The sequence below is a fragment of the Indicator indicator genome, chromosome 3 (assembly GCF_027791375.1).
Source record: "Indicator indicator isolate 239-I01 chromosome 3, UM_Iind_1.1, whole genome shotgun sequence".
NCBI lineage: Eukaryota > Metazoa > Chordata > Aves > Piciformes > Indicatoridae > Indicator > Indicator indicator.
The window spans coordinates 46,105,005-46,247,156 of NC_072012.1; the positions used below are offsets into that span (position 1 = coordinate 46,105,005).

At 45.9% G+C, this 142,152-nt stretch overlaps 4 protein-coding genes across 4 annotated transcripts; 2 read left to right on the plus strand and 2 right to left on the minus strand.

The window, feature by feature from the left end:
* Window positions 1-12,246: 12,246 nt before the first annotated feature.
* On the plus strand, window positions 12,247-55,810 carry CCND2 (cyclin D2). The gene is made up of 5 exons (XM_054399600.1): window positions 12,247-12,441; window positions 13,988-14,203; window positions 17,202-17,361; window positions 32,348-32,478; window positions 55,655-55,810. Exons 1-5 carry the CDS (start codon window positions 12,247-12,249, stop codon window positions 55,808-55,810), a joined length of 858 nt encoding a protein of 285 aa, XP_054255575.1.
* Window positions 55,811-71,903: 16,093 nt separating this feature from the next.
* Window positions 71,904-83,482, plus strand: TIGAR (TP53 induced glycolysis regulatory phosphatase). The gene is made up of 6 exons (XM_054399998.1): window positions 71,904-71,936; window positions 74,321-74,358; window positions 75,930-76,051; window positions 77,966-78,043; window positions 82,533-82,643; window positions 83,060-83,482. The coding sequence occupies exons 1-6, from the start codon at window positions 71,905-71,907 to the stop codon at window positions 83,480-83,482; spliced, it is 804 nt and encodes a 267-aa protein (XP_054255973.1). The 5' UTR covers window position 71,904.
* A 9,107-nt stretch (window positions 83,483-92,589) lies between these two features.
* FGF23 (fibroblast growth factor 23) lies at window positions 92,590-97,524 on the minus strand. The gene is made up of 3 exons (XM_054399879.1): window positions 97,308-97,524; window positions 94,867-94,970; window positions 92,590-93,027 (listed from the first exon to the last, which is right to left on the minus strand). The coding sequence occupies exons 1-3, from the start codon at window positions 97,522-97,524 to the stop codon at window positions 92,590-92,592; spliced, it is 759 nt and encodes a 252-aa protein (XP_054255854.1).
* A 30,431-nt stretch (window positions 97,525-127,955) lies between these two features.
* Window positions 127,956-132,981, minus strand: FGF6 (fibroblast growth factor 6). The gene is made up of 3 exons (XM_054399838.1): window positions 132,639-132,981; window positions 131,624-131,727; window positions 127,956-128,132 (listed from the first exon to the last, which is right to left on the minus strand). The coding sequence occupies exons 1-3, from the start codon at window positions 132,979-132,981 to the stop codon at window positions 127,956-127,958; spliced, it is 624 nt and encodes a 207-aa protein (XP_054255813.1).
* Between the last annotated feature and the right edge of the window lie 9,171 nt (window positions 132,982-142,152).

Below are 142,152 nucleotides of genomic sequence, written 5' to 3' on the forward strand. Positions count from 1 at the left end.
CTGCTGCTGCACGCCCCAGAGCCTCAGCTTCTTCATTTGTAAACCAGAAATTAGGCTTTCTCTGCCTCTCACTCATTGCAAAGCATCAGTTCTGAGGATGACAGCTTGCTACTAATGAGCCTTAGAAATTAAAATTTGAAATCCAAGAAAGGAAGAGTTCCAGTCTGGGCATCAGAACCACTGCTCAGGCAAAAGGTTCCCTGGCCCAGTACCTTGACTGTCACAGGATATCTAGGGAAGAGCTGAAGATCAGGATGAGGAGCTAGCAACCGTGCCCTAGGAACTAACTCCCTGTTCAGAGATTACTGCCCCATCAGGATGAGGTGAACACCCAGGAGACAGTTTAGCATACAGAGAAACGAGACAGCAGCACAAGAGAATTTTGCTAGAGGTGCAGATTTGCAATGTTAAGGGATGAAACAGAAACACAGACACGCAGGAACATTCAGGTTGGAAAAGACCCTCAGGATCATCAAGTCCAACCCAGAACCCTACTCTACAAGGGTCACCCCTAAACCATACCCTCGAGCACCACAGCCAAACCACCTTTAAACACATCCAGGTTTGGGGACTCCACCACCTCCCTGGGCAGCACATTCCAATGCCTGAACACTCTTGCCCTGAAAAAGTGTTTCCTAATGTCCAGTCTAAACCTATCCAGTGACAGCTTGAGGCCATTTCCTCTTGTTCTGTCACTAATTCCCTGGGAGAAGAGACCAGCAGCAGCCTCTCCACAACCTCCTTTCAGGTAGTTGTAGAGAGCCAGGAGGTCTCCCCTCAGCCTCCTCTTTTCCAAACTAACCATCCCCAGCTCCTTCAGTCACTCCTCATCAGATTTATTCTCCAGACCCTTCCCAGCTTCCTTGCCCTCCTCTGCACTGGCTCCAGCACCTCCACATCTCTCCTGTGTTGGGGTGCCCAAAAATGGACACAATACTCGAGGTGAGTATAAGTCACAACCAAGAATGGAGCCAAGGGAGGAGACAGTAGGAGATATCTGTAGGCTTTAATGAAAGTGAGCAGTGTGGAACATGTGCTAGCAATTTTCTTAGTTAATAAGGCAGTTTAGTTCCATTTATCAATAAAGCTCACATCTACAGATCCTGCACACTCCATCCTAAGCTATATACATGGAGTTACACCAGTGGACAGCAAGCACCTCTCATTGCTTTTTGCTCTTTTTCAAATACTCAGGGAACTTCAGGGTGATAGAGAAATGTTGCAGCCAGGCAAATCTGGATCAGGCATAAAGGAAAGATTTTTCTTCCCTTAGAGTGGTCCAGCTCTGAAACAGATTACCCACAAATACTGTGGGATTTCCATTCTACCTGTCAGGCTGTGCAGCCACCCAATGAGATCTGGACAGGCTGAGAGCTGGGTGCAGGCAAACCTCATGAAGGACGAGTGCAGGGTCCTGCATCTGGGGAGAAATAACAGCAGGCACCAGGACAGGTTAGGGACTGCCCTGCTGGAAAGCAGATCCACAGAGAAAGACCTTGGAGTGCTGGTGGGCAACAAGTTCTGCACGGGACAGCAATGTGCTCTTGTGGCCAAGAGAGCCAATGGCATCCTGGGGTGCATCAAGAAAAGTGTGTCCAGCAGGGCTAGGGAGCTTCTTCTCCCCCTCTACTCTGCCCTGCTGAGAGCCCAGTTTTGGGCTCCCCAGTTCAAGAGAGACAGAGACCTGCTGGAGAGAATCCAACAGAGAGCCAGGAGGATGATTAGGGGACTTGAGCATTTCCCCTGTGAGACTGAGAGCCCTGGAGCTGTTTAGTCTGAAGAAGAGAAGACTGAGAGAGGATCTGATCAATGTCTGTCAATATCTGGTGGGGGGGTGTCAAGTGGAGGGGGCCAGGCTCTTTTCATCAATACACACTAATAACAAGAAACAAAAGCTTCAAGCTTAAGCAGAGAAGATTTCAGCTCAACATGAGGAGAAACTTCTTTGCAGTGAGGGTGACAGAGCACTGGAACAGGCTGCCCAGGGGGGTTGTGGAGTCTCCTTCTCTGGAGACTTTCCAACCCCACCTGGATGCATTCCTGTGCAGACTACCCTAAGTGATGCTGCTCTGGCAGGGGGGTTGGACCTGATGATCCCTTGAAGTCCCTTCCAACCTCCGATATACTGTGAGACTGTGATATTTACAGCCTGTAAGACAACTGGAGGGCATCACCAACCTTTAGGGAACATCAAGTCATGTTTATGCTTGTGAACACCAACTTCTGCATCAGGAAAAACAGTAATCAAACAAAACAGTTTCCTAGTCAAGTGCAAAACAAAATGCTGTAGAAATATGGCAGCAGAGCTGCAGTGAGAACATTTCTTCTGACAACCCCAGGGGAGAGTTAGCCCTTGAGAAAGCACTTTTCATCACCCAGCTGCTGTCAAAGAGTTTTGCCCCCATGGGGTGATGGAGGAGCCTTGGGAGCTCTCCAGTGCCAGCAGCAGTGGATTTTGCAGAGACCTGTGACAATTTGTTTCCACTTCAACAGGAGGGTAGGTACCAATAGAAGCACAGGCAGCAGCTCAAGGGAAGTGATTCTTCCCCTTTACTCCACTCTGGTGAGACCCCACATGGAGTACTGTGTCCAGTTCTGGAGCCTCTATTACAAGAAAGATCTGAATGTGCTGGAAAATGTCCAGAGAAGGGCCATGAGGATGATCAGAGGGCTGGAGCAAGAGAGTTGGGCTTGTTCAGTTTGGAGAAGAGAAGGCTCTGAGGAGACCTTCTTGTGTCCTTCCAGTATCTGAAGGGGGTCTACAAGAAAGCTGGGGAGGGACTTTTTAGGCTATCAGGTAGGGATAGGACTAGGGGGAATGGAGCAAAACTAGGAATGGGTAGATTCAGATTGGATGTTAGGAAGAAGTTCTTCGCCATGAGGGTGGTGAGACACTGGGACAGGTTGCCCAGGAAGCCTCATCCCTGGAAGTTTTTAAGGTCAGGCTGGATGTGGCTCTGGGCAACCTGATCTAGTGTGAGGTGTCCCTGCCCATGTCAGGGGAGTTGGAACTGGGTGATCCTTGAAGCCCCTTCCAACCCTGACAATTCTATGATTTTTGCATTTCAGCTGCCTTTATGCCATGGGCTTTGTCCAAGTGATCTTCTTATCCATGTAAGGAGTTTTGTCCAGACCAAATAGGAACCTCTTCAGAGTTTGGATGCACCTCAAAGTAGACATGATTTTTACCATGCCTAGCAAGACACCTCAGTCAGTCAAAACCCACCTGCATGAAAGTTCCGGGAGCTTAGATCTGAAATGGCTGGGGCTGAAGCTAGAATCAAAGATGTTTGTCACCCTGTTGCACAAAAGCAGAGGGCCAGTCCCTTAGGCCTTTGTTCCCTGTTACTCAAGCAAATCCCCAGCAAAGCTTCAATGAGGGCAGCACTGCTGAGCACGAGGGCTTGGGGTAGCAAGGGATGCTAAAGAGCTTACAGGCAGGAGGGGTTTCTCACCAGCCAGTTTCTTACTTCTCATGAAAACCATATCTTCAAAAGCCATGTGGCAGTTGACTGAATGCTCTGGGCTGTAACTGCCACTGTGAAAAGGGGCACAGCCTTTCAAAAGACTTGAATTTCATCAGCAGCTTTCAAAGGCACACTTCTTCCTTTGTGGCACACCGGTGCTGGGACACTCCATTACAGGAACTAAATGCTGATAAGGAGAGAAAAAAAGAGAAGTAAATGATGATACAGCATTCAGCTGGTCGTTCATATTACATGCAATGATTTGGTCTAGACTGCTAATGTTCTTAAAAGCAATTCATGTTCCCAAGTGTAAGTGCAAAATAGCTGAACTATGTATCCATGGGAATAGCTTTTAATTCAGCAGCTGTGGCAGAGGAAATTAACAAGTGAAATTGTTGACCTCAGTAGAGGGCATCCATTTACATTGTTTTATTTTGGGTTACTCTTGGTTTGATTTGGTTTGGTTCTGTTCTGTTGGTTTGGTTTGGTTTTGTCTTGATGTTCTTGTCTTTCTTCATTCATTGGTTTGGTTTGGTTTGGTTTGTCTTGATGTTCTTGTCTGCTTGTCTTCATTCATTGGTTTGGTTTAGTTTGGTTTGGTCTGGTTTGTCTTGATGTTCTTGTCTGCTTGTCTTCATTGTTTTGGTTTGGTTTGGTTTGATTTGGTTTGGTTTGGTTTGGTTTGGTTTGTCTTGATGTTCTTGTCTGCTTGTCTTCATTCATTGGTTTGGTTTGGTTTGGTTTGGTTTGGTTTGGTTTGGTTTGGTTTGGTTTGGTTTGGTTTGGTTTGGTTTGGTTTGTCTGATGTTCTGTCTGCTTGTTTTCATCATTGGTTGGTTGGTTTGGTTTGATTTGGTTTGGTTTGGTTTGGTTTGTCTTGATGTTCTGGTCTGCTTGTCTTCATTCATTGGTTTGGTTTGGCTTGGCTTGATGTTCTTGTCTGCTTGTCTTCACTGGTTTGGTTTGGTTTGATTTGGTTTGGTTTGGTTTTGTCTTGATGTTCTTGTCTGCTTGTCTTTCCTCATTCATTGGTTTCGTTTGGTTTGGTCTGGTTTGGTCTGGTTTGGTTTGTCTTGATGTTCTTGTCTGCTTGTCTTTCTTCATTCATTGTTTCTTTGGCCACAAAAGAGCTAGTGAGTATTTTATAGACCCTGGTATGCAAAGGGGATATCCAAACTACTCTATCAACAGTGATTTAAGCCAGAAGGCTTGTGATTAGTGTTTCTTTCTGGACAGGCTTCGATGCTTTTTCAGAGGAAACCAGCCAAGTGCTGAGAGGGAACTTAGCTTTCCTTCCCTTTAAAAATCCACCTATCTTCAGAACTTGAAAATGAGAAGCCCAACTTGCCCCTGCAGCAAGCTGTCATGTAACACAATCATTCACATGGCTTCCAACCCAAAATCTCACACTCCATGTAAAATATCTTGCCCTTTGCCAGGCATATGTGCCTCATATGCTTCAGCAAACTGTTCAATGTGGGAAACTCTGACAGGATAATTCTCTTGCTGCAGATTAACTGAATCATTGCCCTTACCTTTAAAATACAGCTGCTTCTGGGGATAAATATTGTGATTATTTAGCAGCTCAGGGTGATGTTAAGACAACCAAGGCATGCAGAATCCCTTCTCAACTCACCATAAAAGGAGCAATTTGCTCTAAAGGTCTTCCTCCCCTGCTTCCTCATTTGTACAGACTTGGGCATGCTACACATACATATTAAAGGTATAATCTGTGTCTTAGTGTACAGAGGGGGAAAAAAATGGAGTTGAAGCTCCATGTTTATGTTGGCAAGAACAAAACTCCATGCACCAGGTCAAGGCTGAGAGACCACAGAGGACTCTGCTTTTGAAGGAAGGTGTGTGACAGCAAGATGCTTCAAACAATTGGAGATCAGCTGAAAGTTTGGTGACAGAGAGTCTTTTATTAATCATTTCTGGAAAGAAAAAAAAGATTGTGCACTTAATATCGAAGCCATCTTTGAACTAAAGACTGACACAAACATCCCAGGGAGCAGGAAAACCACACAGCAGAATCCAGAGCATTAACAGCAAAGTCAGTTTTAAGCACAAAATCAACCTGACTGATAAGCAGAGAAAAGAAAAAAAATAATTAAAAATTTTATTCTGTCACCTTCAGATCCTGTCACACTAAGTAATGATGAAGGAGATATCAGTGGTTCATACCTGTAATTTGCCAGCACTGTTCTTGCTCTTTCAAATATCACAGTATCACAGTGCATTAGAGGTTGGAAGGGACCTCCAGAGATCATCCAGTCCAACCCCCCTGCCAGAGCAGCATCACTTAGGGTAGTCTGCACAGGAATTCATCCAGGTGGGTTTGGAAAGTCTCCAGAAAAGGAGGCTCCACAATCTCTCTGGGCAGCCTGGTTCCAAAAGCCCATTTTTTTGCCCCCATGCCACTTAGCAAAGAAAGAACAGCAAAGTTTATGTAGAGTTCTGCATACCAGGGGCCAGATCCTGTGCAAAATGTCAAGAGCTCTCGCTTTCAGTTGACTCCCAAGCGTGTGGGAGGCACTTGTTATGTGTTCCTGCTCCCTGTGAGTGAGCAGCAGCCTTATCACCCAGCTCACCAAGGAGAGCATCGAGTTAGCAGCAGTCAGTGCAAAGTACATGGCACCCCTGCAAGATAAGGCTGTGGCACCAGGAGGGTTAAGTAACTCAAAAATTTCTCTATCTCCTGTTTAGCAAGAAAATTCCCAGCCCTAGACTTTCAGCTCCAGCAGAAATTTCTCATGGGTTTCAGTTCCTTTGCTGCAGGGAAAACTGCAAGATCTCATCCTAATGCTCTATGTGACTGTGTTACCACAGGTTGTAGATTCCACACAGATTCCACAGATTCGGTAATTTTAAGGCCAGAACACATCTCAAATTACAAGCTGATGAATTCTTTTGATGCAACACTGGTCACAGAACCAGTCCTTCAACTGTGCAATGGTAATTTGTCGTAGAATATACTCTTTAGGCTTTAACCTCATCTAACCTGAAAGACATAGCCCTTAAATGAAATATCAAGGGGTAAATGCCCTTCTACTCTGCCCTGCTGAGACCACACCTGCAATACTGTGTCCAGTTTTGGGCTCCCCAGTTCAAGAGAGACAGAGACCTGCTGGAGAGAATCCAAGAGAGAGCCAGGAGGATGATTAGGGGACTTGAGCATCTCCCCTGTGAAGAGAGACTGAGAGCCCTGGGGCTGTTTAGTCTGGAGAAGAGAAGACTGAGAGGGGATCTGATCAATGTCTATCAATAACTGAGGGGTGGGTGTCAAGTGGAGGGGGCCAGGCTCTTTTCAATGGTGCACAGTAATAAGCCAAGGAAAAACAGGTACAAGCTTGAACATTTCATCTCAACATGAGGAGAAACTTCTTTCCAGTGAGGGTGACAGAGCACTGGAACAGGCTGCCCAGAGAGGTTGTGGAGTCTCCTTCTCTGGAGGCTTTCAAAACCCACCTGGATGCATACCTGCATAGACTACCCTAAGTGATCTCTGGAGGTCCCTTCCAACCTCTAATGTACTGTGATACTGTGATACCATGAAATCAAATATGCACTTGAACAGCTCCCTTAGTTGTTAGCCTAAATGTAGTGCCACCACCACTACCATCCTAAATCTCCCACAATTTCGCTAGATTTCTCTAGCTCACATTAATGTCAAACCTGGGCTAACTGTGATGGAATTACAAAATTTTCCAGCCTAAAACAGGATTCCCAGGTACATCATCATTCTTGTAGCTCTTTTTTGAGTCCCTTGCCATCTCATCTGATAAAGAAATCTCAGTGAAATTGTGAACTGGTTGCACTGGGCACTGCAAAAACACAGTTTCTAATTCCTGCTCTTACTAAGTTTAAGCTAAAACATGAGAAAGGAACAGGAACTAACTTTGCATGAAATAGAAAAGGGTAAATCATTAAAACTACATTAAGCAATCAGACAGAATTCATTAGTTAACACCGTGATTGTTGTGACTGCATAAAATCACTTTCTAAAGGCAAGTATAGTTCTATTACAGGATAGATTTCACCCACTCAGTAATTATGTTAATTAAGGTGGTTGTAAATGATAGAGCTGCCCCTACACCAGCATTTAGAGTTGAAAATTGCCTGTGGAATTGAAACTAACTCCTTAAAAATACACAGGCCATGTGCAGCAGTTCCTGTGGTATCCAAATCCTTTCTGAGTCTTTAATCAGAAATCAGAGGAAAAGTTAATTTTTATCATACTGTTCTTGTTTTGATGCATGGCTTGGAATGACATAATTTATCTTTGAACAGCCAAAAGTTAGGTATTGAAAAGACAAGGGAAGGCTTGGAATGATGGAATTTACCTCTGAACAACTAAAAATAAGGAAGGGAAGGGAGGGAAGGGAAGGGAAGGGAAGGGAAGGGAAGGGAAGGGAAGGGAAGGGAAGGGAAGGGAAGGGAAGGGAAGGGAAGGGAAGGGAAGGGAAGGGAAGGGAAGGGAAGGGAAGGGAAGGGAAGGGAAGGGAAGGGAAGGGAAGGGAAGGGAAGGGAAGGGAAGGGAAGGGAAGGGAAGGGGAGGGGGAAGGGAAGGGCAAAAGAAGAAAGGAAAAAAGAAAGGGAGAAAGAAAAGAGAAAGAAAAGAAAGAGAAAGAGAAAGAAAAAGAAAGAGAAAGAAAAAGAAAGAAAGAAAAGAAAAGAAAAAAGAAAAGAAAGAAAGAAGGAAAGAAAGAAAGAAAAGAAAGAAAGAAAGAAAGAAAGAAAGAAAGAAAGAGAAAGAAAGAAAGAAAGAAAAAGAAAGAAAGAAAGAAAGAAAGAAAGAAAGAAAGAAAGAAAGAAAGAAAGAAAGAAAGAAAGAAAGAAAGAAAGAAAGAAAGGAAGGAAAGAAAGAAAGAAAGAAAGAAAGAAAGAAAGAAAGAAAGAAAGAAAGAAAGAAAGAAAGAAAGAAAGAAAGAAAGAAAGAAAGAAAGAAAGAAAGAAAGAAAGAAAAGAAAGAAAGAAGGAAAGAAAGAAAAAGAGAAAGAAAGAGACCACTGAGACAGACTGCTTCAGTGACTGAAGCTGGAATAATTGTATTACAAATATCTTGCACATTGTTTTATTCCCGGTGTTTGTTTGCTTTCGGGGCTTTCCTCAGCTTGGACAGTGGAAACACATTCATCTGTTTCTTTTTTTGGCTTACAGTCGGTTTCACTTTCAGATTCTCATGTTTCACACTCCAGCCTTCAGGTTCCAAACCCTGCAAGGGAATACTTACTTCATTTAAACAAACAAACCAAACCAAAACAAAAACCTGCGGCCGCCGGGCGCACACATAACTTGGCCATCGGTCTGCGGTTCAAACGCAAAGCTTCATCCCTCGTGTCCCCTCAAGCATCTTCCAAGACGTTTCTCTGGGATTCGCAAAGAAAAGAAATGAAATAAATAGGAGCGATGACGAATGAAGGATCCAGTGGAAAAGGAAAGAGGAGTCCCCGCGTTTTGCAGCGTTCTGGGAGTCACAGCAATGAAATACCATTACACAGCACCGCGTGTCACATTAACGATGAGGCGCCGGGACACCCCAAGCTCCATGACCCGCGGCAGAGGGGCTCCCAAGACAAACGCAGGGCCCACGACATTGGCACCCGCGGTGGGGCTGGGAGCAGGGCCGCCCCCTCCCACAAGGTTGCCAGGGGTCAGGGGGACAGAGGGTGGCGGCCGTCCAGGCAGAGCGGGTCCCCCACGGCGGCTCCGCATAGGGCTGCGCAGAGGGGCCGCCGGGGCAAGAACCATACACCAGAGATGTTGTATTTCATCCTTCAGGCTTTTCAAAACGGGCGATGGGGCTCAGCAAAACAAAGGGAGAGAGTGCGAAATGTATTTCTTATTTTATTTTTTATTTTCATTTTTTCCTTTTTTTTTTTCTTTTTTTTTTTTTTTTTCCTCCCAGAGGGAGGGTGGTATTTAACATATGGCACTCGGAAATCTCTACACGGAGGCTGTTAAAACATCTGCTGCCTCCAAACGCAGGCGGCAGCGCCCGTAGGCACAGGGACAAGAGAAGGGGCAGACAGGGCACACTGGTTTCCGGGGACGCGGATCTCTAACCGGCCGCCCCGGTTGCCTGCCCGCCGACCGCGTTTCACAGAACCGGCGTTTCCCCGTTAGAAACGGGGTACCGCGTATATAACACGTATCGCACCGGGAAAATGGGTTTGCTTTTGTTTGATGGTGTTTTTTCTTTTCACGACGTCGCTGCAGATCGACGGCACCTCCGCGTGCAAGGCTGGCATGCTTCCATTCATTGATTTTGGGGGTTGGTTTTGGTTTTGTTTTGGTTTTCCTGACGGGAGTTTCCCCCCTGCTCCAAGAAGGTGGCGGGGAGAGGCTGCAGCCCTCCCGCGGGGCCCTTGGCTGCTCCCTTGGCGGCAGCCCCATCGCGGGGAGCGGGGGCCCCCGCATCCCTTCCACGGTCTCCGCGGCTCCCCGCCGCCGGCAGCCGCGCCGTGCCCCAGACATCACCCCACTTCGGAAAGTCGGTGCCGGACAATTAGGACACCCGTTGTCCTCCCTCCCGAAACCCACATAAATCACAATCGCTGCATTGTCGGGCTACAAAGCCAGACGGGAACGCTTATGAATTTAAGTTTGGAGAAGGAAAACGTGCGCTGACACAACACGCTCCCTGTTCACAGGAGTAGCCAGGAAGGGGAAATGAATGGTGGAAGTTAAAGAGCCTTTCATTGCGGAGCACGCCGCAACGCAGCGGGTCACCGCTCGCCGCCCTCGACGTACGGCTGGGGGTGTCCCCTCCTCGCTCCCTTCCTTCGCCCCCCTAAAACGTCAGCCTTGCCGGGCAAAGCTCTGCCTAAATCCGCCTACGGCAGGCTCGACACCGGTAAGCTCCCGCCTGGGAAAGGAGGGGGGTCGGGGAGGAAGGGAGGCGAGGGGCCACACACAGTGGCCGGCAGCTCCCGAGCCACGCCGTTGCCGCCACTTGGTTTCGGCTGTGGCCGGGAGGTGCGCGCTCCGTTGATGGGACGAAGGGGGCGCGGAAATGATTTTCCGACAAATGCTGCTGGCGGTCTGGGGAGGGCTCGGATGACCCGGCCAGGTTCTGCGTTACTGGTGGACGGGAGGTAAAGGGAGCCCTGCTGGCTTTTTTTGGTGGCTAAGCAGCCATTCGCTCCACGGGGCAGGTTAGGTGCGGAGCTGTTCCAGCCGGTTTTTGCAAGGGAACCCTTGCCGCTGGACTCCAGAGAGATCTAACTCACGACAAAGCCGATTTCATCCCTCCCATCCTTTTTGATACAGAGGGACTAGAGCCGGCATGGGAGTGCATGCAACTCGCGGGCAACGGCAGCCGGTCGCTCGCCTTCCTCGATGCGAGCAGGACCCATACGCCTCCCGGGACTGGCACTGAGGTTAGGTGAGGGGGCTGCAGCTCACCCCCTTCCCTCCTGGGTTGCTTTCGATGCTGGGCAGCATGCGTCCTTAAAATATAATCTGCCCGGTAACAATCAGCGCGCAGCGGCAAGAGCCCCAGAGCTATTGGCTATGCAAATAGAGGGAGGGGAAGCGGCGCCCCAAACTCCCCAGTCACACTTTTAAGGCGGTATTTCTTTCCTTCCCCCCCACCCCCCAACCGCTCAGCGCACCTCCGCGGCGCCTGGGGTTGGGGGTGGGGGGTGTGGGCCGGCAGGAAGCTTTGGGGATAGTGCTCCTCGCATCTCCCTGCGGGGCCGCCTCCTCGCCGCGGCTGCCCGGTTAGCTCATCCCCGGGCAGCCCCTTTCCCCGCTCGGGAGCCTCTTGCTCTGCCGTAGCAGGCAACGGCAGAGACTTCGCAAAGTTGACACATTTTGCAGGCGGGGAGCAACTGCGATGCCGGTGAAGTGCGAGGAGGGTGGAAGTCACCTAGTGCGGGATGTAACTCCTTTCCCCCTCCCCCCCAAACCCAGCCAACCTCTCTACCCTCCCCCGCTGCATTTCCTAGAAAGTTATATCAGTGTGGTCGTGCAGTGCTAAAACGGTTCGCCTGCTAGAAACGTGTGTGCCGGATGAAGTAAGGAGTGGTGATTATTGTTAGATTTGCACCCCGAAAACGCCGCGGAGCCCCCCCACCCCGCAAAGAGGTTTGAAGTATTTTTTTCGGGTTTGCTGTTACGCTGCAGTTAGCAGAGAGCTCTGTCCTTTACTGGGGGCAGAATAAGGGGGTGCCGGACAGGGGAGTGGGTCAGGGGTTTAAGGGGCGTAGATCTGGCAGCCCGCTAAACCGGGACACATGGTCCTTCGCCCCCGTCGGTTCGGAGGGTGCCGGTGGGGGCTTAGTTTCCTGCAATACGAATAAGTTCAGATGGGTTCTTGGAGAAGGAAAGCGCGGAGCGCATTTCATTTGGTAGCTGGAAGAAAGCAAAAGAGAAGCTGTCATTTGTGTGTGTCCCTATACGAGGGCCTCCTGGTTCCTTGTTAGCTTATAGAGAGGGGGAAAAAAAAAAAAAAAAGCGCGTTTGATGTTACGTCTGACCAGCTGCTGTTCTCCATAATAACAAGAGAGAGAGAACTGCCTGCCCTGGCGAGTTGCGTCACTTTGCTTCAACTTTAGGCTAGAAATCAAGAGAGAGGAGAGAGGAGTTTCAAGCGAGGCAGGAGCGAGCTGGAAAGCCCTGCCGTCTTCTTCCCACCCACCTACCCCTCCTCCTTTACCCCTCTCCTTTCCCCACCCCTTTCCCCCCCACCTCCGAAAAAAAAAAAAAAAGAAGAAGAAGAAAAAAAAAAGAAACCACTTTTCCATCAGAGAAAGAGGGAGATCTCTTTGGAAACATGGAGCTGCTGTGCTGTGAGGTGGATCCCATGAGGAGAGCTCTACCCGACCCAAACTTGCTCTACGATGACCGCGTTTTGCACAACTTACTAACCATAGAGGAGAGGTATCTGCCCCAGTGCTCCTACTTCAAGTGCGTCCAGAAGGACATCCAGCCCTTCATGAGAAGGATGGTGGCCACTTGGATGCTGGAGGTTTGTGTCCCGGCGCGTTCCCTGACCCCTATGTGCGATGCCGGTCGGCGCGGGGGGGAATCAGGGCGGCCGCCTGCGGGGTCCCTGCCGCGGGCAGCCCCTCCGCCTTGCCTCGACTGCCCCACCACCATGCAGCCTTTCGCCCCTCCGGTCGCGGTGGGGGTTCTTCTTGACCGTCCCCCTCCCCCGTCCTGAGCTCACCCGGTGCGGTGGGGGAAGGGGCGCCGGGGAGCAGCAACAGCCCGCGGGGGAAGTTACCCTCTCTGGGGGGCTACTGCAAAGCGGGATGCCGGGCAGGGGGGGATTGTGGAGCTGGAAAAGTAATTTGTAATTAAAAAGTAAAAGAAAAGCCGCCTCCGGCTGCGGGCGGCCGGGAGCGCTTGAGATTGAGGCTTTTCTGGGAGAAGGGAGCTGTGCCCGGGGCATGGTGAAGGACGGGGTTGCCCGGTGACCCCCGCGTTTTGCCCGGAGAGGGTTTCGTGCCCACGTATGCAGTGGGGAGGACGAGCCTTTTTTTCGCCATGTTGCGTTGCTTGCAACTCAGTTCGGAGGCGCCGAGCCCGTCTTCCCCCTTCCATTGCAAGAAGGGGCTTGGAAATGCCCCTTGCCACTGCTCCCTAGTTTCTCCGGCCTGGCGGGGGGCTATCGGGGAGCCCGAGCGTGCGGCGACCCTCCGCTTCGCCCCGGTAACTTCAGGCGGAGCGGCGGAGGGCCCAGATCCCTGCAGAGTCGCCTGCCTTGCTCCTGGCCCCACCACCCATCATTTGCCCCTTCGGATCTCCTTTGGGGGGGACCGTAACCGGACCAAACCTCGTGTGTTGGAAAGCACAGACTCCCTGCTTAGTTTTAATGTGCTATTTGTGCATTTTCTCCTCTGCTCCGATTTTTGGTAAATTTTTGAAAGTATTTTTCCGTTCGCTGTTGCTGAAGGGCTCCAAGACTGCTCGGGCTCTCCCCACCCCACCTCACCCTTGCTGTCTCCCGTCCTCCACCCCGCCAACGCTGTATCGGGGGCTCAGGGCTGGGGAACACCCCCCGGGGGAATTTTTGCAATTGTCGGAAAAGATAGGGGAGCGACCCGGCATGCCACCGGCACCAAAACCAGGACCTCCTGGGTGGTTTTAATATTTTTTATCGATTTTTTGAAAATATGACGAAATCAAAGAGGGGAAAAAAATGGGTCGCAAAAAAAAAAAAAAAAAAAAAAAAAAAAGTCGGAGGCTGCTCGCTTGCTGCTGGATGGGGCTTTTCGGCTCTCCCACACAGTGTCTTGAATTCATTTCTTACTGAATGAACTAAAGGAATGTGAAAGCCGATTGACAGCCTTCCCAGGCTCTCCAGAGATCTCCCCCTCCCCCAAAATTTAGCTCCCCGGGAAACAAAAATAGCAGGAGACAGGGCAGGGAGGTAGTGGTCTGTTTCGTGTGATCACTCATTGATGTTTTTCCTTCTTGTCTCTTTCTATCTGTCGTGTCCCCCACCGAACCCCCTCACCCACTCCTCTCACCGCTCCGTCCTCCCCTCCCCACCGCTCCTCCGCTCGCAGGTCTGTGAAGAGCAGAAGTGCGAAGAAGAAGTTTTTCCTCTGGCCATGAATTACTTGGACAGATTCTTAGCTGTGGTGCCCACTCGAAAGTGCCATCTGCAGCTGCTGGGGGCGGTGTGCATGTTCCTGGCCTCCAAGCTGAAAGAGACAATCCCCCTCACAGCTGAGAAGCTGTGCATATACACGGACAATTCCATCAGACCCCAAGAGCTGCTGGTAAGCAGCAGCAGCCCACCCCCCGCCACCTTCTCTCCGCTGGTCGCCTTCTCCTTCCTCCCAGCTCCCTGGGTCGGGCTCCTCTCAAGCCGGCGTTTGGCCGTGCTCCCTGCCTGGGCTGCCGACGGGACCCCGCAGGGGAAGTGATGCTTGGGGTTGTCCCGTGTGCCCATTCCCAAGCCCCTTCCCCCAGCCGCGTGTGTGCCCGTCCCCTGCCCGGCCGCACTGGGTACGGGTCTGGGTCTGGATCTGGGTCTCCCCGCGGGGGGACCTCGTCGGGAGGGAGGGGCGGCGCGCACGTGGGCGCCGTGGGCCGGCGGTGCCACCTGGCGGCAGACACGCGGTGCCGGGCATGACTTCACCCTTGGAAGGGCTGACGGGCGGCCCTGGCGGAGGCGGGGGAGCCCCTCGAGGCCGGGGAGGGGGGAGCCGCCGCAAGGGGAGCCGCAAGCTGCACAGCAGCCTGTTCCAGCGGAAGGTGTCCCTGCCCATGGCAGGGGGTTGGATCTAGATGATCTTTGAGGTCCGTTCCAACCCCAACCATGCCATGATTCTATCTGGGCAGCCCTTGTGCAGGGTGAGCTGCCGTCGATGCTCAGCAGAACAGCAGGACAGTGTGGGTTCCTCACCCGGGGCGTCTTTCCCTGTCGAGGGCTCAGGTGCCAACGGGGAAACGTTTGGGTGTGTAAATTGGGAAACTGTGGCTTGGTCCCTGTGGTTTTTGTGAATGTGATTCTCCACTGAGGCAGGTGGCAGGATGAAAAGCCAGCTTGGTTAATTACAGTCCTAGGAGTAAAAAACCGTGTTTGGTGCTTCTGGGAAGAGTTGAATGCAGACCCAGCAAAAGCTGTCGGAGGGAATAATGAGCATTTGCAAGGCAATTGGTGGTACAGTGTGCTAGACACTGACACACACATGTTTAAGCCTCTCAGATGCATGACTAAGGTTGCTTAGTTCTCCCAGTTCATGGCAAATCCCCACAGCCAGCTGAATCCCAGGAGGTCTTTTCCTGTGAATCACTGGGTGAAGGCAGTGGGAGTTCCCCTGGGAGGGATTGAGGACTCATGCTTCTGCAGAGTGAAGAACTTTGCACTGCAAAGCGTGCCATGGCTGTCGTGGACATGAGGTGTCCCACTGGTGGTATGGACTGTTGGGGAAGTTCTGTGGTGGCCTTTGCATGTGAACACCTGGAGGGATGTGTTTGCCTGTTTAAGCATGTGTCTGAAGTGCTTCCCTGTATTCAGACCTCTAGATTAAAAGTGCTTTTCTATATGAAAATCAGTCATTTTAGTGACAGAAGGGAAGTTACAGAATCATAGAATTATTAGGGTTGGGAGGGACCTCAAGGATCATCCAGTTCCAACCCCCCTGCCATAGGCAGAGACATCTCACACTAGATCAGGTTGCCCAGAGCCACATCCAGCCTGGCCTTAAAAATCTCCAGGGATGAGGCTTCTACTACCTCCATGGGTGACCTGTTCCAGTGTCTCACCACCCTCATGGGGAAAAACTTCATAACATCCATTTCTAGCTTGGATCCATTCCCCCTAGTCCTATCACTACCTGACACCCTAAAAACTCCCTCCCCACCTTTCTTGTAGTCCCCCTTAAGATACTGGAAGGCTTCAGTAAGGTCTTCTTGTCTTTAGCTTCTTGGTTCCCGTAATGGTTATTACGGTCAAACATTTTACAGATTTTCTTGAGAAAGAAAACAAACAAACAAACAAACCAACCCTATCTGGTTTCAGGAGCCTTTTACATACATGAATGTGAGATTTTTTTCAAGCTATAGAGGACTGTGTCATAATCCAGTAGGAATGTCTGTAGGAAAGCAACTTGCTGTTCGAGCAGGCATCTATTCAGAGAGACGACTGCAGAAATGACATTGTGGGGTCCATGTTTATGGTTTCTCAGCAACGCTGGTTGACGTCTCCTCGGCTGCAAAATTAGAGGACTTTTTTTTTTTTTTTCTTTTTTTTTTTTTTTTCCTTTGGACTTGCCAGCTCTACAATCTTAGCTGGGGCTCCCCCTGCCACGCTGGGTTCCATCAGGCTCACGCATCATCAAGACTCAAGAATCAAGTGCATGGAATTTAGTTAATAGCTAATAGTTGATGTATGAGATGGGAAGGAGTCCGGAGCCTGAGCTTTGTCCACTCTCTGGGGCACCATAAAGTGTTCAGAACTTACTTTAAATGATGAAGCCTGCAGGTCTAGCTGTGCTTGAACCCCATGGTTGGGATCTGTTGGTTAGGTACCGTTCCTACATGTAATCACATGGCAGGGAATGGCCAGTGGTTACATATGCACCAAGGCTTTCCTTTGATTTCACTGGGAGTTTAGGGCATGCAAAGAATGTGGGAATGGATCCTGCATGATTTATTGGCAGATAATTTACGCAGGCTACTTCTTGGCTGTGTTGTGTGCATTTCCTTTCTGCAAAGGCTGTGTTGGAGTAGTTTTAAGCGCCATCAGATTTATCTGCAGGAGCTTTTGAATACGCTTTTCAGGAGAGAATGCCATCAAGCTAACTTTCTCAGTTTTGAAAACAAAAAAATAAAACATTTATCTGGGTTATTTTCATGCATGGTTATTCCTAGGACTTTAAAAGGCTATAAAGTAAGGACCATAGCCATTTAAAAGAAGTTACTAGGAAAGGACCACAGTGACCTTGGCAATATCTAATTGCAGGCTGAACTTTCTGGGTGGGCATTCAGCACTGGATACAAAAAAAGTAAAATCTTGGCAGGAGCTGCCAGGTCTCATTATTTTCAGTAGAGCTTGACATTTTCAGTGTTCAAAAAAAAAAAAAGTAAAAAGGAAAAAAGTAAACAACTTCAAAGCAGTAAGGACATATGGGGGGGGGGGGGGGGCAGGGAAAGTGTGAGCCAAAGCCAGTTAGTGGTGATATAATTACAGAAATAAGTGAAGCGGGGTCTTTTTTTCTTTCCAGGTTTGCTTATAGCTTTTCTTCTTCCCTCTCCATCCCCTCCATGCAGGAATGGGAGCTGGTGGTGTTGGGGAAGTTGAAGTGGAACCTTGCAGCCGTCACTCCGCACGATTTCATCGAGCACATCCTGAGGAAGCTGCCCCTACCTAAGGACAAGTTGCTTTTGATCCGGAAGCATGCACAAACCTTCATTGCCCTTTGTGCTACAGGTAGGCCAGGGTGCTCTGGGTTTGCCTGCTGCTTGCCACGTGGTTGAAAGAGCAGAGTAATTGTGGTACAAAGCCTTTTCATCCCTTCCATCCTTAGGTGATGCAGGAATAGGGGCTGAAGCTGGTGGGATTGCTTGCAAAGGGTGTTGTGAATCTGGGCCCCAAATTGCTGTTAGTTGGAACACAGTGGAACACACTGGAACAGGTTGCCTGGGGAGGTGGTTGGGGCCCCATTCCTGGAGGTATTCCTGGAGGCATTGGCCAAAAGGGTCAATGGTATCCTGGGGTGCATCAAGAAAAGTGTGTCTAGCAGGTCTTGGGAGGTTCTTCTCCCCCTCTACTCTGCCCTGCTGAGACCACACCTGCAATACTGAGTCCAGTTTTGGGCTCCCCAGTTCCAAAGAGACAGAGACCTGCTGGAGAGAGTCCAACGGAGAGCCATGAGGATGATTAGGGGACTTCAGCATCTCCCCTGTGAAGAGAGACCGGGGGCTGTTGAGAAGGCTGAGAGGGGATCTGATCAATGTCTATCAATATCTGAGGGGTGGGTGTCAAGTGGAGGGGGCCAGGCTCTTTTTGGTGGTGAGCAGTAGTAAGACAAGGAACAAGGGATACAGACTTGAATATGGAAGGTTTCACCTCAACATGAGGAGAAACTTCCTTAAAGTGAGGGTGACAGAGCACTGGAACAGGCTGCCCAGAGGGGATGTGGAGTCTCCTTCTCTGGAGACTTTCCAAATCCACCTGGATGCATTCCTGTGCAGACTACCCTAAGTGATCCTGCTCTGGCAGGGGGGTTGGGCTGGATGATCTCTTGAGGTCCCTTCCAACCTGTAATATACTGTGATACTGTGATATTCAAGGTGAGGCTCAACAGGGCTCTGGGCAACCTGATCTAGTTGAGGATACCCCTGCTTGCTGTAGAAGTGGTTGGACTGGATGACCTTCTGAGGTCCCTTCCAACTCAGATTCCATGATTCCTGCAGTTGGGAGCTGCAGTACAGTTGCAGTCCTACTTCTAAGGCATGCTGTGCTTCTGCAGTAAAGTCAGTAAGACTGAGGTAGGCTGATTGATTTTCTATTTTGCCCCTTCCACTATTTTTTTCAGGGGTTACAGATTGTTTTTAAGGATGATGTGGCTAAAACACCATTGTGGCACTTTAGCCCAAAATGCATTGCCCCTGTGAGTGCATTAGATTGATGTGTTTGTACATTTCTCATCAGCAGGATGCTGTCCAGGTGAGAGGTAAAAATTGTGTTTTGAAATGGGTGTGATACTACCACATTACTGAAGGAGAGAGAATGACAATTTAAAAAGTAATGACTTAAAAAGCCCCAACATTTGGATTCTTTCTCTTAACTTCAAGGAAACAGTGACAGTAGTCTCTGTGAGAGGGAACTGTTACACTCCTCTTTTGTCATATGTTTAGCTGATTGCAGTTTCTGAAGACTGAGATGAGAATAATTTCTTTTGTGGAAGAGAAGCTTTTAATTTATACCTGGCTGCAAAAAACAGTTGTTGGTTTCTTTGTTTGTTTGGGGGTTATTATTGTTTTCTTTTGTCCAGGTTTCTTTTTTCCCTAGTGACTTTCAGAAAATCACTGTACTCTAAATTCCATCTAATGATTAATGGTTTGATCACTTCTTAGAAGCTAGCCCTGGAACAGATAAGCAGCATGCAGTGTTTTCCAGGGTTATTGTCAAGTAGTACATGGCTCAATGTTTGAGTTCACTATGGCTTGATGCACCTATAGGTACTATTCTGCTTGTGTTTTGGCAGAGGGGAAAGGAAGACAGAGTGCAGGTTTGGGGTATGAATGTCTACCTCTGTGCCTACTTCTCAATATTTGAGACATTGTGACAGCTTTTGCAATATAAGGCAGTTTTTGCTATCACAGTCAGTCTGTCTTAGAGAATCTTATATGGGCCATGTTAGGGTGATTTGACTTTTTGGTTACTGAGATGTTCAAGCTTTCATAGAATCACAGAATTACAGGATTGGAAGGGACCTCAAGGATCATCCAGTTCCAACCCCCCTGCCACAGGCAGGGACACCTCAAATTAGATCAGGTTGCTCACAGCTACATCCAGCCTGGCTGTAAAAACCTCCAGGGATGAGGCTTCTACCAGCTCCCTGGGCAACCTGTTCCAGTGTCTCACCACCCTCATGGGGAAGAACTTCTTCCTAACTTGTAATCTAAATCTCCCCTCCTCTAGTTTGGATCTGTTCCCCCCAGTCCTACCACTCCTTGACACTCTAAAAAGTCCCTCCCCAGCTTTCTTGTAGCCCCCTTCAGATACTGGAAGGCCACAAGAAGGTCTTCTCAGAGCCTTCTCTTTTCCAGACTGAATAACCCCAGCTCTCTCAGCCTGTTTTCATAGGAGAGGTGCTCCAGCCCTCTCCATGGCCCTTCCCTTCTTTTCATACTGCTGTATGATCATTTTCAGGCAAAAGACTACAGGACTCAGTAGACATAGTACTCTGTCCTAGGGTCTGCAGAGTCGCTATTGGTAATTCATCAGACAATTCTGGACTAAGTACTTTAGGATTATTCTTTGTCTTTTCCCCTTAGCCAGGATTCACTCACATTTGTCTTCTGGGAAAGATGATCTTTCCCATAGACATTACTCTGGATCCTCTCAATACCATCAGTATTCAACCTCCAACCTGTTGTCTTCTAACCCAGACCATTCTTCCCTCTCTTTTGTTGCTTTCACCTCCTGCACATTACCTTGAGTGACTTAGATTTCATAATGATTTAACTTTCCAAATTGTGGTCTGTAATCCTTCTCTCTTGAAGTTTTCCATATAACCAAACCATTGCAAGACTGGGGGCCGTGAAGGAGTTTCCAAAGTCTGTGGCTTCCTTTCACTCCATGAGTTTTGTGATGGTTAGCTCCATGCTTTACTAGTCTGTTTACTGAGATCCAAAACAGCATCCCCTTTTCAACCCTTAGCCCACTTCTCTCATGTGCTTCCCTCATATGGTCTGTTTCTCAGGCTGTTTGTCTCCAGTGCATGCTCCAGAGTCCTTTACATAGAGTTTGAAAAGGCAACAAATCAGAGTTTTGTTTTCTTGTAAATGTAAGACACAATGGATGGCTTATGGTGCCTTCTGAAAGACAGGGCACCATGGTGCTGGCTGTAGATTTCCTTCTCTTCTCATCTTCTTTTCCACAAACCTTTGTGTTGGCATTCAGTTCTGAGGGGGACCCACAGTCACCTGCAGTTTAAAAAGCAGAGCTCATACCCAAGCCCTCATTCCCACTGTTCTACCTCTGCCACAGTTTGCTAGCAAGCTACTACCACTGTTTGCCTTACGGGAATGTGGTTCTGACTTTATTTCCCTTTCACTGCCACTCTTCTCAAACTCATTCTCACCATCCTCAGTGAAAAAAAGAAGTCCTTTCTCATCAGACTTCCTTCCAGATCAGGTTGTCAGTTCCTTTTCTTGTCCCTATTGGTTTCAGAGGCCTCATCAGCTGCTGTTTCTTCTTTCCCTTTCTCCCCCTCAAAGCTTTTGCTCTCCACCAGCTTGGGTTAACCCTGGTATTTCATTTCTCCATTTGCCTTCTTTCAGCAATACAACCTCCATTGACATGTGGCTGCTTCTTTCATGCATGTTTTTAGCCTGCTTCTGAATCTTTACTGTTACCAGACCTGACCTCACTCTCTGGCTACCACCTCTGGTCTGAAGCACAGCAACGAATCTCTTCATTCCCCAATTCATCTCAGTGCAGCTTTGTCTACCTTGAAGTACTTTTTCTTCTTGAGTATCACGCAAACTCTGTCATCGTTTGAACTTCTTTCCTCTAGCCTGAGTTCCTCTTCACCAACTCTTCTATTTTAATTTCTTAGCAAAAGTGTTATACTAGAAATTCCTACATGTTCCCTGCTTTTACAGAGCCAGCTGTGATCTTGGTCCTGCAGTGCTTTGTGTCAGCAAAGGGAAAGGGAAGAAATCATTAACAGTGCTGGATGTTGTGCTGGATGTGTAGGATCAAGGATTTTAGGATGTTGGGAGCAAGTTCTTTACCATGAGGGTAGTGGAACACTGGAACAGGTTGCCCAGGGAGGTAGTTGAGGCCCCATCCCTGGAGATACTCAGGGTGAGGCTCTACAGGCTCTGGGCAGCCTGATCTAGCTGAGGATGTCCCTGCTGACTGCAGAGGGGGTTGGACTGGATGAGCTTTGGAGGTCCCTTCAACCCAGACCATTCTATGATTCTATGACCACTTTGATATCCTTTCCATTTGAACATTAGACAAGGTGATACCAGTTCTTTTGTGTGTTCCTCTCAGCATCTTTTATCATTTTGTCACTCTCTCTGTTTCTCTGTCTCTATTTTGAGCCCAGTTTCTCAAACAAGCTCTGTGGATCTGAACCCATGGCCACTCCCCAGCCCTTGCAGTGATTAATGATTCACATGAGCATGACTGAAACTGGAATGTATCCCTCTGTGCCCGTGCTCCCATCTGAACATACAGCTGCTGGGCAGCACAGGCTTATTCCCTGAATAAAAAGTTTTCTCTTTCCTCTGCACTCACAACACTTCCAGAAGACTCTTTCCTCCACTGAAAGAGGCCAGAAGGAGTGGGTGTGCAGCCATGTACTGTCATAAAGTGAGAGCTTGATCTGTTGGCTCAGAGCTGCCCATGTGTGTGCTACCTTTCTTCAAGCAGCTTACTGCGCTGTCAGAGCATAAGGTTTGGCATGTACTGGCATAGCCTAGTCTGGCATGATATCATTTGTTTTCTCATCCTGCTGTGGCTCCCCATGCAAACTAAAATCTCCTTCAGGAGCTTTCTGAATTTGCAAGGCACTAAGGCTGCCTCTGGAGCCCTCGCCCTTACAATATAGCTTGGCAAAAGGAATGCTTGTTGCATTTTTTCAGCATGGGAGGATCCTGTTTATCTCTGAGCTCAGTGGACATCATTCTCCTTTTGCTCTCTGGGATCACTTTACTTTGCTGCTTTGACCCCACCTCCATCTGCTGATTGCTTTGAGCCCTTCATTGGGTGACAGAACACTGGAATGGGCTGCTCAGGGGGCTGTGGAGTCTCCCTCTCTGGAGATATTCAAGAGCTGTCTGGCTGAGTTCCTGTGTGATCTGCTCTAGGTGATCCTGCTCTGGCAGGGGGGTTGGACTGGGATGATCTCTCGAGGTCCCTTCCAATCCTTAAGATTCTGTGATTTCTCCTCTGTCTCCTCAGTGCTCTGCAGTTCAGAAATGGTTTCTCCAGGCTTGCTTCTTTGCTTGCGTGTGCCTTGTACCAAGCCAGGGAACTGCTCCTGGAGGACTGGGAGACAGCAGAGCTGCAATGCAGAGCATGCCACGGTGTTGATGAAAAGAGAACCATGCATTGTTTCCTCAACTTCAGCCTGGTGCCCTTCCTTTCTTCTTCTTCTGGGCTGCTCAGAGTCATAGATGCCCAGCTGCTTCCTCGTTTTACGCTTTCTCCTTGAGGGCTGCATGTGCTGCTGTTCTGGCACAGGATATCACTTTTTATCTCATTGTCTGTAGAGAGCAGGTTTTTGGGGGAGGACAGGCTGTGCAAGCCAGACTTTCAGAAATAAAAGGAGCTGTGAGTCTCTGAACATCAGCTGTCACAGAGAGATTAATCTCAGTGAGGAGTTTTCCAATGTTTTGTTTAAAGGGCATGCAAAACTTAAGAGGAAAAAGCTCCGCAGGCGTGCAGAGACAGAGGGCAGCTTGTGTAGATGCCTAGAGCCAGCCTTTGCATGGTCAGCTTGGAGTCCTGTGGCAGGTGAGATGTTCCCATGATAGATACAAGGTGGCATTGCAGAGAGCAGTAGCTTTCAAAGCCTGTGTCTGAAAGAGGCTAGGGAAGAGGAGGAAAATTTCAGCTTGAAGTCAGTTCTGTGCAGTGTGCCAAACCTCTGCCCACTGTTCCTGGGACATTAATCATCTACATTTGAAAGCTGAGAAGGGCTTTTTTTTTTTTTTTTTTTCCCAAACCTCTGGCCAAACGCTGGATCCTTACTCAGACAGAAGTTCTGTGGAAGTCAATGGGAGTGTTGTCTGAGCAAAGACTGCAAGATGAGGCTCACTCTCTAGGAGTGATCTAGAGGGTAACCACACAGAATGCTTTGTAACACCAAGAGGCATGCTTGGTCCTCAGGACTTCTCCTGCTCAAGTCCACTATGCTTTCCCCTTCCATGGTATTGGGCTCTGTCCCTACAAAGGATGAAAGTATGATAAGAGTTTTATTTGGGACCTGTTTGGGTTTTTTTTGCAGAGGGAAAGAACAAAGTCCACAGAGGCATTGTTGGGTAGATTAATCTCTTAGAAATAAAATACATATTGAAAAGTGGCAATGGCTGCACAAACACTTCTTGCATGATAGAAGAAAGAAGAGTCCAAATGCATTTATTACCATGGAAAAGAAGGCTCTTGCCTATTAATTGGGAGGGACAGCTCCTGTCAGTATATTCAACTTCCCAGTAAAAGGAAGCCCAAGAACCATGTAAGCTCCATCACCAAGTAAGGAAAGCCTGGTGAATGTCCTCTATGAGCAGGCTCACTCCTTAAGTAGTAGGACATGTCAGATCTGGGAAGATAAGGTGGAAGGCAGTGGAGAGGAAGAGCCTTTGCTGATAAAAGCTGGTGTAGTTCCACTGCTGCCAGATAACTTGCCCTCCTTCCTACCAGCTGCAGACCTGACTTTTGGGTGGTTCAAGCACTACCATAGTCCTGATCCTTGGTTAGGGAAGGGTGCAGAATAAGTGATAATTACAATAATCAGTGCAAACAGTTGTTCAGAAATAGTATTTATGATCAGTTAATACACATTGTAGTGAGTGCACATGTACTTTACAGAGATTATTGTCTTTCCCTGTCTCTACCTCACGTGGGTGGTTGTGGTGGAGCATTGACATTTAGGGTACTTTAGACCCATTTCTATAAAAACCAAACACTTTTTGCTTTACTCTAGCCCAGGAAGAGAATCGTGTCAGTGTGAGCTGAAATTCCCCCCACACCAACAATAACCAGGATAGCTCAGAGTTGGAAGCAAATGAAAGGCTGTATTTACAAGCAAATCTACAATCTATGATGAAATGCAATGAATATATACAAACACACAAAATTCACAACATTTACAACAGAAAAAGCACAACCAAGCTCCCTTTGCTTCCCCCCAAAGGGGGAGGAAAAATTAAAGATACAGTTTCAAACCATCACAAGAATTAGGTGTCTGCCCTCCTCACTACTCAAAAGAACAGAAGCTAGGTCTGCATCCTGTTTTACTTGACAGTTTTTTGTTTGGTCATCCTTGGCACTGCCATGCTGAAGAGTCACCTGGTTTTGCCCTTAAAAGCAGAAATAGTTAACATGGGGAGGGAAATTGCAGTGTCTTGTGGAGATATGACAGCAAGAGAAAAAATAATGGCCAATGGCAGTTAAAAAAACTTTTGGTGAAAAAAAAATTAGGATACTGACACTGGAACTGCATTTGGATCAAAACGGGCAAGGAGGAAATTCACTATTTGCATTGTTTTCCTTAGACCTTTCTTTAAAACTCAGCTGGCTAAAGTCAGATCCATGCTTGTGCTCATTGTACAGTCATTGGCTGGATGAAGTTAGAGGCTGGGTGACGTTTGACCACTATTCCAAATAATTTTATAAACTGGTATTGGTGATTGTCATGATTCTGTTCTCCTAATGGTGGTAAAACTCTTTCCCCACTCCTACATTTCCTCAAGGTAGCAGTTTCCAGTTCTCCATTTTCAGCTCTGAAAATAAACCTCTGTTAAGTTATAGAAATGAAAATCAGCTGTTAAAAAACTCAACCAGCAGAGCCAGAGCATTAACAAGGGGCACTTAAAGAAGGTAGATTCATAGATTCATGGAATGGCTGAGGTTGGAAGAGACCTTAAAGATCATCTGCTTGCAGCCCACCTGGCTTTGGCACACCGAGCACGTTCAGCCTGGGTGTTTGTCGCTGCTCTTTTCCTTCTGCCAGTTTTCATTTATTGGCTGTGAGCAAGGGCTGCTTCCCCTTGCAGGACCTCTCTGGGTTCCTGTGTCCAGTTCCCTCCTGCTTTAGACTAATTGTCAACCTTGCATTTTCCTGGCTCAGAGGTAGTTCACTGGATCAGGAGAGAGCCAGCAAAACAGCTTGGCACAGGGTCCTAGAACCTGGCTGTGGATGATGTGCTGGGCTGGCAGCAAGATGTCCTCAGCACATGCACACCCTGACTGTGTGAGCTCCATCCCACCTGAAAGCAGGGTGCTGATTCAGGGTACCCTGAATTTGCTTGATGACTGCAACCAACTAGTCCAGAGGCAGCTGTGTTTCAAAGGGCACTGTTTCTAGTATCACCAGGGGAGACCTTATTGCTCTCTACAACTACCTGAAAGGAGGTTGTAGCCAGGTGGGGGTTGGTCTCTTCTCCCAGGCAACCAGTGGCAGAACAAGAGGACACAGTCTCAAGCTGTGCCAGGAAAAGTTTAGGCTGGAGGTGAGGAGAAAGTTCTTCACAGAAAGAGTAATTGGCCATTGGAGTGTGCTGCCCAGGGAGGTGGTGGAGTCACCATCCCTGGAGGTGTTCAAAAAAAAGATTGGATGTGGCACTTGGAGCCATGGTTTAGTTGTCAGGAGGTGTTAGGTAATAGGTTGGACTTGATGATCTCTGAGGTCTTTTCCAACCTGGTTGATTCTGTGTGATTATTTTTCATTTCTAACACTGAAGTCAGCAGGCTCGTGCAAGGATGATCTCTTGTTTTTAAGGTCCTTTAAGGAAAAAGTGATACCAAAATGGAGATGGGACAGTTTCTAGTGCTCATTGCCTGAGAATAGAAGGTAAAACAAGTCCTGCTTTCTAAGAAGACAGTATTTTCCTATGAATTTATTAATGTGCTCAGATTCTTGTGGGTTTCATGTTGTTGTGCTCCTCCTCTGACTTCTAAGGAGACTCCTTCTGTAGTTTCCCATGGAATTGCATAAATCACAACAAAGTTAGAGATGGAGCCACACCTTTGGTGCCAGCTCTGGGTGCCCCTTAACCAAGGTTGCACATAGGTCCAAGAGAAGGATTTAGCTTATAGCCTTTCTTCAGGTGTCCAGAAAACAGTGTTTTTATAGATTTCCCTCTGTATTTCAGATTTCATCGTCTCCAACAAGAATTTGACATAAAAACATAGGTTTCAGCTTCACATAGATTCATAGAATCATAGAATTGTTAGGGTTGGAAGGGACCTCAAGGATCATCCAGTTCCACCCCCCCTGTCTTGGGCAGGGACACCTCACACTAGATCAGGTTGCTCACAGCCACATCCAGCCTGACCTTAAAAACTTCATGGGTGAGGCTTCCACCACCTCCCTGGGCAACCTGTTCCAGTGTCTCACCACCCTCATGGTGAAAACCTTCTTCCTAACATCCAATCTGAATCTACCCACTTCTAGTTTTGTTCCATTCCCCTTAGTCCTATCACTACCTGACACCCCAAAAAGTCTCTCCCCAGCTTTCTCATAGGCCCCCTTCAGATACTGGAAGGCCACAATAAGTTCTCCCCAGAGCCTCCTCTCTGGAGCCCCAACTTTCAGTGTCTGTCATCTGTGGATTCTTTCCTTTTTATTTAGATTTAAAAAAAAAAAAAGAAAAAAAAAAGAAATCTCAGGGCAAGCTGTTGACCTCACCCTGTGAGCAGTTTTTACCTGATTGAAAACTTGAGTGAGGATGCTGGGACTTGGTTGTCCTGGTGAAGGAAAACAGAGGTGTGGAGGTTTATAACTGAAAATAACACATTAAAAAAAAAAAAGTTGGTTTTAATCTCTCAGTGTAAGGCAAGAAGCTCAGAGGGAGGTTCTGCATCCTCTCAGATACAGCATTTCATATTTATCCTTCCCCTGCACCTAGAATCATAGAATTACTAGGGTTGGAAGGGACCTCAAGGATCAACCAGTGCCACCCCCCCTGCCATGGGCAGGGACACCTCACACTACATCAGGTTGCCCAGAGCCGCATCCAGCCTGGCCTTAAAAACCTCCAGGGATGGGGCCTCAACCACCTCCCTGGACAACCTGTTCCAGTGTCTCACCACCCTCATGGGGAAGAACTTCCTCCTAACATCCAACCTGAATCTACCCATTTCTATTTTTTGTTCCGTTCCCCCCAGTCCTGTCATTCCCTGACACCCTAAAAAGTCCCTCCCCAGCGTTCTTGTAGGCCCCCTTCAGATACTGGAAGGCCACAAGAAGGTCTCCTCAGAGCCTTCTCTTTTCCAGACTGAATAACCCCAACTTTCTCAGCCTGTTTCATAGGAGAGGTGCTCCAACCCTCTGATCATCCCCATGGTCCTTCCCTTCTTTTCATACTGCTGTATGATCATTTTCAGGCAAAAGACTACAGGACTCAATAGACATAGTACTCTGTCCTAGGGTCTGCAGAGTCACTCTTGGTAATTCATCAGACAATTCTGGACTAGTTAGCTTTTTACTTTAGGATTATTCTTTGTCTTTTCCCCTTAGCCAGGATTCACTCAAATTTGCTCAGAGCCACATCCAAACAAAATAAAATAAAAAAAAAAAAAAAAAAAAAAACCCTTAGTTTGAATCTCTCAGTGTAGGGCAAGAAGCTCAGAGGGAGGTTCTGCATCCCCTCATATACAGCACTTAATATTTATCCTTCCCCTGCACCTAGAATCATAGAATTATTAGGGTTGAAAGGGACCTCAAGGATCATCCAGTTCCAAGCCCCCTGCCATGAGCAGGGACATCTCACACTAGATCAGGTTGCCCAGAGCCACATCCAGCCTGGCCTTAAAATCCTCCAGGGACAAGGCTTCCACCACGAAGTTCTGGTGTCTCACCACCCTCATGGGGAAAAACTTCCTCCTAACATCCAGCCTGAGTCTACCCATTTCTACTTTTGTTCCATTCCCCCCAGTCCTGTCCCTACCTGGCAGCCTGAAAGGGTCCCTTGACAAACACTTCACGTAGTTATCGCTGCGCTTGAATATGGAAATATGTTAATGGCTGCCTTTATTCCCCTTGCCTGCTCTTTTCCTCAGCCCTTTTCTATTCAACCCTCTAGGTGGCCCGGCACAATGTGGCTTCTTTTCTTTCAGCCAGCTCTTTTCCACGCTAATAGGGTCCAGGGTGATGTGGAGAACCCATGTGCAGGAAAATTGGTGGGCCACCTCCCCCTCCCCACCCCACCCCTTTGTGGGCATGTCAGGTTAAATTCATATCAGCAGGAGGGTCACTGCCATGATTTTCAATAGGCGCGAGATGAGGTGATGACTCCAGACAATGGTGCCACACTCTCCAGTTGGAGACACTTTGCCTCACCAGTTGCAGTAGTTAATTAATATGCTAAAAATAGAAGGCAGTGATACAAATCGCTGCCTGTTGTACAACAAAGGCCGGGCATGTGTAGCTTTGATAGCCAAGTTTATGGTGCTTGTTATGGAGGGAAGTTAGTTTAGGGCTAGAGGCGATGTAAGACTTTTCTGGATGCTGAGCTTCATCCGCTCTGGGCCTCTGGCCATTCGCTCGCTGTCTCATTTGCATCATGAATGACATTAAGGGAGCTAACAAGGTTATTGGGCATAGAAATGTGCTCATGTGACCCCACGTGGAAGCAGACCTACAGCAGTGCTAGTTGGCAGGGGCACTGTGGCTCTTTTATTCAGCTTCCTAGGAAGACAGTTTCTGGGAGTAGATCTAAAATCAACCACGAGGAGACCGACGTTTAGATAATGTGGAGGTCTCGATGCAAGCTCCTAGGAGGGAAGGAAGTTCAGAGAGCAGGCTGGAACTGTGTCCTTCACTCAGCCCACAGTGTCTGGCCAGCGTTGAGTGCAAGACATTGGGAGCTCCCTGTTGCTTGGTTCTCCCCACCAGCTGCACAGGGCTGGGGGAAGCTGCTCGCATGAGGACTCAGTGACCACACATAAGGGGGTTGGGTCCATTTGGGCCTCCCAACTGGGTCCCTGCTGCTGGCTCAAATGATGAGTGGGAGGGGGTGGGTTGTGCTTCTCACCCACTGCTTTGTAGGTCCTGTAGGGACTGTTCAAACGCTGGCAGAGTTTGAGAGGTTCCACATCATCTTTTTAGTACGTTTCCCCCCAAACTCAAGACGAGAACGGGTAAATTATGGAAAGTCTGTTGCCAGCTGTAATTCCCATGCATAACTGGGAGATGTTTTGGTAAGTCCAAAGATGAAATGCAGGAGTTGCCTCCCAACTTAAGGCTGCATTGGCCAAAGTGCAGCCTGATGCATGCCAACGTGAGCACACAGGATTCACAAACCCAAGCAAATGCAAGAGGATAAAACAGACTCATGGAGATGTAGTCTGCTTTAATTTATCCCTTTTCTGAATAAATGAATGGGGTTGCTGATGATTGTGTAGATGAGAGCAAGGTCTCTTCCAGAAATGTTTGAATATTCTTAAATTTTACAGACATTTGTTAGTTGCTCTCTGGAGCAGGAAGAGGCTCTGGACTCTCACATTGAGGACATGAATGTTTGCAACCTTTACAAAAACCTCTCCTTCCCAGAGTTCTTTAGCCAGCTCTTTGTGCTGGACATTGCAAACTGGTGGCCCAGCAATCACATTTCTTCTGTGGAGCCACTAGCTACCAGATCAACCCAAAGGAATGAGCTACTGCAATGGTCACCCAGAGTTGAGTCCTGAGGCTTCCTGTCAGTAGCAGCAAGTAAGGAGAGAGGCAAATTGGTTGTTTTGAGGGCTTAAAATCCTGCTGTAATTATTGCCTGCTTTTGATGACAGAATTGTCAGGGTTTGAAGGGACCTCAAGGATCGTGCAGTTCCAACCCCCTTGCCATGGGCAAGGACACTTTCCACTAGATCAGGTTACCCAGAGCCACATCCAACCTGACCTTAAAAACTTGAGGGATGGGGATTTCACCACTCCCCTGGGCAATCTGTTCCAGTGTCCCACCACCCTCACGGTGAAGAACTTTTCCTAACATCTAATCTAAATCTCCCCTCCTCTAGCTTGGATCCATTCTCCACAGTCCTATCACTACCCTGACAGCCTAAAACATCCCTGAGGAGAAGTGTAACCACACTGGGGATGGGGCAGGCTCTGTGAGCAGTGCATGTGCTATGTTTCAAGTAGCTTTACCTACTCCCCCTGCTCATCTATTTACAGGCTAACCCTTGTGTGCATGTTTATCAATTCCCCTAAGGTAAACGTGAAAGCAGTTTTGATCATCGAAGAGCAGTTCCTGTTACCTCGACAGGGACCAGCATCCTCAGGGCTGTTCTGTGCACTGATAAATAGGAGTCAAAGCTCTTCTGGTAACTCATGAGTAAGGGCAATGTGACTTAATTTCCAAGATCACCAGCTTTTTAGTGTACAGTAGATACTTGCAATAGTGCATAATGAATTATTTGTATAATGATGACAGTCCATATCATATAATTACTTCAGTCAGTGGGAATTTGCTCTTTGAGAAGCATTTGTGAGAGTGTGATGTCTGCTGAGCTCTCCTGGTAGGAAGGTCAATGGGCATCAGCAGCATACAGCAGTGACCTTGCAGGTGGTCACCTTCTGGTAACTTCGTGAGACACACAAATCCATCTGTGGTAGTTTTAGGCTGTGCCTAGAAAAATTTCCACAGATCTTGAACAGAAAGTGATAGAATGTAAATAAATCACCATTGAATGCAAAAGGAAAAGAATGAGAAGGTCTAAACAATCCCATTGGCCTGGGATCAGGGTTTCAGCTCCTCCTTTTTTTCCTCACTTCTAACATTCCACCTCCAGTCTGTCTGGATGAATGCTGTGACCTGAGTCTGTTCTTACCTGACTGCTGCTTTTCCTCCTGGGTCCCAGGGACATTTTGCAGCCTGGAGAAGTGCATGCCACCTCCACAGCTATTGCAGTATTTGCCAGCTCAGAGTCTGTGAGGCTGGAAACAACTCTGCATGTGTCTAAAAACCTGAGCAGACATCAACAGGGTTACAGAATCTGTATTAGCTGAGCAGAGAGGATGCAGGATCTGCCTTTAACAGACCTGTTAACAATCTGTATGTATGTATTGTACTTAGTATTTTATACTGAGTATTACTTGGGTTTCCTTTACCTTCTTCAGTTCTCCCAACTAGTAGAGAAGGGTTTGTTAATGAGTTCTTGTGGAACCAAAAAACTTGCAAACCAAGTTTCATCTCAGAAAGATACCAGTAACCTAGAAGAACCTATAAATGGTATTTCATAAGACGTGCTGACAAACCATATGTCTGTGATGCTGTGGCATCATAAACTGTCTTACAAAGATCACAAAAAATCAGTGTTATTTTCATTTCTCTTCTGGTCTCTACAAGATGTGTGTGAGAGCAAGGCTTGAAATGTGGTTTTAAGTTGTTTGTTAAGAAATGGGAATGACAAATGTGATCCTTGCTTTTTCTTCGGCTACGTAGCTATGGGCTGTAAGTGTTCTCACTTCCTAATTGCAAAGGTGGCAGAGATGAACTGCTAATTAAAAATCTCTTTCCTGGGCAGGCCTTTAAACGTTCGAGTTAATTAAGTCTTTAAAAATTGACGTGCCTGAAAATCTCAGTTTGGTCCTTTGTGATGCCTTATCCCACTTAGTTTTCTGCTTATACAGAGAGCTCTAATGCGATCGAGACCCAAATTTCTGACATAAATGACAGAAAGCCTCCTTCTTCTCTTTCCTTTTCTTTAAAACTAAGGAAAGACTATTAAAAATTGTCCAGGTTTGCTTTATGCATCAGTGAGAATAAAAGCCTGAACTGCATTTCCATTTTAATTTGCAGATCTGTTACCCCTTCTTTGACTGCTCGTGATGAGCAGTGTGACTAATGAGCTCCACCAGACCAAAAAAGAGTGGCACTTTTCCCTTTCTTCTACTTCCCAGGTTTTTTATTCTTGGGTGTGCTTTTTATGGTTTTTGTTATGTTGCTTGCCTCTGATGTTTTGCAGCTTTTCTGGTCTGGGCTTGGACTAATTCCCAGATCTGTTCTTGCAGACTTTAACTTTGCCATGTACCCACCGTCAATGATAGCAACTGGAAGTGTGGGAGCAGCCATCTGTGGCCTTCAGCTCGATGACGGGGACAGCCTCACAGACCTCCTGGCCAAGATCACAAACACAGATGTGGTGAGTGTCCCACATTCCTCTTCTCTTTCTGTTGGTGGAGAAGTGGGCTGTCAAACCCAGCCTGATCCTGAAAGCCCAGTGGAGCAAAAGATGCTTCTGGAGTGAGTGGGTTGCAGGTGTGGACCTGGTGCCACCTTGGTTGTGGTGCTTTGAATGTCCAAAGCTTCTTGGCCTATCAGGATCAGTTTTCATTCACACTTTGTCCAGCAGTTTGGTGGGGAGAACCTGCTCTGCCTACCCAGGCATGCTATAGAGCCACCTTGGGTATCAGCCCAGGTGATGGGGCTAGCAGGCAGATGGCATCCCCTGGGGCATAAGGTACACAGCACCAGTCCTGTGTTCTTCACCTTGGGACTGCCCTCATTGAGCTATCACATCAAAATCCTTGCCTTGAAGAAAGTGAATAATGAGCTGGCCCTCCAGTGTGAGAGCTGGCACAGTGTGAGGCAGATAGCTTCTGTCTGTTACTTGCTAAGCTCACTGCATGAAGTGCATTTTTTGGCTATCAGAAATTCCTGCCAGCAGGAGTGGTGAATCCAGCAGCCTTCCAGTGGTGCTCAAACTCAGGCCAAAGTGAGTTTTCTGGTCTGGGGTCAACTTATCATGGGGACATCAACAAAACCCAAACCTCACAGCTATGCATGGCAATCTCAGCAGAAAGCTGGCAGGGCTGAGGGTGCCTTTCCCCAGGGGTGGTGCCTCTCTTGCTGCACCCCTGTGTCGGGGGGGACACTGCAGGGAAAGCAAATCCAAACTGCTTGGTTTGTGGGTAAAGAGGAGTTTCATCTCCTGTGAAGCTTGACTTGTTTTGCAGTGATGAAATGTCTTGGGTTTGGCTGAGATGGAGTTAGCTCTCCCCTTGGCATCTTTCACAGTGTTGAGTTTTGTAGTGGCAGCTGGAACACACCAGTGTTTTGACTGCTGCTGAGCAGCCTTGGTGCTGTGCAAGCACTTTTCCAACGTTCTTCCCCCCAAAGAGTAGGCTAAGGGGTGGGCAAGGTCTTGGGAGGGGACACAGCTGGGCCAGCTGACCCAAACTGATCAGAGGGTTATTCCATACTATATGAGGTCAGCTGAGATATAAAAACTGAGGGAAAGAAGGGAGTGTGGGAGCATTTGTTGATGGTGGTTGTTCTCTGGAGCATCCACTGCGTGCACTGAAGTCCTGCTTCCCAGGGAGCAGCCAGACAGTGTCTGCTGATGGGAAGCAGAGAATAACAGCTTTCTTTGCTCTTGCTTCCACCTGTGGCCTTTGCTTTTGCCCTATTAAATTGCTTCTGTCTTGACCCATGGGCCCCTTCACAGAATTATCACAGAATTGCAGGGTTGGAAGGAACCACAAGGATCATCCAGTTCCAACCCCCTTGCCATGGGCAGGGACACCTCACACTACATCAGGTTGCCAAGAGGCACATCCAGCATAGCATTAAAAACCTCCAGGGATGAGGCTTCCACCACCTCCCAGGGCAACCTGTTCCAGTGTCTCACTACCCTCATGGGGAAGAACTTCTTCCTAGCATCTGTCTGAATCTCCCTTTGTCTAGCTTGGATTCGTTCCCCCCAGTCCTATCACTCCCTGACACCCTAAAAAGTCCCTCCCCAGCTTTCTTGTAGCCCCCTTCAGATACTGGAAGGCCACAAGAAGGTCTCCTCAGAGCCTTCTCTTCACACTGAACAACCCCAACTCTCTCAGTCTGTCCTCATAGGAGAGGAGCTCCAGCCCTCTGATCATCCTCATGGCCCTTCTCTGGACGCATTCCAGCACATCCATATCCTTCCTGTAACAGGGGCTCTGGAATTGGACACAATACTCTTGTTTCCTTCTCCCCTGTCCATCTGAGAAGGAGAGTGATGGAGTGGATTTGGTGAGCATCTACTCCAACGTCCCTGCTGTGGACAGGGATGCCTCTCAACTAGACTCAGCTGCTCAAGGCCTCATCCAGCCTGGCCTTGAACACCCCCTGGGAGGAGGCATCCACAACCTCTCTGGGCTCTTGTACTGAAGAACTTCTTCCTAAGCTCCAGTCTAACCCTGGTCTCCCTTAGCTTCCAACCATTCCCGCTTGTCCTATTGCTAGACACCCTTATGGAAAGTCCCACTCCACCCTTTCTGTAGGATCCCTTCAGATGTTGGAAGGCAGCTCTAAGGTCCCCCCAGAGTCTTCTCTAGGCTGAACAACCCCACCCTCCTCAGCTTATTCTCACAGCAGAGGTGTTCCAGCCCTTGCATCATCTTTGCGGCCCTCCTCTGGACTCACTCCAGCAGCTCTGTGTCCTTATGCTGGGGACACCAGAACTGGAGGCAGTATTTGGAGTGAGGTCTCAGCAGAGTCAAGGGGCAGAATCCCCTCTCTTGCCCTGCTGCCCACACTCCTCTTGCTGCAGCCCAGCACACAGCTGCCTTCTGTGCTGCATGAGGGCACTGCTGGCTCCTGGGGAGCTTCTCATCAATCAACACCCCCAAGTCTCTTTCTTCAGAGCTGCTCTCAACCCACTCTGCACCCAGCCTGGATTTGTGGCTGTTTTTGCAGAAGTTGGAGGTGCTGTCATTTTTTCAGGGTGTTCCCACTGTTGTGGCAAAGGTGGCCTTAACTCAAAGTCTGTCTCCTACAGGGTTTGAAATCTCAGCCCAACTAGAAGTGACCAGAATGTTGAACTTGGGCAAAAGAGTGTATTTTTCATTAACCAGCTGTTTGGAGATGGGGAAAAGTATTTTCATAGAAACTTCCCCTCTGTGACTCTTGCATTGGAAAAATGCAAAAGGGATGAGGGCTGGAAACTTTCATCCCACATGTTAAATGTTGAGAGAGAGATAAGCAACTGAAAATAGGGTCTCTCAGAGAAGTATGGGACAGCTGTAGTAATAAGCTTCATCCTTACATTGTATTGTTGGGAAAAAATAGGGTGGCTAGGTTGTGTAAGAGCTAGCCCAGGGCTGGGTTAATGAAGAGTAAAGACTATTGTAATATATTTTATGCTGGGACTTTAATTAAAGTTGAATGAACAGCTTCAGTTCTTTCACTTCCTAATTTCTGATGCCTGAGAGCTATTCCTGCAGGGACACAATTAATTCATCATCATTGTGTGAATGACTTCATTTTCAAAGGGGAGGTTAGGAAAGAGGAAGAAATAAGAGGTCCTAGGATTCAGCAGCATCATGTGAAGAGAGGGAACACAGAGAAAAGAGGAAAAAAATTCTTGTGCTCCCCTCCTCCTTCCTCCTGGTGGCTTGCAGGGAATGGTGGAGAGCTGGAGGGCCTTAGGGGCTTCTTTCCCTTTTGGGATGTGTGTGTGGGACTGCTCAGCATGGAAACAGATAGTGAGACATTTCTCATTGGCTTTCCAAAAAGTGTTGCTGAGGTGAAGCATGAACAATTTCAGCTTCAAAGTTTCAAGCATATGAAAATAGAGAAATCCAGATGCAACTGAAATGCAATGAGCTTTTCTGAACTTCTGCTGCTTTCTAATGATGATTTGAGGGTGTTGTTGGCTAGGGAGTAGCAACACAAACCAGGAGACTGAAATCTACGGAGTTATTTTAGATTTGGAGTGGTTTAACTGAAACTGGAATTTGGCGTTTAGTACTGTAGCATTTTAAATTGATGTTTCATTAAGAACCAAACCCAAAATATGTTATTAATAGGCTGTTTTGGGTTTTTGCTTAATTCATTATTAACATTATTTATATAATTTATTTTAGTACCCCGCTCTTGGGTAAGCAGCCAACCAACAAACAAATGCTGACTTCAAAAACACTCTGCTGTCAGCTGTCCTTGGATGGATCCAAAGCAGCACTCCAGACACTGGGTGAGCTAGCACAAGACACTCTGCCAGTCTCACTCTAGGGATAATAATTATTCCTGATAAAAGAGCTGCCCTGGGCTCCTTGTGAAGGTTGAATCACAGTCTAAAGAGACAGTGACCACAAGGCCATGCAAACCTTGGTTTCATTACTCCTTCCACCTACTAAAATAAACACCAGGGATCTACTCTTGGAGAAGCAGAGAAGCTCAGCAGCCTTTATGGTTGATCAAAGTACCTTTGTGTGGTATATCTGAATTGCTGTTTCTGATTATTACTGTCCCAAAGCTTCACACAGCTCTGTAGCATCAGGGTAGCTTATAGAGGCTGGGACTATTTCCATGGGTCTTGTCTGAAGGGGAGAAGCTAGTGAGGAAAGAGTTAACAGACCTACTTACAGGAAGCTGCTGAGCTCCCTGTGCATCTCCTGGTGGGTCATTGCAATGGAAAAATAAACAACTTGGGAAGTCAGGAATTTCCATAGCATCCTAGAGCAGCAGTCCAGTGTGTGCAGTATCCTGTCCCTGATGGAGCCAGATGCTTCAGAGGAGGATGCAAGCATCTCTAAATGTGGGATGTGAGGAAGGATAGCTGAATGGGCAAGGCTCATTTAAGGACCTTGGCAATCAATATTCTGCTTTGCCACAGACCTGTCTCAGGCAAATCTATCTCCTTAACTCCTGGAAGAGCAGCTGGCAATTCAGTGTGTCAGCTCATGAGCCAGGGGTCTGAAAGCTGCTTCTCTGGCCATGCCTGGGAGCTTTCTCATACCTCATGTGCAGAGCATGCATGCCCTGGTGAAGTTACTGCTTGCATCTCCCTTGAGTCTGTCCTTAGCCTTTCCATTCTCTGGAACCCCAGATCTCCTTGTGAAGGAGAACTACGTTGGGGTTTCTGAGGAGCTCAAGAAACTACTGCAGGGTGAGCCAGATGAGGTCTTTACCTGCTACAGAGCACCTTGGATCAGAGTATTGCAGGCTAAAGTCAGAATTAGGCACACAACTAACCCAACTTCAAGCAGAAGGTTGTGTTAGGTGACCTCCAGAGGTCCCTTCCAACTATGAGGCTGAGTGCACTACAACATAGAAATTACTGTCTCGTATTAGGAATGTGTTGACAATGGCTTACACAGCTGACAAAAGCTGGCAAGGTTAGATCCCAAAGTAAGGTGGTTAGTAGCCATGGTGGTGGCTGCCAGGAAGGCCAGCCAGGTTCACTTGTGTGTGGTAGTGAAGGTTGTATGTGTATGTAAGGAACATCTCCTTCCTAAAGCCCAGCTCTCAAGGTTGCATCCGTATCTGGAGCCCTCATTACAAGAAGGATCAGGATGTGCTGGAATGTTTCCAGAGAAGGGCCACAAGGATGATCAGGGGGCTGGAGCTCCTATGGAGACAGACTGATAGAGTTGGGGCTATGCAGTCCAGAGAGGAGAAGGCTCTGAGGAGACCTTATTGTGACCTTCCAGTATCTGAAGGGGGCTACAAGAAAGCTGGGGAGGGACTTTTTAGGATGTCAGGTAGTGATAGGACTAATAGGGGAATAGAACAAAACTAGAAGTGGGTAGATTCAGATTGGATGTTAGGAAGAAGTTCTTCACCATGAGGGTGGCGAGACACTGGAAGAGGTCTGGAACAGGAGGTGGTGAAAAGCCTCATCCCTGGAGGTTTTTAAGACCAGGCTGGATGTGTCTCTGAGCAACCTGATGTAGTGTGAGTTGTCCCTGCCCATGGAAGGGGGCTTGGAACTGGATGATCCTTGAGGTCCCTTTCAACCCTAACAATCCTATTGCTATGATTCTATGACAGAAGGGGTTGTCCTCCTCAGCATCAACAGCAGGGGAAAGGTTTTCAGGTGGAGCCAACATGTAGGCTTGGATGTGGTCACAAGTCCTTTTTAAAAGTCTGTTCCCAGATGGGAACTGGTGTGTGTTGAGTGGGTTTGGAAATCCAAAGCATATTGAAGGGCCTGATACAGAAAGAAAAAAGGAACCAAGTGTTTCTTAAAGTCTTGTCGAAACAGCTGGCTGTAAGCCCTTGAAAATGTGGATCCAGGCTGTTTTAAAGACTGGATCCACAATAAATGGCACTTGAAATATATCTCCACTTAAATGTGCTACATATGTGAGTCCTGGGGGTTTTATATTGCTTTTTTTTTTTAATCCCAAGATCTGAAAAGTCCCTTCGTAAAAAGATCCCTGCAAATGGCTACGTAGAGACCATGATCAGAACCACCGTGCTCAAAAATTCAGTTCACTGTTGGGCCCCAGTGCAAAATCATGGAAACCTATTTTGAATAGATAGCATTTGAATATTGTCCCTCCAGCATATACACCATTTATCCTCTCCTTTGTAGCCATCCAGGGCCTGAGGTTTTGGAACCCAGCAACAGGACTCGCTGTATCTTACCCTGCCTTATTTGTTGCAGACCGCATTTTGTATGCAAGGAAACAACAGGACAAAATAGCCTCCAAGAGAAAGGAAGAATGAGATAGTTTCCTAAGTTGTCTTTGCCTGAGTTGGCAGCTGCTCCACTTCATTCAGCTTTTTGTTCCCCAGTGAGTGCTGTGCGTGTGTAGCAACAATGGGGTGATGCAGTTACACCGCGGGCTCATGGTGCAGTTCCGTCAGATCCATTCATAAATACAAGCCTGGGCTGGGATGCTGGGGAAGCCAGGCCCCCCGAGGAAGCAGCTCCACAGCCCCAGCATCACTGCTGGAGGAGCTGAGGGGTCAGCCATAGATAGTCATAGAATGGTCCAGGCTGGAAGGGACCTCCAGAGGTCATCCAGTCCGACCTCCCCGCAGTCAGCAGGGACATCCCCGACTAGATCAGGTTGTCCAGGGCCTCGTTGAACCTCACCTTGAATATCTCCAGGGAAGGAGCCTCAATCATCTCCCTGGGCAACTTGTTCCAGTGTTCCACCACCCTCATAGTAAAGAACCTGTTCCTAACATCTGATCTAAATCTGTCCTTCTCTAGTTTGAAGCCATTGCCCCTCATCCTATCACTGTAGGCTTTTGTAAACAGCCTCTCTCCATCCTTCTTGGTACCCTTCAGGTACTGGAAGTCTGCTGTTAGGTCTCCCCAGAGCCTTCTCCTCTCCAGGCTGAAGACCCCCCACTCCCTCAGCCTGTCCTCATAGCAGAGGTGCTCCAACCCCCTGATCATTTTAGTGGCCCTCCGCTGGACCTGCTCCATCAGGTCCATGTCCTTCCTATATTGAGGGCTCCAGACCTGCACACAGTACTCCAGGTGAGGTCTCACCAGAGCAGAGTAAAGTGGCAGAATCACCTCTCTGGATCTGCTGGCAATGCATCTTTTGATGCAGCCCAGTATGTGATTTGCCTTCTGGGCTGCAAGCTCACACTGCCTGATCACATCCAGTCTGGGCAGAGACTTGCCCTGGCAGGGCATCCTTGCTCAGCTCATACAGCTTTGTATAATGCAGGCAGGTTGTCACAGCTTTTTTAAAGTCCCCTCTTTCAATAAAAGCTGGCAGGGAAAAATCACAGCTTTTCCTAGCTGTAAACTATTCCTGCTAGGCAGAGGTTAGCAGCTTGAAATCTCAAATCACATGAAGCAGGGAGTGTTAATTTCAGGGATGACATCTGCCCCTGGATCACCCTGCCAGTGTTTTGTCTTTACTCTCACTTTTTCCAGTTCTGACAGCACTGCTCTCTTCTGTTGCTATGAGAAATATCGACAGGAGCAACAGGAAACCAACAAACTTGACTGTTGAAGCAAACAGTGGAACTGAAATCTAGAAAGCACACTGCTGAAAGTGCTGAAAAGACTAAAGGTTGGGAGAGAAGAATGTGCCATCTCTCAGGTGTTTAATGTTAGGCATCTTATAGATTGTGTTCTTACAACAATGTAGCCACAGTCAGTGGAGGAATTCTGGCACAGATGAGATTTTTTTAAAATTCCACAGAATCACAGAATTGTCAGGGTTGGAAGGGACCTCAAGGATCATCTAGTTTCAACCCTCAGGCCATGGGCAGGGACAGCACACCCTAGATCAGGTTGCTCAGAGTCCCATCCAGCCTGGCCTTAAAAACCTCCAGGGATGAGGCTTCCACCACCTCCCTGGGCAACCTGTTCCAGTGTCTCACCACCCTCATGGGGAAGAATTTCTTCCTAACATCCAATCTACATCTACCCATTTCTAGTTTTGTTCCATTCCCCCTAGTCCTATCCCTACCTGACATCCTAAAAGACCCTCCCCAGCTTTTTTGTAGCCCCCTTCAGATACTGGAAGGTCACAATAAGGTCTCCTCAGAGCCTTCTCCTCTCCAAACTGAACAAGCCCAGCTCTCACAGTCTGTCTTCATAGGAGAAAAGCTCCAGCCCTCTGATCATCCTCATGGCCCTTCTCTGGACATGTTCCAGCACCTCCAGATCCTTCTTGTAATAGAGGCTCCAGAACTGGACACAGTACTCCAGGTGGGGTCTCACCAGAGCTGAGCAGAGGGGGAGAATCACCTCCCTTGCCCTGTTGGCCACACTTCTCTTGCTGCAGCCCAGGCTCTGGTTGGCTTTCTGGGCTGCAAGTGCACACTGACAGCTCGTGTTGAGCTTCTCATCCACCAGCACCCCTAAGTTCCTTTCTTCAGGGCTGCTTTCAAGCCAGTCCCTGCCCAGCCTGTATTTGTGCTTGGGATTTCCCTGACTCAGATGCAGGACTTTGCACTTGATCCTGTCGCACCTCACGAGAAACATTATGTCCTTGTTAGTCTGCGTGCAGCACCCTGTGAAACTGCAATTTACCCCTTTTGGGTTTTTTTTTGGTTTGGTTTGGTTTGTTTTTTTTTGTTTTTTTTTGTTTTGCACTTGCAGATGGAAAAACACAGCCACAGCCACAGGTCTGTAATTGATGCTCTTTATTGCAGTGGCAAAAAATAGAGACAATCAGGAGGGAAAACGTTGCTGTTTTTAAACGGCGTCGGTGAGATGTGAGGTCACCCAGATGGAGTTAAAGGGGAATGAATATTCCAACAGCAGCTCCTCAGGCTCTTGTTTGCAGAAGAGCAACGAGCCAAAGGCCAGTGCTCAGCACAAGGAAGGCTCTGAACAGGGAAGGAATCCCTGTTTATGTCAACAGTGAGGCATGAGCTTTGGAGAGGTTTGATTTGGGTCTGAAATCTAAACCAGTGAAGGGGAATCCAGCTGTCTTTTGTATCTGGGAGTACAGATGGCACCTTCCGTGCTGGAATCTGTGTAGATCCCAACTCTTTTGATGTGTGTCACAGTCTCACAGTGTATCAGAGGCTGGAAGGGACCTCCAGAGATCATCAGGTCCAACCCCCCTGCCAAAGCAGGATCACTTAGGGTAGTCTGCACAGGAATGCATCTGGGTGGGTTTGGAAAGTCCTCAGAGAAGGAAACTTCACAACCTCTCTGGGCAGCCTGTTCCAGTGCTCTGTCACCCTCACTGTAAAGTTTCTCCTCATGTTGACATGAAATCTTCTATGTTCAAGCTTGTCCTTGTTGTTCCTTATTACTGCACGCCACCCAAAAGAGCCTGACCCCCTCCACTTGACACCCACCCATCAGATATTTATACACATTGATCAGATCCCCTCTCAGTCTTCTGTGCTGGTTTGGGGCCAGACAGATCGTCTCTTGCCCCCGAAAGGGACAAAAGAATGAGACTCACACAAACGGATTGGAGAGTGATGGAAAGTTTAAATGGAAAAGCAATTGATGAAGCTACAGAGAACTACAAACCACAAAGCATAGTGACAAAGAGTATCCCAAAGTGTACAGAACCCCTCACAGAATTCCCAGAGGCTTCCCAATCCTTCCCTTCTTCCCACCTGAGGGTAAACCCAAACCCCCCAGGGCTCTTTCTTCCCCCTCCCGCTGCTAGGCAAGTCTCAGGCTGGCCAGGTCTGAGACTGTCCCCCCCCCCCTCCATTCTCCTCCTGGCATTAGGCCTAGACAGGCCTAAGAGGCCTTGAGGATACTCCCCCGGCATTACCCGATAAGAGAGGACATCTCCCGTGGGAGCAGAGAGGGAAGAAAGAGGAAGAGAATGACTTTGCAGATGGCCTTATAGGGTGCAGGACTTATGGGCAGAAATACGTCGTTTCCTGTGTCCACCCCTGTGGGTGGGCACCCAGGACACCAGAGGTGTATCTCATGCGGCAGTGGCAGGGGGCACCCAGCCTAAACTGCCACATCTTCTCAAGACTAAACAGCCCCAGGGCTTTCTGTCTCTCTTGTTAGGGGAGATGCTTAAGTCCCCTAATTATCCTCCTGGCTCTAATCTGTCTGATTGCTCCTTTCTTGGATACCCAAGGAATGCATAATATCAGGTGATTAAGGGAGTGGAGTACCTGCCTAATGAAGAAGGGCTGAGGGAGCTGGGGCTCTTCAGCTTGGAGAAGAGGAGCCTGAGGGGTGACCTCATTCGTGCTCATAAAGATGTGAAGGTTGAGTGTCAGGAGGATGGAGCCAGGCTCTGCTCAGTGGAGTCCACGGGAGAATAAATCTTACGAGGAGCGACTGAAGGAGCTGAGGATGGTTAGTTAGGAAAAGAGGAGGCTGAGGGGAGACCTCCTGGCTCTCTACAACTACCTGAAAGGAGGTTGTGGAGATGCTGATGCTGGTCTCTTCTCACAGGTAATTAGTGATAGAACAAGAGGGAAAGGCCTCAAGGGCCTTTCACAGCAAGAGTGTTCAGGCATTGGAATGTGCTGCCCAGGGAGGTGGTGGAGTCCCCAAGCCTGGATGTGTTTAAAAGTAGTTTGGATGTAGTGCTTGGGGCTCTGGTTTAGGGGTGAACCTTGTAGAGTAGGGTTCTGGGTTGGACTTGGTGGTCCTGAGGGTCTTTTCCAACCTGAATATTTCTGTGATTCTGTCCAGTGATAGGACAAGGGGCAGTGGGTGCAAGCTGGAGCAGAGGAGGTTCCATGTGAACATAAGGAAAAACTTTTTCATTGCGAGGGTGACAGAGCCCTGGAGCAGGCTGCCCAGAGAGGTTGTGGAGTTTCCTTCTCTGGAGACATTCCAAACCCACCTGGATGTGTTCTTGTGTGACCTGCTCTAGGTGATCCTGCCCTACTAGTAGGGTTGGACTGGATGATCTTTAGGTGTGTTCCAACCCCTAACATTCTGTGATTCTGTAGTGGTCAGTGAAGAGTATTGTCCCTTTGAATATCTCCAGCATCCTTCCTGTTTATTATGCCAAGCCCTTCGCTTAAAAAAAAAATGTTGTTTACTGGTTTTCCCTTTGCAGTTAGTTTTAAGAAAGAGGAAGAGATCAGAGGCATTAGTTAGTGATTTGTAAAGTAATTGATGTGTATGTGGAAAACTAACCAGCCTTTAATACAAAAGTGCCAAGAAGGTTTTTGTGGCATTCCCAGCTTTGGGACTCTGAGCACTCAGCACAGCACCCAGGGTTTGGATCCAGGCTCCTAAATATGGTCAGGAAATGCAGGAGCATCAAGAAGTATCTGGTAGGGCTGTAGCTCAGTGGTTTGCATCCTCTGTATTCATACACTGCACACTAGAATCCTACTGTCACTCTTGTGCTGCTGGTTGTAAAGGGATTAGTAGGGTTGTGACTTGGCTTTGGAAAGCCCTTGAGAAATTTATTTATTCCATGGTTGCTGATGCACAGGACCTCACCATAAAGCTAAGATCTTGTCAAGGCTTAAGCAGTATTTAAATTTAACAGAATTTAAAGGGAGCCGTGTTAAACAGTGATTTTTCACTCTTTTTGGTTGCTTCCTCAAATGCTGTCCTAGCACATTCTCTCTGGACATTCCCAAATGAGTGCTATCTTGGATGGGCAAAAGCTGGATGGCTGCAAGCCTCAGACCAGTTTCTGTGTACCCAGATGTTTCCCTAAATTCAGTTTGTGATAAACAAACTTTAGGAGGGGCTTGCTGGGTGAGCTTTCTTATTTCTTCTCCCAGGAAAGACTGAAACTGAGATGCAGAAGGGGAATCTATGAACAAAGGTACAAAACCCACTGTGTCCTGAGGCACTGTGGAGCTAAGTTCCTCACTTCTAGCACACCTGGGTATTGCATGACCAGTGTACAGGAGTGCAGTATGGCTTTTTTTGGCCCTACCTGGCTGTGAAATGAATTTGAAGGTTTAAATCTAGTTTAGAGTGGTTGCTTCTGTGGGAGTAGGTGCAATAAAAAAAAAAACAACTGCGGTACCCTTAGGTTACACAAGCTCTGAACTGATTCAAAATGGAGAAAGGATGAAAAGAGGCATGGCTGAAGTAGTTCATCTTCTTGTGATAGATCTCCACTGTCTGCATTTGAGGGGAGGGATACTTTTCTTTGTGAAGAGGATCGGGAGGTGATTCTCCTCTTCTGCACCACTCTGGTGAGACCCCACCTGGAGTACTGCACCCAGTTCTGGAGCCCCTATTACAAGAGGGATCTGGATGTGCTGGAATGTGTTCAGAGAAGGGCCCTGAGGATGATCAGAGGGCTGGAGCTCCTCTCCTATGAGGACAGACTGAGAGAGTTAGGGCTGTTTGGTCTGGATAAGAAAAAGTGCTGATGAGACCTTCTTGTGGCCTTCCAGTATCTGAAGGGAGCTACAAGAAAGCTGGGGAGGGACTTTTTAGGCTATCAGGTAGTGATAGGACTAGGGGGAATGGAGCAAAACTAGAAATGGGTAGAATCAGATTGGATGTTTGAAGAGATTCTTCACCATGAGGGTGGTGAGACACTGGAACAGGTTGCTCAGGGAGGTGGTGGAAGCCTCATCCCTGGAGGTTTTTAAGGCCAGGCTGGACATGGCTCTGAGCAACCTGATGTAGTGTGAGGTGTCCCTGCCCATGGCAAGGGGGTTGGAACTTTTTATGATCCTTGAGGTCCCTTCCAACCCTGCCAATTCTATGATTCTGTGTATTGCCACTCAGCTGTGGTGGGATCTGAGGCAGAAACCATTCTCATCTGAAAGCTACCATCCGTTAGCTTCAGCTTGGATCGGATGTCAAGGAAGACTTTGCAAAGAGCTGGATAAAGTCTGTGGCAGAAACTCAAGCCAAGCTGCTAAAAGAGCTATAAAATGTCTTTGCATTACCTTCTGCTTCTTAAAAAAAAAATACAGTTCTATCGGGCCAGTCCTGGTCTTGCAAGCTGGAGCAGATGGCTTGCACATGTTTACACAGAATCACACAAAGTGTTAGGGGTTGGAACAGACCTCGAAAGATCATCCAGTCCAACCCCCCTGCCAGAGCAAGATCTCCTGAAGCAGGCCACATGGGAACACATCCACGAGGGTTTTCAATGTCTCCAGAGGAGGAAACTCCACAACCTCTCTGGGCAGCCTGTTCCAGGGCTCTGGCACCCTCAACAGTGAAAAAGCTTTTCCTTAGGTTCATGTTCCTCTGCTCCAGCTTGCAGCCATTGCCCCTTGTCCTATTGTTGGACATCACTGAGTAGAGCCTGGCTCCATCCTCCTGATACTCATCCTGCACATCTTTATAAACATGAATGAGGTCACCCCCTCAGGCTCCTCTGCTCCTAGCTAAAGGTCCTCAGCTCCCTCACTCTCTCCTCATAAGGAAGATCTTCCACTCCCTTCATCATATTTGTGACTCTGTGCTGGACTCTTTCAGTCAGTTCCCTGAGGTCCTTCTTGAACTGAAGGGCCCAGAACTGGACACAATATTTCCAGATGCAGCCTCACCAGGTGCTCAGTAAAGCTCTATCATCAGGCTGTGTGGGTCACAGTGAGGCAGTCCTAGACATCAGAGCAGGACTGAAAATTCCAGTGATTACCAGTGCAAAAGAAGTGCTTGTTGATTGAGTTGAGTGGGATGTTTCCCCTAATAGTTTGCCAGTGCACTATGAACATTTTAAAGCTTGAATCTGGGGGGGCAGTACTGGGCATATTTATTATGGAGGTGTTGAAAAGTTCCAGGAAATTCATTATCTATAATATTCTGCAGGATCTCTCTGAGTGCTTGAGCTTTCTTGTCATGAATGGAAATTGAAATGCTCAAACATTAGTGACTTGAAGAAGCAGAGCCTTGCCATAGTGCTGCTGATTCTTCCTTCCAGTCATTTGCACTGCCAGCATTTCCATCCCAGCCACAGGAGTGCTCCTCATCAGACACACTCAAATGCGTTTCAAGGGTGCTTGTAAAATCACCTAGGGATGAAAAGGTTCAGGAAAAAAATCCCAACAACAACAACAAACAGAAACCCCAAAGTTAATTGCCTTTTTAGCTCCGTACATGCTGAAGTAAGAATAAAACTATGGAATGGAAAGTACCTGAGCTATTTTAATCATTAAAACTACTAGACCAGAGAGAGAGGAATGGGGAAGTGGATCCATGTGACCCACACTTGAAAAGCTTTCTCATATAAAACAACAAAGGCAACCCAACAACATTCTGAAGGAATTGCCCAGTCCCTGCAAAATCTAGGACCATTGCTTCAGTGCATTACAGTGTTCTGTCAAGGAAGATTTGCTGAAAATACTGCAGGGAATGATTTGTAGAAAACACTGCCACAAAAACGATCAGGGGGCTGGAGCACTTCTGCTAGAAGGACAGGCTGAGGGAGCTGGGGGTGTTCAGCCTGGAGAAGAGGAGGCTCCAGGGACACCTAATAGCAGCCTACCAGTACCTGTGACTGTGTGAGGACTAATTAAACTGAATATATTAACTCAGACCAATAAAAAAACTTGAGTTTTAGTATGCAAATAGCAGCACTTTTTGGGAAGCTATTTCATGCTGAATGCATTGTGCTGATCATTTTACACAAAGAGTGTTCTTTGCTTCAAAGAATTCAAGTGGCACATTATTTGAAGTTCAAAATGTAGTTCAAAGTGTAGACTAGAGCTGACACGTGACAGAAGAAAATACATCAGTGCCCTGTGGATTAAAATCCATGCCAGTTGTAGCAGTTCCACACTGGGTCCAATCTTTGGGTTTATGTGCAAAATTAGGTATCAAAACCAACCCATTTCTCTATCACAGAATGTTAGGGGTTGGAAGGGACCTCAAAAGATCATCCATTCCAACCCTGCTGCCAGAGCAGGATCACCTATACCAGATCACACAGGAATGCATCCAGAAGGGTTTTGAGTATCTCCAGAGAAGGACTTATATTCTGGGGAGAAATAACCACAGGCACCAGGACAGGTTAGAGGTTGCCCTGCTGGAAAGCAGCTCCACAGAGAAAGACCTTGGAGTGCTGGTGGACAGCAAGTTCTCCATGGAACAACAATGTGCTCTTGTGGCCAAGAGAGCCAATGGGATCCTGGGGTGCAGCAAGAAAAGTGTGGCCAGCGGGACTAGGGAAGGTTCTTCTACTTCTCTACTCTGCCCTGCTGAGACCACACCTGGAATCCTGTGTCCAGTTTGGGGCTCCCCAGTTCAAGAGAGACAGAGACCTGCTGGAGAGAATCCAATGGAGAGCCAGGAGGATGCTTAGGGGACTTGAGCATCTCCCTGTGAAGAGAGACTGAGAGCCCTGGAGCTGTTTAGTCTGGAGAAGAGAAGACTGAGAGGGGATCTGATCAATGTGTATGAATAACTAGGGGTGGGTGTCAAGTGGAGGGGGCCAGGCTCTTTTTGGTGGTTCACAGTGATAAGACAAGGAACAATGGGTTCAAACTTGAACAGAGAAGATTTCAGCTCAACATGAAGTGAAACTTCTTTCCAGTGGTGGTGACAGAGGCCTGGAACAGGCTGCCCAGGGGGGTTGTGGAGTCTCCTTCTCTGGAGATTTTCCAAACCCACCTGGATGCATTCCTGTGTGGACTATCCTAGGCGATTCTGCTCTGGCAGGGGAGTCAGACCTGATGATCTCCTGAGCTCCCTTCCAACCTCTGATATACTGTGATACTTCTTTATAGGTTTACCTAGAGGTTTTAGCCTCTTCATACATTAACTAAGGCATCATGTTGGCCATCAGGAGTTTGTATAACAACAGTGTAAGTGGTCATACGTAAGGGTGTTGAGAAAATGGCCAAGTTGGCTCCAGGTTCTCAAGCCTTAGCTTCCGTGTGTCACCACCCTTCCTTCCCCCAAGCTTGGCTGTGAGGAAATTGCCTCATTAAGCTCTCCAGTCTGAAGCTGCTTGTAAAATATCTAGCTTAAAGTCATACTGTTTTGTAATTGTGCACCACTGTGCTTTATAAGAGATTCTTCCATACAACCCCCCTCTCCAAAAAAAAAAAGAGCATTGTGAATGTAGTCTGTTACAAGAGTCTCCAAACTGCTGTCCTTGCTCTTCCCCCCATTTGAAAATGGTTTGACACTTGAAGTGATTTGTTGCCATTGCCCTCTCACAAACAGGTTGAATGCTTACAAAAGACCTAAACCCTGCCCAGGGCATTTTCTTTACCTGAGTTTCTGATAGATTTCAGATAGGTGCTTCAGAAGAAAGGCCATGAAATCTGTCCAGCTCTCATTCTTAAGCAAGCAATTCCAGGATTAGGAAATTATTAAGCCCCCAGTAATACAAGAGCAAGCTCCAGCTGTAAAAAAAAAAAAAAGAAAGAAATTGCCTGGCTACACATATTCTCACCCTGGCAGCAGGAAAGTGGTGACAGAGAAGCCTTTCTCCTTACAATCATAGAATGGTCTCAGATGGAAGGGACCTCTGGAGGTCATCCAGACCAACCCCCTCTGCAGTCAGCAGGGGCATCCTCAGCTAGATCAGTTGAGGATCACTTTGAATATCTCCAGGGATGGGGCCCTCAACCACCACCCTGGGCAAACTGTTCTGAGTGTTCCACCACCCTTGTGGTAAAGAGCTTGTTCCTAATATCCAATTTAAATCTTCTCTTGTCTGATTTGAAGCCATTGCCCCTCGTCCTGTCACTCCAGGCCTTTGTAAACAGTCTCTCTCCATCCTTCTTGTTAGCCTCCTTCAGGTACTGGAAGGTCACTTACCTTTTGCTAAAAGGGAAAAACTTCATGAGGTGAGGAAGGTTAAATTTTGTTTGTCTGTCCTGGATCTCATCACCAGAATATTCACTGTGCTGCTATTTTAGTGCATCTTCAGAGGCATTTGCCTTAGTCTCTCACTCCTGAGGCTTCCTGCTCCCTCCAAGTAAGTCCAAATACTAAAGCTTCCCTCCTCTCCAGGCGCAGGAGTCCAGCAGACAGCACTCCAGCTCCCCGGATGGGAGTGCAGTAGGGGGTGAGCTGCTGCCCATTCCTCTGCTTACCAAGCAGCTTTAGGTTGGACCCTCCTCCATCAAACCCTGGCTGTAACAAAGCTGATGCCTCAACCATGTTTGGGAACTGTGCAGTTTCTTGATTGACCTTCTGCTGGTGTGTTTGCCACAGGAGGAGCTGTGAGTTTGGGATGTTGGCACCGGCAGCAGCCACTGCTGTGGGAATGGAGATGGGAGGGATGCAGCCCAATGTGGGTCTGCCCAGGGCTGCAGCCTGGGTATTAGGAGGAGCTGTCTCAGGGCAGGGGAAGCAGCAGCCAGGCACAGAAACCAGTGTTTTCCATCACAGCCATCCTGCCATTTGTCTTGAGTGGTCTTTAACTACCCAGTTTTATCTTCATCCCGCTGAGCTGACTTGACATTTCAGGTGTTCCATGGTGCTGAGCCTTGTGGCTGTTCACTGGTTACAAATGGTTGTGCTTGTGTGCTGGCTGTGGCACTGCAGCGGTGTGGTGCCCATGTTGTGGTAGTTTTAGGCTGTGCCTTTAAAATTTTTTCACAGATCTTGAACAGAAAGTGGCACAATGTCAATAAATCACTATTGGGTGCAAGAAGGAAAATAATGGTAGTTCTAAACAATCCCATTGGAGAGATAAGGGACTTAAACTAGTTGTACCAAAACATCTCTCTCTCTCTCTCTCTTCTTGCTTTCCTCGGGCTGGGAGGTGCTAACTTTGTGCTTCTGATGGCTTCTGCTTGACCTTGGCTGCATTGTTTTGGCTAAGTTCTAACTTTTCTGTCTCTCCTTTCTCTTACCCCTTTTGTGTACAAGGGGATAAGGAGGGACAGGGAGAGAGAAGCTATTAGCTTCCCCTGCTCTTTGGCCAGGGGGGTCCTTGTGCTGTTCATTAATTGTAAATACCTGTAAATATTGTAAATCCTGTATATTTTGTACATATTCATTGCATTTCATTGTGGATTGTAGTTTTACTTGTAAATGCAGCTTTCGTTTGCTTCCAGCTGAGCTGGTCTGGCAAATTTAATGTTGGGGAGAAATTTTTCAGCCCACCACACCATGAGATACTTTTGCTGTTCCAAGAGCACCATTCCTATTCACAGTGTCAGGATGAATGACAAGAGTGAGGGAAACCAGGGTACAACCCAGAGCTTGGTGTGGTCTCTGCAGGAAAGGATTGGTGTGAGCAAGAGCAATCTGCAGCACTCCCTGGCTGTCCTGTGCCTGCAGCAGCTCAGGAGCAGTGCGTGGTGCTCCACAAGATGAGGAGCCTACAGCCACTCACCTGAATCCAGCCTGCAGTGCTCTCCAGTCCATCTTAAAACAAACCTTCTGCTTCCTTTGGCGTCATGCTTTGTTTGTGTTCTGGCTCTGGGCCAGTGCTATGGGACATAAGTACCATTTTCTGATCTCCAGAGGAGGGAAACGTGGGTGCCTGGGCTGGTAGGGAATTTTGGTACACCCCTGCAAGGTCCCTTCTGTGCTCAGCCAGGATTAGATGCAAATGAGGCACAAACCTCCTTAATCATAAGGGCTCTGAAGGACTGCAGTATTTTCTGACCCATGTGTCTTTGCTAACCTCAGGCTGCATTTCTTGAGGATATCAAAAGGTACCTGACCCACCTCTCTCTGTGTGCCATGCCAAATTCTAATTATACTTAATCTTCTCCAAAAAATGCAATTGGAAACTTCATTGAAGAGCTGGATAAGATTAGTGAAATCACTCGCCTTCCTTAACTCTCTTTCCTTGGAAATAACAGCACTTAACTTTGTTGTGGTTTCTCCCCTTCCATAAAAAAATACCAGCCTGAGGCAGAGGGCAAAGTGTGGGAAAGTTTAGCTCCAGTGACTTCAGGCTTTGCTTGGAGTGGAGCTGTGCTGGGGTGGGTATGGTACAGCTGCAAGCCAGCTAACTCCACCACAGGGAGTTTTTTCCAGGGGCAATCCTACACTCCCCACCTCTCTGGATCCAGCTCTGATGTTAACTGTGCTGAGGGAACACACTCAGGAGGTTCCAGTGACATCTCACTCTGGATTTAGCTGGTGTGATGCACATCATTGTGAATATTTTTGTCTCTTAATACAGCCAGGATCTCATCCAACCCCATTTCACTGAGTCGATTTGAAAAGCCATCCCTTTCTTTGGCAGATGCACCTTCACAGGAAGGTTGTGATGCTTCATTATGTTAAGCAGGACAGTTTAGTGACAAGGAGAAGACAGGATTTTGCAGGCAGCAGCTGCTGGCTGGTAGTCAAGAGCAGTGGGTGGTCACGACCCACTGGAGCTGATTGCGTGCATCACCAACGTCAATGTCACCAGCAGCACACACAGATACTCTGCATTTGATGTGTTTCCCCAGCTGGAAAGATGACAAATTGAACCTCCACACATGGCCGCTTAAGACTCTTCCAAATAATCTGGTATTGCATGGAGAAAAGGGGACATTGCTGCTCAGAGCCCAGCTCCCCAGAGGTGCAGCCTGAATCAGAATTAACCAGGTTGGAAAAGACCTTTGAGATCATCAAGTCCAACCAATCACCCAACACCATCCAATCAACTAAATCATGGCACTAAGTGCCTCATCCAGTCTTTTCTTAAACACTTCCAGGCACAGAGACTCCACCACCTCCCTGGGCAGCCCATTCCAAGGCCCAATCTCTCTTTCTGGGAAGAATTTCTTCCTAACATGCAGTCCGTACCTCCCCTGGTGCAGCTTGAGACTGTGTCCTCTTGTTCTGCTGCTGGTTGCCTGGGAGAAGAGACCAACCCCCACCTGGCTACAACCTCCCTTCAGGTAGTTGTAGACAGCAATGAGGTCTATCCTGAGCCTCCTCTTCTCCAGGCTAAACACCCCCAGCTCCCTCAGCCTCTCCTCACAGGGCTGTGCTCCAGACCCCTCCCCAGCTTTGTTGCCCTTCTCTGGACATATTTGAGCATCTCAACATCTTTCTTGAACTGAGGAGCCCAGAACTGGGCACAGTACTCAAGGTGTGGCCTGACCAGTGCTGAGCACAGGGCAGAATGAATTCCCTGCTCCTGCTGGCCACACTATTCCTGATCCAGGCCAGGATGCCATTGGCTTTCTTGGCCACCTGGGCACACTGCTGGCTCATGTTCAGCCTGGTGTCAACCAGTGCCCCCAGGTCCCATTCTGCCTGGCTGCTCCCCAGCCATTCTGCCCCCAGCCTGTCCTATCCCATACTGGGATCCCAGTATGTGGGATCCCACTGAGGTCGGTCCCCAGCTCCGTTCTTCAGCTCCTCTGCATGAAAAGTGGGAATGGTGGCACTGAGTCTCACTGTCCATGCCAGGTGCTGCCACAGCTCTGATTAAAATACTCTGTTGTAAAACTCCTGCTGCCAAAAGCTGCACTTCTCTAATGTCTGAAGTCTTTGGAAGAGACTCAGCTCTTACACAGACCAAGATTTCAGCAGAGCAAAAATAGAAATGGGTAGATTCAGACTGCATGTTAGGAAGAAATTCTTCACCTATCCTATGGAGACAGACTGAGAGTTGGGGCTGCTCAGTCTAGAGAAGAGATAGCTCCCAGGAGGCTTTGTTTGTGGCCTTCAGTATCTAAAGGGGGTGTACAAGAAAGCTGGGGAGGGACTTTTTAAGGTGTCAGGTGGGGACAGGACTAGGTGGAATGGAGCAAAACTAGAAGTGAGTAGATTCAGATTGGATGTTAGGAAGAAATTCTTCCCCATGAGGGTGGTGAGACACTGGAACAGGTTGCCCAGGGAGGTGGTGGAAGCCTCATCCCTGGAGGTTTTTTGCAGCCAGGCTGGATGTGGCTCTGAGCAACCTGATGTAGTGTGAGGTGTCCCTGCCCATGGCAGGGGGGTTGGAACTGGATGGTCCTTGAGGTCCCTTCCAACCTTAACAATTCTATGATTCTATGACTTTACAGTAATGGTGCCTTTTACTATATTGTAGAAGGACTCCACAGTGTTTCTTCTGCTCTGGCAGGGGGGTTGGACTGGATGATCTTCTGAACTGCCTTCCAGCCCCTAATATTCCGTGATTCTGTATGTGTGATTCTAGAAAAAAAATGTATTTATCACAGCACCACCTGCCTACCCACACAGTGTTGTATTGACACTCTCACAGTCCCAGCATGCTGCAATTTAATTGGTATTGTGTTTCTACAGTCATGGCTTAGGTTTAGGTATTCAATTTCTGATATAACCAATTGTTTGTCAATGTTTTCTCACACTTAAAAAAAAAACAAACAAAAAAACCAAAACAAACCCTCCATGTTATTTAGTCTTCCAGCATACTATCAAGAATATGGAACATCCTGCAATAATATTTTAATGACCACCTTCTCTGTCACTGTGTCTGGTTGAAGTGTGGTGAATCCTTCACATTTATTTGTTTAGCCCTACTTTGTGTTCTCCTGATGTACAGGGCTCCCAAATCCGTGATGCTGTGCTGTCTCCTGCTCTTTCTCCAAGTGCTGTGTAGTACAGTTTGTAATGCAGTGGTCTCTGAGGCTTGATTGTGTGGGGTTTGATTTACTTCTTTTTCTAGTATCTGCCTTGGCTTTAATGTTGTCTGCAAATTATTGCCAGTAACTATTCCCAGGGCTGTTAAAATAGTCCTGCTCTCAGACTGAAGATGTGGGAGCCTACCCTCCTCCTCCTCCTTCTCCTCCTCCTCCTCCTCCACCACTGCTGCTGAAATCACTTCTCATCTCTGGAATGCTCTCAGAGAACAATACTGTGGCTGTGTGTTTGGGGTTGCATCGTTCCTTCCCCTTGCATGAATTCTACACAGATAAACAGACCTTTCTTTTTGCCTTCGCCTTGGGGGACCCAAATGTGTGACTGATAAAAACTCAGTGACACAGCACTGCAATTTTTCAGGGACTTCAACATTTCTCCTTCACCTGGGGTTCACTCTCAATTTGCTTGACACTAAAACTGAAGTCCCTCTGTCAGTGTGACTTTGGTGTAGCACATCTTGGTTATTTCAGGTGGCCTTTTTATTGTGAAGAGCCACTCAAGTCACTTCATCCTGCATAGGGGAAAGAGTTTCAAGTTCTTCCAGGGAAGGTTCAGACTGAATGCTAGGAAATACTTCTTCACAGAGAGGGTTCTCAAATGTTGGAGTGATCTGTCCAGGACAGTGGAGAAGTAGTCCCTGGAGGTGTTTAAGCAGTGTGTGGACCTGGTGCTTAGGGATATGGTTTAGTGTTGACCCTTCAGTGCTGGGTCAAAGGTTGGACTGGGTGATCTTTAAGGTCTTTTCCAACCAGGTGTTTCCTATGGTTCTGTGAATTCAAAAATTCCTCTACCGTGCCCTTTGCTTTTTGCAACAGTTTGGATTCCTCCTCAAGAAGACCACACAAATGAGCAAGCACAGGTGAAATACTAAGATCTGGGGAGTCTGGTAAATACAACATTAGCAGTGTTTAAGCCAGGGAATTTGTGCACGGTGATGGTGCCCCTGTACTCAGCCCTGGTGAGGCTACAGCTTGAGCACTGGGTTCAGTTCTGGGCACTACTATGTGGGAAAGACAGTGAGGTGCTGGAGTGTGTCCAGAGAAGAGCAATATGAGGCTGGTGAGAGGGGGTTTGGAGGGACTTGGAGTGGCTGAGGGAGCTGGGATTGTTTAGTCTGGAGAAGAGAAGGCTAAGAGGAGGTCTTACTGCTCTCTACAGCTCCTTGAAAGGAGGTTGGAGTGAGGCTGGTGTTGATCTCTTCTCCCAAGTAACCAGCAACAGGATGAGAGGAAATGGATTTAGTTGTGGATTTAGAAATAGATTGGACACTAGGAAAAACCTCTCTAGGGAGAGAGTGTTAAGGGGTTGGAACAGGCTGCCCAGGGAGGTGGTGGAGTTGCCATCCCTGGAGGTGTTCAAAAAATGTGTAGTTGTGGCACTTCAGGACATGGTTTAGTGGTCATGGTAGTTAGAATCATAGAAACATGGAATCAACCAGGTTGGAAGAGACCTTCAAGATCATCCAGTCCAACCTAACAGCCAGCCCTAAGCAATCAAAAGTTGGCTTACAGTTGGACTGGATGATCTTGAAGGTCTTTTCCAACCTTTAATTGATTCTATGATTAGCTGTGAGAATTCAAAGTTGTTTTCTATCACAGCAGACACTCCTCCTTGAGAACACCAGATTGATGCTCTTCCAAGTTCTGCTTGCTCAGTAAGGGGAAAAAAAACCAACCACCACCACAACAACACACCCCCTATCCATCTTCACTGACAGAACAATTTGTTTTCTGCCCTTTAGGACTGCCTTAAAGCTTGTCAAGAACAGATTGAGGCGGTGCTAGTAAACAGCCTCAGACAAGTCCGGCAGCAGCAACAGCAAAGCAATCCTTCCAAGACGGTGGACGAACTGGACCAGGCCAGCACTCCCACAGATGTGAGAGACATCAACCTGTGAGGACATCAGCACAGAAAGTCACACTTGCTCCCTCCCCACCCTGCTCCTTCCAGCCCTTTTATTTTTGTTGTTATTTTTTAGAGTGATTTTGTTTGGTTTGGTTTCGTTTTAAATCTGCTCCCAGCTAGAACCATATTTAAAGCTCTTTTAGGTTAAAAAAGAAAAGCAAAAACAAAAAAAAAACCAACAACACACCAAAAACTGAATAATGGGGAAAAAAATCAAAAAAAAAAAAAAAAAAGCATTTGGTGCCTGTGATGTTCTACAGAAGGGAATTTCCCCCCATGATAGAGTTGATAATTGCTCTTTGATTATGTACCATGATAATTAAAATGCTTATAAAAAGCATACAAAGTAGCTAGCTAAAGGTAAGCCTGCATTTGTGGGAACAAAGTAGAGTGTCCTTGGCTGTGTAATTCTGACCTAGTGCATACATCACCACCCCCCTTGGTTGCTTTTTTGTGTGTGTGTGTGTGTGTGTGTTAGCTGTAAGAAAGGAATCGTGTGTGCTTAGATTGCAAAGCAAAATGTGTGCGTGTCAGGGTGGGGGGCAGAGAGAGAGATGGGGGAGGTGGTTTAGGACAAAAATGGGGAAAAGATCCCTGAAGCAATTGAACCATTTGGAATGCAGAAGAGATTTTTTTTTTTCTTGCTGATCTGTCACCTCTGTGATTAGTCAGAAGTGTTTTGTTGGATCTCTCTCTGTTAGTTTTGTTTACTCTTGCTGTCTGTGGTAGCTGCTACCTAAGAAAGAAGATGCTTTATTTTGCCAGCCGGAAGAGCAGGTGGTGGGTTTTGGGTTTTTTTTGGGGGGTGGAGAATGGGTTGGGTTTTTCTTTTGTGTGTTTTCTTTTGTGTGTTTTCTTTTTTTTTTTTTTTGTGTTTTTTTTTTTTTTTTTTAAATTCCCCTCTTCCCTTTTTCTACTTTTCCTGCAGAAATGGTTTCACTCTAAACAGCATCTTTGGCATAAGGGCAGTTGCATTTACCCAACTGTGGGCCAAAGCCAAAGTTACCAAGTGTTACATGGTGGGAGGTGGGGAGGGGGCAGGAAATGTGCCAATTAAATGCTGACCAGTTGGACTAATCAGACCAGCTCTGACCTTTTGGCTTGCAAGATGCAGTGGATCTAATCAGATCAGCTCTGACCTTTTGGCTTGCAAGATGCAGTGGATCTAATCAGATCAACTCTGACCTTTTGGCTTGCAAGATGCAGTGGATCATCTGTGACAAGCATTCTGTTCCTTTTACAGTGCTGATGCTTCACCTCAGTGTTAACTTTTGGCAGCTCCTTAGCTTGGCCTTAAAGACATTTAAATGATACTCTGTCCCATCTGCCTTTTTAACATATCCTTACTGTGTTAAAGAAGATGAGATTGGGTTTGATTCCTCTTCTTACCTACCCATCTTCCCCCACTGTCCCCACACACTTCTTTTTCCCCCCCAGCATTTCATTAACTTTATCGATCCACAGTGAGCATTTTTTTTGTTTGGTTTGGGGTTTTTTTTGGTTTTTTTGTAAACCATTTCATTCAAAAAGCACTTTGAAAATTGTTCCTAAGGGATTAAATGAGATGGTTTATGATGATTTTGCTGAGAAAAAAAAAAACAACAAAAAACACACACACAAAAAAAAGGAAAATGGGAAAAAAATGAAAAAAAAAAAAAAGGAAAAAAAAAAAGTCACAAAAGCAAATAGCTTTTTTATAGTCAATATTTTCCAGTATCTGGTGTACTTGGTTAGTTGTGGTGTTGCTGGGAATACCAACACCTGCTTTCAGATGACATTCCTGTCATGACATTCCGGATTCAAAAGCCTGACAATTTGTATTGTTGAGTGTCAAAAGAAGGATCTTAAAGGCCACCTGCATGCCTGTCTACAGACAAGGGAAGAAAACAGCACGGGGCAAAAGACAAAAAGAGTGGTGAAACATCAAGGTGTGTGGCTGGGAGATTTATTACAAAGGTATATTCAGTGTACTTGAATTTATTTTTCTGCTCCATCTGTAACGAAGAGGCATTTAGATGGCAAAAAAAAAAAAAAAGGAGTTGGAGCAACTTTTGGGTTTGTTGGTTTTGTTTTTTTTTTTTTAAGTTTTGGGTTTCTTTTTTGTTTCTCGTTTGGTTTTTTTTTTTTTGTTTGGTTTGGGTTTTTTGGTTGGTTTTTTTTTTTGCACAATTGTATTAACAGTTTGCAGATATTCAGTACAAAGCTGTTGGTTGAAATGTTTAAGTGTTTGCATTTTTTTAAGGCAAAAAAAAAAAAAAAAAAGTTCCAGAAAGAACATGATGTCTTTGAAGAATTATTATATGAATGGACTCAGCCATATTTGGCTCGATGAGGGTAGAGAATGGAGCAAAATTCTAAGGTTTTGTTGGGTTATTATTTTTTTTATTATTATTATTATTATTTTTTCTTTGTTTTGGGGGGGGAGGTCTGGGTTGGGTTTGGTCGGTTTTGTTATTATTATTATTTTTTTTTGCGCTGCTAAGAAGCTATGATTTGTTTCATTCTTATTCACATTAACAGTACTTAGCTGTATTGTTTCACTGAGTGTGCTGCTATTTTATAAACATTTTTATAATATATTATTTTACTGCTTAAATTTTCAAATCCTGAAGTAGATGGTTAAGTGGAGATATGATGAGTTCTTTGATTTACTGGAAATGCCCTGTACAGTTTGTTTTGGTTTGGTTTTTTTTTTCCCTATTACCATGTTCATGATTTTTTTTTTGTTTGTTTTATTTTTTTTCCTCCTTTTTTAATTCCTTTTTTTTCCCCCTTCCTTCCTGATCACATCCTGCAGAGACAGTATACTTACCTCAGGTTTACTGGACAAAACAGAAATGGTTCCTCTTTTCACAATACCTCACAAAGTGACAGTTTGGGTTTTGTTTTCCCCCCACTCCCGGGGCCCACACCCTGGCCACGCTGGGGAGAGGTTGCAGGCAGCCAGGGCACTGGCTCCCTTTCAGTCTTTGGTATCCTTTTCATAGTGGAAAAAATGCATTGACTCTCCACCAGTGGTTTTCACCAGAGCAGCTCCCATCTTCCCCAGAAGCAGTGGTGGGAAACAGCCTTGTTCTCAACTGTCATCACCTCCCACCTTAAATGTTCCATGTTAGGAGCAAGTGCATTCAGCAATGGTGTCTCTCCTGGAGGGAAGGAAAAAGAAGGGAGGGAAAAAAAAAAAGAGTTAATTTTGTGGAAGCAAGGCTCCAAAGCCACCTGCAGTACATGGTTGTGACAGATCAGATCATTCCCTGGTGACAGCCCTCCTATGTTAGCAAATGTAGCTTCATGGGGAGGTGTGCCTGAGGGTTCTCAAAAACTGGGATGACCTCTTGGCATGCTGGGCAATAGTGCAGCTGCCTACAGCAATCATAGCCACTGTGTCCCATCATGTTGTCTTCTATATGCTGTAGGTCAAGTGTAGGCAGGAGTAGTATTTAGGGTGCCTGCCCTTGCTCTTCATCTCACCTCCTTCAATGCCTCAGTCCCAAGCAGAGATGCCCACCTGCAGCATCCTCCTCCCAAGGGCTCTGCAGTGCTGATGGGGAAGGCAGAGTGAGGTCTCCCATGCAGAGATGCCCACCTGCAGCATCCTCCTCCCAAGGGCTCTGCAGTGCTGATGGGGAAGGCAGAGTGAGGTCCTCCATGGAAGCTGACTTTTCACACCACATGGTCAGAGTAGTGCTGGAAGGGGCAGCACCATTCAGCAGCCCCCAGTCCTTCACAGAGACTCAATGTGGGTCAGTGCACTTAAAAAATACCATCTGGTGACACCCAGAAGCTGAAGTGTGGAAAACCTAAAACTTTGAGCATTTACAGAGTAGCCTTCAAAATAAAACTAATCCATAGTTCTCCTTTTTTAATAAATTAAAAAAAAAATCATTCTTGCAGATGAGGTGTGAGATTTCCCCCCCCCTAAATTGCAGAAATCATTAACCCCTTCTACTGATGGATTAAAAAAATAAGTTGCTGATCATATCCTCACAGATGCCAAAGGATTGGCAGTGAAAGCATTTCTCTCAGCTTCCTGCTGATGCTGCTTTGATGATCTTCCCCTCCTCCTTATTCCTGTAGCATAGGAGCACCTGATGATGAATTTATATTGCCAGCATGCTCCTGAAAGAGAAGAACACGATCCAAACCCCTTTGGTGCTTGAATAATTTGGATAGCTCTTAATGACTCAGCAAACCACCTGGCCACTGGATTTTTTCCACTATGTTTCTTACCATGTTCTCATGTACCTCAGAAATCACTCTTGGTTGCACAGTTTCTCAATACATCTTTTTTTTTTTTTTTTAATCTTTCATTGTTGTTTTGGTTTTGTTTTTTGTTCTTTTTCTTTTCCTTGCTTTATCGAGTGTGATGCCATATCAAGTCAATGTGTTACTCTCTCACAATGTGCTCTTTAAGAGGTGTGGATGTTTCTATAAGGTCAGGGGATGCTAGAGAAGTGCAGTAGTAGACATGATCAGTGTAAACAAGAAAGGTCTTTAGAAAGTATTGCGAGGTTGCTCTCGGTGGATTAAGACTGATGCAGTGTAGTCTCGATCACCTTTGGGAAAGGTCTTCTTTGTTCAGTGTTGTCATTTCTTTTTTCTTTCTTTTTTTTTTTTTTTTATGAATAACCTGTTGTTTTGACTAGCTTAAAGATGGTTCTAAGAAAAGTGTTTTTTTGGTGGGATTAGGTATGCTGTATGGACAATAAACTCACCTTGACCTAAATGTGCCTGGCTTGGTTTGATTCGTTCGATGTGAAGATGGAGCCGAAGAAGGTCACATCCTAAGATGCATCAAAAGATGTGTGGCCAGCAGATCCACAGAGGTGATTCTGCCACTTTGCTCTGCTCTGGTGAGACCTCACCTGCAGTACTGTGTCCAGCTATGGAGCCCTCAATATGGGAAGGACATGGACCTGATGGAGAGGGTCCAGAGGAGGGCCGTGAAAATGATCAGGGGGTTGGAGCAGCTCTGCTCTGAGGACAGGCTGAGGGAGCTGGGAGTGTTCAGCCTGGAGAAGAGGAGGCTCTGGGGAGACCTAATAGCAACCTTCCAGTGACTGAAGGGATCCCTACAAGAAGGCTGCAGAGGGACTGTTTGCAAAGGCCTGCAGTGACAGGACAAAGGGCAATGATTTGAAATGAGAGGAGATTTAGATTGGATGTGAGGAACAAGTTCTTTACCATGAGGGTGGTGGAACATTGGAACAGGTTACCCAGGGAGGTAGTTGAGGCCCCATCCCTGGAGATATTCAAGGTCAGGCTTGACAAGGTTCTGAGCAACCTGACCTCTCAGCATGTCCCTGCTGAGTGCAGGGGGGTTGGACTGGATGACCTTTGTAAGTCCCTTCCAACCCAAACCATTCTGTGATTCTAAGATGTGAATCTAAAGCCTCTGATCTAGCTGGACGGTGTCAGCAGGCATGTAAAATGTCAACTATTGAATCCTGCAGTCACAGAACAAGGTTCTTTTATTGTAAAACAGCTCATTGCCTTCTGGATAAGCACATTCTGACATGTTTCTTCTATGAAACAATCGTGTGAGATTTAAGGAGAACAAAGTCTTTAAAATGGTAAGTTTCTGGATCAAAACACTTTGTGGAAATTAAATTGAGCTGGTGAAAAGGTCCTTGTAAGTTACATGGACTGCACATTTTTGCAGCTAACTGAAATACTTAAATCACCACTTGGTTATTTGTGCATTTAAATGCTATTGCAAACATGATTTTTTTTTTTTCTTTCTATAAGCTTTAGGCAAATTGTGATTAAAGGGCTTTGTATGGAGGCCAGCAAGAAGAAATGAGCCTCCACGTGCTGCCAAGTCTCCTTCCTCAGCCTGTGGTCATGAGGTGGGATACTTGTTTTGTCCTTCTCCTGCTTCCATGTCTTGTCACAGTGTCACAGTACAATAGAAGTTGGAAGGGACCTCCAGAGATCATTGAGTCCAACCCTCCTGCCAAAGCAGGATCTCTTAGGGTAGTCCACACAGGAATGCATCCAGGTGGGTTTGGAAAGTCTCCAGAGAAGGAGACTCCAGAACCTTGCTTGTGGATGCTTGCTGTGAAGTGCCCAACCTCCTCTGTGACATGCTTGGCCTGACTTCAGCATCTGCCCTTGTCCCCTGTCCTCCAGCAGCAGTCTTCTACAGAAAAAAAAATCATGGAAAGTGAACTAAAGGATGAGGCTGTGAGTGAAGAGACACAGATCTTTCTAGCCACAATCACACAACCTTGGGACTTGAGGCTTTAGGCAAAGTCTCTTCAGACTTCCCTGTAACGTAACCTGTGAGCCTCCCATTTCACAGTTTGTCTGCACCAAAGGTAAAAGATTTTAAAGCCTACCAAGTCCTTATATTCCTCCCACAACTCCTTAACTACAGGACCAGCAACCTGCAGCATTTTGTAGGTGTAACTTGGAGCCTGTGAAGAAGGGGAACTCGTGAGGGTTGTTACACCTTTCATTGGTGGTTTAAAGCCCAAAAGTGTGCTTTCCAGAATAATTCCAGGGCTTAGAGGATTCCTTCTTTGCTCACTACGGTGTCACACTATCACAGTGTCACAGTATATCAGAGGTTGGAAGGGACCTTCAGAGATCATCAGGTCCAACCCCCTGCCAAAGCAGCATCACTTAGGGTAGTCTGCACAGGAATGCATCCAGGTGGGTTGGAAAGTCTCCAGGGCAGGAGACTCCACAACCCCCCTGGGCAGCCTGTTCCAGTGCTCTGTCACCCTCACTGGAAAGAAGTTTCTCCTCGTGTTGAGCTGAAATCTTCTATGTTCAAGTTTGAACCCATTGTTCCTTGTCTCATCACTGTGAACCGCCCAAAAGAGCCTGGCCCCCTCCACTTGACCCCCACCCCTCAGCTATTGATAGACATTGATGAGATCCCCTCTCAGTCTTCTCATCTCCAGACTAAACAGCCCCAGGGCTCTCAGTCTCTCTTCACAGGTAGATGCTCAAGTCCCCTAATCATCCTTGTGGCTCTCTCTTGGATTCTCTCCAGCAGGTCTCTGTCTCTCTTGAACTGGGGAGCCCCAAACTGGACACAGGTTTGCAGGTGTGGTCTCAGCAGGGCAGAATAGAGAGAGAGAAGAACTTCCCTAGCCCTGCTGGACACACCTGTCTTGATGCACCCCAGGATCCCATTGGCTCTCTTGGCCACAAGAGCACATTGCTGTCCCATGCAGAACTTGCTGTCCCCCAGCACTCCAAGGTCTTTCTCTGTGGAGCTGCTTTCCAGCAGGGCAGCCTCTAACCTGTCCTGGTGCCTGTTGTTATTCCTCCCCAGATGCAGGACCCTGCACTTGTCCTTATTAACCTTCATGAGGTTTGCCTGCACCCAGCTCTCATCCTGTCCAGGTCACGTTGGATGGTGCACAGCCTGAGGGGTGTCAGCCAATCCCCCCAGTTTTGTATCATCAGCAATAGTCCTTCTGGAACTGCAGGGTTGTGCTCCACGGCTTTATGTTTGAAAAGATTTTACTAAGTCTAGATTTAATAGAAAAGAGATTTTTCTGTTGTCATTTGAGTAAATGTATGTTTTCAGAACTAGTGGATATGGGGCCCAGAAGCTAAAATTGAAACTAACTGGACAACAGCCTGTTCCCTCCCTTTAAAGAAAGCTGGCTGAATGTTGGCAAGCCACATACAATAGGGTTAAGTTCCATTGTTATGTGAAACTGTTTTGTAGTGTCTTCAAACCATCTGCAACCAATTTGTGCCCATCATGGTCCTACACTTTACATAAGGACAGCCTGAGGATTTTAAGGAAGGGCAACACAGCAAAGTCATGCTTTAAAACAGCTGCATGGGGAACTGACTTTTGTGTTTTAAGAACATTTCTGAGGCAAAGGAGAGCAAGCTTTAGCACTGAGATGCCAGCAAAAAAAACCATCAACCATGCAGTTCCAGGCAGGAGGGGCTCAAGAGAACTTTTGAGGAGAAGGACGTTGGGGTGTCAGTTGATGAAAAGCTCAACATGAGCCTGTAATGGTTGCTTGCAGCCCAGAAGGCAGCCATGTCCTGGGCTGCATCAAAAGCAGTGAGAGCTGAGGTGATTCTGTCCTGCTCTGCTCTTGTGAGACCTCAGCTGGAGTACTGCATCCAGTTCTGTCCAGTGCCCCCAGAATAAGAGGGACATGGAGGACCATGAAGATGATCAGAGGGCTGGAGAACCTCCCCTTTGGGGACAGGCTGAGAGACTTAGGGCTGTTCAGCCTGGAGAAGTGAAGGCTCCAGGAAGACCTTAGAGCAACCTTTCCGTACCTGAAGGGGGCCTACAAGAAAGCTAAGAAGGGACTTTTGACAGGGGCTTGTAGTGATAGCATGAGAGGGAATGGAATGAAGCTTGAGGAGGACAGATTTAGACTGGAGAGTAGGAGGAAATTCTTTAGAGTAAGAGCAGTGAGACACTGGAACAAGTTGCCCAAGGAGGTCATGAATGCACTCTCCCTGGAGGTGTTCAAGACCAGGTTGGATGAGGCCTTCAGCAACCTGGGCTGGTGGGAGGTGTCCCTGCCCATGGCAGAGGAGTTGGAACTAGATGATCTTTAAGGTCCCTTCCAACCCAAACCATTCTATGGAGCTAGGAATTGCTTGGTGCTTCCAACCTCAGTCTACAAATTAGAGTATGTTTTATTTTGTATTTCCCCAAATCTCTCTGTAAGGACTAGCAATGCAGGTTTATCTTTCTAAGCAGGGAATTTCCCTTTGCATTTCAAAGAAGGTACCCTCCATGCTCATTTCAAACACTTCTCTGGCAGTTGCTGTGGTTTTCAATTTGTTCATGAATTATCCAGCCGCTTTGCAAAATTCCCTACAAATCTCACGCAGCCAGCACAAGCAGAATGAAATTACAGTATCACAGTACATTAGAGAGGTTGTGGAGTTGCCCAGAGAGGTTATGGAGTCTCCTTCTCTGGAGACTTTCCAACCCCACCTGGATGCATTCCTGTGCAGACTACCCTGGGTGATGCTGCTCTGGCAGGGGGGATGGACCTGATGATGTCTGGAGGTCCCTTCCAACCTCTAACGTACTGTGATACTGTGTATATACATCCTTTTGCCTTTATATCTTTTGTATTTGATTTACTTTTGTAAATAATATTTCTATTTAACCTCCAGTTTTGTGTGAGGGTTTTTATTTTACTCTTTTGGGGTGAAATACTTTCTGTCCAGAACTGTTTTCCAGCTCAAACCAAGACAACAAGGGACTCCCTAGGTCACTGAGGCTCACTGTCTGCAGCCACAGCCTGTCAATCAACCATACTCTGCCTGGAAGGATGCACAGAAGGTTGTGTGATTCTGTGTAAAAATGTAGTATTTAATGATCAAGGGAAAAAAACAAGTGTCCTTGGAAATTACCGTAGTATTTATTGTCAGGCAAGTTACAATAGGGTTATAGCTCTTCTCTTATACAACTGTCAGGTTAATATTGATCTAGAAAGAAAAACATTTCCTCCAAATCTGAGAATATTTTGTAAGCTTCAGTTCTGTGGTACTTCCACATTGAAATATGTGGAGAATGTAAAGAAAAAAAAATTGATATCTACAACTACCTAAAGGGAGATTGCAGCCAGGTGGGGGTTGGTCTCTTTTCCCAGGCAACCAGCACCAGAACAAGAGGACACAGTCTCAAGCTGTGCCAGGGGAAGTTTAGGCTTGATCTTAGAAAGAAGTTCTTCCCAGAAAGAGAGATTGGCCATTGGAATGGGCTGCCCAGGGAAGTGGTGGAGTCACCATCCCTGGAGATGTTTAAGCAAAGCCTGGCTGAGGCACTTAGTGCCATGGTCTAGTTGATTGGATAGGGTTGGGTGATCAGTTGGACTTGATGAGCTTGGAGGTCTCTCCCAACCTGGTTGATTGTGTGTGATTGATGTGTAAGTGACAAGCATTCTCCAACATACTGTAACTCCAGTGTCCCATGGGTAAGTGGTGGGAGAGATGATGCGTGCAGGACCAAACACATAGATTGCTTAATGGCAATGTATATAATCAGGAAAAAAAGTTGGGTTTTAATCTCACATTTCATGAGGAAGAAATAAGCCAGGAAAGCATATGCCTTTGCTCATGCAGGCAACTCTGTTGCTGATACACTTTCACACCCTTCTGCAGTCCCTTCCAGGCATAGAGTAGTTGCCATCCAGATTTTAAAGGATTGTGTTAGAGCCTTTTCTGTGCTGTTTGCAAATCAGAGCCAGCCAGCTGGCACAGAGGGAAACAGGCTATGCTCTGCTTCTTTGCCCCCCACAGCACACTGAATCATTTTTCCCAATTAAGGGCAAGTTTATTTTAAAAAGACTTTGGGGATCCCTTTAGATCTTTGGAGGAAGATCAGCTGGACCACGTTCCCTTTTGTACCTCCTTGGAATATAAAGAAAATAAACACACCCAAAACATGCTCTTTCATTATTCTTAACATAATGTTCCATTTAAAAGGGTTCTCCCAAAGGTGATTTGTATTTCAGCAGGTACCACTCACACTGAAAAGACTCAGTGGTAGCTGCTGTTGATGCTGCCAGAAGGCAAGAAAGAAAACTGCAAAGGTCTTAGTGCAGATGTTTGTCAGGGAGAACATCAGGCCAGAGCTCAGCTGGGCTTCAGGTGCTCTGTGGGGAATAGCATCCCTCAGTAGCAGATACATTAAATCAAGGCTTACAAGTTAAGGCAAGTAAAGCTGAGGTATTTACACTTAGGTATGAGGACTGCATGCAATATGCCTGGCGTGAGAGGCTGCTCTCAGTTCTGCTGCAACCTGCTAGAGAGAAACAAAGGAGCTGATGCAAAGAGGGGAAGAAGAAAAAAAAAGAACGAGGAAAAATGTCTGTCTCCTTGAATGTCTGTCCATCTGTGGAAATGATGTGGTGATAGCTGTCTTGCTGTTGAGTTTTTCTCTAAAAATAAACGGGGATGTCATTTGAGCTCTTCCAGAAAGTAACATGCAGAAACTACAAGGAGAATGAGGACAGAGCGAGGAAGGAGAGAGAACGGTCAGCAGACTGCCCACACTTGGGGCTGTGGCTCCTCAGATCTGCTTTTTACAGCAGAAACTGGTTTGTCTGGCAGGAGACAAGCAAGCATCCCTGAAGAGCAGTAGGCTGGACTTTCTGATGCCTAGGGTTTGTAGAACTTGAACAAAACCAGCTGGAGGGTAAGGAATGAATTCAGGGTTGTTCAGCCTGGAGAAGACTCTGGGGAGACCTAATAGCAGCCTTCCCGTACCTGAAGGGGGCCTACAAGAAGGCTGCAGAGGGGCTGCTTACAAAGGCCTGCAGGGACAGGATGAGGGGCAACAGTTTGAAATTAGCCAAGAGTAGATTTAGGTTGGATGTTAGGAGGAAGTTCTTTACTTTAAGGGTGGTGGAACACAGGAACAGGTTGCCCAGGGAGGTAGTTGAGGCCCACAGGGCTCTGGGCAACCTGATCTAATGGAGGATCCCAGCTCACTGCAGGGGAGTTGGATGAGAGGACATTTGGAGGTGCCTTCCAACCACTCTATGATTCTATGATTGTTACCCATCACATACAAACAAAAATTTCTCACACTTTCCTCAAGTTCAACATCTTCGCTTCTCCGAGAAGTTTTTCCTTTCAATTTCTTTGGATTTGCTTCTTACACACAACAAAGTGTTGATCTGGAGTGCCCTGATGTTATTCTTTATTTTCCTAAATTTAGGTGTTCAGGTTTGGCCTAACGTTATAGACATTTGCAACAGAAACGCGCAGAATTTGGACGTGATTCCCCTTGACGGCTGGCAGCACCAGCACAAGAGATAATCCTGGATTACATTTAAGTGAAATGCAAAGCTTGGTGAATGGACGCTGTCGAAAAGCAGACCACAAACGCCGAGGGTGCAGGCTGCAGGAGGACCACTAGATGGCAGTAAAGTAACTCCTACAGCTGCAGCTGCTCCTGGAACTACTCCAGGAGCTGCCCAGGGTTTCCTAGCCTGGAAAGTGAAATGTTTAACTGAACCTTCTCACTTGTCCAACAGCTCACCTGAACGTCTTCACCCACCTGCAGCCAGGACTTCAACTTGCACACCTTGGAGCCTGAGGAAATTGGTCTCCAGTGCTGTTGCAGCAGCACAGGTTTTCTGTTTGGCCAGAGGCACGAGGAGTTGGCTTTGCTCCCTCTTTGCAGCCAATGTATCACACTGAAAATCACCTTAAAAATAGTTAAACACTTTCCTAAAGTTACTTTTTCATGAAAGCAATTGATGTAATTGCTGCAAAGATACTGTACAACCATGTTCTCCAGCCCATCCAATTCAAGAATTGTCCACAGCACAGTCTGTGTGTTCATTTGGACAAGTTAGTAATTTCTTCACACATAACACAGTCTTTGAGACATATTATGCAAGGAGAGGAGTTGGGAAGGAAGAATACTAACAAATTCAGCCTAGGTTTCAGCTGGGCTGCTGTAATTGTAAGAGCAGGAAGCAAGAGCAGATCCTGAGTTACAAGAAGGCAGCAGGGAACACAGCCAAGTGACGATTTCAGTTTTGTGTTCCTCACTGCCAGCTGTTGTTTCATGGAGACTAGATAACTCACCCTGGATTGATGGTATTGTCTGAGGATAGTGATATGCAATCCATAGGATGATGACTTTACTAGATAGAGTCAACATTACTCCAGTTTGAAATGTGTATTAGGAAAATAAAAAGCATTTAAAAATGTTTAATTTCCATCTCCACAAAAGCTTTTACTTCCTCAGATCACAGAATCATAGAAGGGTTTGGGTTGGAAGGGACCTACAAAAGCCATCCAGTCCAACCCTCCTGCAGAGAGCAGGGACATCCTCCACTAGATCAGGTTGCTCAGAGCCACGTCCAGCCTGGCCCTGAATATCTCCAGGGATGGGGCCTCAATTACCTCCCTGGGCAACCTCTTCCAGTGTTCCACCACCCTCATGCTAAAGAACTGCTTCCTAACATTCAATATAAATCTACTCTCATTTCAAACCAGTGCCCCTCGTCCTATCACTGCAGGCCTTTGGAAACAGTTCCTCTGCAGCCTTCTTGCAGGCCTCCTCCAGGTACTGGAAAGCTGCTCTTAGGCCTCCTGGAACCTTGTCTTCTCCATGCTGAACAATCCCAGCTCCCTCAGACTATCTTCATAGCAGAGGTGTTCCAGCCCCCTGATCATTTGGTGGCCCTCCTCTGGACCTACTCCATCAGGTCCATGTCCTTCCTGTGCTGAGGGCTCCAGAGCTGGACATGGTACTCCAGGTGAGGTCTCACCAGAGCAACATGGCAGAATCACCTCTCTCTATCTGCTGATGACTTCTTCAAAAGAGTATTCCTCATCTGATGGGCTTCTGTGCTCCTGCAGTTGTGTAGCCACTGATGCCTATCAGGAGATAGCTGCTTGCCTCCTTGTCCATTGTCAGGAGCCTGGGAGAGGTCATGTGATGGTCCTGCCCTTGGCATTGCTTCTGTCCACATCCCACTGCCACAGGAAGAGCCCTGAGGAATGAGCAAAGGACAGCATCTCCCTTGCCAGGGGCTGGGGGTCAGTGCTTGGCCTTTTGAATTAACGAAACACCTCCAGGTTTGCCCAGCATGAGAGACATCGTTAGCTGCTTTTCTTTACCTGTTGCCACTGCCTCCAGTTCTCTGCTCTAAGCAGAGCCTGGAGACACCCTCCCAGTAGAGTCCATCAGTGGGACCCATTAACAACTACCAGAAACTTCAGAGTTTGAATCTGACTTTGACTTCTTGAGTGGTTTCTTCAGCTTCCTTAGCAGTTGTGCTTCATAAACACTTTGTTTCCATGGGTCAGTTTAAGAAACAGGCTGATGAACACAGACTGACATGATGTGCTACAGCAGATCAGAGGCATTACTAAGAAGGAAGAAATGAAAAATAAGAATTTTAAAGGTCAGGGAAAAGTGTGCACACAGGTGAAGAAGACAGGAGGAGGAAAAGTAAGAGGACCAAGCAATGGAAGAGGGAAAGATGCTCTAGTAGCTAAATTGCAAGGCTGTTAAGTCAGAAGCTGCAGGTCTTGCAAGATGTTTTCTCACAAAGCCAAACTGTGTGACCCCAACCTCTCTTTAAAACTTTGCCTGAGGGGCTGTCACTTTTGCAGAGGGACCTGTATCAAAGCAGTCACTTAGAAGAGTATAGAATCTAACAGCTTTGGTTTACATTTGCTTCTTGTCCTTCTAAAACATGCCTGAAACACAGCTGGAGTCTTATCATCATAGGAAAATGCAGTTGTTTTTAAGGCTGATACAATAGAAATAGGCCAGGGCTGAGTCACTTGGCACTAGCTCCTTTAGAGGCCAGACATGTCACTAGTCTCACCCTGGGAAAATGTCAGTTCTGAAACCTGTGGAGGAGAGGCACTGCAGAAATACAAGGTTATGCCACAGTGCCAAAGGAAGACAAACAGGGAATGAAACAGCCCCACCACTGCATGAGATTATTTCATTTAGCATCAGTTTTACTGCTATCCAATGAAACAAATGATGGTTTAGTCCTCATTTAGAATTTGTTTGGTGTTAAGGAACAAACCACTTGCAAAGTTAGGTCAGATCTCCAAGCAACCCAGATGAATTTCTCAAATGACTGATTTTACATGGCACTTTTTCCATCTGGTTATGAAATCCTGGTCTGTAATCCTTCAGCTTTCTGAGGGAAAAAGGATTATTTGCAATTCCTTCTTCTGCTACTTCGCCCATCTTCTCAGTAGAAATTTCATAAGGCTACTATTTAATAATTGCAATTGGGTCACAGGATCACAGAATGTTAGGGGTTGGAAGGGACCTCCAAAGATCATCCAGTCTAACCTCTCTGCCAAAGCAGGATTACCTAGGCCAGGTCACACAGGAACACATCCAGGCAAGTTTTGAAAGTCTCCAGAGAAGGAGACTCCACAACCTCTCTGGGCAGCCTGTTCCAGGGCTCCATCACCCTCACCATAAAGAAGTGTCTCCTCATGTTGAGGTGGAACCTCCTGTGTTTTAGCTGGAACCTGTTGTTTGTTTGTTAGATCACTGGGCACCACCAAAAAGAGACTGGCACCTTCATCTGGACACCCACCCCTCAGGTATTGATAGACATTAATAAAATTGCCTCTCAGCCTTCTCTTCTCTAGACTAAACAGCCCCAGGTCTCTCAGTCTTTCTCCATAGGAAAGATGAGTTCCCAAATCAAGTCCCCAAATCATCCTCATAGTGAACCCAGCACTCAAGGTGTGGCCTCACCAGTGCTGGATAGAGGAAAATGATCACTTCCCTACTCATACTGGCCATGCTACTCCTGATCCAAGCCAGGATGCTGTTGGCCTTCTTGGCCACCTGAGCACACTGCTGGCTCATGTTCAGCCAGCTATCAGCCAGCACTCCCAGGTCCTTTTCTGGCGGGCAGATTTCCAGCCCCTCTGCCCCAAGCCTGTTAAGGTTGCAGGGTTAGGTTAAGGTGACCCAAGTGCAGGACCCAGCACAGTCCAAGGAATCATACAATCACCCGGGTTGGAAGAGACCTCCAAAGGCCATCCAGTCCAACCCCCCTGCAGTGAGCAGGGACATCCTCAACTAGATCAGGTTGCTCAGAGCCCAGTTGAGCCTGACCTTGAACATCTCCAGGGACAGGGCCCCAACCACCTCTTCTGGGCAACCTGTTCCAGTGTTCCACCACCCTCATGCTACAGAATTTGTTCCTAACATTCAATCTCAATCTGCTCTTCTCTCATTTCAAACCACTGCCCCTCGTCCTATGACTGCAGGCCTTCATAAACAGTCCCTTTGCAGCCTTCTCACGCTGCAGCGCGGAACATATTTAATGCGGAACAAGCCCAGGAAGGCAGGAAAGGCGCAGCGCCTTTTTCTCGCGTCCCGGCGCAGGAGCTGCCCCGGGGCGGTACGGTGGAGGAGGTGCGGTGGACACGCTGCCGGCCACAAACGCGCGGCCGGGGGCTCCCGCTTCGGGCTCGCCCCCGCCCCCCGCCGCTTCCTCCCGCCAGGGGCGGGGCGGTGACGCCACGGCCGGGCGCGGAGCGGCAGGGCGCCGCAGTGCGGGCCGGAGGTGCTGGCGGTTGGCGCGCTGGGGTTAGGCCTGCGCGCACCTGCGTGGCCGAGTCATGGTTCGCTTCGGCTTGACCGTCGTCCGGCAGTGAGTACCGCGGCTCACCCTCCCTGGCAGTGCTGGGCCTTGCCCTTGCCTCTGCCCTCCTCTCCTCTGCTGGCGGTGCTGGGACGGGTCATGACATCGGCGGAGTTCCGTTACCCGCCCTCCCGCCGTCCCTTCCCGCCCCGGGGCGGTCGGTTGAGTGTGCGCGGCTCCCTCAGGGCCCGCTCCCTCAGCGGAGCAGCCGGCGCGTCCCGGCTAGAAGCCCGGGCAGGCGGAGCGGGGGAGCGCCGGGCCAGCCCCTGAGGGAGGCGGGCTGGGTTAGGGGGACCAGTGACCATGGAGGAGAGGTGTCTGCTTACGGCCTCTGGCCTCCGTGTGGGGGCGTGGGTGACCTCATTCATGTTTATAAATACGTAAAGAGTGAGTGCCAAGAGGATGGAGCCAGGCTCTGCTCGGCGATGCCCAATGACAGCACAAGGGGCAGTGAGTGGAAGTTGAGGCATAGAAGTTCCATGGAAACAGAAGGAAGAATTATTTCCCTGTGAGGGTGAGAGAACACTGGAATAGGCTGCCCAGGGGGGCTGTGGAGTCTCCCTCTCTGGAGATATTCAAGAGCCGCCTGGATGAGTTCCTGTGTGATCTGCTCTAGGTGCTCCTGCTCTGGCAGGGGGTTGGGCTTGGGTGATCTCTGGAGGTCCCTTCCCGCCCTTAATACTCTGTGATGCTGCGTTCCTGGGTCTGGTTCACAGGAGCGTGAGGCGGTGCTGGGGTGCGTTAGTGAAGCGGCTCGTTCGTACCGGCCAGGCTTGGTAGCGTTGGAAGTGCAGCGTTATACCTAACGACAGTGAGCACTGTGACCCCTTAGGTGACTGCTCGTGAAACCTTTCTCCTGCCGGGAGCTTTTTGGTGGGGCAGAGAGCACGTGTAAGGAGTGGTAGTCAAACGTTTCTACCGTGGAATGTTAATGGGCGTTTGTGACTCAGTTAAAATTATGAAGGTGTTTGTTTTTTTTTTTTTAATGGAATTATTAAGGTTGTAATCAAACTCTTCAGATCCTTGAGTCCAGCTGTTAACCCAACACCAGCATGCTCACTAAACCATGTCCCAAAGTACCTGATCTACGCTTTTTTTTTTTTTTTTTTAAACACTTCCTGGGATGGTGACTCTACCAACTGCCCTGGATAGCCAGTTCCAGTGCTTGGAACCTGTGGCTTCTTCCAGTTCACAGTGGGTATATATAGTGTCTCCAGCAGATCTAGGAAGGTTCTTCTGCCTCTCTACTCTGCCCTGCTGAGACCACACCTGCAATACTGTGTCCAGTTTTGGGCTCCCCAGGTCAAGAGAGACAGAGACCTGATGGAGAGAGTCCAGTGGAGAGCCATGAGGATGAGTAGAGGACTTGAGCATCTGCCCTATGAAGAGAGACTGAGAGCCCTGGGGCTGTTTAGTCTGGAGAAGAGAAGACTGAGAGGGGATCTGATCAATGTGTGCCAATATCTGAGGGGTGGATGTCAAGTGGAGGGGGCTAGGCTCTTTTTGGTCGTGTGCAGTAGTAAGACAAGAATCAACAGGTTCATGTTTGTGCACAGAAGATTTCACCCCAACATGAGGAGAAACTTCTTTACAGTGAGGGTGATGGAACCCTGGAACAGGGTGCTCAGAGAGGTTGTGAAGTCCCCTTTTCTGGACACATTCCAAACTCATATGGATGCATTCCTGTGCAGACTACCCTAAGTGATCCTGCTTTGGCAGGGAAGTTGGACCAAATGATCTCTGGATGTCCCTTCCAACCTCTAATGTACTGTGATACTCTGGTATCAACAAAGCTGTGACCTTAACTAGGCTGAGGTAGGTCCAGCTCCCTGCAATTGAAAGGAGTTAACTGTTTAATTTTTGTGCAATATATTTTTTCCCCGTTAGTATAATGCATTTTAATATTTAATCAGTGCAATTGGAGCAATGAATTGTTTTTTTCCTGATTTTCCTTCTGTGAAGAGTTGCCCTCGATTTCGCCTAAAAACTTGGATCTGCTGACTTGGTCTTGTAGTTGCAGCCTAACTTTTACATCAGATAGAAAATGCCTAAGCCTGAAACAATTCATTGACCTAGAAATCTTGAAGTAGGACTGACAGACAGCTTCAGAAAGATCACAGGATGCTAGAGGTTCCCTCACACCTAAGACATTCTATGAAATAGTGATGTTGACTACTTGAAAATGTTCTGAGGTTTTTGTGGTGGGGTTTTTTGTTGTTTGCTAGTTTTGGGTTTTTTTTGTAAAGTCTTTTTTTAAAAGAGGCTCTGCTGTACTGTATTTCATTTTTCCTATTCAGACTCTTCTGTCTTCTGTTGATATCTAGTACAATAATGTTTTGAACCTTCATAATGTCATTGTGAGATAACTTACTTCTGTTTTTAATCTCTTGCAGTGGAGAAACAAGATACAACAAAGACAAGATACTGCAAGGTCAGTGTCAGTTTTTCTGATAACTTCTTAGAGATGGAAAGTTACTCTTCCCTGCAAAATGTCAAATCCTATAAATGAGCTGCTGGAATGTTAAATATTGCTTTGGAATAATATTGTAAACCTTAAGAGGCTTCATTTTTAAACAGATGTTAGCTTAATAGCCTTACAGAATCATGAAGATTGTAAGTCATTCTCCACACAGTATCAACAAATAGTGAAGCATTTCTGGTATCAAGAAGAATATCAGAATAGTTCCTTTTTCTGAACAGAAAGGAAAAAAAAAAATTACCTGTGGTGAAATACAGCAGTAGCAGCACCTGTCACTAAGGATGCCAGAATGTCTCCTTGGCACTCTGTTAAAATTCAGTGGTATGAAGCCTGGGGAAAGGGCTTCTGGGGCTCAAATGAGCAGTGAGCCCTGACCTGCAGCTTTGGTGAAGAACCAGCCAGGTCCATGTTTGTTGGTAAGGAGCCACGGCAGGATGAGCAAAGGTCAAGGTAAAGGAGGTTATTGCTTTAAGAAGGTAATCTGCCATTTGTGAAAGAAGCCTACAGCAAGGAAGAATTGAAAATAAATGCTTCAATTGTCAATCACAAAGATTGACAGTCTTTGGACAAAACATTTAAAAGCAGATTTCTCTTTAGTGACTGCTGACTGAGAACTGCAAACACTGAGCTGCTCAGATACCTGTTGTAGAATAAGCAAGGCTTGCCACTACAAGGAAGTTAGCAGGCCTGTACTATAAATAAATAAATAAATGGCCTACAAGATTCTTCCTACACCTCACGTGGTGTGAGGAAGAATCATGGTTCCAGATTTTCCTACCTCTGATATTGAAATTCACAGTTCTTGCAACATGGCTCTGTGCTTGTAATAAAATGAGTAAAGAATATTCCCCTACTTTATGTTCTGAAAAGTACTAAGGGTGTCTTTTAAATTCCTAGCCCTCTGTGTCAAATGACATGTAGTTGGTTCCTCTCCAGTGTAGAAAGTGAACACTGCCTGGTGTTTCAAGAACTGTAAGACCCTTACCAGCATGGTGGGTCTGAGGTCTCACAGAGCTGAATTACAGATGAGGTGCTCAGGAAGCATGTAAATGATTGTCTGTTTGCTTGGTGAAATTTGTTTTGGTGATTGGTCTGGATCTGCTGAGCGTTGCACACCTCCCTGCTTTGAATTCCTGCAAATGTAAAGTAGGTGGTACAAGCGTGAACATAACCAACAGGCTGCCCAACAGGAGAGTAGGTTTAGACTGGATCTGAGGAAGAAGTTCTTCAGTACAAGGGTGGTGGGGCTCTCAAATAGGTTGCCCAGGGAGGCTGTGGATGCCTCCTTCCTGGGGGTGTTCAAGGCCAGGCTGGATGAGGCCTTGAGCAGCTAAGTCTAGTTGAGAGGTGTCCTTGCCCAGGGTGGGGAGGTGGAGTAGATGATCTGTGAGGTCCCTTCCAACCTAAGCCATGCTGTGATTATGACCGAGCACATTTTTTTTTTTTATTGCTGCCATGTTTATTCAGCTGCTAAATTATCTAAAATTTGCATGTCCTAATGTTGATGGGCTTTTGTTTTGTAGGTCAAGGAGTGGATGAGCCACTCTCTGCAACTGGTTTCAGACAAGCAGATGCTGCTGGTTTATTTCTCAGTAATGTGAAGTTTACTCATGTCTTTTCAAGTGACCTCCTTCGAGCAAAGCAGGTAAGTGCCTCTTGAGGCAACTGAATGTAAATATTAGCTTCAGAGTTTGCCATTTATGTGCTGCTGAAGATGCAAAAATGATACAGTGACAAAGAGCCAAAACCTGTTTTTATGGACTTACAACTGCAGTTTTTGTTGTGCAGGGTTCAGGAAGGCCTCTGAATAAGAAAATGTCAGTGAGAAAAGCTCAGTTAGGAAGCAGTGAAGGCTGCTTTGCTTTGCAGGATGTCCTGCAGTGTTGTTCACATGGATTTGCTGTTGTCTGTCCATTGGTTCTTGGTAAAGGAGTAACCACAAGAGGTAACACAGGCAACCAGTGGCAGAACAAGAGGACACAGTCTCAAGCTGTGCCAGGGAAAGTTTAGGCTTGAGGTGAGGAGAAAGTTCTTCACAGAAGGAGTAATTGGCCAGTGGAGTGGGCTGTTATGACTTGTAGTATAACAGGTTGGTAAGTTTGGGGTTTTTTCTTTACATTTGTGACAGTCTTTTCCGTGAGAAGCATTTGCACTCTCATAATGTAAAAGACAGACCTGAATCTGTCCTTTGCATAAAGGAAATGTGTTTTGACATTTGTTTGACAAACTGTCCAGACTTGAGGAAGCTTTTCCAAAGATGTCTGCAGCTGCAGTTTCCGTTTGCTTAGGACTCCTTTTATTTTGGCAGCTGCAAGGGACAAGAAGTGTCCTTCACTATACTGTCATTTCATAGCTTAAGTATGAGAGGAATGTGCAAGTTCCCTTGCAAAAGAGGGGAGGGGAGAGAAAAAGGTGTTTTAAAGAAACTGTTAGTAATGAAGTTTAGTTTGCCTTGTAATGTCCCCTGTGTCAGCTATAGTCAGGGTGTGTACTGGTTACTGGAACCAGGAGTGCTGTGGAGTCTGTGGCTGACAGATGAATGTTCAAACCCGAGCAAGAGAGAACACAACAGGGATGTTGTGCCAACAGTTTTACTAGCTGGGTAGGAATTCTGAGAGCTACAGGAGAGACACAGTGAGCTGGTGTAGGAAATGCAGAGAGAGGATTTCCAGGGAGCTCTGTTTGAGGGAATAAGCCTGGAAAGGAGGATTAAAGACTGTCTCCAGCAATTAGCAGCATAGAAGAGAGCAGACAAACCTGCAATGTGAAAAATAGTTGGGCAGACTGGACTGTGGTGTAAGCAGAGCACAACTAACTCTGTGTGAGCACAGCATAGCTCTGTAAGCTTGTTAAAGCCTAACACCAAAGTCTGCAAGGGAGTATGAGGCCTACTGTGATATGCCTCATGCTGTTGGGACTAAAGCTTTGCAGCAGTAAAGGTGAGTTCAGGTCTGGGTCCTGAGGTTTGAAGGGGGAATTGCTCAGTTTGGAGAAGAGAAGGCCTTGAGGAGACCTTATTGTGGCCTTCCAGTATCTGAAGGGGGCCTACAAGAAGGCTGGGGAGGGACATTTTAGGGTGTCAGGGAGTGATAGGACTAGGAGGAATGGATCCAAGCTAGAGGCAGGGAGATCTAGATTAGATGTTAGGAAGAAGTTCTTCCCCATGAGGGTGGTAAGACACTGGAACAGGTTGCCCAGGGAGGTGGTGGAAGCCTCATCCCTGGAAGTTTTTAAGGCCAGGCTGGATGTGGCTCTGAGCAACCTGATGTAGTGTGAGGTGTCCCTGCCCATGGCAGGGAGCAAGATGATTCTTGAGGTGCCTTCCAACCCTGACAATTCTGTGATGCTGTGAACTTTCAAAAGATTTCATCTTTTCTGCCTTTTATGCCATATATCCAATTCTGACAGACACTACTCTCTGGAACACTTTGTATCATGTTAGTTTGGGTTGTTGGGTACTACAAATGTGATTTAACACTGGCTGTGGTGGTGTGAGGTGGTCTAGCTGTTCCATGAGAAAGCAGCTCATTGATGTGACTCTGTATGCACTTTTTTTCAGACTGCTGCCACAATTCTAGGAAAAAATAAGTTTTGTAAAGATTTGGAAATCAAGTATGATGCAAGACTTCGAGAGAGAGTAAGTGCCAAAAGAGCTAATTTTGATGTTGGATGCTGAGTAATTGCAAATGTAAGTTAACTGCTGGTGGATAGTTGGTTTGTTAAATGGTGAAATTAACAGTGAAGAGCACTGTTATGAGGTGGTTTTAATCACCCAGAACTCAATTCTTCACATCTCACAGAATCCCAGAAATGTTCAGATTGGAAAAGACCCTCAGGATTACCAAGTCCAACCCAGAACCCTACTCTACAAGGTTCACCCCTAAACCATATCCCCAAGCACCACATCCAAACCACCTTGAAATGCATCCAGGGGACTCAACCACCTCCCTGGGCAGCACATTCCAATGCCTGAACACTCTTGCTGTGGAAAAAATGTTCCTAATACCCAGTTGCAGCTTGAGGCTGTTCCCTCTTGTTCTATCACTAATTACCTGTGAGAAGAGACCAGCATCAACCTCTCCACAACCTCCTTTCGGGTAGTTGTAAAGAGCAATGAGGTCTCCCCTCAGCATCCTCTTTTCCAAACTAACCATCCCCAGCTCCTTCAGTCACTCTTCATCAGATTTATTCCCCAGGCCCTTCCTCAGCCTTCTTGCCCTCCTCTGCACTGGCTCCAGCACCTCCACATCTCTCTTGGATTGAGCTGCCCAAAACTGAACACAGCCGTGATCCTTTGATTTAAGTAACATGTAGAGGGAACTCCTTAAATGCAGTAGCCCTGTTTTCTAACTCCATATCCTCCCTCTGCCTACCTTCTCTAGTCTAATGGCACAACCCAGTGTTGGCTTTTTAGCTGTTAATACCTTTTGATTTGCACAGACTATTGCAAAGCTTTCTGCTGCCCATGGAACAGTCTGCTTCCCTGATTAGCCTCTCTATATAACAAGCACAGTTTACCCTCTGCCTGGTTTTAGGTATTTCTTGATCAGTAGAAGTTCAGATAACATGAAGAAGTTCTGCTAATATGAATCACCCTTCAGTGAGAATGTCAGGTTAATTTTAAGTAAGGAAATGCTACGAAACAAAGTGGGATGGCATAGTGCCAGCAGGCAAGAAAAAAGAAGCAGAACATTTCATATTTGGATCTTCATTTTCTGTCAGAAATTCCAGTTCTTCCTTTGCTACCAACAAGTTAAATGCCTTTCAGTGTTCTTTACTTGTGCTTTGCCAGCTGGCATTTTTGAAAATACTATGGCTCATGATACAGAATTTTAGAAAAAATTATCTTAAAGCTCTGTTAGATTTCTTCTCCTTCTTTCCTGGTGTTTCATGTGGATATATACACTGGCAGGACACAGGTTCTAAATCACTGCTTTACATAACTGGAATTAAGTTTGAATTGCATGAAAAGAAGTAAAATCCTTTAAAAGAATGTTTATTACAGGATCACAGGATGTTAGGGGTTGGAAGGGGCCTCCGGAGATCTTCAATTCCAACCCCCCTGCCAGAGCAGCAGGACCATAGAATCTAGCACAGGTTGCACAGGAACACATCCAGATGGGGCTGAAAATTCTCCAGAGAAGGAGACTGCACAACCTCTCTTGGGAGCATGTTCCAGTGCTCTGTGACCCTCACTGTAAAGATCATCTTCATCTTGAGATGGAACCTCCTGTGCTGTAGTTTATATCCATTGCCCCATGTCCTATCACAGGGTAAGTGGGCAGAGGCTCCTGACCCCCAGCCCTCAGATATTTATAGACATTGATTAGATCCCCTCTGTCTTCTCCAGACTAACCAGCCCCAGGGCTCTCAGCCTTTCCTCATCAGGCAGTGCTCCAGTCCCCTCATCATCCTTGTAGCCCTCTGTTGTACTCTCTCCAGTAGATCCTTGTCCCTCTTGAAGTGGGGAGCCCAGGATGCAATATTCCAGGTGGGGCCTCACCAGGGCAGAGTAGATGGGGAGGAGAACCTCCCTCAATCTGCTGGACACACTCCTCTGAATGCACCCCAGGATCCCATTGGCCTTGTTGACCACCAGGGCACATTGCTGTCCCATACAGAACTTGTCCACCACCACTCCCAGGTCCTTCTCCCCAGGGTTGCTCTCTGGCAGATGACCTCCTAACCTGTACTAGTTGTTGACCCTCTAAATTTTAAAGTTTTAGTCTGTTGTGAAGTGGGACTTTTAGTCTGTTGTGAAGTTTTAGTCTGTTGTGAAGTGGGACTCTTTTCCCAATGAACTGTGATAGAACAAGAGGGAATGGCCTCAAGCTGCACCAGGGGCAGTTCAGGCAGGACAGTAGGAAAAATGTTTTCACTGAAAGGGTTGTGAGGCATTGGAATAGGCTGCCCAGGGAGGTGGTTGAGTCACCATCCCTGGACGTGTTTAAAAGCTGTGTAGATGTGCCTGGGGATATGGTTTAGTGGTGGACTTGGTAGAGTAGGGTTAATGGGTTGAGTCTTTTCCAACCTAAATGATTCCTTGCCAGGAAAAAAAACCTCATAAGATTAGGATTTAATTTTCAGATGTTTCAGTTAGATCACTTAATTCTTCTCATCTTTCAGAGTGTTTTTAAGTTGTCAGTACTTTGCTAAAGCAAAAGGACTGAGAGAATGAAGTAAATGTATTTTAGTGCATCTAAATTCTGAAGACTGTAATAAATGAGTTGTGGCAACTTAATAACAACTTTCCAGTACCCAAAGGGGGCTTATAAGAAGGTTGCAGAGGGACTGTGTGCAAAGGCCTGTAGTGACAGGACGAGGGACAGTGGTTTGAAATTAGAGAAGAGTAGATTTAGATTGGATGTGAGGAACAAGTTTTTTACCATGAGGGTAGTGGAGCACAGGAAAAGGTTGCCCAGGGAGGTAGTCGAGGCCCCATCCTTGGAGGTACTCAAGATGAGGCTTGGTAGGGCTCTGGGCAACCTGATCTAGTGGAGAATGAACCTGCTGACTGCAGGGGAGGTTGGACTGGATGTCCTTTGGAGTTCCCTTCCAACCCAAACCATTCTGATTCTGTGATTCTAGTTGCATATCCACAGCAAGAGCAAGTCAGAAAAGCTTCAGTAGTGAGCATGAGTCTGTATCTTATTCATCAACATCAGGATTTCTGGAATGCATTTAACTGAATGTTTGACAGTGTGGCATTTGCTCTTTCATTAAATATTCACGATCAGTGCAGTGTTTTCACTCTCTGAATGTTCCATGAAAAGGTCAAAGCTTTCCCTTGAATGCATTTTCATCTGCTAGTGAGTGGCAGTGCAGTATTAATCATTGAGGGGAGAAGTGTTCATTTTACCACTGTGATCTTCAAGGTCAAAAACAGTGATGTACCTCCAGGTGTATTTGTCTTGTAAAATACATTACAGATGGTAAATATTTTATCATGATCCAACTCCATGTTTTCTAGTGATGCAGAACATCTGCCTGGTATATATGGCTTCTTACTACTGCCTCCTATGGGCCTGGTATTTGAGGGTCTCAGGAGTAAGGATGTCATTGAAAATAGTTAATGGCATGTTCTCTAAGTCCATTAGCATACACTTTTAAGGTCTTTTTTTGCCTTTGTTCTTTTCTGAAGACACTGTCCACAGCTGTAGTATAGATGCATAGATTTATAGAATGGTTTAGGTTGGAAGGGACCTTGAAGATCATCTAGTTCCAACCCCCTGCCATGGACAGGGACACCTTCCACTAGCCCAGGTTGCTCAAGCCCTCATCCAGCCTGGCCTTGACCACCTCCCCAGAGGTGCCCTCCCTTGGCAACCTGTTCCAATGTCTCACCACCCTCACTGTAAAGAATTCCTTCCTAATATCTACTCTAAATCTAGATACATATCCCAGAAAAAGCAGGAGGAGGCCTTTATTTTTAATAGGTAGAGCACTTGTGGGGTTTCAGCCCTCTTTTTTGGTTTTGTGTCAATATTCCTGATTTTAAAATGGGCTCCTCTCTGTTGTGGAGATTTCAGGGATCTGTAGAGTAATTATTTGTTTCTCTAATTACTTGGGTGACGAAACAGTGGAACAGGCTGCCCAGGGGTGTTGTGGAGTCTGCCTCTCTGGAAATACTCAAAACCCACCTGGATGTGTTCCTGTGTGATCTGCTCTAGGTGATCTTGCTCTAGCAGGGGGAATGGACTGGGTGATCTTTCCAGGTCCCTTCCAACCCCTAACATTCTGTGATTCTAATTGTGAAAAATAATTCCCTATAGTCTTTCTGCAAGTGAAAAGTATATGGAGCTTATCCTTGTTTGAACAGCTACATGCAGAGGTGCTTGCAGGGTAACCTCAGTTACAGAGATAGTTGAATTTTGTATGCTTAGAATGAATGTAGGAAAAAATCTCAAGGCAAAGGTAAAGCTGAAGGTAGATGAGATGCTGCTCCTTTTGTGTTTCTGTAGCAGATATAAAGATTCTTCCTCTTCCAGTCTGAAAGGGAGTTAAGTCTGCACATTATACTTGATAATCCAAGGAAACAAAGCTGTCAGGAGGTGTTCACATTGGAAGTGGTGCTGGAGACTTGCTACATCTTGTTAAGCCTGCTCTTTGTAACTTGTCTCTTACAGAAATATGGTGTTGCAGAAGGAAGGCCTTTGACTGATCTCAAGGCTATGGCAAAGGCTGCTGGAGAGCAATGTCCTTCCTTCACACCTTCTGGAGGGGAAACACTGGATGAAGTATTGTATTTTTTGTTTGTTTGTGCCCTACTTTCTAGGCCATTTTATCAGTGCAGCTGTGTTGTGTGCTTAGGAAGACCTTATTGAGAGCTCAACTCAAGCAAAGGGTGGTTATTTTCCAAGCTAAAAACCACTCCTTGACCAGTTTACAATGAATGGCTTCCAAGCAGGAACTAAAACACTGGGGTTTGAGATTGATTCCTCCTGAAGCTCTCATTTGCAGGAGAATGATGCCAATTGCTCCCAACCTTTGGCATTGGAGGGCAGAGTTCTTAAGTATTCCGTTAATTTCCCATTGATTTCTGAGACTTACCTATGATTAATGTGTCTGGTAACTGGAATAGTTACATTTCCAGTTTTGGAAGCTGAAGTCTCTTTCATTCTTCACACTTTGCTCTTCTGACCTCTCTCTTTAGGTAAGGGAACGTGCAAAGGATTTTTTTGACTTTCTGTGTCACCTGGTTGTTGAATTGGAACAGAAAGAGCAAGATGTGCATGTTGCAGCAAGCAGAAACTCAGAAGCAGCTGAAGGACAGTCAGTTTTCCCTTGGACAAACCACTGCAGTGAAACAGAACTTAGCCCTGATGGAGCTTCTCAAAGATTAGATGCCAATATATTAGTGGTGAGTCACGGAGCCTACATGAGGAACTGGATTGGTTATTTTGTTTCGGATCTCAACTGTACTTTACCAACAGATGTAGCAAAGACTCAGTTGTCTTCTGTCAGTCCCAATACAGGAGTTAGTCACTTCCTTGTAAAGCTTGAAAGTGGAAACTTGTTAAAACCTGAAATCAAGTGTGTTTGTCTTAATCAAGACTCTCACTTGGTGAATGTGTAGCTCCAAAAGCGTTTTGAAGAGTCCTTGTAGGAGCAAGTTGGTTTAGATCACTGTTATACTAAGCTAGGGAAAGGTATCTGTAGTAATTACTTGAGATTGACTGGAGTTACTTGACACTAAACTGCAAAACTGAAGGCATACAACTGCTTACCATCCTTGACAAAATTTGCATGGTCCTTGTGCCTAGTATCAGTTGGCACTAGAGAAATAACACAAACGTTTTTTGAAGGGAAGCATATTTCCAGTCATTTGCATATCTACTCCTGCAGTGTGTATTTCTACAAACTTCTTTTCAATAGCCCATAACTATTTTGGTTATCTCCAGATAAGAGTTGGGGAGGAGAGAGGAATGGTACCTCTAAGGTGAGGTAGACTGTATTCTTGTTTTTTTACCAAATGCTGTATTGTAATATTGAATATACAGTGTCTTAAAAGAAGCTTTTTGAATGCAATAGGAGCAGTGCCTAGCAGGAAAGGTTCGGTGCAGGGTCAGGGAACGTGTTCCTGACTCTGCTACTGAATAGCTGTGAGAATCTGGGCAGATCTCTTCCCATTTCTAAAATGGGGATGATGCTATACCTACCTCACAGGAGTGTTTTGTGAGAAGTTGTTAGTGTTGTTGAGCCCTCTCTGTTGAAGACAAAACCAAAATCCGATGCACATAGCTGAAATAAATCTGTCTTCTGAAAAGGAGCCTTATCAGTAGAGTGAGTTGTACCTGACTTGAAGCCTTTTGTCAGCTGCAGTTGTTCACTTGGTGAATGTTTGCCTAGAATTAGGCAAGTTTGATTGTTTGACTGTTTATAGCTGCTGGTAGTGCTGAGTTCTTTCCCCACTGGGGTGTTTGTGGTGTTACTCTGTAAGTTTATCTGTGTTATTTATAACATCCACGTATTTTTTTCTTCATTTGCATATTTTATGCCTGTTTTAATAAAGCCTCCTGGATAGAATTCCATTTTGTCTGGTTTGTGGGGTTTTTTGAGGTAAAATAATCTTTTTTAATATTACTTAACTCTGAAGCTTTGCTCAAGTCATGTAAGCTCCAGGCTTAGTGTTTTGTTTGTGTCTTTTATTTATATTTTTTTAAGTGTGTTGGAGGTGTTTGTTCTCTTTTTTTTCCCTTCTCCCCTAAAACCCTAGGCTCGTCTTTTACTGTGGAAAAAAGAGCACTTTTTAGGGCTGATGGATCAGTGTTATCATTACTCTTCTTTGGAAGAACCAGTGATGGTAAAATGTTAAGAATGTTCTTCAACAGCTTGCAACTGTACACAACTGTTCAAAGGTTTGATTTTTTGGTAATAAAAAAAAATTACACTGTTCTGTGTAGTTTAAACTAATTGGCTTCTTTGCCTTGAAGCAGAGACTGAATTTTGAGGAGGAAAAAGCAATGATTCTACCACAGAGAGGTGATTCTGCCACTTTCCTCTGGTAAGACCTCACCTAGAGTACTGCATCCAGCTCTGGTGCCCTCAGCACAGGAAGGACAAGGACCTGATGAATCAGGTCCAGAAGAGGGCCACAAAAATGATCAGGGTGCTAGAGCACCTCTGCTGTGAGGACAGGCTGAGGGAGCTGGGGGTGTTCAGCCTGGAGAGGAGGAGGCTCCAGGGAGACCTAAAAGCAGCCTTCCAGGACCTGAAGGGGGCATACAGGAAGGATGGAGAGAGACTGTTTACCATGAGGGTGGTGGAATACTGGAACAGATTGCTGAGGGAGGTGGATGAGGCCTGGAGATATTCAGGGACACTGCTCAAGGCCTCATCCAACCTGGCCTTCAGCACCTTTATACCTTATTGTGGCCTTCCAGTATCTGAAGGGGGCCTACAAGAAAGCTGGGGAGGGACATTTTAGGGTGTGAATAGTGACAGGACTGGGGGGAATGGATCCAAGCTAGAGGAGGGGAGATTCAGATTAGATATTAGGAAGAAGTTTTTCCCCATGTGGGTGGTGAGACACTGGAACAGGCTGCCCAGGGAGGTGGTAGAAGCTTCATCCCTGGAAGTTTTTAAGGGTGGGCTGGATGTGGCTCTGGACAACCTGATCTAGTGGAAAGTGTCCCTGCCCATGGCAGGGGGGGTGGAACTGGCTGATCCCTGAGGTCCCTTCCAACCCTGACAATGTTGTGATTCTGTGAAATTGTTCTGGATTTAGCACAGACTCTGTCCTGTTGACAGCACTTAAAGTAATCAGCTGGGGACAGGATACTGGCCTAGCTGAGCTTAGAGCTTTCCCTAATATAGTTCTGCTTTTTTATTTTACTTTTGTTGTATCAGCTGTAACTTTCTCTCTGCACTACAAAAAAAAGTAATCCAGAAGTTTTGGAAGCTTCTGAAGTTATGAAACTTTTTTTCTTTAGGTCTCTCTGTAGTACTGGTCTTTTCAAGTCTTTAAATTGACACTGAGATTAAATCTTTCTTGTAATAAAGTGACTGTTGGACATTGATACAGTAATCCCATACAGTTTATTGGGATCATGGGAAGGGAGAGCTGCAGTGACATAGATGGTTCTGTCAGGAATAGTAGCAGAACATGAATATTTGAGGGATTACTCAGTGGTGGGCAGTGAATGTTTTGTCCTTGTGAAATGCCAGGCTGTAATTAGCAGCAGGAGACAAGGCCTTAACTACAGGGTGGGTTTGCAGCAGGAGCTGCCAAGACCTAAGAGGCTGTGAAAGCAGATCAAACTGTTAGACATGTGACCAGGATCATAAGGATTTCAAGTGATAGGAAAAAGCTACCTTCCTTTTGAATACCTCTGTAGGAAAAGAGAGCTGAAGTAAATGTTAGAGATCTTAGCATGTCCACATAATGGCATGTGGTCAGATCTGAGAGAACCAATGCATGCTTTATCTTTTAAACTGAAAAAAAAACCAACAACCTTGGCAGGCTTTTTGGCAGCTGAACAATAGGGGAAGAAAAGGTAACTTGTGGAGATCAGCAGGATCAAGAGCAAACTCATCCCCCTCATTTCTAAGACAGTGTTTTCTTTTGCTGAAGAATCCAGTGACATTCTGCTCCCCCCCACCCCCCCCAAAAAATTGATGCCTCAAAAGGTAGGGGAGTTGTGACCTCCTTTGATAAATCATTGGTCATGATTTTTATTGTAATTAGTTGATTATTAATTATTTATTTTTTTTAATTAATATTGCATGCAGTTCTGGGCTCCCCAGTTGAAGAGGGACAGGGATCTGCTGGAGAGAGTCCAACAGAGGGCTACAAGGATGCTGAAGGGACTGGAGCACTGCCTGATGAGGAGAGGCTGAGAGCCCTGGGGCTGTTTGGAGAGGAGAAGACTGAGAGGGGATCTAATAAATGTCTATATATATCTTAGAGCTTCTGCTCACTTTTGCCCTGTGATGGGACAAGGGGCAAACTACAGCACAGGAAATTCCACCTCAAGATGAGGAAGAACTTCTTTACAGTGAGGGTCACAGAGCACTGGAACAGGCTCCCCAGAGAGGTTGTGGAGTCTCCTTCTCTGGAGACTTTCAAGCCCATCTGGATGTGTTCCTGTGTGACTTGTGCTGGATTCTGTGGTCCTGCTCTGGCAGGGGTTGGCCTGGAAGATCTCCAGAGGTCCCTCCCAACCCTTAACATCCTGTGATCCTGTTTAAGATGTGTTTTTACCAGACCAGATTTGGAAAAGGTTATGGGAGAGACCAAGAGGACTTCAAAGTTCCTTGCATGGTAGCAAACTTGTTCCTCAGTTCTGGCTCCACCAGCATCACCTCTTGGCCAGTCTGCTAAATGTGTCACCAAGCATGCACTTGGCAGAATGCTCTGGTAAGATCAGTTTCCTTCCTCTGAAGTATCAGCCCCTTTTTTTTTTTTTTTTTTTTCAAGGTATTTGCTCTATCCCCAGAGTTCTTTTGGGTTTGTTTTCCAGACATGGTCCTGTCTTTGGAGGAGATGGTTTCTGGTGGTTTAGAGTTGGTATTTCTTGCTGTTTTGGGGTTTTTTTTATGTTTTTTGTTGTTGTTGTTGTTGTTGTTGTTTGTTTTGTTTTGTTTTTTTTCTTTTAACTGCAGAATTTAGATCAGATGCATTTTCTATCCAAGCTTTTGGTATTTCATGAGACTGCCTCAGATCCACAGCCCACATGCCTGGACCTAAAATATCTCAGATTTTCCCCAGATGTGTCCCTCTTGTGAGGGCTTTGGCTGTGAGCTGAAGGGGTTTTTGGATGTACAGTAACCTCAGGCAAAGGGCAGCTGTGTGAGCACAAATCATCTGCACAGTTTGTGAGCTGTTTCCCTGGCATCTGTGGAGATGGCAAACTCACTGTGTGGGCAGGTCTCCAGTGCTGAGGTAGTTCTAGTGGTGTTCACAAACATCTCTGGGATTTCCTGGCATGCAGGGAGCCCTGTGTGAGGCTACAAACGTCCTGCCTGGACACCAGAAGCTGGTAGTGAGGCCCCTGAGAGCACAACCAGAGAACAGGTTCTGAGAATATAGGCACAGGGGGATACCAGGATAAAAATCACAAGTCATGAACAGGCAATTATTGGTGACCAAAGGAATTCACTCAGGTTCTAGGCAGAACCCCTTTTGGGGCATGACTGGATGTGATAGCTTCCCTCTGAGGCCCAGCTCATTGACCAAGCCATACCCAAACTTAAGTGGAATGATGCACTAGGTATTACTGTGGTAGGTCCTGAATATTTAGGAAGAGTTATTCTGTGAAAGTATCAAAAATACTGCAGTGTATGCCCAGACTAGAGATTAGACTGTTTTAAGTAATTCATTTGGGGGATGTAATTTGATTTACAGCAGTGTTGAACACAAGGGTCAAAAGAAGATGGATATTGGGAATGAGGATAGGGAAAATACTGCATTTAAAGCCAAGAATTAAAGAACTTAATATGCTCCTGTCAGGGGAAATGACTAATCTTTATCCCAGAATCCTGAAGGCACATCTAAAATTACACATCCATAAGCAAGTATTTTAAATAGATCTGTCAGGCTGGGCTTGGAACCATATGACTAGAGAACAGGAAACCAAATCTTTCCAGTGAGGACAAGGGACAAAGTAATCTTCCAAAACTATGAGTTTGGCCTCAACATTCAGGGCTTTAGAACAAGTTCTGGAAGAGAATGCAATTACAGACAAATAAATAAAACCGAGAATATAATTAAATGAATTTTTACTGTAATTCACACTAGACTACACTTTAATGGAATAACTGATGTCTAGGCAAGGGAAAAATGATGGACTATGATCTGGGTGATATTTTCATTGAAGAGTTGACACAATGCCATGATAGAAACCATCATTTCAACTGGAAAAGATAAAGGTTGCTAGGGGAAAAAAAGATGAAAGAGATAGGCAAACAATTTATGAGCATGAGTAAGCAGTGATGTCCAAGGCCAAGCACTGGGCTGGAGTAAGTATTTAAGTTTCTCATGGGGCAATTTTTGTGTAATGAGTTTGAATAGAAATATAGGAATGTGGAAATGTTTATGAGGAAGCATCACCAATAACTGTCATAGAACCATAGCAGAACTAACCTGATGCTCTTCTATAACTAGGTGACCTGCCTAGTGGATGAGGAAAGGGCCATGAACATTGTCTACCTGGGCTTTAGTAAAGCCTTTGACACTGTCTGCCACAGCATTCCCCTTCAGACACTCATGGCACAAAGCCTGGATAAGTGCCCTCTCCATTGGGTTGAAAACTGCCTGGATGGCTGGGTCCAAAGAGAGGTGGTGAATGGAGCTAAGGCTGGCTGCTGCCCAGTCACTAGTGGTGTCCCCCAGGGCTCAGTACTGGGGCCTGTCCTCTTTAATATCTTTATAGATGATCTGGAGGGGAGGGGATTGAGTGCACCCTCTGTAAGTTTGCAGATGACACCAAACTGGGTGGCTGTGTTCACAGAATCACAGAATGAACCGGGTTGGAAAAGACCTTCAAGATCATCCAGTCCAACCTCTCACCCAACACCATCTAATCAACTAAACCATGGCACTAAGTGCCTCATCCAGGCTGATTTTAAACACCTCCAGGGACAGTGACTCCACCACCTCCCTGGGCAGCACATTCCAATGGCCAAGCTCTCTTTCTGTGAAGAATTTCACCCTAACATCCAGCCTAAACCTCCCCTGGTGGAGCTTGAGACTGTGTCCTCTTGTTCTGATGCTGATTGCCTGGGAGAAGGAGACTCCACAACCTCTCTGGGGAGCCTGTTCCAGAGCTCTGTGACACTCACAGTAAACAATTTCTTCTTCATGTTGAGGTGAAACCTCCTCTGCTGTAGTTTACATCCATTCCCCCTTGTCCTATCCCAGGGCACAAGTGAGCAGAGGCTGTCCCCTTCCTCTTGACACCCAGCCCTCAGATATTTATCAACATTGATTAGATCCCCTCTTGGTCTTCTCCTCTCCAGACTGAACATCCCCCAGGGCTCTCAGCCTTTCCTCATAGGACAGTACTCCAGTCCCCTAAGCATCCTTGTAGCTCTCCATTGGACTCTCTCCAGTAGATCCCTGTCCCTCTTGAACTGGGGAGGCCAGAACTGGATGCAATATTCCAGGTGTGGCCTCGCTTGGGCAGAGTAGAGGGGGAGGAGGTCCTCCCTTGATTTGCTGCACACACTTCTCCTAATGCACCCCAGGATCCCATTAGCCTTCTTGCCAACAAGGGCACATTGCTTTCCCATGCAGAACTTGTTATCCACCAGGACTCCCAGATCCTTCTCCACAGGGCTGCTCTCCAGCAGATCACCTTCCAAACCTGTACTGGTGCAATTTATTATTCCTTCTTAGGTGCAGGACTCTGCACTTATCAATGATTTTCAATGCTGAGATTGAAAATCACAAGGGAAAAATGGGACCCAAAACCTTTCAGATGCTGCTAGCACTTTTTGTTTACTCATTACCCTTCTGTAATGGGGAACCAAACCACACAAAGCAGAATCCACCATTTGGAGAGAAGGAAAAGTTTATTGGCACTTTTATAAATGGGTAACAGGCTCTATAACACACTGATAGAAATTTATAAATACATTTATAAATATTCTGTGGTACTTCAGACCCACTCAAATAAATAAATAAATATTGCAATATAAATAGGGAATGCTTTCTTCTAGCTGGTGATTGCCAGCATCTCCTTCAAAGAAGTACTTCTTTTGACATTTTGATACAGTTCTCTTATAGTCAGGAATTATGGGGGGGGGGCAGTTGATGCAAAATCCCTAAGCTCTTATTTTAGGGATTAAATCCCCCTGGCTGCTTCTGGAGTGAGCAGCCCTTCTTATTTCTTTCTAATGAGTATAGAGATGATAGAGAGGTTAAAACCCACAGACATTTCTCATTGAAGTGTGATGGACCCAAGACACAACTTTTCACTGTTGAAATTGGTGGAGGTCTGTTGGTTTGGAGTCCTAGAGAGCTCTGTGAAGCTTACAACAATTCAAACGTTTGTGTGATTGCAGTGCAGAGTTCTCCAGGAGCAAAAGCCACAAAAGAATGGGGTAGGAATCAAGTTAAAATTATTAAACTAGAACATGTAAATAATATCATACCCCTCCACTGTGTAGGCAGCAAGGTAAAATGTTTGGCTGTATCTTGAGTAAGCAAGAAAATGCACAACTCTCTACCCAGCCTGCAACCCTACATCTGTTAGGATCACTCCTTTCCTAATGAAACTAATCAAACCCACGATGAGTTTAGAGGATGAAAACCAACAAATTATGAGACAGAACTCTCTGTCTGATCCTAATCATGAGGCTTGTGCTTTGTTTTTAGAAACTGGCATGAATTAGGAATCACTCCATGCATTCTAGCAGCAGAATCAGGCCCTGTGACTTTAAGTTAACAGCTTGGATGTGTAGGTAAAGAGATATCATATAAGCAGACGTACACAGGGTGGGGGGAAAGAAATTATTTTAAGAGTCTGTGCTAAATCCAGAACAATTTTACAGAATCATCAGGGTTGGAAGGGCCCTCAAAGATCATCCAGTTCCAACTCCCCCACCTCACACTAGATCAGATTGCCCAGAGCCACATCCAGCCTGGCCTTAAAAATTTCCAGGAATGAGGCTTCTACACCTCCCTGGGCAACCTGTTGCAGTGTCTCACCACCCTCGTGGTGAAGAACTTCTTCCTGACATCTAACCTAAATTTCCCCTCCTCTAGCTTGGATCTATTGCCCCTAGCCCTATCACTACCTGACATCCTAAAAAGTCCCTCCCCAGCTTTCTTGTAGGCCCCCTTCAGATACTGGAAGGCAACAATAAGTTGTAAAGGTGTTGAAGGCCAGGTCAGATGAGGCCTTGAGCAGCCAAGTCTAGTTGAGAGGTGTCCCTGCTCATAGCAGGGAGGTTAGAGTAGATGATTAGAATCAACCAGGCTGGAAGAGACCTCCAAGATCATCCAGTCCAAATCTCTAAGGTCCCTTCCAAACTAAGCCATTCTATGATTCTATTTCTACATTGTGGTGCTACAATTCAGTAACCTCAGCTTGGATTCAGTAAGTACCAGAAATTATTCTTTCTGCACAAAACTGTTTGACCCTGTCCCATTCTTCCATCTCCAGCTTTCCATGCGTGCTGCTGCTCTGACAGCAGAGTGATCTCTTTCTGACTTGTATGGGTCTGAAAGGAGACTGAAGCTCCAACTTAACAGCTAAAAACATATAGAATAATTTTATATAATGATATAACACACCAATGGACAGTTTGTCTGCTGCACTTGCCCAGCGAGGGCTGGTAATGCTAAGAAGATTCCCTCTCTCTGTTGGAACCTGAGATGCTCCAAGTCTCTTCCTATTTCCATCATTCATGTAACATAAGTCTGTCATTCAAATTAATTCTGTTTTTTTTTTTTCACTGGTTTGTCTTACTCTTTTCAAAAATGTATCTTCCTTGCAGTCAAACAGAGCCCCAAATGGAAAATGTCCTACTTGAGGTTTTTTGTTTGGTTTGGTTTTGTTTTTCTTTCAGTCAATCTTATCTGTAAGTACAAAATTTGGAATTAAGGATTTTTCTTTTCTCCCCTCAACCTTTCAAGTTTCCAATGGCCATTTTGACATTCAGACTGAGTGTGCCAGACAATTCCTTTGGCCTGTTCTCTTCTCCCACTTCACCAATTCGCAAGTGATGAGGCCACAGTTATCTTGTGAGGTAGAAGCGAGGACTTGCATACCTCCTGGCCTCCATCATAGCATGTGGGTCATCAGGGTTGACTACATCGTTCTGGTTGATCCTCATGGGCTCTCTGGGAACATGGGAGAAGTCTGCCTGCTGCTGCAGCTGAGATCCCAACGTAGAGCTCTTTCTCTGTGGGACCAGGATCTGGTGAGGATCCGCTGGGTCCGTATCTGCACTTCTGGTGTTTCTGTGGGGCTCAGGTGTGTTGAATCGAAACAAAGGGATTTCATTCCTCCTGGATAAAAACTGTGAGTATGGTGGTGGGTTCATACCTGGGAAGAACACTTGTTTAACTCTGCCTAAGCTAACCAGGAAGTGGTGTTTGGGAGACTGGTACACATCATATCCGTTTTCCAGAGTCCTGTGGTTGAACACGCAGTCCTCTTGACTGAAGTAATGCTTAAGGGAGAAAGAAAACAAAAAAAAAAGATATGGCACCTGTCAGCACAGGGATTTGGTCAAAAAAGATGGAAAAAGGAATGAGGTCTTTCTGATCTGCCAACTCTGTAACTCAGCTCAAGTTTAGTCAAATGTAGATCACAGGATGTTTTTCCTCCCTCTTTCCTGGTCTTTCACGTGGATGTATACACTGCCAGGACACAGGTTCTAAATCACTACTCTGGATAACTGGAATTAAGTTTGAATTGCATGAAAAGCAGAAAAGTCCTTTAAAAGAATGTGTGTTACAGGCTCACAGGATGTTAGGGGTTGGAAGGGACCTCTGGAGATCATCGAGTCCAACCCCCCTGCCAGAGCAGGACCATAGAATCTAGTGCAGGACACACAGGAACACATCCAGATGGGGCTGAAAAGACTTCAGAGAAGGAGACTCCACAACCTCTCTGGGGAGCCTGTTCCAGTGCTCTGTGACCCTTACAGTAAAGAAGTTCTTCCTCATCTTGAGGTGGAATTTCCTGTGCTGTGGTTTACATCCATTGCCCCTTGTCCTATCACAGGGTGCAACTGAGCAGAGGCTGTCCCTTCCTTCCTGACCCCCAGCCCTCAGACATGTATAGACATTGATCAGATCCTCTCTCAGTCTTCTCCTCTCCAGACTAAACAGCCCCAGGTATCTCAGCCTCTCCTCATCAGGCAGTGCTCCAGTCCCCTCATCATCCTTGTAGACCTCCGTTGTACTCTCTCCAGTAGATCTCTGTCCCTCTTGAAGTGGGGAGCCCAGACCTGGATGCAATATTCCAGGTGGGGCCTCACTAGGGCAGAGTAGAGGGGGAGGAGAACCTCCCTTGATCTGCTGGACACACTCTTCTTAATGCACCCACCCCAGGATACCATTTGCCTTCTTGACCACAAGGGCACACTGCTGATCTCATAGATCTTGGATGCATGCCCATGTTTTCACTATAGATATCATGATGATAAACTGCTGTTGTTGCTTGAGCTGCTCCCAACCCATGCCTCTACCCTGCAGCAGGAATTCACGTTGGTCCATCAGTGACTGTCATTCTGCCCTCGTTTACCCAATCAGGAACTCAGATATGGCCAAAAAAGAGAGGAAAAATTAACCTAAGTGGCGGGTCCTCAGCTTGCTTAAATCATGAAAGGCTGTAGCTGTACAGATCTGCCCTAGCTGAGGAAATAGGCAGCACAGTAGCAGACCACAGCTGCCTTTCAGTGTTCACAGAAGCACAGAAACAATTCAGATTGGAACAGACCCTCAGGATCACCAAGTCCAACCATCAACCCTACTCTAAAAGGGTCACCCCTAAACCATATTGCTAAGTACCACATCCAAACCACCTTGAAACACATCCAGGCTTGGGGACTCAACCACCCCTCTGGGCAGCACATTCCAATGCCTGAACACTCTTGACATGAAAAAATTGCTCCTAATGTCCAGTCTAAACCTACCCAATGGCAGCTTTAGGCCATTACCTGTGAGAAGAGACCAGCACCAGCCTCTCCACAACCTCCTTTCAGGTAGTTGTAGAGAGCCAGGAGGTCTCCCCTCAGCCTCCTCTTTTCCAAACTATCCATCCCCAGCTCCTTCAGCTGCTCCTCATCAGATTTATTTTCCAGACCCTTCTCCAGGTTCATGCCCTCCTCTGCACTGGCTCCAGCACCTCCACATCTCTCTTGTACTGAGGTGCCCAAAACTGGACACAAAACTCAAGGTGTGGCCTCCCCAGGGATGAGTACAAGGGGACAATCACCTCTGCTGGGCATAGCATTTCTGATAGAGGCCAGGGTGCCTGCTGAGTGCTGGTAAAGGTCACTCACCGAGCCAAAGATGTTTCCTTTCATGTCCATGCACAGGTAGCACCCACTCTTCACACCTGTGATTGTTACTGAGCCAGCACCCTCAGACTTGATCATTAGGGCACCTGTTTAGAAGAAGCAAAGATGTCAAATCCAGGACTCAGTTCTGTGCTGCACTGTTGACTTAATGACGCTCTGGCTGGAAGTGTCCTCTGGGGAGTCTGAAACACACCTCCCATGTTACCTGGGACTATTACCTGCCCTAAATCAGGTTAGCTGTGACTTTGTCTGTGAGTATTGGAAAGATCCCAGGATGGAGACATTGCCAATTCTCTGAGTACCCTGTTCCAATGCAGCACTTAACCTCTCAAAGGCAACTTCCCCCCTCCCCCCGCCCTAACATCTCTGAAGTCCTGAACCACAGTCTGGGGACAGTGCCTTTAGTTCTGTCATTGGCTACTACCAAGGTGAGTTTGTCTCCCTCACAGAATGGTCTGGGTTGGAAGGGACCACCAAAGGTCATCCAGTCCAACCCCCTCTGCAGTAAGCAGGACATCCTCAACTAGATCAGGCTGCCCAGAGCCCTGTCAAGCCTCACCTTGAATATCTCCAGGGATGTGGCCCCAGCCACCTCATCTTTGTGAGTGTCCTGTGGTATTAGGTTATCCTTAATCTCCTTTTTGCTGCACTCAACAAGGCCAGCTCGCTCAGCCTTTCCCAACAGAAAGTGCTGCTCAAGGCCCCTGACCATCCTGAAAAGCCTCTGCCAGACCAGCTCCAGACCAGTTTCTCTACATCCATCTTGAGTTGGGGTTGCTGTAGTGCTCCAAGAGCAGTTTCACTGTTGCCAGGTAAAACAGGAATACCAATGATCCTTAATCTCCTGATGAAGGAGATGGTTTGCCTTCCTCTCAAAGTGAGTGAGTGTACTGTTGACTTGTGTTTGACTTGGTGCCTCATGTCCTACCCAGGAGGACTGTACACATCCAGCCTGTGCAGCTACAGCAGGTTATTGCAGCCCTGGTGCAGAACTTTTCAATTCTTACTTATTTGGCATCTAAGTGGTACTATGGTGACCTGGCAGGGATGCGGTCACCTTCTCTTTCATGACTCCTTTTCTTGTGTGATTTGCACCTTTCCTGCTCCAGCATTCCAAATATTGGTGTATGGCTTCATTTCAGCTATGGGAAGAAGATGTCATACTGCTGCTTGCTGTTCTCTAAAAGATCACACTGGTTCTTGACCAATGCTTAGATATCATCTGCTCCAACATCCCTGCCATGGGCAGGGACACCTCTCAACTAGCCTCAGCTGCTCAAGGCCTCATCCAACCTGGCCTTGAAGAACTTTAGGGGGGAAGCATCCACAAACTCCCCTGGGCATCCTGTTCCAGTGCTAATGAGTTTTATAAAACCATTAAATATGCAGGAGCAATAACAGCAAAGTGATGCAAGTGTTCCTGGAAGTGTTTCATTAGTAGTTCCTAAAGACAAAAAATAAATAAAATAAAAGCAGACCCTGATCCTTTTTCCTCCTTGATTAAATTATGCTTTCTGAGAACATCCTTTACTCCTTATATATTTATGTAAAAACATCATTCCACTGCTTACATTTTTGAGTGTTTGAAAAAGACATTGTGCAGCAATAATAATAAGCATGATTTAATGATGCTCAACTACACAGAATCACAGAATTGTCAGGGTTGGAAGGGACCTCAAAGATCATCCAGTTCCAACCCCCCTGCCATGGGTAGGGACACCTCACACTACAGCAGGTTGCCCAGAGCCACATCCAGCCTGGCCTTAAACACCTCCAGGGATGAGGCTTCCACCACCTCCCTGGGCAACCTGTTCCAGTGTCTCAGCACCTACATGGTGAAGAACTTCTTCCTAACATCTAATCTGAATCTACCCATTTCTATTTTTGTTCCATTCCCTCTAGTCCTATCATTACCTGACACCCTAAAAAGTCCCTCCCCAGCTTTCTTGTAGCCCCCTTCAGATACTGGAAGGCCACAATAAGGTCTCCTTGGAGATGGTCTCAGGTTTCCACCACTGCTGCAGTGAGTTTCCTCAGGACAGTTCCTTTAAGAATATTGTCAATGCAATGGGAATTAGGGAGATGTCATCAGCAAACTCTAATAGGAACTTCTACAAGAAGCTATGGGTAAAATCGTGGAAGTAAAGGATAATTCAGACAGTTTTTGCTTGCAGGAATCACAGGGCTTTACTTTTCTCATGTGAGGAATGAAATTCCTCATCCACTGGATATCCTTGGAGCAATTTAATTTATTTGTTAAGCAAAAGGAGGATTGTAATTGTGTATATTTTCCCATCCCGTAGTTGTACTCCTCTGCCTGCCTAATGAGGGGAGGGAATTTTCTAGAGGCAATAAAAAAGCAAAAGCCTTGTTCTCCCTGCCCTACTCCAACAAACACTGGAGATCCATAGTCAGCTACTTACTGTAAATGGTTTGGTGAGGAACACCATCAACGTAGCCATCAGCGTTGATCTGGAGGTGGAAGCTGTTCCTCTCTGTATCCGTGTAGAGGTGCATCAGGTGATCCCCGTTCCCCCAGCTGGGATTCAGCAGTGGAGAGGAGTTGGGAAAGGCAAGGGCAGCCTTCAGGCTACAGAGCAGCACGTACCCCAGGCAGCTGTAGTGGCTGCACTGTGGCATGGCTCCCCGGTCCTGGCTGCTGGTCGCTATCTGCAACTTGATAACACCTCTGTGCCTCTTGCTTGCCCTCCTTGGTCGCCTGTGTCTGGAGTGTGAATCCTCAGACAGGTTTCCCTTCTTTTCTGCAGAGCCTTATAAAGGGCAGCAAAGTGACATCACACAGGAAAAACTTCTCCACATCCTTGATTTTTGTCAAAGCAACATTTTAAGTGTCCCGAAACCTCAAGGGAAGGATCTCTGGCTAAGGTGCGGGGGGGGAAAAAATGTAAGGTTTCTAAAGACAGCTCACGAAAGCTAATCATATGTTCAAATGTTATCTACAACCCTGTGACATCTGAAAGCTTCCCACGCCCCTACTGTTAGATCCAGGAAGAGCAATCCTCTGCACTTTACTCTTACTGAAGGGAATGACCCCTCAGACCTGAATTATCTTTGGGTTTTTGTTTTGTTTTCTTTTCTTTCTGGATACGTTTATTCAGATTCCTGTGTCCCCTCTGAGTTCCCAAAACATCAGATGCTGCTAAAATGTTTTGAAAATTCATCAAAAGCTTAGTATTAGGCTTGATTGTTCCTGCATTATGGTGTGAGTTTAAGCAGAGAGCCTTTTGGGATGATCACAGAATGTTTTGGCAAACAAAGCTTGGTGTGAGCACAACCTGGCTGTCTTTTTTTTTATTGCTCCTGTTTGAGTCATTTAAATAGGTTAAAGTTGACCAAAGGTACCTGAAAATTACCTGTAAAACATTTAAAAACTGCTTCTTTCTTCCTGCATTGCACATGACAGAAAGAGTAATTGGGCATTGGAATGTGCTGCCCAGGGAGGTGGTGGAGTCAAAAAAAAGGTGTTAAAAAAAAGCTTGGATGTGGCTCTTGGAGCCATGGTTTAGTTGCAGGAGGTGTTAGGGATTAGGTAATAGGTTGGACTTGATGATGTCTGAGGTCTTTTCCAAGCTGGTTGATTCTGTATTCTGTATTCATCTGGCAGTCTTTAGCAGGGCCAGGAGATCTAGGATGTGAACCACAACTGGAATCACTCCCATTGCCACACTTTTATTACTTCAGGTATAGCAAGCAAGCTTGGAGGAACTAAAAAGGGACATGACAAGCTGAAAAATAATAAATGATGGAGATTAAAAAAAAAAAAAAAAAAGAAGTTTCAAGATACACAGGATCACAGGATGCTAGGGGTTCGAAGGGACCTCTGGAGATCTTCAAGTCCAACCCCCCTGCCAAAAGCAGGATCACCTAGGGTGGTCCTCACAGGAATGCATCCAGGCAGGTTTTGAAAATCTCCAGAGAAGGAGACTCCACAACCTCTCTGGGGAACCTGTTCCAGTGCTCTGTACCCTCACAGTGAAGAAGTTCTTCCTCATCTTGAGGTGGAACCTCCTGTGCTGTAGTTTACATCCATTGCCATTGTCCCAGGGTGCAAGTGAGCAGTGCTCTGTGTCTTTACAAACAAATCTTCTGATTAAAAAAAAAAAAGATCCCATTTATTGTATGAAAAAAGTTGTACTAATGGGACAGTGTGTGGACAGGTAAAACAATGATGATAGCAATCATAGGTTATAAAAATTAGACTGTGTTCAGTTTTCTTCTTTCATTTATTGTATGAAAAAAGTTGTACTAATGGGACACTGTGTGGTCAGGTAAAATGATGATAGCAATCATAGGTTATAAAACTAGGCTGTGTTCAGTTTTCTTTCAAAAAGCAATGCAAAACTGAAAGGAGTGCTGAACAACAAATAAATAATTTATTCTTTAAAAGAAACCTGAGAATTTTCATTGGAGCAGCCTCAGGTTGGGTTACAGCCTCGAGCTGGACACAGTATGCAGAATTGGCAGGGAGGTTGGACCTGATGATCTCCTGAGGTCCCTTCCAACCTCTGTTATACTGTGATCCTGTGATCCTGTAATTCTTAGTTCCAGGAACAAGCTGGGGAGCAGTGCCAGCAGCAGCAAGCATATCATGGATTGATTCAGCTGTAACCAAGTGCAAGAGCTGATTGGATTTGGTTTTATTGTTTAAACCTAGCCAAGCTCAGCCAAATCCTCCTGTTGCATCTGTGTAAATTTAGAGTCTTGCATCAGTGTGTATACACCTGTGTAAATGACAGCAGTTTTTAGCCAGGGTGTATAAGGGTCATATCTTAAACTGGGAAGGCTGACACAGCTGTCTTCACTGAAAGGCAATCTAGGCTACAGATGTTTCATTGCTTATAACATCTCAAATGCTTTAAGTTAAACCACAGCTTGGAAGGAAAGGAGAATTTTTTTTTTCCTTTTTTTTCCCTTTTTTTTTTTTTTTTTTTTAAAGTCACTGGAACAGGTTGCCCAGGGAGGTAGTAGAGGCCTCATCCTTGGAAATATTCAAGATCAGGCTTGACAGGGCTCTGGATAACCTGAGCACACTAGTGGAGGATGTCCCCGCTCAGTGCAGGGGGGTTGGACTAGATGACCCTTGGAGGTCCCTTCCAACACAGAACTTTCTATAAATCTATGATTCTGTCATTCCATGATTCTGTCATTCCATGATTCTATGATTCCATGATTTTATCATTCCATGAATTTATTGATTCTATCATTCCAGGATTCTATGATTCTATCGTTCCATGATTCTATCATTCCATGAGTCTATGATTCCATCATTCCATGATTCTATCATTCCATGAGTCTATGATTCTATCATTCCAGGATTCTATAATTCCATGGGTCTATGATTCTATCATTCCATGATTCTATGATTCTATCATTCCATGATTCTATCATTCCATGAGTCTATGATTCCATCATTCCATGATTCTATCATTCCGTCATTCCATGATTCTATAATTCCATGGGTCTATGATTCTATCATTCCAGGATTCTATGATTCTATCATTCCATGATTCTATGATTCTATCATTCCATGATTCTATCATTCCATGAGTCTATGATTCCATCATTCCATGATTCTATCATTCCGTCATTCCATGATTCTATAATTCCATGGGTCTATGATTCTATCATTCCAGGATTCTATGATTCTATCATTCCATGATTCTATCATTCCATGAGTCTATGATTCTATCATTCCATGATTCTATCATTCCATGGGTCTATGATTCTATGATTCTATCATTCCATGATTCTATCATTCCATGAGTCTATGATTCCATCATTCCATGATTCTATCATTCCGTCATTCCATGATTCTATCATTCCATGGGTCTATGATTCTATGATTCTATCATTCCATGATTCTATCATTCCATGAGTCTATGATTCCATCATTCCATGATTCTATCATTCCGTCATTCCATGATTCTATAATTCCATGGGTCTATGATTCTATCATTCCAGGATTCTATGATTCTATCATTCCATGAGTCTATGATTCTATCATTCCATGATTCTATAATTCCATGGGTCTATGATTCTATCATTCCAGGATTCTATGATTCTATCATTCCATGATTCTATCATTCTGTCATTCCATGATTCTATCATTCCATGATTCTATCATTCCATGAGTCTATGATTCCATCATTCCATGATTCTATCATTCCGTCATTCCATGATTCTATCATTCCATGATTCTATCATTCCATGACTCCATGTTTCTGTCATTCTATCATTCTGTGTTTCTACCTACTTATTTCTTGTTGAAAGTATCCACCAATATTATTCACTTCAGTGTTAAAAACAAATGTTTGGGGATTTGGTGGTGGTGGTGGTTGGCTGGTTTGCTTTTCTTTTGCTCCCCTTCATTAAACTACCATGGAAATAGGAATTTATATACCCCAGAAGCAGTTGCTGAAGTTTCTGTGAGAGGCACCTGTGGGATAATGTGTGCTCTTGGAGTGTTTTGTGATTCTTCTGTGAATGAAATGTTCTTATTTTGATATCCTGCATCCATCATGACATCTTGCTGTGTTTCTCATTGTGCACTGAGCTGATTTCTCTCTGGTAGCTCAGCTGCAGAGAAAGGCTTCTCCAATGCTCAAAAACTTTATTCAAACTCCCTTTCAGCACATGCCAGTCATGAGCAGCTGTTCCATTTCTATTCATCTGTCAAAGAAGCAAAGACAACTTTCCTGTGCTTAAATTATTTGGCATTTTACAAAAGGTTCCCTTAGGGCCAGCAAGCCTCAAGACTTTGCTGAGCTCTATTTAAGCTGGTGGGCTAAAGAAGTTTGACATAAATGTGTGCTTGTGAGGAATGATAATACAAATTTTGCCTTTTCATAGACTCTTTAAATCTTTGTAACCCTATAAACACTGACTGCATGTGTTTGGACTTTATTAACAGTCCATTTCTCTTTTCTGTCAGGCTGATGCATTCATTCCTTCTTGCTGGTATGCCACTTAACATCTCCTACCCATTCTGGGCAGCCTGATCTAGTTGAGGATGCCCCTGCTTAATGCAGAGGGGCTTGGACTAGATGACCTTTAGAGGTCCCTTCCAACCCAGACCATTCTACCATTCTGTGATTCTATGATTCAGTTGTTCATGAGGGTGTATGATGAGGGTGCAGTGTTGGGTTGATGGTTGGACTTGTTGATCTCAGAGGTCTTCTCCAACCTTAATGATTCTCTAACAGCTTCTGTACTGCTTCAGCTGTGTCTGTCAGTCTAGTGGCAGTCACGGCAACCTTTCTGCTCATGTATCATTGTGATGTTGCACCAATAATAACAATATTTCTGCAACTTCTACCTCATGCTAATATTGCTTTTTTAGATCTCTGTGTTCATAGAATCATAGACTTATAGAGTGATTTGGGTTGGAAGGGACCTCCAAAGGCCACTTAGTCCAACCCCCCCTGCAGTCAGCAGGAGCATCCTCTGCTAGATCAGGCTGCTCAGAGCCTTGTCTAGGCTGACATTGAATATCTCCAGGGATGGGGCCACAATTACCTCCCTGGGCAACCTGTTGCAGTGTTCCACCTCCCTCATGCTAAAGAACTTGTTCCTGATATGCAATCTAAATCTGCTCTTCTCTAGTTTGAAGCCATTGTCCCTCATCCTGTCACTGCAGGCCTTTGCAAACAGTCTCTCTCCATCCTTCCTGTAGGTTCCCTTCAGGTACTGGCAGGCTGCTATTAGGTCTCCCCAGAGCCTCCTCTTCTCCAGGCTGAACACCCCCAGTTCCCTCAGCCTTGTCCTCACAGCAGAGGTGCTCCAACCCCCTGATCATTTTCACGGCCCTCCTCTGGACCTGCTCCATCAGGTCCATCTCCTTCCTGTGTTGATGGCTCCAGAACTGGATGCAGTATTTTTCTGGGATGTTTGACAAATCTAGAGAGCATTTCTCAGGTCTCAGTAAGAATTTACTGCAGAGTCTTACAGACCTTACATGCTTTAGAAGCAAAGTTTCAGAAGTAAGAAAAAAAAAAATGAAGACCAGACAGATTCCAGCAAACTACCTTAGTTCAAATGGCTAATTCAGGTGGTGCTAAATGGTGTTCAAAAGTGACAATTTGTTAGGTTAGTCCCTCCTATGTGAAGCCAAAACTTGTAAGCAGACAGGTGGGAAAGCAGGAGCTTTGAGAACAGCTGTGTGATTGCATGTGGAGCCTGAGAAATGCTGGTGGGAAAGGTCTGACCCATCCTTCAGGACTGAACATGAACATTTCCATGGTCAGAATGGCCATACTACCACATTTTCCACTTCCTGTTGCAGAGATGCTACAGAGACAGTGTCACAGTGGTGCAGGGCTTTCCTTGGAAGCATAGTCCAAAGGCAGCTGGGAGACAGCCCAGAGGTGCCTCCTATGATGGATGTTGAAAACCACTGAGGCAAAAGGAGGAAATTCACACTTCAGAGCAAGGTTGAGAGAAAAAGATGGGTGAGACAGGCCCCAGTCTGCAGGCCAGAAATCTATTTGAGAAAATCACAGGATCACAGGATGTTAGGGGTTAAAAGGGACCTCTGAGGATCTTTGAGTCCAACCCTCCTGTGCCAGAGCAGGACCATAGAATCTAGCACAGGTCACACAAGAATGCATGCAGATGGGTCTTGAAAGGCTCCAGAGAAGGAGACTCCACAACCTCTCTGGGCAGCCTGTTCCAGTGCTCTGTCACCCTCACAGTGAAGAAGTTTCTCCTCATGTTGAGGTGGAACCTCCTGTGCTGTAGTTTATATCCATTGCCCCTTGTCCTATCACAGGGTGTAACTTATTGATGCTCTGTCCCTTAGTGTCTCATTCCCTTCTTTTTCTCTGCCTTGCCTTCATCCCAGGTCTGTTACTGCTGTCTCCTTACTCCTTCTTTCAGGGGCTGAAAGTCTGGACACTCAAGTGGGGCAGGTGCTTCAACTCTAACCCCCATGGTGCCTGTGCCTCGCTGGTGCAGCATGTGCCAGGAGTGGGGGCCCAGGACACACAGCAAATGGAACACAAAACACTGAGTCTCTGTAAATGGACCCAACTTCTGCCAGGAATGAAAGATGTGGGGAGGGTTTGCAATGCCTTTAAATGTGATTTAACTGCAAACTGTACCCAAACCTGGACACAGAAAGTTAGGGTCACAGGAACAGCTTGGGATCTGACTTTCCCCAGTTTTGATTTAGGCAATTTTTTTTTTTTTTGCAGATGTGAAACTTCATCTTTCATATCTGCAAAACTATTTCAAATCAGCACCTGTATGTCCTGCTGCTAACTGCCTTTGATTGCTTATCACTCCAGTCAGCTGAAGTCAAAGCTTTAAGATCACAGGATCACAGGATGTTAGGGGTTGGAAGGGACCTCCAAAGATCATCAAGTCCAACTCTCTGCCAGAGCAGGACCATAGAATCTAGCACAGGTCTCACAGGAATTCATCCAGATGGGTCTTGAATGTCTTCAGAGAAGGAGACTCCACAACCTCTCTGGGCAGCCTGTTCCAGTGCTCTGTGACCCTCACAGTGAAGAAGTTCCTCCTCATGTTGAGGTGGAATCTCCTGTGCTGTGGTTTACATCCATTGCTTGGTGTCCTTTCACAGGGTGCAACTGAGCAGAGCCTGTCCCCTCCCTCTTGACCCCCAGCCCTCAGATATTTATAAACATTTATTAAATCTCCTCTCAGTCTTCTCCTCTCCAGACTAACCAGCCCCAGGTCTCTCAGCCTTCCCTCATCAGGCAGTGCTGCAGTCCCTTCATCATCCTCGAAGCCCTCTGTTGAACTCTCTCGAGTAGAGGGCAAGACAAGTGTTCCTATATCAAATTTCAATTGCTACAAGTGATTTGCTCTCATTTACCTTTTGCAACCCCCTTGAAAAGGCTTTAGGCACTCTCTAAACTTTGCAGGTAACTGAAAGGAGTTCCTTACTCATCAGAATGAGCTGGCTTTCCAGGTTTCTCCTACGAGTGGAAGCTCACGTTCCCTCACAGCGCTGGGCTGCCTTTCATCACGCAGGACTACCTGCAGCCCTGTTGCTTAATAAAGCATATTGACTTCTATTTAAACAGGTGCTTGGCTTGTCCTTTTGCAGACCTCTCTGATATCTGGGTGTCTGGGATGGCCTCAGGAAGCCTTTTGCCTCTCTGCTGTTTTGATGATCACAAAGGGAGTTTGTGCTGACAGACTTGACACTACCTCCGCTTTTAACAACTTGCTGTGTGCTGTGTCTCTTCCAAGAGGTCAGGGAAATCAGAGGCACTTCCCTCTGCCTACCCTGCCTTAAAGTCACTGTAATAACTGACTCTGGGACAATCACATTGTCAGGATTGGAAGCACAAGGGTGGAGTGCCTCTCCAGGAGTTATTCTAGGAATAATGACGCCCTGCAGCCCAGGCTATGTGCAGGGGATGCTCTGTGTGTATGTGTGTGCATGAACCTTCGCCACAGACCTCACCCCGTGTTGTTAAACACATCCTGAGTGCCCTTATTTGGATGTCCCATTCTTGTCACACTGCCCACCACTAAAGAAAACATCCTGGCTAGGTTCACCTACGTGAAACAAATGAGGTAAGCACATCCCACTGGGGCTGGGACCACAGTATGTACCAGCAGTTTCTGCAGCCTGCTTGCCAAAAATACAGTTTGGGGTCTTCTATTTCCACCCTCACACCCCCCCCCCACCCCCCCTCCCCTTTCACTACGTAGTAGACATTTTGGAAATCCATTCCTAGTTTCAGAAATACTAAGGAACCTGCACCTATCACACATGGAATCACACAGAAATATTCAGGTTGGAAAAGCCCCTCAGGATCACCAAGTCCGACCCAGAACCCTGCTCTACAAGGTTTACCCCTAAGCCATATTCCCAAGCACCACATCCAAACAACCCTTAAAAACATCCAGGCCTGGGGACTCAACCACCTCCCTGGGCAGCTCATTCCATTCCTGACCATGCTTTCCATGACAAAAATGTTTCCTAATGTCCAGCCTAAACCTACCCAGTCATAGCTTGAGGCCGTTCCCTCTCGTTCTATCACTAATTACTTGTGAGAAGAGACCAGCACCAACTTCTCCACAACGTCCTTTCAGGTAGTTGTAGAGAGCAATGAGGTCTCCCCTCATCCTCCTCTTTTCCAAAACCTCCTTCGGTTGCTCTTCATCAGATTTATTCTCCAAACATCCATCTCAGAGAGTCATATTGCTAGAGAAGCTTCCCCAATGACTTTAGAATCATAGAATTGTCAGGATTGGAAGGGACCTCAAGGAGCAGCCAGTTCCAAACCCCCTGCCATGGGCAGGGACACCTCACACTACATCAATTTGCTAAGAGCCACATGCAATCTGGCCTTAAAAACCTCCAGGGATGAGGCTTCCACCACCTCCCTGGGCAACCTGTTCCAGTGTTTCACTACCTCATGGTGAAGAACTTCTTACTAAAATCCAATCTGAATCTACCCATTTCTATGTTGTTTCATTCCCCCTATTCCTATCCCTACCTGACACCCTAAAAGTCCCTCCCCAGCTTTCTTGTAGCCCCCTTCAGATACTGGAAGGCCACAATAAGGTAACCTTGAAGCCTTCTCTTCTCCAGACTGAACAACCCCAACTCTCTTAGCCTGTCCTCATAGGAGAGGAGCTTCAGCCCTCTGCTCATCCTCGTGGCCCTTCTCTGGACATGCTCCAGATGTTCTCTAGAGGATGACAGATGTATGGTCTTCCTGAGAAGTGCCCATCTCTTTGTTTCTTGGCACTTTTCTTTCCAGTCAGGAAAAAGACTGGCATAAGCTTTCAGCTCCGATTTGAAAGTCCAAAAAAAAAAAAAGGGGGGGGGGAGGTACACAGCTTTTTACCAATGGCTTTAGAGACAGTGAGCTTTCTAAATGTAATGCAACAGAGGCAGACAGAAAGAGAAAGCCCAAAGTATTTCACTGTATTCTGAAGAGGAGGTAGATAAGAAAACTGACTTGCCTGCCTATAAATGGCCCAGATGGGCATCTGTGATGCTGTTTGTGTTGTTTTGCTCTAACTGAAATGAAGGGCCTCATTCCTCCTCCGGCTGAAATCCTTGGCAGCCTTCCCAGCCAAAGCAGAACCAGTCCCTAAAAGGTTGTGTTTTCTGAACAGAGAGTGTTTCTATCATTTTTAAAGGCTCTGAATTTTCTTAGGTGTTGGTGATTTGAGGGTGGTTCCAACCTGCAATGAGACCTGCTGATACCCTCCATTTCCAAACAGATGCTTCTGGTGATTGAAATGGAGTTTCCCAGGTTAGGGCACCCATTCCTCTGAGGATGGGAATCCACTTCCACACATGGGAACCTGCTTCTCCTGCGGCTCAGGTCAGCACCTAGACGCAACCAACCCCACAGATCACCTAATATGTTAGGTGGTAGGTAGATGAGAGGATATCCCTGGAGGTATTGGAGGTGAGGCTTGACAGAGCTCTGGACAGCCTGATCTAGTTGAGGATGTCCCTGCTGACTGTAGAAGGGGGTTAGACTGGATGACCTTTGGAGGTCCCTTCCAACCTAGACCATTCTATGATTCTGTGATTCTATGATTCTATCATTCCATGATTCTATGACTCTATCATTCTGTGATTCTATCATTCTATCATTCTATCATTCCATCATTCCATCATTCTATCATTCTATGTCCTTGCCCTAGGGTAAGACAAATGAGACAAGCTGGTGGGGATCAGAGGTTGGGTCCCTAGCACAGGAGTAAGTGAGGGACAAATGGTCAAAGGACCAAAGAGATACAAATCAGCCTCTGAAAGACTCCTCTTGGTTACAGTCTAGTTTAAAAGCTGGCACTCAGCTGTTTATGAAGTGTTTTGTCCATATTGGCTCTGTTGTCTTTCCCTTCTGCTCAGTTCTTCTTAGCACTGGAAACACAGACAGTATAAATAGAAATGTGCCCTTTGGGAAGGCTTTTGCTGTGTCATTTTCCAGACTTGAAACAAATCTTTGGGTGCTCAGAGTTGAAGGAAACTTAAAACTTCTTGATGCTTCTGTTATGTTTGCTGGGCCACTATATTGAATCTTAAACCCTCGTAGCCAAATGCTACTGCAATAGTTTTCACAGAATCACAGAACTGTTAGGGTTGGAAGGGACCTCAAGGATCATCCAGTTCCAACCCCCCCTGCCATGGGCAGGGACACCTCACACTACATCAGGTTGTCCAGAGCCACATCCAGCCTGGCCTTGAAAACCTCCAGGGATGAGGCTTCCACCACCTCCCTGGGCAATCAGTTCCAGTGTCTCACCACCCTCATGGGGAAGAACTTCCTAACATCCAATCTGAATCTACTCATTTCTCATTTTGCTTCATTCCCCCTAGTCCTATCACTACCTGACACCCTCAAAAGTCCCTCCCCAGCTTTCTTATAGCCCCCTTCAGATACTGGAAGGTCACAAGAAGGTCTCCTCAGAGCCTTCTCTTCTCCAAATTGAACAGCCCCAACTGTCTCAGTCTGTCTCCATAGCAGAGGATCTACAACTCTCTGATCATCCCTGTGGCCTTTCTCTGGACATGTTCCAGCACCTCCAGATCTTTCTTGTAATAGGGGCTCCAGAACTGGACACAGTACTCCAGGTGGGGTCTCACCAGAGTGGAGTAGAGTTCAATAGCTCCAATAGCTCAAATAGCTCAATCTGATCAAAGAATTTTTTTTTTTTTTCCCCACTTCTGTACCTCAGCACCCACAAAGCAGAGAACTCAGCTTTGGTACTTCTTTAGGTGTATGAACTCCTTGTCTCTTGTAAGAACCTCTAGAGGTTGGTGGCACTTAGGTTGGAGGCCCCTGGTGTAAAATGTAGTTTGCTGACATGGCACACAACTCTTCTTGGAGGTAAACAGAGAAAGAAGCATAAGGCAATTGTCTTAAGCTACAACAAGGCAAACCTCCTCTGGCCATGAGGAAAACCGTTCTTCACTGTCAGAGTTGTGCAACTCTGAGGCTGCACCTGAAGAGGTTGTGCAGTCTCCATCTTTTGATACTTTCAACACTTGGCTGGGTGATGCCCTGTGCAACCTGGCATAGTTTTGAGATTAGCCCTGCTTGAAGCAGAAAGTTAAACTTGACCTTTTAGTCTAAACTTTCCATAAATCTTTAGCATTGCAAACCAGACAGAATTTGAGTTTCTACAACTTAAAAGCAAACTGAAGAACCTTTGGTTTCTCAGCTGCAATATCAATTCACTCTTGAGAGAATCCAGTGGAGAGCCATGAGGATGCTTAGGGGACTTGAGCATCTCCCCTATGAAGGGAGACTGAGAGCCCTGGGGCTGTTTAGTCTGGAGAAGAGAAGGCTGAGAGGGGATCTGATCAATGTCTCTCAATATCTGAGGGGTGGGTGTCAAGTGGAGGGGGCCAGGCTCTTTTGGGTGGGGCACAGTGATAAGACAAGGAACAGGGTGACTTCGTTTTTTTATTTTACCTAAAATTGAGTTAGCTAAAAATGAGTTAGGCTGGAGAGCTGGATGCAGGCAAACCTCAGGAAGTTCAACAGGGACAAGTGCAGGATCCTGCATCTGGGGAGGAATAACAACAGGCACCAGGACAGGTTAGGGACTGCCCTGCTGGAAAGCAGCTCCATGGAGAAAGACGTTGAAGCCCTAGTGGACAGCAAGTTCTGCATGGGACAGCAATGTGCCTTGTGGCCAAGAGAGACAATGGGATCCTGGGGTGCATCAAGAAAAGTGTGGCCAGCAGGGCCAGGGAGGTTCTTCTCCCCCTCTGCTCTGCCCTAGTGAGACCATACCTGAAATCCTGTGTCCAGTTTTGGGCTCCCCAGTTCAAGAGAGACAAAGAACTGATGGAGAGAATCCAATGGAGAACCAGGAGGATGAGTAGGGGACTTGAGCATCTCCCCTGTGAAGAGAGACTGAGAGCCCTGGGGCTGTTTGATCTTGAGAAGAGAAGACTAAGAGGGGATCTGATCAATGTGTGCCAATATCTGTGGGGTGGGTGTCAAGCAGAGTGGCCCAAGCTCTTTTTGGTGTTTCAGAGTAATAAGGCAAGGAACAACAGGTTCAGGCTTGAACATAGAAGGTTTCACCTCAGCATGAGGAGAAACTTCTTCACTATGAGGGTGACAGAGGCCTGGAACAGGCTGCCCAGGGGGGTTGTGGAGTCTCCTTCTCTGGAGCCTTTCCAAACCCACCTGGATGCATTCCTGTGCAGACTACCCTAAGTGATCCTGCTCTGGCAGGGGGGTTGGACTTGAGGATCTCTTGAAGTCCCTTCCAACCTCTGATATACTGTGAGACTGTGATACTGTGATAGCTCAGAAACTGGGATCTGTTTGTTGATGCATTTTTGCGATGGAGACATCTAGAACACACAGGAAAGGGTTTATAGAATGTAAACCTGCCAAAGATATGTCTTGGCTGCTGGCCATGATTCAGGTTTTCCATCATGGAAAGGCTTTTCAGGTAGCTTTGCAGCTACAATGTTTCCTTTTGTATTGCAGACAATCATTGATGGAGAATAAATCTGATGAAGAGCAGCTGAAGGAGCTGGGGCTGTTTGGTTTGGAAAAGAGGAGGCTGAGGGAAGACCTCATTGCTCTTTACAGCTACCTGAAAGGAGGTTGTGGAGAGGTTGGTGCTGGTCTCTTCTCACAGGTAATTAGTGATAGAACAAGAGGGAATGGCCTCAAGCTGCAACTGGATATTAGGAACAATTTTTTTCACAGCAAGAGTGTTCAGGCATTGGAATGTGCTGCCCAGGGAGGTGGTTGAGTCCCAAAGCCTGGATGTGTTTCAAGGTGATTTGGATGTGGTGCTTGGGGCTGTGGTTTAGGGGTGAGCCTTGTAGAGTAGGGTTGTGGGTTGGACTTGGTGATCCTGAGAGTGTCTTCCAACCTGAAGGTTTTTGTGATTTCTGTGGTTTTGTGATAGATGACAGATCATAGAATGTGTTGAGTTAGAAAGGACCTTAAAGATCATCCAATTTAGGCAGGGTCACCTCTCACTAAATCAGGCTGCTCAAGGCCTCACCCAACCCGGTGCTAAAACACTAAAGAATAGTTTTTCATGTTGCCTGTCACGCTCCTGGCAAGGAATGACACACTGCCCCCTGAATGCACAGGTTCAACAGCTGCTGGGGCACTGCTCTTGCACCTGTATCTTACTGATCTTTGGCCATTTTCACAGCTGGCACAACCTGGTGTCATGCCAGGGCTGGTTGGGAAATGCATTCTGTTTCAAATAAGACACTCAGGCTGCTTTTGTCATCTTTATTGACGTTTTGGGCTCTCATCAAACTGTTTCCCGAAAGCAAAGATTTGCTGGCTGACATCTTTGTGGCTGTTTTTTGGTTTTGGTTTGTTTGTTTGTTTGTTTTCCTTTGGTTTGGTTTGGGGGTTTTTTTGTGTGTTTTGGTTTGGTTTTGTTTGGTTGCTTTTTAAAGAAATTCAAAATGCAGCCTAGCACTTTTTTTTTTTTAATAATAATAATGATAAAAATAATCTCCTTTATTCCTATTCAGTCTATTTATTACTATTTATTATTATTTATTTATTATTTAGTTCCATATTTATTACTATTTATTTATTTGTTATTTAGTTCCATAATCCTAATAGACCTTGTGGAGTCTCCCTCTCTGGAGATATTCAAGACCTGTCTGGATGCATTCCTGTGTGATCTGCTCTAGGTGATCCTGTTCTGGCAGGGGGTTGGACTGGATGATCTTTCAAGGTCCCTTCCAGCCCCTAACATTCTGTTATTCTTACGTGTCAGAGGCCAGCTAGCCCACCTACCTAACCTGAACATGACTATCTCTCCTTCTCAGTGATTTCACTTCAAGACTCCTTGCTCCATGGTTCTTTCATCCCTCAGTCTCCACTTCTGGGGAAAGAATGGAAATGAATTCATGTTAACACCTTCACAAGAGCTGATGACCAGCTCAGCCTAAACTGAGGTTCTGCAGGATGGAAAGACGCATAAAAAAATGTCATACAGAAGAACTTTCACAGTCACCCAAGTGGCTTTTATGTTGATTGTCCTAAGAGTGTAGAAAATAAATCCTCTTTCCTATCCCCCTTTCTCCTTTTGAACCCCTTCCCCATGTTTCTCTTTAAAATCTGCAACACACATCTAGGGATTTGCTCAAGATATGCAGAATGTGGCTCTCACATGTGCCCAATCCATGTCCCCTTTGAAGATCAGATGATGCAGGTTTAAAAATAGACCCCACATCAGCCTCTCCTTCAGCTACTGTCCAGGGACTTGCTGAGGAGCTGAGGAATCCAGCTGGGTGTCTCCTCTGTGCTAGGGACTGTTGATGGCTCCTCAAGTTCCAAAGCCAAGTCCCAAGACACCCCCATGTCATCATGGGGGCTTCTGGATGGTAGGGGGCTTGTTTGAAGATCTCGTTATCCAGGTGGTGGTGTTAGGTCAATGGTTGGACTTAATGATCTTGGAAGACTGGAACAGGTTGCCCAGGGAGGCAGTTGTGGCCCCATCCCTGGAGATATTGAAGGTGAGGCTCAACAGAGCTCTGGGCAACCTGATCTAGATGAGGATGTCCCTGCTGACTGCAGAGGGGGTTGGACTGGATGACCTTTGCTGGTCCCTTCCAACCCAGACCACTCTATGATTCTATGATTCTGTGTTTCTCCCTTGCTCCCTTACTGATTTTGTGGTGTGTTGGCATGGAAGGGCTGTTTAGATTCAGCAATCTGCCCTGTGCTGCAGTTTGCCTATCACTGGGCATACACAATTCTGCTGACCTGCCTGCCCAGAAGTGTGTCTTGTCTGAAAAAAAAAAAAAAGTGTATTCTTTCTCCTGGTGTGCTTTCTTTGAGGTCCTTAGGAGCAGTGAGGGTTCAGGCACACAGCTTCAGCAAGAACATCAGTTCATGCATCCATCTCCTATTGTGGTATACTGCAAGCTGGTTAAGAGCAGGCTGGCTGGCTGTTCTATTTTGGGAAAACTCTTTGCCTTATGGAAAGTTTCCCATTTGCTAGCATTGCTGTTAGTCTAGCACTGGGATTTATTGCTTTTGCATTGGGTTAGTTACATGAGGATGTTAAAGTGCAGAAGTACTGTGCATGTTTTCACTAAGGGACTGCAGATCAAACCAGACAAGATCAGGAAGGTAGAGGCAAGTAAGTTGCTTGTGCTGCTTGCTGTTCCCATCAGGTCATAGAATCATGGAATTATGGAATCATAGAATCATGGAATCGTAGAAATATAGAATCGTAGAATCATGGAATCATGGAATTATGGAATCATAGAATTATGGAATTATAGAATCATGGAACCATAGAATCATAGAAATATAGAATCATGGAAACACAGAATCATGGAATTATGGAATCATAGAATCATAGAATTGTGGAATCATAGAATCATAGTAGTATAGAATCATAGAAATATAGAATGACAGAAATATAGAATCACAGAATCATGGAATTATGGAATCATAGAATCATAGAAATATAAAATCATAGAAGCATGGAATTATAGAATCATGGAACCATAGAATCATAGAAGTATAGAATCATAGAAATATAGAATCACAGAATCATGGAATTATGGAATCATAGAATCATGGAACCATAGAATCATAGAAATATAGAATCACAGAATCATGGAATTATGGAATCATAGAATCATGGAACCATAGAATCATAGAAATATAGAATCACAGAATTATGGAATCATAGAATCATAGAAATATAAAATCATAGAAGCATGGAATTATGGAATCATGGAACCATAGAATTATAGAAATATAGAATCATAGAATCATGGAATTATGGAATCATAGAATCATGGAACCATAGAATCATAGAAATACAGAATCATAGCATAGAAACTTAGAATCATAGAAACATAAAATCATAGAATCATGAGTGGTGGAAGCCCCACCCCTGGAAGTTTTTAAGGCCAGGCTGGATGTGGCTCTGGACAACCTGATCTAGTGTGAGGTGTCCCTGCCCATGGCAGGGGGGGTTGGAACTGGATGATCCTTGAGGTCCCTTCCAACCCTAACAACTCTGTGATTCTGTGAAAACTACTGCAGTAACATTTGGCTACAAGATTTTAAGATTCAATCCTCAACTGGATCAGGTTGCCCACTGCCCTGTTGAGCCTCACCTTGACTGAGATGGGGCCCCAAGTACCTCCCTGGACAACCTGTTCCAGTGTTCCACTGCCCACATGGTAAAGGACTTGTTCCTAACCATTCAAGTACCGTGAGCTCTGGTCCATGAAATCACAAGCACACATTAATACTGTAAATTGTAAGCAGCTAATACAGGGGGCAGCAATTTAGTCCTGATCCAGGCATTTGGATCCACACCCTGTAACAAAACAGAATACATCACCAACAGTAGTATGCATGCATACAATGCAGGGGTGAATAATCACATTTCATGACCCAAGCACACAGCTTGTTCAGCTCATCTAGACTTATTGGCCCCTTGGATTTGGGCCAAACACTTTTCAGCAGGCTAGGGCTTCCAAAGCAAACATGCTTTTGGGTTGAGCTGGATAGGGAGCTTGGCTGCAGAGAATAAAGAGATCTACACTTGTGGATGCATACTTGGTTGTTTGTTTTCAGGATTTTTCTCTAGTGACAGCAAATTCCTCAGCCAGGATTGGTCACTGCAGTTAACTGTAATTTGAGGTTGCATTGTATACATTAAACCTAGAGATTCTCACACTGTTTGTCTTAGCCTTGGTCTCCCCTTCAGTTGCCCAACAGCTGGAGGAGGTTTTTACTTCCTCCTTTTTACTCTTTCATTCTGACAAGGAAACCAAATGTCCTCTTGGCTTCTGCTGAGTCATTTCCAGTTGGCAGGCAGTCACTAGTGGTGTCCCCCAGGGATCAGTGTTGGGCACGATCCTGTTCAATATCTTTATTGATGATCTGGAGGAGGGGATTGAGTCCATCATCAGTAAGTTTGCAGATGACACCAAGGTGGGAGCAGGTATCAATCTGTGAGAGGGTAGGAGGGCTCTGCAGAGGGACCTTGACAGGCTGGACAGATGGGCAGAGTCCAAGGGCATGAGATTTAACAAGTCCAAGTGCCAAGTTCTACACATTGGCCACAACAACCCCATGCAGTGCTACAGGCTGGGGACAGAGTGGCTGGAGAGCAGCCAGGCAGAGAGGGACCTGGGGGTACTGGTTGACAGCAGCTGAACATGAGCCAGCAGTGTGCCCAGGTGGCCAAGAAGGCCAATGGCATCCTGGCCTGGATCAGGAATAGTGTGGCCAGCAGGAACAGGGAATTCATTCTGCCCTGTGCTCAGCACTCGTTAGACCACACCTTGAGTGCTGTGTCCAGTTCTGGGCTCCTCAATTCAAGAAAGATGTTGAGATACTGGAATGTGTCCAGAGAAGGGCAATAAAGCTGGTGAGGGGTCTGGAGCACAGCCCTGTGAGGAGAGGCTGAGGGAGCTGGGGGTGTTTAGCCTGGAGAAGAGGAGGCTCAGGGGAGACCTCATTGCTCTCTGCAACTACCTGAAGGGAGGTTGTAGCCAGGTGGGGGTTGGTCTCTTCTCCCAGGCAACCAGCACCAGGACAAGAGGACACAGTCTCAAGCTGTGCAGGGGGAAGTTTAGGCTTGATCTTAGAAAGTTCTTCCCAGAAAGAGAGATTGCCCATGGGAATGTGCTGCCCAGGGAGGTGGTGGGGTCGATGTCCCTGGAGGTGTTTAAGAAGAGACTGGATTAGTGCCATGGTCTGGTTGATTAGTTAGGGTTGGGTGATTGGTTGGACTTGATGCTCTTGGAGGTCTCTTCCAACCTGACTGATTCTGTGATTCTGTGATTTGTAATTTCAAACATGGGGTGGAAGATCTTCCAGCCAGGAACAAAGTCATCTGTAGTTAAACACCTGGGACCTAATTCCATCTTCCTTCACTTAAGCTGACACAGAGTAGGATAGCTTCAGTGCATGCCAAAGGTAGAACAAAACACCACCCAGAATGCAAAAGATATTTGAGGCTATCTATTTCCTTTTATGTCTTAAGGTACATGGTCAATACTGACCAGCACTCTGAAGTCACTAAGACACCTTTAGATCATGGCCTGCAAATGTCTGTCAGAGGTGCTGGATATCCTCTGCTTTCCTTAGCAACAGTGGGAATGGAATTGAGCACTGCTAAGCTCCAGATTGTTTCACAGCATTTTAATTTGTTTGCAAATCACTTAATGAAATCCAGACAACAGCCTCACCCCATTGTTATGCTCTGACACAAAAACTGTCTGAAATGAATGTCTGGCAGTTCCCTGGAGAGGCTGGAGGGGGAATCCCCACTTTATAGACTCTCTGCCTTTGCCACTCCTTGTCCTCTGAGACTCCTTAGTGTATGAAAGAAGATCAATGCAACCATTAAAACACCCCCCAAACAATGGCATGTTGGTTTCCATTAGCAAAAGCATAGCCAACACATCTAAGGATCTGTTTATTTCCTTTCTGTGAGGCAACAGCTGACACTGTGTACAGTTTTGAGCTCCGGGTTGCAAGAGAGGATCAAATCCAGAGAAGGATCACTAAGATAGGTGCACCCTGAATCCCAGGATCTACATTGCCAAGGTGTTTGTCCACTCTCCATTTATCAGAATTCATAGAATCCTAGAATGGCTTAGCTTGGAAGGGACCTCAGAGATCATCTACTCCAACCTCCACACCATGGGCAGGGATGCCTCTCAACCAGACTTAGCTGCTCAAGGCCACATCCAACCTGCCCTTCAACACCCCCAGGGAGGAGGCATCCACAGCCTCCCTGGACAACCTATTCCAGAGTCCAAATCCAGCAGGTATGGCTAATGTTGTTTTCTATGTTGTCAGTATTGCAGTGTCCCCTGCATGCAAGAGACAGTGCAGGGAACTTCAGTGCATTGTCCACAGTCACACAGGAATGCTGTGGCAGAGCTGAGAACTCAGCCTAGGACTCCCAAATGCTAGTTCAGCACCCTCTAAACTGTGCACTGCTGCCTCTCCAACTGCATAACCCAAGCATGAACCTTTTCACAGAATCATAGAATTGTTAGGGTTGGAAGGGACCTCAAGGATCATCCAGTTCCACCTCCCCTGCCATGAGCAGGGACACCTCACACTACAGCAGGTTGCTCAGAGCCACATCCAGCCTGGCCTTGAAAACCTCCAGGGATGAGGCTTCCACCACCTCCCTGGGCAACCTGTTCCAGTGTCTCACCACCCTCATGGGGAAGAACTTCTTCCTAACATCCAATCTGAATCTACCCATTTCTAGTTTTGTTCCATTCCCCCTGGTCTTATCATTACCTGACAGCCTAAAAAGTCCCTCCCCAGCTTTCTTGTAGACCCCTTCAGATACTGGAAGGCCACAATGAGGTCTCCCAGAGGTGTTTTCTCCTCCAGTTCCAGAATCAGAAAGCTTGTACACAAAATGTAGAAATTCATGCTAGCCTCTCCCCACTTGTGCCAATTTCCAAGCAAACAAGTTGTTAATCTCTAGAGTTATGATGATGTATCTCAGTCTAGGAGGCCCAGGTGAAGCTGGACAGGGCCATTAAGGCCAGCTGAGGCCAAGCTTAAGGGCATGGTGCTGTGGGGATGCCAGAGGCCAGGGGGAGGCTCGTCTCTTTGGGAAGACTTGTAGGGTGAAGGCACTGCATGGTCAGAAAGCAGCTCTGTAACTGATCCCCAGTTCAAGAGGTACAGGGATCTACTGGAGAGAGTCCAAGGGAGGGCTACAAGGATGATGAAGGGACTGGAGCATGTGTCCTGTGAGGAGAGGCTGAGAGACCTGGGGCTGGTTAGCCTGGAGAGGAGAAGACTGAGAGGGGATCTGATCAATGTTTATAAATATCTGAGGGCTGGGGGTCAAGAGGGAGGGGACAGGCTTTTGGTTGCACCCTGTGATAGGACAAGGGGCAATGGATATAAACTACAGCACAGGAGGTTCCATCTCAACATGAGGAGGAACTTCTTCACTGTGAGGGTGACAGAGCACTGGAACAGGCTCCCCAGAGAGGTTGTGGAGTCTCCTTCTCTGGAAACTTTCAAGCCCTGCCTGGATGTGTTCCTGTGTGACCTGCTCTAGATTCTATGTTCCTGGCAGGGGGGTTGGACTCGAAGAACTCTGGAGGTCCCTTCCAGCCCCTAACATCCTGTGATCAGTGATCTAAGAATGAAATGGGTGAAACCAATTGAGAATCAAAATGTTTTCTGCTGTCTCTGTAGGCATGTTTGAAGGATAGTAAATAACTAACCTGAAAGGGGGGTTTGTAATGAGTTGAAAGCCTATTTTTTTCCTTTGAGGAAAACTCTAGCTTTGTTTTGTTTTTTTTTTTTCCTGAAACTCTAATAGAGTGCTTGCTGGTTAGTTCAGAGGCTGGCAGAGAAGAGCCTACAGCATTTCTCTGGTGCTTTAGATTTTGCAGGTGAGGTAAATTTCTGAGCTATAGGCTTGTTTCTAAGTGTGAGTGGCCCCTCTTGTGGGTTTGGGGTTGGTTTTTTTTTCCCCCTGTATTTCTTTTTCCTCCTGAGTTGTCGTGTCTGCAGGTGACACACTGCCCCCTGGCAGTCACAGCACCAGCATCATCCCCAGGGGTCCATCCTGGTCCCCTTGCAAAGATCATCTCTGCTTGTCCATGAACTGGGACTGCATCATTTGTGACCACTTACGGTCCCACAGGATTGTCTGTAATGATGTGCCCAGCGAGGTGATGATAGGGAAGAAAAGGGATTTCTCAACATTGTTTGAAGTTGCTGTTTCAGTATAGTTTGGAAGAAATTGCTGCTTTCCACTTTCTCACTCAATGTACTCCATGACATTAAACATTATTTCCTGCCACAGGTGTGGCATGAGGCATAGCAGGGGTATCCAATGAGCCAGGTCATTTTATGTCCTAGAACCATAGAATTAGAAACTATACTGCATTGGAAGAGACCTTATAATTCATCCTCATTTCTGTGAGCTCATTTCCAGCTTAGGAAAATAATTTTCACAGCAAGAGTGGTCAGGCATTGGAATGTGCTGCCCAGAGAGGTGGTTGAGTCCCCAAGCCTGGGTGTGTTTAAAGGTTATTTGGATGTGGTACTTGGGGCTATGGTTTAGGGGTGGACTTTGTAGAGTAGGGATAATGTTTGGACTTGGTGATCCTGAGGGTCTTTTCCAACCTGAATCTTTCTGTGATTCTGTGATTCAACTCAATCAGGTTGCCCAGAGCGTCATCCATCCTGACCTGGAATGTTTCCAGGGCTGGGACATCTACAACCTCTCTGGGCAACCTGGGACAGTGTTTCACCACCCTCACTGTAAAAAAGAAAAATGTCTTCCTGTAGACTAGTCTAAGCTAGTCTACCTTCTTTTAATCTAAAACCGTTACTTCTTTTCGTGTTGCATCAGGCTGTACTTAAAAGCCTGTCCTCATCTTTCTTATGGGCCCTCTTTAAGTATTTAAATGCTGCAACAACTGTCTCCTTGGATCCTTCTCTTCTCCAGGGTGAACCACTCCAATTCACAGAATCACAGAATCAATAAGGTTGGAAAAGACCTCAAGGATCATCAAAGTCCAACCTGTCACCCAAGACCTCATGACTACTAAACCATGTCACCAAGTGCCACGTCCAATCCCCTCTTGAACCCCTCCAGGAATGGTGACTCCACCACCTCCCTGGGCAATTCTCTCAGCCTTTCTTCATAGGAGAGGTGTTCACCCCTCTGGTTATTTTTTGCTGTCCTTCTTTGGACCCACTCCAACAGATCCATGTCGTTTAAGATGTTCTATGTGGCACTGCCTTTGGCATCTAGGCTTAGGTTTAATGTTTGTAAGATCTTGGCAGATCATCAGGTTGGAAAACCTGGAGTAAAGGCAAAGTGGTTCTCATGATCAATTTACCTCTCTGATGTTATAAGAAGTTGCTCCTCAAGAAGATGAGAGGCCTGGAGCCCTCAAATGGCTCCAATGGAAGGACGTGGACCTGATGGAGTGGGTCCAGAGGAGGGCCATGAAGACCTGCAGTTATAAGACAAGGTGCAATGGCTTCAGACCAGAGAAGAGCAGATTTAGATTGGATATTAGGAACAAGTTCTTTACCATGAGGGTGGTGGAACACTGGAACAGGTTGCCTGGGGAGGTGGTTGGGACCCCATCCCTGGAGATATTCAAGGTGAGGCTCGACAGGGCTGTGGGCAACCTATTCTAGTTGAGGATGTCCCTGCTGACTGCAGAGGGAGTTGGACCTTTGGAGGTCCCTTCCAGCCCAGCCCATTCTATGATTCTGTGTTTCTATGAAGATAATTGAACACCAAATCCTGTGTCCTGTGGCTTCCCAGTTAAAACTGTGTCTTTTCTGTGTAAGGATGCAATAGCTAGTGACACAGCGAGGGACCTGAAGGCCACATCCAATCACAGCCATGAGGTGGTAGCCTCCTTTCTCCTTTGCGCTCAGACCCGGGGTGCAGAAGCCACGCTTGGCCTCTGCCTGCCAGCTGTTAAGTAGCAAAACAGCCACCAGAGGGCGCTAATAACAACGGCCCATAGAAAACTGCAGCGCTCAGCCTCGGGAGGTCAGACTCCTGCTCCCTGTCTCTAGCACCGCAGCCCTTCCCATGTCATTCAGACTTTAGAACAGCACTGCCGCCACCCCTCTTCCCTGAAAGTGATCTGGGGCTGAACTCAAGCCGTGCATTTCACAGGCCTGCATCTTCCCACGAGTCTTGTGTACCTACAACTGAGGTAGCTTTGCATCTGTGAGTTGTCAGAAAGCTTTTTTGAAATTTTTTTCCCTTTTATTACTTTTTTTTTAAGAAGACTGACTCCTTCAGATGTTTTCTGCAGCTGTTGGTGTTGGTAGGAGTGAGTTCCAGCAGAAAGAATGTTTTGTGCTTGGTGCACAGGACAGATGTGGCTTGTGTCAAAGACTGGTAGGAAGATAACCCCAGCTCTTAGACTGCCTTCCAGCAAAGCACCAGCTGTGTTACTGACCCCTTTGAGACACCTGTCTGTGATTGACCACCTTAGAGTTGCTACCCAGAGTCTCACCTACAGGCTACCACAGCAGCTGTTGGAGTGGAGTGGTAGAGGGAAATCTTCCTGATCCAACCTCCTTCATCTTTGAAGTTAGTCCTGTATTGAGCTTGAGATTGGATTCAAGCCCTCCAGCAAGTCCATTTCCACCTAAATATCTCTTATTCCACAATCAGGATGTTTCCAGGGCAACACTTATTTAGACCTTAACTTTCTTTGAGTAGAAGTTGTTTATTGCTCTTTCATACATATTTACATATGTTTTTTTTTTTCTTTCATCTTGCTCCCATTGCTGAGCAGATTTGGCTGGCTTCAGGAAGGTGTAGTGCTGTCTGCTTTTGCCTGTGCTCCTTACACTGTAACCTACAGCTACTTCAGGGCTGGCAATGCCTATCATGAGCCACTGGCAACTCAAACTCATCAAGCCAATGGAATCAGCACCTGCTGCTTCATATAGATGATGTGTCATCATAAAATCATAGAATCACCCAGGTTGGAAGGTGGTGGAGTCTCCTTCTCTGGAGACATTCAAACCTTGTCTGGATGTGTTCCTGTGCGACCTGCTCTAGATTCTATGTTCCTGGCAGGGGGGTTGGACTTAAAGAACTCTGGAGGTCCCTTCCAACACCTAACATCCTGTGATCCTGTGAGGGGGTGGGGGAAGAGGTGAACAGGTCCCTTGGAGCCATCTAGGGGAGTCTGAGGAGTTTCTGTGTTGTTTATTATATATGTGTATATATATATATAGTACATATATTGTCTATTTTGTACATATTCATTGCATTTCATATTTCTAGATTTTACTTTGCTTGTAAATAGAGCTTCCTTTGCTTCCATCCCAAACTGAGCTAAGTCTGGCAATTTTATTTTGGGGTTAATTCTCACAAATTAATTGGGAGAGGGGAGGGATAATTTCAACCCACCACATGTACCTATACACACTCTGGTTCTTGATGTGAGTAAAAACTCTGTGTGTGCGTGGTTGGACTCACAGGTGTGAAGCAAGGGGAAAAATAAAAAAGAAACCTCAAATGTTAAGATGGATTTGGAGTCAGAACACTACCAAAAATGTATAAAAGTTTATTTCATGAATACATTAAACTATTGTGCGCAGCACATACATATAAAAATAGAAGCAATTTCACAAACAATTGATCAGACAAGTTTTGTGTTCCTTGCAAACTTACAGTCTCAGTCATGAGTTCATACAGAGTCAGAATATTGAGGTATATTCTAGTGAGAATCAAAAGCGAAATGAAATCAAATAAAATGAAATCAAAATAAGTAAAAGAATAAAAGAAAATAGAAAGAAATGAAATGACATGAAATAAAATGAAATGTGATTTAAAAATAAAATAAGGTAAAATAAATGAAAATGAAATAAAATAAACTGGAAAAATAAAATAAATAAAATGAAATAAAAAATGAAATAAAATGAAATAAAATCAAAATAAGTAAAATAATAAAATAGAATTTAAAAAATTGAAATGAAACAAAAAAGTAAAATAAAATAAAACAAAATGAAATGAAACAACATGAAATACAATAAAATAATAAAATAATATAAAATGAAACAAAATGAAATACAATAAAATAATAAAATAATATAAAATAAACCAGAATGAAATGAAACAAAATGAAATACAATAAAATAATAAAATAATATAAAATAAGACAGAATGAAATGAAATAAAATGAAATACAATAAAATTTAAAAAGTAATAAAATAAAACAAAATGAATTGAAGTGAAATGAAATGAAATAAAATAAAATAAGGTAAAATTAAAAAATAAAAAAGAAAAAGAAAATAAAAATTAAAATAAAATAAAATGAAGAAAAAAAAATAAAATAATAAGGTAAAATAAAATAATAAAATAAAATAAGGTAAAATAAATAAAACCAAAATGAAATAGGAAGAAAAATAAAATAAAAACATTAAAATAAAAAAGATAAAATAAAACAAAATAAAATGAAATAAAATAATATAAAATAAACCAAAATGAAATAAAATGAAATGCAATAAAATAATAAAATAAAAAAATGAAATGAAATGAAATGAAATGAAATAAACTAAAATAATAAACTAATAAAATAAAACAACATTAAAATAGAATAAAAATTAAATAAAAAAATAAAAATAAAATAAAATAATAAAATAAAATAATATAAAATAAAATAAAATAAAATAAAATAAAGAAGAGAGAGAACTTTGGCACCATTTTACTGTGCAAAACAAAATCCTGGAATTGAAATAGCTATTGAGGTAAACAGGTATACAACATTTACTCTGCTTTTCCACTGTCTGTGTGTCTGCATCTCTGCATGTTTTGGGGCAGATGGGATTCTTGAAGAACATGGTTCAGTTCCAGTCAAGACTCTTTTCTACCCGAGGTGGATTAGGTGTTAAATGATTGTGGGATTTGACTACGGAAGAAGAAACCTTGAAAAATAGGTAGGCAGCTCCTCAGGAGAATCTGATGGTCAAAATATGGAGCAGAGAGGCTGGTGTGAAACGTTCACAGCAATGCTTTCAAAGCTTGTAGCCCGTTTTGGGACTCCATGTTAAGACACCCTGAGATGAGAAATGCTTCCAAAGGGACCACCACAAGAACTGCCAGTGAAAGGTGCCTAATTTGGCCCTGATTGGGGAAACTCCTTTACTCTCATAAATTTTCTTTATGTTGCCACAAATCCATGGAGCTGTTCTTTCGAGGAAAGTCTTCTTGAGGGTTTGCCAGCCTATGCCCATGTTCTCTCCATAGTCTCCCTCTCATGTACATTCAGTTTACAAATGGTTCGGGGGTTTTGTTTTTCCTCTGTGCCAGCCCAACATATTTATCCTGCAAAATGAGTGGTGGTTTTCCTAAATCCTCTTTTCTCCCATAAAGGTGATCATGGCCCGAGGAGGAGGTGCAATTAATCAAGCATGAAGCAGAACAGGATCAGGCAATTTCCCAGGCAAGCTGCTTAACTTCTTGGACACTGCCACCAATGCCACCAATGCCAGTGAGCTGCCCCTGGACTGCTTGCACATCCACAGCAATGTCTCAACAGGTGCCTGAACTCCACTCTTGAAAGCAGCCACAAGATGATTTAAGAAGCACCTCTGTCAAAGTCTTGCATCCAACTAATCTAAAGCTCCACTACACTTCAGAGCTGTGCTGGAGGGGTTTCCTGCCACAGTTTTCCCTCCTGGCAATGCCATCTCTCATTGTCACTTGGCTTTCATATCAGTCAGGATTCCTGGCACTGGGAGATGCTTTTGTTGTCAACGTGACTTCACAGAATCACAGAATGTTAGGGGTTGGAAGGGAGTTTGAAGGATCATCCAGTCCAACCCCCACTCCTGCCAAAGAAGGGTCACCCAGGGCAGGAGTGCATCCAGGTGTGTTTGGAAAGTCTCCAGAGAAGGAAACTTCACAAACACTCTGGGCAGCCTGTTCCAGTGCTCTGTCCCCCTCACCATAAAGAAGTGTTGAGGTGAAACCTCCTGTGTTCTCTCTTGTAACCTGCTGCTCCTTGTCCTATCACTGGGCACCACCAAAAAGAGCCTGGCACCTTCATATCAACACCCACCCATCAGATGTTTATAGACCAGATCCCCTCTTTTCTCAAGACTAAACAGCCTAAGACTAAACTTCAGTATTGATCTGGCTGACAATGCTGTGTAATAAGGAAAAGGCAGTGGTGTAAAGAGCAACTCAGCAGTGACAGGTGGAGCTTTCCAGATGCCACCACATCTGCATCCACAAGGCAAGCTCAGCCCAGCAGGCTGCATCCAAACAGACTTCTTGTCACCTGGTTGATGGATTGTTCTCACTGTTAGTGAGTATGTGCAAAATAGAGTCAGTGAGTCTGATTCTCACCTTTTGTGCCAGCTACTCCATGATTTATTCATACTGGCAACAGTAAGTGGTTTAAGAGTGAACATACTGCATCCTGTCCTAAGGACACAGGTTTAATCTGTGATCAGAAACAAACTTGTCTGCCAGCATTCAAACTAGGATTTCTTCTACATCCACATACACTTACATCCTTCTTCAAGCTTAATTTCAAGGACAGTCCAGAATATAACACAAGGGTGCAGGTTGCCATCTAATCTGTTGCAGCACAGCTGTGGGTTTTCTATCTGTACTTCTAGGACTCTAGGTCAGTGTAACTGTCTGATATCAGAATCACAGTATCATACTCAGGAGGGTATGACTGATACACAGTCAGGGTTGGAAGGGACCTCAAGGATCATCTAGTTCCAACCCCTCTGCCATGGGCAGGGACACCTCACACTAGAGCAGGTTGCTCAGAGCCACATCCAGCCTGGCCTTAAAAACCTCCAGGGATGAGGCTTCCACCACCTCCCTAGGCAACCTGTTCCAGTGTCTCACCACCCTCATGGCGAAGAACTTCTTCCTAACATCCAATCTGAATCTACTCCTAGTTTTGCTCCATTCCCCCTAGTCCTATCACTCCCTGACACCCTAAAAAGTCCTCCCCAGCTTTCTTGTAGACCCCCTTCAGATACTGGAAGGCCACAAGAAGGTCTCCTCAGAGCCTTCTCTGAACTGAACAGCCCCAACTGTCTCAGTCTGTCTCCATAGCAGAGGTGCTCCAGCCCTCTGCTCATCCTCATGGCCCTTCTCTGGACACCTTCCAGCACCTCCAGATCCTTCTTGTAATAGGGACTCCAGAACTGGACGCAGATATCCTCCTAAACCTTTCTCTGATCCACTCTCCCCCACTCAAAACATCCTGCTTTTTCTCTTAAAAGGCAATTACTTCCAAAGCAAACTGCTGCACACATTGTAGGAGAACAAAGCGTGCCCACTCGGCTTCCCTCTACATACTACAAGACCAGAAAATGAAGAGCAACTCCTTCCCTTTATCATATCTAAAACAACCTCTTTGTGAACTATTATCCCATTTTCTATTCATTTCTGCTGTGATCACATTGGAGCAAAGTAAGTTCAAGCATAGATCACACAAAAGGGGACAGGAACCTGGATCTTGTTCACAAAACTACTGTCTTGGTGACTCAGAATGATTCAGAAAATGTGGCTGTAGATCCTTCCTTCTAGGTGTGATCTCCAGGCCAGATCTTCTGCAGCTATAAAAACCTGACAGTCCTACTAGGCTGGTTTAGTCCAACTGAGGATCTGGCCCTGACGGTGTTGTGTTTTGTTTTTTTTAATACATGTCAGAAGGCTCAAATTCATCCTGAATAGATACCCCCTGCAAATAGAATGGCATGTCAAGGCTGGACATAGCCACATTTTGGCTGGCCATGGGAGATTATCTTGCACTCAGATGTTCAGTTCTGCAGCAGCATGGTCCATCTATGCTGAAAATGTTTGTGCTCTGACATTACATTGAATCTAGTTTCAAATTTAGGAGCACGCCATCAATGCAGGAATCCCAAGGCTTCTGGTAACTGCCATTTATAGTGACTCTGAACTTAGGGCCTCTTAAAATACTCTTTCAAAGGCACAGAGAATGTTAGCTTCATTGGTGAACTGGAAAAAGGTTGTCAAAATAGTAAGGCAATGTTATGTGCTGGTTTTTTTATGGCTTCTAGGAGAGCTTTGGAGAGCATTTTACACAGCTTGCCACGCTGTCTTTGGAAGTGATGCTTTGCAAGTGACAGGATCTGGAATTATGGCACAAATTCCCATGCCCCTACTCAGGAAGGCATTCTTATCTAGCCTCCTCCTTTCTCTGTCTTTCAGACCTCAGTGAGCTGTGACAGAGAAGAACCAAATATACTTTCAATTCAAAACAGAGAAGTTTCCTACCACAAGCTTTTGCTGGAAGCTTTCCTGAATTTCATACATTTTATAAAATGTATCCTGCAGTCCGGTTCTGCTTCTTAGAGATTAGCAAGGTTCAGACTAAATGAAATAAAGTGCCTTTAAAGATTTATGCTCTTTTCTGTCTGTGAGCATATAAAGGCACCTGGACCATCTATCTAGAGACTGGGATGATTGATTCCTTCAGAAGTATGCAATGACATAGATACACACTCACACATCCCATGTCTATATATATACAGGTATTTATATTAAAGATGTACACATCTATATTTGAGTGGGGTCTAAACTAAGCTCACAAAACACCATTCAAAGCCCTCAGCTCCAAATCCATTTTGCATTTGGGACACATCTGCAACTTATCCTGCAGCCCTTCCTAAGGGAAACTGATCGTAGGTCTTGGTTTTGCCAACAAGTCCCTGTGAGAAGATCCTGGAGAGTCCCTTCAGAGACAGAGGGGCTCTGGGGGTAGGCAGGTTGCTTGTGTAGAATCACAGCATCGTTTTGGTTGGGAGAGACCTTTCAGATCAGCAAAGTCCAACCACTGACCCAGCACTACCACTAAACCAGGTCCTGCAGCACCACATCTACACCGCTCAATCCCTCCAGGAATGGTGACTCCACCACCGCACTGCCCTGGGCAGTCTCTTCCAGGGCTTGACACCCCCTTCAGTGAAGACAGATTTCCCCACATCCAAAGTAAGCCTCCTGTGTGTGGTGATGCAGACTTGGGGCTTTACAAGACAGGAGGGACTCTGTGCAGAAGGGGAGGTGCAGGCAGCTATTCAGATCGAGTGAACTGCTTGAAGCTCTGGCGACGCAAAGTCGTCTGGCGATTTGGCCCATGGTATGTAAACAGCTCATGGTGGGAGGTTATTATCTGAGGTAATCACTATCATTTCATAAATAATCTATGACCAGTTAGAGATGATTGCCCACAGCCATTCCTTGACTTCCAAATACTTCCTCTGCTCTCCAGCTTGCGTCTTACTCTGTTCAGCACCAAAGGAGGCACCCAGCCGTGTAAAATTTGTACAGAGTACAAGAGAAGCAGCATCATATTACACATGCTACAGGGTGAATCTAATACATAAAGACTTTTATCCAAATATACACATACATATAGAGATAATTATTACGTTTTTTTTCTCCCTCAATGAACAGCATAAATACTTTACCTGGGAGGTTATTCCCATGTGCAAAATGAATCAGTTTTGGTTTTGTTGTTTTTTTTTTTTTTTTTTTTTTTTTTTTTTTTCCTGGGGTTTAATCTTCTGCTTTGCTCCTGTTCATATTCTGGGTAAAAAGTGGGTCACTGTCATAGCAGGAGAAACTTTGGTTCCTCTCTTCACTCTCCCATGTTTGCTGAGGGCTATGTAAGCACCACAGTAAGCATTTGATTCATATGCATTGTAGTTATTGGGCAGCAAGGTTTCTTTGAATTTGCACTCGTCTTGGAAAACAGCCTGAAGAAGAGGAAAGGGGTGAGGGGAAGTGGGGATAAGGGGGGAGAATGAAGCAGGTACAATAAATCATAGAATCATAAAATCGTACAATCATAGAATTACAGAATGTTAGAATTGTAGAATCATAGAATCACAGAATCGTAGAATCCTAGAATCATAGAATCCTAGAATCATAGAATCACAGAATCGTAGAATCCTAGAATCATAGAATTATAGAATCATAGAATTATAGAATAATGAAATCATAGACTTATAGAATAATGGAATCATAGAATTATAGAATTATGCAATTATAGAATCATAGAATTAGAGAATAAAAGAATCATAGAATTAGAGAATGATGGAATCATAGAATTACAGAATCATAGACTCATAGAATTATAGAATCATAAAATTATAGAACCATAGAATCCTAGAGTTATAGAATCATAGAATTAGAGAATAAAGGAATCATAGAATTATAGAATAATGGAATCATAGGATTATAGAATCATAGACTCATAGAATTATAGAATTAGAGAAACATAGAATCCTAGAATCCTAGAATTATAGAATCATAGAATTATACAATTATAGAATCATAGAAGCATAGAATAAGAGAATAAAGGAATCATAGAATTAGAGAATGATGGAATCATAGAATTACAGAATCATAGACTCATAGAATTATAGAATCATAGAATTATAGAATCCTAGAATCCTAGAATTATAAATTTACAGAATCATAGACTCATAGAATCATAGAATCATAGAATGGTCTGGGTTGGAAGGGACCTCCAAAAGCCATCTAGGCCAACCCCCTCTGCAGTAAGGAGGGATAGTTCATGAAGCCTCTAATAATTTTCCTTGCTGGTGTTTTTACAGAAGGACTTGTTGCAGGGTGCAACAGGTGGTGCCACGGTGACCGCATCCAACAGTAAATCTCTCTCCTCAGTGCTAATTTGGTGTTAGATGAATTCAGATGCCACCTGTCCAGATAATGGACTATGTGCTTCCTTGTGGCAGAGCAAATTAATCCTGATCAGGCATGGATTTCTTCTTTTTATTGGCAAGCCATCCTTTCTGTCAACATCATGCCCTTTTGCCCACATAAATGACTTTACTTTATTTCACACCTCCTCTTCACAAAGTGTCCTGTAATTTATCAAAGAATGATCTGCTGGCTGTCCAACCCTTCAGTTTTCTTCCAAAGAGCAATGTTCAAGGAGAACTATTTGCTTGAATAAGGCATTTGAATAAGACCTCAGCCTAGCACCAAATTTTCCCTTTTGTTAAACCATTAATGATCTATTTAACTGCTAGTGAGATGTGCAGCAGGTTCTAAGCTGGGAAAACAGTTTTATTTTCCTTCATGCCACGTCATGTAAATCCAAGGAGGGGGAGTTATCAGGCAGAGGAGGTGCAAGGACAAGCAGGAGACAAACTGAGAGCACTGAAGATATTAAAAGAGAAAGCAGAATAACTCCCTCACATGAAATGTCTGGCACATCAGAGGCTGCCAGTGCTGTTCTATTTGGACATATGGTGTAATAACACCATTCAGGGCTTGTAAAGAGTTGAACTTAGGGCATTGCATTGTGCAAGGGAACATGCAGATCTCTTACAGCTTTAGAAAATGTCCTTGAACATAAATAAGATTGGATTGAAATTAAGGGGGGAAAAAAAAAAAAACAAAAATCAAAGGGAGCTCTGAATCCAGACTCTGCATTTCTTTAGAAAGCCCTAGTCAAGCAAAGCAGCTGGGCTTGAGGCACATTTTTGGGTGCTTGAAATCAGACATGACTGAAAGAATATTGCTATGATGGAAGCTTAAAACACCCTCCCCTGTCATTGTGGAACAATGAGTGGTTCAGATTAGTAATGGCTGTGGGTCCTTCACAACATCTGGTATTGCACTAAGCAGCTGAAACACTTTGTTGGCATCACAGCTGGTTCAAAGGAAACTAGCAAAGAGATGAATGCTGTCACTACCACTCATTACTGAGAGATGGACTGCTTTTGCCTGGTGCCCAGAGCCAGCCTCTTTCAAACATGCTTCCTAACAAGTGCTTTTTCTGCTGAATGTTGAAACTGGAGATGCCTTGCTCAGGCTTCAGAGATTAAGCTGTGCTTAGATGGCATAGCTAGGGTGATGGTGATGGTGTTTCAGGTTAAGCAGCATGCCAGTGTTAATAGCCATTACTGGTTCCTCACCCTTTGGGACTGATCTGACACAACTGATCATTAAAACAACCCCCAGGCTCATATGGTGACTTTGTAGGGTAGACTTCCCATTCATTCTTTATGGTGGGGTTGTTTTGGTATCACAGTATCACAGTACATTAGAGGTTGGAAGGGACCTCCAGAGATCATCAGATCCAACCCCCCTGCCAAAGCAGGATCACTTTGGGGAGTCTGCACAGGAATGCATCCAGGTGGGGTTAGAAAGTCTCCAGAGAAGGAGACTCCACAACCTCTCTGGGCAGCCTGTTCCAGTGCTCCCTCACTGTAAAAAAGTTTCTCCTCGTGTTGAGATGAAGTCTTCTATGTTCAAGCTTGAACCTCTTTTTCCTTGCCTTATTACTGTGCACCATTGAAAAGAGCCTGGCCCCCTCCACTTGACACCCACCCCTCAGCTATTGATAGATATTGATCAGATCCCCTCTCAGTCTTCTCTTCTCCACACTAAAGAGCCCCAGGGCTCTCAGTCTCTCTTCACAGGGGAGATGCTCAAGTCCCCTAATCACCCTTGTGGCTCTCCATTGGATTCTCTCCAGCAGGTCTCTGTCCCTCTTGAACTGGGGAGCCCAAAACTGAACACAGTATTGCAGGTGTGGTCTCAGCAGGGCAGAATAGAGGGGGAGAAGAACTTCCCTCGACCTGCTGGCCACACTTTTCTTGATGCACCCCAGGTAGGGGTTGGCATGTGGCTGTGATATTACTAATAGTAGCTAGTGCAGATAGTTCTGATGATTGCACCTCTCCTACACCACCCTGTGCACACACACAGAGACATGCAATCACATGCACACACTCTGATGGACCTACATACATTTTACCTCCTAGGGGTCTTTGCAGTGCACTCCCCTTTGCTTTACATAGAATGCAGAGCAAAAGAGAATCAACAGGGTTCACTCTTCCTGGAATGTGTTTGCAGTGCTGAACCCTTAGAGGAAGCCATCTAATTAACCCCTCTTATTTGTCAAATGGATTAATTTTCCTAGAGTGCTCCCTTGTACAATCCTGGAAAGCTAAAAGATAACACACCTCCAACAGCCTTCCTGCTTGTTGTACTAAATAAACCCTGATCACACCAGACTGGGCAAACTCCCTGTAATTAAGAGGCTCTGCTTTTCACCAGAAATTTCCAGGAGGAAAAAAAACACCAACAAAAACAAACAAAAAAACCAAAACTAAAACAAACAAAAAAAAATCCCCAACCCCAAACTCAACAAACAAAACCCTTTCAACCTTTCTTTAAGCAATGAAAAACTCTTTGCACTTGTACTCACCGTTCCATATAACTTCCCCTTGCTGTTCATTGCGAGGAAGAGAGCACTTTTCACACCAAAGAGGCTCACAACACCTCTCTCTACAGTGGATATTTCAAAGAGACCTAAACCAGAAGAAGTTCAGTAGGAGTGTTAACACAGAACTTAGAGCTAATCAAAGGCAATCCAGATATCACTTACTTGCTTTAAACCTCTAAAGACCTTGCCATATTCTCTTGATTAGATTTATCTCCCTAAGTCCAGCCAAAATCAAAATAGGCTGAGAAGGTCTTGGGTTTTCTTCTATGCTGTAGGACTTTAAAGTAATTGTTCTGGGATGCAGCCACGTGCTGTATAATCCTTTTGATCCAGCAAACTCTTCCTAAAAAAGTAAGTTGTGGGTTGTTTTTTTTTTTTTTCTAATATGCTGTCATTATGGAGCGTTTATTATTTAGCTCTAGAGAAGGGTGGCTTGCATTTCCAAGTCCCCCACCATGTCTTAGCTGCAAAAGATTTTTAGCAACTGCCCTCTACAGGAAAATCAAACCCACAGGGCTAATGCTTCTCTTTAATCTCATGATAAGAGAGCAGCACCTATTAGAAGAAACAAGTAGGAACAGCAAGCCCCTTCCAAGTCTGAATGTCCCAATGGTCCCAATCATCCAGGATTCAAAATTCAGAGCACTCCGAGCTCAGCAACAACCTCCCAGGTTGAAAAAAAAAAAGGCGAATGAGAAAGTGAGGAGTGAGCAAATGCAGCAGGGAGACACTTTCCCACCTGGCTTTGTCTTTTCTCATCTGTGCAGCAAAGTAGGGTAAAAATAAATTGGAGCTAAATTTGCCTAAAGCATTCGTGACACGTTTCAGCCTGGAGGGGTCCTACCGTTTATTGATCCCAGAGACTTTCAAAAAGGCAACAGAGGGAGCAGAGATTAATACTATCAAGTCATAACATTTGCATTCTCTGAAGGGTAATTACTCGAGTTCACAGCAAGTAAGTGCCATCTATTCTATTTCATTTCTGGATGCAACTCACTGTATTGGTTTTCATTGTGAACTCCGCTTATGCTGCCGTCTGGGAGGATTTGAAGGTGAAACCCGATGCCCACGTTGCAGTAAAGCCTCCGCTGCCTCTTGATGCCTAGCAAATAATCACTCTCCCAGTTCACATCTGACTTCTCCCCTGATATCCCAGCAATGGACCTGGACAACAGAGACTGCCATCCTCTTTCCAGCAATGTGGCATTAGCTCTGCTTACAACGGGATGTGTGGAAGCAATCCCGGCTAGCAAGCCCAGGAGGAGGAAAGCAGCAGGCAGCGTCCGCTGAGCGCTGTCTTCGCAGAACATAGTGATGAGAAGTCTTTGTGCAGTGGCCATCCGGTTCACCTCCTGGGCACGTGGTCAGAATTAATGGCCCTAAAAATACCTCCCTTCTTGTTTTCCTCCCTCCAGCATGGTGGCAGAGGCTTATTTTTGGAAAGCCAACGGAGATTGCTGACATGAAACTAAAGCCCGATAGCAGTTGGGTCGGAAGCAGAGGCAGGCCAACAGCAGGCAAAGTGATGGGGACCATGTTTTGTAGATCCTGCTTCCCAGTGGGCAGCCTCAGTTATATTTGATTGACCCATTTTTATAGTGCAGAGCCTGGCCCTCCCCACATCATCACTCTGACATCAACAGCTTGCCAAAGGTAAGCCTGCCAACGGCTGTAACACTAACCTGCCGTCCTCCCCGGGGCTGGCTGAGCTTTGATGAATGCTGTCACCCAAGACTGGAGGCAGGAGTGGGGTTTCATTGGCTGTTGAAAGCAGTCAGAGCAGTCAGAGGCTTCACAGGCAGCTTCCTTATTTAGAGAAGAAGGTGTAAAAACAGTTATGGACCTCATCAGTGAGCAATGAAAGCTTTGCGGTCACTTCCTCAGTGGCACGATCGCTGGGTGCGCAGCAGGGCAGAGCAAAACTGGCAGAGAACTGGCTCCAAGTGGCCCTTGCTCTTTTTGTACATAGCCAGCAAATCCAAGACACCTCTTACTATGCCATGTTTGCCTCTCTAAAAGGAGTGCTCCTGGCTGGTTAACAGAGAGGTAAGCCACGCTGAAGGGAGAGGAAGCCCCCGAGCTGATTTTATGCAAGCACATTTCTGCTGCTTGCAGCAGCAGCAGTTCTGCTGAGCAGGACAGGCAGGCTGCAGCATTGATCTGGCAGTTTCACGTTGCTGGGGACATTGATACGTCCTTAAGGGTTCACATTTTTCACTGAGGTGACTTCCAACTGATCACATTTATGCGGGGAGACCGTGTGCCCTTCGCAGAGGGCGGTTGTGGTTGTGGTTGTGTTTGCAAGACAAGGGCAGAAGCATTGAAGAAGAGGAAAAAAGGGGAATGAGCACACCTCCCTACTGCTTCACTGTCTTTTTTTCACAGTATCACAGTACATTAGAGGTTAGAAGGGACCTCCAGAGATCAAGTCCAACCCCCCTGCCAGAGCAGGATGACTTAGGGTAGTCCACACAGGAACGCATCCAGGTGGGGTTGGAAAGTCTCCAGAGAAAGAGACTCCACAACCCCCCTGGGCAGCCTGTTCCAGTGCTCTGTCACCCTCACTCCAAAGAAGTTTCTCCTCATGTTGAGCTGAAATCTTCTATGTTCAAGCTTGAACCCATTGTTCCTTGGCTTATTAGTGTGCATCACTGAAAAGAGCCTGGCCCCCTCCACTTGGCATCCACTCCTCAGCTATTGATAGACATTGATCAGATCCCCTCTCAGCCTTCTCTTCTCCAGACTGAACAGCCTCAGGGCTCTCAGTCTCTCTTCATAGGGGAGATGCCCAAATACTCTCTCTTTTTTTTTTCTTTTTGCAATAATGTTTGCACATCTTATTTTTCCTCTCCTTCCATTTCCTCAGATTGTCTTACTTGGTTTTTTCCACCGATGCTGTTCCAGCTTCCTTGGAGCTGGGCAGATTAGACTTCGATCTTAATGAACTTCCTGGGGCTTATTAGGGCATTAGTGGGAGGAAACTGTCTGAGATTTATGCAAATATTTTTTTGCCAATATTTCTGTCAGCTTTTCACAGCACAGAACCTGGGTTGTCCATGTCATTTGAGATGCCTGCAGGTTAATAAGGAGAATACGTGGAAGGGTAATTGAACTGAGCACACCCACAGTGACAGCAGGGGTGTAATATGAGGCCTTGGATGCTGCAGGCACACAAGCAGGAGCACCATGAGCATGGCAACCCTGAGGCAGGTAGCACTTAGATTCAGTGATGTATGAAATACTGATTATTCTCTTGAGAGAGGCTCAGCTGTAAAAAAGGTGGGAAGCATTGGACTAGAGCTTGGCTTGTGCCAGGTGGCACTTCAATGCCTTTACTGAAGCAGCACTCAGAATATCTTCTGCCTTTTGCTCACAGTAAAAATCTTCAGACCCTTTTCTCTGCTGCCTTCCACTCAATGTCACGATACTTCAGCTCTACAAAGTGCAGATGCAATTTTTAACAAGGAGCAGTCCTAGCATCTCACACCCCTTCAGCATAGCTGCAGTCTGTGAGGCTGGAGCCACTGGGAAACAAAGTCCAGGATCACTGTTTTAAGGATGGATCATTGGTTTTGTAGGTTGTCTCATGCTGCAGTCTGAAGATCTGCCCATTCCCAAAGTAAGCACTGCCTAATCTCACAGCCTGTAAAACATCTGTCTGTAGAATAGAGAATCATAGAACTGTCAGGGTTGGAAGGGACCTTAACGATCAGCCAGTTCCAAGCTCCCTGCCATGGGCAGGGACACCTTGCACTAGATCAGGTTGCTCAGAGCCACATCCAGCCTGGCCTTAAAAACCTCCACGGATGAGGCTTCCACCACCTCCCTGGCCAACCTTGTCCAGTGTCTCACCACCCTCATGGGGAAGAACCTCTTCCTAACATCTGATCTGAATCTCCCACTTCTAATTTTGCTCCATTCCTCCCAGTCCTATCACTACCTGACATCCTAAAAAGTCCCTCCCCAACTTTCTTGTAGCCCCCTTCAGATACTGGAAGGCCACAAGAAGGTCTCTTCAGAGCCTTCTCTTCTCCAGACTGAACAACCCCAACTCTCTCAGTCTGTCCTCATAGGAGAGGTGCTCCAGCCCTCTGATCATCCTGGTGGTCCTTCTCTGGACACATTCCAGCACCTCCAGATCCTTCTTTTAATAGAGGCTCCAGAGCTGGACACAGTACTCCAGGTGGGGTCTCACCAGAGCAGAGCAGAGGGGGAGAATCACCTCCCTGGCCCTGCTGGCCACACTTCTCTTGCTGCAGCCCAGGAGTCAGCAGTTGTAATGAGGTGATACTTTTGCTCCACTTTCCAAGAGTCTTAGGCAAAGTTGCAGTCTGTTGTCTTCTTTATTCATTTTTGGCATCTGTAGGGCTACAAATTTGCTTCCCTCTTGGATAACAGTAAGAGAAATAACAAATGCAACATGCTACTAACCCATTTTGTCACCTTCCTCTTATGAGAGCTCAGGTCTTCAGCTGATATTTATCTACACTGTGGCCCTATTCAGTCTAGTCTTGATGCCTCACTCCTCACTCTTCATTAGTTTTGTGGCTATCAGTTGAGTTCTTAGATATCAATGCAGCCCATCCCTGAAGCTCTTAACCTATTATATTTTTTTCTACTGCTTTCATACTGTGGTTTGTATTTCATTCACAAGAGTTCTGGGTTTTGTGCTGAAAAACTCTAAACACTATCAGTTTAAAGATGGGGCTCCATGGCCACGCTTGGGCTAATGATTTTATGCAAGTTATCCAGATCCTGCCATAACAGTTGGATTTGTCACCTGGAAATTCATAGATTAATAGAATGGTTTAGATTAGAAGAAACTCTGAAGATCCTCTACTTCCAAATCCTTTGCCATGGACAGGGACACATTCCACTAGATCAGGTTGCTCAAGACCTCATCCAATCTTCCCTTGAACACCTCCAGGGAAGGGACATCCACAGCCTCTCTGGGAAACCTGTCTCATCACCCTCACTGGAAAGGATTTCTTCCTAATCTCCAGTCTAAATCTGTCCTCCTCAAGCTTCACAGAATCACAGAATGGTCTAACCTGGAAGGGACCTCCAAAGGTCATCCAGTCCAATCCCCTCTGCAGTCAGCAGGGACATCCTCAATTAGAGCCCTGTCAAGCCTCACCTTGAATATCTCCAGGGATGGGGCCCCAGCCACCTCCCCAGGCAACCTGTTCCAGTGTTCCACCACCCTCATCATAAAGAATTTGTCCTAACATCCAATCTAAATCTGCTCTTCTCTCATTTCAAACCATTTGCCCTCATCCTACCACTCCAGGCTTTTGCAAACAGTCTCTCTCTATCCTTCTTGTGGGTCTCCCTCAGGTATCTCCCTTTTCCTCTGCTCCACCACCAGCCTGGGTCTTCAACACAGGGAAGGTGAACAGTTTTAGTCTGTCCTTCTGTGTTTGAAGGAGGGATTGCTCTTTCCAGGCCTTAAAATAGGGAGAGGCTTTGAAGAGCTTTGAAAATGGAACTTAGGACCCTAAGTCATCATGCATTTTTGAAAGACATCCATATCACATTACTGCTCAGCTGCATGTCTTTTCCTAGGCTGTCTGAAAGTGGATCTGTGCTGCTGTGTTCCAAAGGGTGATTATTTTAATGTTGAACTAAAATACCAACAAACTTTGTCACTTTAATTAGGCAGTAAGCACTGTCATCCTGGGGCTTCAGGTTTGGAGCAAGCAGAGGTCAATTGCTGAAGTAAATTGTTAACCATTTGGGAGATCACAAGTTTTATTATACTGAAAATTCTGCTGGTGTGTCACAGGCTCACAGGATGTTAGGGATTGGAAGGGACCTCCAGAGATCATCGAGTCCAACCCCCCTGCCAGAGCTGGACCATAGAATCCAGCACAGGTCACACAGGAACACATCCAGATAGGGCTGGAAAGGCTCCAGAGAAGGAGACTCCACAACCTCTCTGGGCAGCCTGTTCCAGTGCTCTGTCACCCTCACAGTGAAGAAGTTCCTCCTCATGTTGAGGTGGAGCCTCCTGTGCTGTAGTTTCTATCCATTGCCCCTTGTCCTATCCCAGGGTGCAACTGAGCAGAGCCTGTCCCCTCCCTCTTGACACTCAGATATTTATAAACATTGATTAAATCCCCTCTAAGTCTTCTCTTCTCCAGCCTAAAAAGCCCCAGGTCTCCCAGCCTCTCCTCACAGGGCACATGCTCCAGTCCCTTCATCATCCTGGTAGCTCTTGATGCTTTCCAAATTCCACTGGGCATGTGAGGCCAGGACAAGATGCTATCTAAAAAAATAAAAGCTTGCAGCATGTCTACTGGAAATAGTTATTTGGTGACCCAAGAGGACAAGTTTAACCAGAAGGAAACATCTTTTAGCGGAGACAAGGCTGGCCTAATTGAACCCAGAATTTACACATCAGCTCATCTTCAGACCATTTTGCTAATACAGAGGAACTCAGTAACAAAGGTGAGGCTACAAAATGGTTCAGGACTCATTTCAGCTACAATGTAGAACTTGCCAAAAGGAGAATCACTTAGGGTAGTCCACACAGGAATGCATCCAGGTGGGTTTGAATGTCTCCAGAGAAGGAGACTCCACAACCCCCTGGGGAGCCTGTTCCAGGGCTCTGTCACCCTCACTGGAAAGAAGTTTCTCCTCATGTTGAGGTGAAATCTTCTCTGTTCAATCTTGTATCCATTGTTCTTTGTCTTATCACTGTGAACCACCAAAAAGAGCCTGGGCCCCTCCACTTGACATCCCCCCCTCAGATATTGATAGACATTGATCAGATCCTCTCTCAGTCTTCTCCAGACTAAACAGCCCCAGGGCTCTCAGTCTCACTTCACAAGGGAGATGCTCAAGTCTCCTAATCATCCTCGTGGCTCTTGGCTTTCTGAGGACCAGATGTCCCAGTGAAATCACAGTTTTTAGCTATTTGGTTTCCAGACCAAGCAAGACTTTTGCAGGCAAGCCATCTGACCACCCTTTCCATTCACTGCCCAGTCAGCTCTCCTTGTTCAGCTGGAACCTGCAAGTGGGAGGCTGTCCCCTAGTCTAGTTACCCTGTCCCACCACAGCTCTCAGCAGCTACTTTCTCACTGGATTGGTTAAAAGCCAAAGCACTTCATCCAAAAAGCTTGCAGAGTTTATCCCAGGTTTTTGGGTTTGTTTTGTGTTTTTTTGTTTTGTTGTGTTGTGTTTTGGTTTGGGGGTTTTGGGTATTCGTTGTAGGACTGAGAGTACCAGGATGCCACAGGGTGCATCCCACAAAGTGTTCCTTTGACACAGACCATCAGAATAATTTGTTGGGAATCTGCAGTGGCAGATGTGCCAGAGCAAGTCAGAGAAGATCTTTTAGCTCATGTCTTGTCTGTGCTATGAGAAACCTGAGGAAGGAGGCACAAAGATGCAAAGGTAATCAAAAGGAAGTGATGGAAAGCCAGCTCTGCAGCCCCCATGAAACCACCACATGCTGTTTTGCCCACTGATTGGAAGCTGTATTCTGATTTCGCTCCTGGGTCTGCTCTTGAAATACTCTCCAGGGTTAAAAAGAACAATCAGTTAGGAAGAAAATATTGTAAGGATGCTCAGAGGGCTGGAGCTCCTCTCCTATGAGGACGGGTTGAGAGAGCTGGGGCTGTTCAGTCTGGAGAAGAGAAGGCCCTGAGGAGACCTTCTTGTGGCCTTCCAGTATCTGAAGGGGCCTACAAGAAAGCTGGAGAGGGACTTTTTAGGGTGTTGGGGGGGAAAGGATCCAAACTAGAGGAGGGCAGATTTAGATTAGGTGTTTGGAAGAAGCTCTTCAGAAAAAGGGTGGTGAAACACTGGCACAGGTTGCCCAGGGAGGTGGTGGAAGCCTCATCCCTGGAGGTTTTTAAGGCCAGGCTGGATGTGGCTCTGAGCAATCTGATCTAGTGTGAGGTGTCCCTGTCTTGCTCTTTATGACATGACCACAAATTTCTTCTTGCATCACAGCTGCTCTCAAAGGACCATGCTGTAGCAGAGAGGAACTTGCATCCTTTATCTTTATTGGGTTTTGACCCAGATCTATCCTGGGCTTATGCCAGCTTAAAGCTTGGTGTAGAAACCCAGAGGCAGAAAGAGCTCAAGAAACACCTGGATGTGTTCCTCTGTGGCTTTTATTACTATTTATTACTATTTGTTTAGATGTAATTATTATTTAATTCCATTATCCTAATAGACTTTGTGGAGTCTCCCTCTCTGGAGATAATTAAAGATCTACCTGGATGCGTTCCTGTGTGATCTGCTCCAGGTGATCCTGCTCTGGCAGGGGGGGTTGGACTGGATGAGCTTTCGAGGTCCCTTCCAGCCCCTAACATTCTGTGATTGTGTGATTCAAGAGAAATTGTGTTTCAACTTCTGTTCTAAGGGTTGGGAGAAGCAGGTAGCCCACACAGCCTGCAGAAGCAGTTGGAGTTGAGTTGGAAGAGGAGCAGCACTGTGGAGCTCTTGTCAGTGCAGGCTGAAGGAGACTTGGAGATTTGGATTTCTCTTGAAACTCAGAAACATCACAGGATCACAGGGTGTTAGGGATTGGAAGGGACGTCCAAAGATCATCAAGTCCAACCCCCTTGCCAGAGCAGGACCATAGAATCTAGCACAGGTCACACAGGACCACACCCAGATGGGGCTTGAAAGTCTCCAGAGAAATCCTTCTGTAGTGCAGACTTCTCAGCAGCAGATGTAGTTTAGTGCATCTGGCTTTCTGGTCCTTCTCCATTCATGGACATAATAAAATCCTACCCCTGGACAGGCCTGAGCTGGCCACAACTGCTCCTCCACATCACACAGAGGTTGAAATGAGTGTCCTAAGACAGAGCAGTGAGTCCCCAGGGAAGTTATGAGTTTACAAGCTGGTGTTGTGCACACCCACCCACACTGCCTCTCTCATCACCTCCTCAGCTGTCCCCACACTCCAAGGACAGGCAGTCCAAGGGCAAAATGCTGAGCTGATAAACAGAAGTCACAGCCTGCACAGGGATCTGTTTGGTGCCACTTATTAGAATAGTGGAATGGTGTGGACCATGTTTAACTTGGTTGGTATATGGGGATGGCTTTCTCAACAGAGCTGCCTTCCAATCCCTGAAGGAATCCTACAGGAAGGCTGCAGAAGGACTTTTCATGAGGGTGTCTGGAGCCACGACAAGGGAGAATGGTTTGAAGCTGAGGGGGAGTAGGGTTAGACTGGATCTTGGGAAGAAGTTCTCCAGTACAAGAGTGAAACTCTGGAATAGGTTACCCAGAGAGGCTGTGGATGAGGCCTTGAGCAGCTGAGAGCTGTCCCTGCCCAGGGCAGAGAAGTTGGAGTAGATGATCTCTGAGGTCCCTTCCAACCTATAAGCCATACTGTGATTCAATGATTACAGCAGAAACAGGGGCACTGCAGGAGCAAAGGTGCTAAAGGTCACATTTTGGTATCATTACTAATAGGAAAGCAAAAATAACTTGGCTCTAGTAGTGGTGGTGATGAGGTTTTGTCCAAGAGTCCAAGTGGCCACATCTCTGGATGATTCCTGACTGTGGAAGCTATTCAGATGATATGCTGTGATCCAGCAGAGAAGGTTAAAGGCAATTTCTGCCTTTGCCACAGAACTCTGTCTTATTTCTGTTGTGTATTATTAGCTCAGTTGAGGACTTTCTGTTGTATGTCAGTTCTTAATCTGTTGGTCTGCATCCTTCTTCATATTTCAGAGAAGAATCCTGAATTTTGACTGAATCACAGAATTGTCAGGGTTTGGAAGGGACCTCATGGATCAGCCAGTTCCAACCCCCCTGCCATGGGCAGGGACACCTCACACTGGATCACGTTGCTCAGAGCCACATCCAGCCTGGCCTTCAAAACCTCCAGGGATGAGACTTCCACCACCTCCTGTTTCAGACCTCTTCCAGTGTCTCACCACCCTCATGGTGTAAAACTTCTTCCTAACATCTAATCTGAATCTACCCATGGCACTAAGGAAGTGGAATGGAACCATAACATAGAAATGTGGCCTCATGGCCAAGAGAGCCAAAGGTATTATGGGATGCATCAAGAAAGATGTGTCCAGCAGGTCTAGGGAGGTTCTTCTCCCCCTCTACTCTGCCCTGCTGAGACCACACCTGCAATACTGTGTCCAGTTTTGGGCTCCCCAGGTCAAGAGAGACAGAGACCTGCTGGAGAGAGTCCAAGAGAGAGCCATGAGGATGCTTAGGGGACTTGAGCATCTCCCCTGTGAAGAGAGACTGAGAGCCCTGGGGCTGTTTAGTCTGGAGAGGAGAAGACTGAGAGGGGATCTGATCAATGTCTATCAATATCTGGTGGGTGGGTGTCAAGTGGAGGGGGCCAGGCTCTTTTGGGTGGTGCACAATGATAGGACAAAGAAAAACAGGTACAAGCTTGAACATAGAAGATTTCACCTCAACATGAGGAGAAACTTCTTTGGAGTGAGGGTGACAGAGGCCCAGAGCAGGCTGCCCAGAGAGGTTGTGGAGTCTCCTTCTCTAGAGCCTTTCCAACCCCACCTGGA

Bases quoted from the DNA above. Each gene is read 5' to 3' on its own strand.
- CCND2 (XM_054399600.1), top strand. From the start codon at position 12,247: ATGGAGCTGCTGTGCTGTGAGGTGGATCCCATGAGGAGAGCTCTACCC. The intron at 14,204-17,201 runs GTAAGCAGCAGC...CCCTCCATGCAG, and splicing joins TCAGACCCCAAGAGCTGCTG to GAATGGGAGCTGGTGGTGTT. The intron at 17,362-32,347 runs GTAGGCCAGGGT...CTGTTCTTGCAG, and splicing joins CATTGCCCTTTGTGCTACAG to ACTTTAACTTTGCCATGTAC.
- TIGAR (XM_054399998.1), top strand. From the start codon at position 71,905: ATGGTTCGCTTCGGCTTGACCGTCGTCCGGCA. The intron at 76,052-77,965 runs GTAAGTGCCTCT...ACTTTTTTTCAG, and splicing joins ACCTCCTTCGAGCAAAGCAG to ACTGCTGCCACAATTCTAGG. The intron at 78,044-82,532 runs GTAAGTGCCAAA...TGTCTCTTACAG, and splicing joins ATGCAAGACTTCGAGAGAGA to AAATATGGTGTTGCAGAAGG.
- FGF23 (XM_054399879.1), bottom strand. From the start codon at position 97,524: ATGCCACAGTGCAGCCACTACAGCTGCCTGGGGTACGTGCTGCTCTGT. The intron at 94,971-97,307 runs GTAAGTAGCTGA...TCTTCTAAACAG, and splicing joins TCCTCACCAAACCATTTACA to GTGCCCTAATGATCAAGTCT. The intron at 93,028-94,866 runs GTGAGTGACCTT...TTCTCCCTTAAG, and splicing joins AAGGAAACATCTTTGGCTCG to CATTACTTCAGTCAAGAGGA.
- FGF6 (XM_054399838.1), bottom strand. From the start codon at position 132,981: ATGGCCACTGCACAAAGACTTCTCATCACTATGTTCTGCGAAGACAGC. The intron at 131,728-132,638 runs GTGAGTTGCATC...CTTCTGGTTTAG, and splicing joins TCACAATGAAAACCAATACA to GTCTCTTTGAAATATCCACT. The intron at 128,133-131,623 runs GTGAGTACAAGT...CCTCTTCTTCAG, and splicing joins AGGGGAAGTTATATGGAACG to GCTGTTTTCCAAGACGAGTG.